Source organism: Dermochelys coriacea, chromosome 1 (assembly GCF_009764565.3).
Source record: "Dermochelys coriacea isolate rDerCor1 chromosome 1, rDerCor1.pri.v4, whole genome shotgun sequence".
NCBI classification, from domain to species: Eukaryota; Metazoa; Chordata; order Testudines; family Dermochelyidae; genus Dermochelys; species Dermochelys coriacea.
In genome coordinates, this window is record NC_050068.2 from 38,029,824 (window position 1) to 38,174,002 (window position 144,179).

A 144,179-nucleotide genomic window follows, 5' to 3' on the forward strand; every position below is an offset into this window, starting at 1 on the left:
GTTCCATAGTGTTATGTGCATTTAGGACATTACATGAATAGACGTAAAACATCTTCAAGCAGTCCATGAGACCTATTATGAAACAGTTATATATTGCATAATGAATCTCATGGTATATAAAGATATGTTCTATGTTATGAGTCTCATGACGCTATATGGGTTGACTATTGATTGGGGCATGGCAAGAAAGCAGCAATGACACTAATTTTATATATATACAAATAGCATCTTCATCCTGAGGGATTACAAAGTACTTTACAAACCTACCTCTGAAATGCAGCAATCTCTGGTCTGGAATGTGGCAGCCATCTTGTGACATTACCATAACACAAAGTAGTATATATATATATAACTTTTGTTCTTTCTCAATTACTTTTACTGTTAAAATATTTCAAAGAAGTGGAGGGTGGGAGAAGGGATCTATGTGGAAATTGAGCACTTGGCTAACAGTCCTACTATTAGGGAAAGGACCATGGGATTTTTAATGACAACAGTTGGTCAGAACCTCTGTTTTATGTCCTGTTGCAGGGCAATTACACCCTGTCACCCTTTGGGGCAGGAGGAAGGGTGTTGTAGCTCCATGGCTGAGTCCAAATGACCACCCTTATCTTCAGGGTAATAGGGCCCTAATGGCCTGAGTCAATTAGGTATTCCATCTCCTTGTGACCTAGTGACCACAGTCAATGTGGCTGTCCTCCCTGGCAGGGCCAGGTGGCCAGTGGGGAAGTGGGCCGACACCCACATGTGGGCGGTGGCCAGGGTAGGGGGACCTGGACCCTCCCTACTCCACCAGCTGCCAACCCAAGGCTCTGTCAGCAGCAAATAGGTCCACCGCTAGGTCAGTGTGGATCTGTCTGAAACACATTGCCTTTGTCCTGGTTCCACAACCGGACCAATGTCTAGTTCCCGTGGGTTACTTCCTACACTGTCTTCCAGCGTGGGTGTCCACAGGTTTCCTGGCCCTCAGGTTGTCAGCTTGCAAAGCTCCCGGCAACTCTGTATCCTCTTGGGCTTCTGCGGGCAGCCAAGTATCCACTTGGGTCTTGGTGCACTTCAGCTCTGCAATCCAGGGCTCCAGCAGCTCCTGGAAGGGAGCCTGCAATATACATCCTCTCTCCTAGGTGGTCATACCCAACTGAGCTGGGCTGCTCCCATTTACACTTAGGCTGCAGTTGGAACATGCCCCTCAGTGGTGAGAGAGTGTGGCTTCCTCCACCCACAATGTAGGATTAACCCCTTCTTCTCCAATGTGGGGCAAGTACGCCCCATCTAAGTCCCTTCACAAATAAATGTCTAATGAAAAATCATGAGTTAGTCAAACTTTTAAGGTAGAAGGGGTTTTGTGTGCTTGGTTTATTTATTTATTTTTTTAAAGAATAAGGTCCCTTTTTAAGTAATGTTTATTTTTCAGTTCAAAAGTATCCTTCTAAGACAGGTTTTTCCTTAGATATAGCTAGACTCTTGCAAAAGAAATCTTAAGATACATGCTTTTGTCAACTCCTTAACGAATAACACCTACCTTTTTAAAAAAAAGGGAAAATCAAGCATCGCCAATGGAAAATGATGAATCCATAACATTTGGGCTGACCCAGTTGATAATCATATTTTCGGAAAGAAAAATAAGCCTGAGTAAACCAATATCTTGTCTCAAACTTGATTTCACCTTGTGTTCATCAGGCGAGCTCTTGAATGCCGCCCCAGACCCCAGTTCAGCAAAGAACTGAAGCATGTTAGCCCCATTGACATCACAGATCAGGACATCAAATGGACAGGTCAGTGTTCCACTCTTCAGAGGTGAATCTTCTCATCTAAACCTACTCAACAAGTCCTTTTCCACTATGCCAGCGTGCAATGTGAGATGTTTTCATCTTGACTTGCAAACACATGGAAATTAATGACAACCTTAACTGTGTTTTCTTTCCAAGTACCTCCCTACTAAACTTGGGGGAGGAGGGGATAGCTAAATTTGGGAATTCCACACATTTTATGGATTTGAGTCCCATAGTATTCACCTTGGTAGAAGGCCAATGCATTAAAGATTAATGGAAACTACAAATTGCAGGACACTTAATAAAGAGAGATTTGCAAATACCTTCTATGAAGCATTTTTGTTAAGCATCTGAAGACAGCATCTGAGCCTCCATGTTACTGTCACTGCAAGTAAAAGAATATTGCAAATATCTCTTTTTTCCTGGACCGCCTTATTTGCTGTTGTTAATGATTTACAAAACAGTTATTATTGTTGTTATAGTAGCACCAGCTGTGCTTGGTACCCCGTTGTGCTAGTCACTGTACATATGCATGGCAAGAACCAGTGCCTCTCCCAAAGAGTGTTCAGTTTAAACAGACAAGGCAGAGGGTAGAAGGGGAAACAGAGGCACAGAAAAAAGAAGGAAAGTGATTCATCCAAGGTCATCGAGCAGGCCAGTGTTGTGAACAGAACGCAGGTCGGACTCCCAGTCCACTGTTCTAACCACTAGACCACTGTGCCTCCCACAAGGCAACTTCTCTTAAAAGTAAGTTTTGAAATAAAATAGCTCTAGAAAAATTGTTTACCATTTAAAAATAAATTGGGAGCTATTGGGATGCAGGACTCTGGACATATATCAATGAGTGCTTCTTGTGGAGCCATATTTCTTATGGTCCTGGTCACTTCTGTCTCCTCCTGACCTGGTCTGTGTGTCTGTCCATATTTATAAATGTGTGCGACTGTCTGCTCTTCTGTTCTATCCCCGCCCCATCCCTACGAGTCAAACATTGCCAGTGCTGGCTGCCATGGTACTTCTGGGCACATTCTATAAATGCAGATCTTAAATAGAAGTGGATTTCCCAAGCCAATCCAGGTAAAACATTAGGGCCTTTCAAATGCAGTGAAGAGAGAAAAAACAGACAACAAAGCGCTGAAACATTTTTCACTGGTTTCACTGCAGAAAGTTAAAGCAGCAGCTCTGCGGGGTATCATTATTTCTCTGCCTATGACTAGTGCTATACTACTGCCATTGTGATCAGTTCTAGTTTTCCACTTTGCCTACTATAGGCTTCAGAATAGCAGCGGTGTTAGTCTGTATTTGCAAAAAGAAAAGGAGTACTTGTGACACCTTAGAGACTAACAAATTTATTTGAGCATAAGCTTTCGTGAGCTACTGCTCACTTCATTGGATGCATTCAGTGGAAAATACAGTGGGGAGATTTAGATACACACACAGAGAACATGAAACAATGGGTTTTATCATACATACTGTAAGGAGAGTGATCACTTAAGATGAGCTATTACCAGCAGGAGGGGGGGGGGAAGGAGGAAAACCTCCTCCAATCTGAAGGGACCCATATTAAAAGGTATAAAAGGAAGCTAAATTTCTCAGCCAATTCAGTCTCTATTCAGCCTCATTTTTAAGCATGATTAATTTGTCCTGCACATTCTGGTCTAAGCTGGAATCTCCCACCTCTTATTTTAAGACAGCATGACACAGTTTGAAAGATCCTAGATGAAAGAGTTAGAGCTCTGGGAAATGAACCACCAAACCTCCACAGACAAATATTTCAACACACGCAGAACAATTTAATGCAATAGACTCACTGGATGGGGAATCAGGGTTGAAGATCTAGGGCAGGCCTACTTTAGAAACCTTTGCAGGTATAATAGGGTCACTTAAGGGGTGTGATTTAAAATTTTCAAGAAACAATCTGGATGTTGATAAAAATGTAGTTGTAGGTGTCAATATGCCTGCTAAAATATTGCTGTAGAGAGAGGAACTTGGAATAGATCTCAGATGGGACAAACCAGAATAGTTACATGTAGAAAAAAACATGCTAACTATAAAATAGACAAGGGAGACAGCGCCTCAGGTGGTATAAAGCCCCATAGCCTCACGGAAGTCAATGGAACTAGGATACTTTACACCAGCATCTCTCTGGCCTCACCCCTGGCCAGGGCCTGCAGCTGGGCTGGGAGTGGAGCTGGGGCTGCAGGCCAAAAGTGGGAATCAGCAGCGGGCACTGAGAGTGGGGGTTGGGAGCCGAGCCACTGTGGCCGGGGGCAGGGAGCGGAGCCAGGGCCACAGCTGCGACCAGAGGCTGGGGCCACAGGTGAGGCGAGAGAGGTGCTGGGTAGTGCTCCCTCCTTGCCCCCCCTCAGCATGTTCCTCCTTGGGGGTAGCACACCCCACAGTTTGGGGACCACTGCTTTACACCATTTGAGGATCTGGTCCTCCAGACTGTTCAGGGGAGGATGATGCTAAAGGCAGTCTGTCCTAATGCAGATGAAGGATGTGGCATTCTATATAAAAAAGACCTAAGAATGTAGAAACTTCCAAAGAACACTGGTCCTTCCTGTACATTTTTCAACATGAACGTTATCAGAATGAGGGAAAAATGTATCACAGACTTGTTTTACCCGTATTATATTAGGCTTTATCAGAGCTATGTGAAATTACTACAAATATGAAACATACGTTCTATTTAAGAAAAGATGACTAGGAAGACCATTGATAGCTATATAACTTTCAACTTACAGTTCCACTGTATCATTTGGATGAAATGTGAAATATACCATTGAACCTGTGAAACTGTGATAGATTAAAAGGGAAGGTGGAATATTTATAACCTGCAGGCTATGATGAAACAGACGGAACTGGGCCAAGTACTTTTGGAAGAAAATTAATTCATAATATAATATGGCAATGGAGCAGCTTAGCAGCTTTGATTTCCATTCATCTTGTAATATTAACAGAGATTTCTGGCTGCAGCAAAATTACATAAATCCAGGAAACTAATCAAGCAGATTAAGAGAATTAGCATTACAAATATTAAAATCTGTAGCCAATGGGAAGTAATACCATGCATGTAACATATGAATAGAGAAAAGTTAAAATCACCTGGGTGCTCAATTCTGCCACCATTACTCATGGTGAGCAATACTTTCTCATGTGAGTAGTTGCAATGTGAGCAAGGGTTGCAAAATCAGGTGGGTAATAACATTGTGTTACTGTAAGTAATAGTGGCTCATTTCTGCTCCAGAAACGCAAAGCATTAACAGGTGGAATGGTCTACAGACTCGGGGTGCTAGAGGGCCCCCCGCACAAAACTTGCTGCTCTTGGATATGTCATCCCATCAAAAAAGCACAGGACCCACATATAACAGTGCTAAAAGGTCCAGATTCTGACACCACTGCAGGAAGTAGTCATTTTTACTGCATGAGCAGTCCTATTGATTTCGATGGGACTGCTCATGGAGTAACACTGGCAGAAGCTGGGCTATGGATAAGGCACATTTTGACTGGAGGTGGGATGTTTTAACCCTAAGCTCCGATTGGTCACACACTTACATTAATATCAGGTCACATTTTATTACAATATATTACACACACACACACATACACACACACTGTAATAACACTCTTGAGTCTGCGCCAGCATGTAGTTGTTAAGGGAACCAGATCCTGTGAAGATTAGGAAATGGATGAGAGTTGAGGGCATTCAGCACTTCACAAGATTAGGGCCCAGAAACTCTTAACAGAAAACAGAGGCAAAATTTAAGATACAAATATCTCTTGAGTTACTGAGCTGGTTTTGCCCTTCATTTTTCTATTGATTGCCCTTTTGCACTGAGACTATACTGTACTTTGCGCACTGTAGGCCCAGGGATTTGTCCACACAGATCTATTTGCGGGGCTGACTGCTTTGTATGCTCTGTAAAAGTAAAAACAAAATGAGGATTGCCAAGTAATTTTATGAGGAACAAAGCTGAAACCTGCAGTTTCTGTCCAATAAGTTAATTATTATGACACTGCCTTTCAGCATATTAAATTTACACTCCTCAGAGAAGTATACTGTAAGCTTATATCTGCAGGTAAAGAATGAAAGCAATGCAGACTTTGACATTGCCAAGTATGTTATGGGGCAAATTCCACATTTTTTCACCTATACAGAACACACAAGCATTGACTGCATTTGCTTAGTTTTCACCATTCGTTGGAAAAAACAAATGAAAAATATCTATTCTATAGATAGAGTTAAAATTTAATCAAGTCATTTGATATGAAGCAATTTATTAGCAAATCCAGTGTGCAAGGTAAATCTAATATTGTACATACAAAACAGGAGCATGGACTCCAATCCAGCAAAGCAATTAAGCACATTGATTTTCAATGAGACTACTTATATAATTAGAGCTAAGCACATGCCCAAGTGCTTTGCTGGACCAGGTCTATGCTATGAACTGATTAGTCAGAATAGAGAAAAAGTGCTTTCACTATGGCAGTGGACATTTAAAGAACACAGAAAATATTTTACCCTTCCAAGATGTCTGATGACATCTCTACCAGGAAAGGATAATGCACGCTTCAGCTGTTAAATATTGGAATATTTATTAGGTTTGTGGCAATTTATCCTCTTCTACGATACTTAGGCTGGAGTCAATAATTCATAGCAAATGATGTATAGAATAAGTGTAAGGTAAAATTTTCAAGAGCACCTAAGCAAGTTAGGGCCAGATTTTTAAAGATATGCAGGTATCTAAATATGCAGATAAGTGGTTTTGAAAATCTCATTAGCCACCTAGGGCCTAGTTCCCTTTCCTTGGAGGTTCAGTGCCTAGGTGCTTTTGAAAACCCCAGTAAGCACATATCTGAAGCTTTAGATGCCTGAATATGTTTAGAACTCTGGACTTTAGGAGCCAACATTTCATTTTCAAAAGTGAGTTAGGCGCTTGGGTGCCCTACTTTCTATTCAACTTAGGCTCCTAAGAACCTAAGTTACTCTGGAAATGGGATTTAGGTGTTTTTGAAAATTTTACTCTTTTTTCTTTGGCCATGAATTGACCACAAGCATCTTATAATTTTTTCTTATTTATTCCTCATTCAAAACTATCTGCTGACTAATTTCTACAAACAATTCTTGTTTTGAAGATGGCTCAAATAATTTCTACAAATAATTCTAGCTTTGGAGATGGTTTGTGGTGGGGATTCCTTATTCAAAATTTCTGTTAGTTTTGATTGGGTACACATGATATTATTTCTGTTTCCTGATTGGCTGAATCAACATTTTAGAGTCTAGTTCCTGATGCAAATACTCATTCACAAAATTTGCTTGCTGTGAACACTGAAAAATGTTTGCTTAAAATGCATTTGTTAGTACACTGCCCGTAAATTGGTTGACTAGAATCGTGTAAGGGCCTGGGCCATCCCCATGCATCCCTTATGGCCTGGTGGGGTGCAAAGGGCGTGTCCCATTTTAATTTCCCGAGTGGGGCAACAATAGGTTCACTGTAACATCCTGGAGCAAAAAGAGAGCAACACACACTAATATCACGTCCCTTTTTAATAAGGTTTAGGGACAGGAGTAATTACAACGAACAGCTCACCAGCACCCTCGTTCAGATCTCCTAAATCTAAATGCCATAAAACCATGCTTTAGATTAGAATCAGGTTAGGCTGGCCTTCGAGAGCCTCAGAGAGAAACCACCATTGCTGCAGCCTACATAGCCTCTACTCCCCCATCCCTGGCTCAACTTCCCGTTCCTATTTAAATAGCTCAGTCCCACGGTGAAGCAGGGCTTCCTTGATTATCCCCAGGCTGCAGACTCTAGACTATCCCTTAAAGGGGTAGAACACCCTTCACAAATAGCCACAGAAAGCAAACATGAAAAGGTGCAAACACAGCTGAAGTGAATCACATGTTTTTGAAAGCAAATATTCGCAGAACATCTTTTGAAGTACCTGCCCAGCTGTACTTAGCACTTTTCATCTTCAAAGTGTTTTAACTTTAACTAGCTAATCTCCACAATATCCCAGTGAGGTACATTTTATACATGAGTGTCACAGAATCTGTTCACCACTATGCACGCCTCCTCATGGCCAGGCACAGCGTCACAGCTCTCTCACAGGATAGTGTGTGTCATGTCGTTTTCCCCCCCTCCCATTCCCCGTTGACAGTTGCTGTGGTGGTTTCTGTCAGGTAACATATCCGGTGACTCAGTCCTCTGGCTAGGACACACTCTTTAGTGCATCCTTTCTGGGAGCCCAGCTGTTCAAACGAAAAGTCCAAATTATCGTTAAGTGAAACAAAATCTTTCTGACCCCTCTGGGGCTATTCCTCAGCCTCTTTCCTGTTTGAAAGTCTCTCCAGCAGGGAGGCCTGGGAGAGACCCTGAACAATTTGTGACACAGAGGCCTATGGGTGGTTCACTACTCTGTGTCAGCAACTCTTGTCAGGCCTGACATACTCACTACATCTCAAACTCTGATGGCATGATATATACCCCAAAGGTAGTAGGTAATAGATAATTGGAAAACGAATACCACACTGATCAGTAATAATATTGCATGCTGCGTGTTGTGATAATTGAAGCAGGGATTAGCTCCCTTTATGGACACCCAGCCAGCCAGTTAGCTATAAAATTCTTCTTAGTAGCTGTTCTCTACTTGCTTTACCTGTAAAGGGTTAACAAGCCCACAGGTAAAAGAAAAGGAGTGGGCACCTAACCAAAAGAGCCAATGGGAGGGCTAGAACTTTTTAAAATTGGGAAAAGAAACTTCCCTTTATCTGTTGTTGTTGTTCTCTGGAGAGCAGAGACACAGAGCAGCAATGTTGTAAGCAGCTTAAACCAGGTATGATCATAAATCGTCAGATCATACCTAGAACTACTTATCTGGAGCTTCCAAATGTGTAAGTAGATCAGGAATTTTAGAAAGTCGCAATTATGGTTATTTCTGTTTATTTGTTATGGCTAATGGACTCCTCTGTGATAATCCCAGATGCTTTTGTTTTGCTTGTAACCTTTAAGCTGAACCTCAAGAGAGCTATCTTGATGCTTAATTTTTGTAATTGTTTCTTTTAAAAGCTAGCAAAAAGCCTAAGTTCGAGATGTATTTTCTTCCTTTTAGTTTTTAATAAAATTTACCTTTTTTAAGAACAGAATTGGATTTTTGGTGTCCTAAGAGGTTTGTGCACATGTTGTTTAATTAGCTGGTGGCAACAGCTAATTTCCTTTGTTTTCTTTCTCAGCTCTTCCCCAGAGTGGGAGTGAAAGGGCTTGAGGATACCTCTCAGGGAGCAATTCCCAAGTGCGCCTTCTTGGGTCTAAGGGGGCGTTTTTGCATTTGGGTGGTGGCAGCATTTGCCAAGCCAAGGTCAGAGAAAAGCTGTGACCTTGGGAGTGTAATACAAGCCTGGAGTGGCCAGTATTAATTTTTAAAATGCTTGCAGGCCTCCACCTTCTGCACTCAAAGTGCCAGAGTGGGGATTCAGCCTTGACAGGTTTATACAAAGAGCCATGGATATGCACTAGAATTCTGACCCTACCAAATGAATGAGGTCATCAGGCAGAAAGAATGAAGGCATATCTATATGAAAGGTAAACAAAGCCATCAACCTAGTGAGTGGAGGAAGATAGCCTCTTAACTAAAAAGACAGGAGGTCTGAACCTCAAATAATAAGTAATTGACTCAAATTGTATACAATATTGCTGTACTATAAAAGTTTATCAGGTAAGGTCAATGAAAGCTAATGACATACTGGTGATGAATATAATTGTAAAATGTGTGCATTAATACTATATGAGGAATTATGAAGCCTCATTGATATTATGCTTTAAAGTCTGTAACCAAACAAAGAAAGAAACAGCTTTTCCCCCAGACTTGAAGGAAGGCAATTATCTACCTGTTTCTGGTGAAATTAAGCAAGATGTTACAGTGAGGAAACAGCAGCAAAGAGATTAAGTAACTTGCCCAATGCCACAGAGAGATTCATTGAGAGAGGTGGGATTAGTTCCTTTCTCCTAGCTCTACTCTCAGACCTCTCCCTGGTAAGTTCTCTTGCTCTCTGAACAGAAAGATGTTGAGATTTCCCACAAAAAAAGAGGTGATTTAGAGTGACGATAGCCCTCCACTTACATGTTAAGTCAGCACTACAGCCACGTTTGAAAGAGTGACTTTACAACACAGACTTTGATTGAAATCATATGTGACAGCAGGATCAAGTGAAGAGCAACAATTTCTGTATTGAAAACACCCCTCTTATACACGGTCATTGAATGGCTACATTCTGAACTAATTTACTTAGCTACTGCCAGTTGTGCTACTAGACTACTTGTCCTCTAGGAATGGTTGAAATGTGCAGTCAAGCTGCTGAAGAACCTGGACAAAATAAAGCCTAGAGCAGTCCTCATATTAAGAAAATAATCAGTGTATCTTGTGCAGTACATATTTATAAATACAAGTGAAGCACCCAACCTTTTAGGGCTTACATGGCAAACATACCCTAGAAGAAATCTTCAGCACATGAACGCATTTAGTATTCTAGATTTCTATGGATCAATTAATGTCTATTTCCCTCATGGCATCAATACAGCAACAGTATTAGCTACTCCGCAGAATAAGTGAAATCATGTGCATGCTTCTCTGTATTAAAGAGGGCTGTTCTATATTTATTTAGGGCTCCATTTAGCCTTCGGTTGCTGCACTACGAGGCTCCTTGCCCGTCACACTGCAGTGCGGGAAAGTGGGCATTCATGAATGCCTATATAAGGTTTTATGCAGCTGCTCATGTAATTCTCTTGGCCAAGGGCAAAGATACTCCACCCCACTTAGTGCTTGGCAGTGATGTGAGGGGGAAGCACTGAGCATGCTCAGATCCTCACGGGGGAAAGTAGGTTCTTGGGTTCTTCCCAAGCTGATTATCAGAAGCTTCTGTCTACAGCCACAAGGAGATTACCCAGAAGTGTCATCAGCAGTGTCACCAAAGTCACCCCAGTGCCATGGGCTATGCTGGATATTCAGTGTAGAGGGGCTAGGATGGTGGGAGAGGTTAAGAGTTGCTGGAAATGGTCATCTCTTTTTCCAGTTACTTTTCCGATAAAGGGAGGCCAAAGATTAGTATACACATTGGTTTCTTGAGCGCTGTTTGGATTATTGCAAACTTTAGGGAGGTTGCCATCTCTAGAGGAGGCATTCCCAATTTTGGTCCCCAAATGCCCTTTGCTGGATTTCATGCCCCATGGTGTCTGACTCCTTCTGTGCTGCTAGCTTGGAATGAATTCTGGGGTTGTCTTCTTGCCTACAAACACCACAGACATAGACCTGTAGGTACATGTTAGCTACGGCAGCTCAAGAAAATGAACAAAGGGACATGGCCCACACAGAGGAAGGGAAGCAATAGGCACAGGACTGACCTTCCATCTTAATTCAGCAAAGGAAGCAAGCAGAAGGGCCAGTTGCAGCCTCTCAGCAAAATGATGAATGGAAAATCTCAGAGAAGCAATGGGCAGGTAGTAAATCAGCTGGAATCCTCCACAGCCAGCCAATCAACCGAACGCTGCAGGTAACATAATCCAGTGGAGTGAGCAGTAACTCCCAGCAAAGCAGGGTCAGAGAGAGGGAAAACACATTTACAGGCTTGGAAAGCAACTTTACAAAAAAAACCAATATATAACCCAACTAAGCGGAATCTGACTCATTCTGCCATATGCCCCCACTCTAACCTTCCACCAACTGAGCAGAGAAACGCCTCTAAACTTGTGGCTTGCCCTTCATGCATCATGTCCCAATGTTCCCCCTCCTCCCAATGCTTTCTTCAGGTTTATTAACTTGCATAGCTGGAAACCAGATGTAATGTGGGTCTAAATGGTTTTCTCAAAATGACCTTGGTTTAGTCAAGGCTTCATGTGTAACAGATGAGCTGTGACATTTCACTGTGGGTATGCAGGTGAAACTGTAAACATAGCACAATGGCTACAAGAAAATATTTGCTATTTCAATCCAGCAAGATCTATCTGGGTCAAGGAGCTTCAGATTCTTCCAACCTACCCTCTGCTGCTCTGCTGTTCAGAGAATCATGGAATATCAGGGTTGGAAGGGACCTCAGGAGGTCATCTAGTCCAACCCCTTGCTCAAAGCAGGACCAATCCCCAACTAAATCATCCCAGCCAGGGCTTTGTCAAGCCTGACCGTAAAAACTTCTAATGAAGGAGATTCCACCACCTCCCTAGGTAACGCATTCCAGTGTTTCACCACCCTCCTAGTGAAAAAGTTTTTCCTAAGAGAAGGAGCTTTCCCAGCTGAAAGAACACAGTCAGTGGGGCCCATCAATCAAAGGTTTACTGCCTTCTGCTCCGTGTGACTCAAATGTTACAACGAACAGGTCGGGCAATCCCTTGTAGTCTAAGAAATCTTTTGCATGCATGATGTGACATACAACATCACATCACACTGAGAACATTCTGCTGGGTAATGACATATGACTCAGTGTCCCTGTCATGGCCTAACAGAGTCGAAACAAGGAAACATATTCTTGGAAAAATTTGAAAATTAAGAAAGTGTCTTTTTCCAATACATGGCTAGAGATCTTAGGGTATTTTTAAAATAAGCTGTTGTGGAAAGATCGGAAAGGTTCCAACACCTGGTTCGGGAATTATTCATAAGAGTTTCCCAGGTGATGATTGGTACTACATACAGATCTGTATTTTCTTTGTTCCCAAAAAGGAGTGGATATTTCAGGTCTGCCACTTTTCTGGTCTAGCCAGATCAGATACACATTTCCATGACGATGTCTTTTATGTCATATTTGCTCTGTTTATTAGCTGAAGCAGTTTGTGGCCCTCAGGGCTAGGGCTTTTGACAATTTTGCATCCTCTTCGGTTTCATGCATCAGTCATCAGCAATGAGAGCTCTGGGTTATGAACATGTTTCTGCGTCAGGCAGAAGGCTGACAAGTTGATTCCTTATTAGCTCTTGCAAGTTGACCCTGCAGGGCTGAGTGTGGACACATTTGTTTTCATTAGTAAACTGAACAAACATGACATGGAAGTTAAAAAAAATAGTAAAAGGGACATGCACACAATATAATTCAGTTTAAACATGACATCTGCCAAATTTTAAATAATTGTTCCCTACCTGTGATTCTCCCATGTGTGATGCACATCACTTTACAGTAATAATCTCAAAAAGAAAAGGAGTACTTGTGGCACCTTAGCGACTAACAAATTTATTAGAGCATAAGCTTTCGTGAGCTAGTAGATCTTGTATCATCCCAGATCTCAGAAATTACAGTTGCAAAGACCATTTAATCCATCTCACCCTGCTACTACAGGACTATTTCTGTAACCCTTCTGCCAGGTGAAGCCAACAGCAACCAGGGCCAGGTTCAATATCTAGGGGTTCCTTTTCAACAATACAACACAGGCACCGGCTCGAGCCCCCATCCAGTAAGCTGGAAAAATTACACAACACCCCTGGGTGCCTCTGAGAGGCAATACTTCCCCACTTGTAAGCACAGAGCCTGAGTGTAGAAAAACTTTTAATGAAAGGAGGAAAGTCACCCGACATTAATTAGGGAAAATACCCCAGGCAGGATTCATAATCATAAAGCTGTGAGCAGGATGCCCACCCCAGAGTGCGTGGGGCAGAGTCTTCTGAATCATGTTCTTGAATCCTACAATCAAAAGTTCCTTTGCTGTGCTGCTCTCTCCTCGCTCATCATACCCCATTCTCAGTGGTTGTCCTTGGTCAGAGAGGACCCAAGGTTCCAAGGCACATCTGTGTGAGTTCACCTCTACCGCGGGAAAGAAGGCACCTTGCTTGCTCTGCCATCTGAGCACTTGCTTTAGCTGGCCACCCTGCCAGCTGCTGCTCCTCTCTGTTGGCCGCCTCTCCAGCTGCTGCTCCTCACCACCTGGCCACCGCACCAGCTGCTGCTCCTTGCCACCTGGCCACCCCGCCAGCCGCAATTCCTCATTAGCAGCTTGTTCTGCTCACCACCTCACCAGCTCCTTGTTCGCCAGCTGACTTTCAACCACTTTCTGCTGCCACCTGCCTCTCTGCTGTGACCTCTGCACATCAGTCTCTTAGTAATTTTCAGCTCTTTGTAGGCTGAGCAGAAACACAGTCCCTCCACAACTGATTTCAGCTCTGATTGAGCATTTATTATAACAAAGAGGCTCCTGATGAAGCCTATTTAGCTCTGTCTTTGAACAGTGGGGAGGAACAGGTTAAACCAGTCCAGGGACCCCTAGGGAGAGTCCCCACCCCTCTTTCACGGGGCTCTGGCACTCAAGCCCCTGGCTTAATGAGGTCCTTTCAGCTGAGGGTGACCCCCCTCATTTGGAACAGGTTAAGCAGAGTCCTACTTCCCCGTATTCATACAATAATGACAACAACATTGGTAACAGCATTTCACTACCCCTGCATTCAGTACTAAAATGATTTGTAACCCAACACCAGCCAACATTGATTATTTTGAGCAACAGCACTCTATCTGCCGGATATCTAAGCAGAGTAGGTGTGTTCATATAAATAGTTTGCTCCAGAAGTCTCTCCCCTCCCAGCTAGCTGTCAGGGGAGAATTCATTCAGTTCATTTAGACCCTTATATTTCCTACAGTACAGCTTAGAGTGCTTCATCCAGTCAAATTTAAGATGTATCAAGTGATGGGGTTACCTTAGGAAGAGGATTCTACAATCTAAGGGAGGAGAGGAAGGATAATCTTGTAGTTAAGGCTTTGGATTAGGACTTGGTTGATCTGGAGTCTATTGCTGCTCTGCCACAAGTTTCTGGAGTGACCTTGGTCAATTCACTTAATTCCCATGCCTCTATGAGAGGCTGACACTCATGTTTTCAGCAACACAGAGTGCTATGAGAATGACACTGGTGCTTTGTAACCAGGGGAGATAAGAATGGGCTCTAAGCTCAGCATGTTTAGAAAAAAATGCAAAACTCACCCTTAAAGCTTTCCATTACTAAATTCTTCATGGATTAACACCACACAAGGTAGACACTATACTAATTAAGCCATTTCTCCTGCATATTGAGATGGTAGAGAGAGAGAGTTAGTTCTACAATATTTTTAAATACGTGGAAGGTGTGTTCATATGTTATGGTGACAGACAAGGCTGGATGAAGGAAATCTAAAGACAGAGGTGCACCTTGACGGGGATTTCTCATGTCTCTGCTCCACCCTCCAACATATGGCGTGGCACTAGCAAAGGAGACTGCTTTTCTGTCCCAGAGAGGAATAGGCAGAAACTTGGCCTCCCCAAAGCAGAGAATAGCTATAGCAAAGCAGTTTGTTCTGGACACTCCCAGTCCCTGACAGGTGCCCAAAACTGGGAGCAGGGCCTGCACAGAGCTATTAGATCAGGTCTCCACAGATAAGGGAAGGCCCCTGCAGAGGGAATGTTTACAGGGGGCCATTTCCACCTCTACTTCTTTATGCTAGAGCAGCACAGAGCGGCCTTAGTGCCCCAGAGAATCAAGCCCACAGACTGCATTGGTTCTTGGGGGCTGCTCTTGGAAGGCTGATTGAGCTGGTGAAGACTAGGGTTATTACATTTCTCCCGAGGCTCAGATACCACCAGCCCCTCTCACACTGCAATCGGTGCTTGAAGCACCTCTCTCTTGGTGCCCATATGTCTCTCATTCCCCCAAGGGGGTGAAAAGATCCCCCATCCCATTGACCTCTAACCTTTATACTTCCACCAAGGGGCTGTGTCTCCAGCTCACTCTGGAAAAGAATGTTTGACACGGGAACGAAATATGACCTGAGCCATCTTTTAGCAGAGTGAGTAGCTAAAGCTCCTACTAATCTGACCTGCTCTCTCTCACACACATGCCCTTAAAGCAACTGGTTTTTGGCTCTCAGTACAGATTGCCTCACCCCAATCTCATTGCCTCTTTGAAAGCATTTCTGCAGGAAGAAATGTGAGTGTTAAAGACCTTAAAAGTCACCTCCAGGGCCAAGCAGAGGTTACTACTGAAGAGATGGTCAGTTGGTCCAGTACCTGGCAATCACTGCCCCATGGATGTCCCCTTTCTCTGCCAACCTCCCTGGGCACTAAGAGACAGGCTGTCCTTCCTAGTGCTAACTTTGAAACCAGACAACATCCCGAATAAAACAAACTGACTCATAGTGGATGCAATTGCCAAAGTATCTGCTGAATTGGGAGCAATAGAGCTGCTGATGCCCACTTCTGGCTTGACAAGTAAAAATCACAGGACTTCCGCCTACTTCTTTGAAACTGAGCTCAGAGTCACACCAGCTAGAGCAGCACTGGGCAGTAGGACCCAATAATAACTAGATCTCTATGTCCATAGGCTGGTTTCTGGGGAAGGAAGAGGTTTCTTAAAAGAGTCTACTCCCTTTTATTAAATGATGGCATTTCCATCCACAACTGTGGCAGTTTGCATCTTCTTACCCAAAATGTAACAGCTAGTTCCAGCTCTTCATAAGCCTCACACTTAAAGAGGAAAAGATTCAGTTGGGAGCATGGACAACCTGGGTGGTTCAGGTGTTAAGTCACAGCCACTGTCAGAGGCAGCTCAGGGACATGCTCCCAGGTGGGAGCTAATTAAGTGTAGTCAAGTGTATTTAAAAAGAAGGCCGTTATGGCCAATGAAGCTAGAACCAAATCAGAAGTCAGGGAGCTCTGGGGATACACAGCTGTTCTCTTGTAATATGGTTTATATTTTTGGTGTTTACTGTTTGTAAAGCTACATGGAAGGAAATGCAGCTGGAGCCTTCTGCTAAATTGGTATCAATTTGGTTAGCCTCAAACCCCAGCTCTAAAACCTACCTACAGAAAATGATTTTTGCATTCAGACCTGAGCCTCCAGGTAACTATTTGTTCTTGTTGTTCCACCTCTGGTCCCATGACAGGGAGATGAACTGTTTCTGAGTTTAAAATATTCTCTCTGCAACTAGCCAAACCTTCACTCCAGACCTGGGCCTTGCACCTGAACAAGCTGCACTCTGGGCTGCCTATTCTGTGCAACATTGCTACCTTCAGAAACACTGCGGTGGGAGCTATTTGGCACCAGCACGCTCCCAGCTTTAATCATGTTTGACAGAAGAAGATTCATTTATACACAATTACCATAAGCATGGGGTTTGTTGAGAACAGTAAATAATTTTAATCTTATTTGTCATATTAGTCTTGAATAAGATGGCATCTGTGATCTACTCAGGAACTTACCAAAGGACAAAATATCAGTGCAGTCGGATTTCTTTCAAACTAGTTTCTTTTATATCTTGTTGTATGGGGTGAGGTGTGTGTAAAACACATAGGTCCAGAGAGAAACACAGATAGCTTGAAGGAACATCTGAAAGCCTGGGGTCTGACTGTGGACCAAACCTGGGGAGAAGTTTTTTGGGTCAGCAGGAAGTAGGTAGGAATGGGAGGATGCATTTCCTGCTATTTGATTTGTGTCTCTGAACACAGAAAGACTGTAAATGCATCAAAGAAATATCTATGACCAATTTCTCCTCCAAACTGGAGCAATCCAGGGCCCTGAACTTTGACTGCTCCCTTCAAAAAGGGGCAACCATACAATTGTGAATTGTTACAGTTAAGAGTCTGAGAAAATCATCTATTGGGCCACCAAACTTTATTCCCCTTATTGCTCCACGTATAAAGGGATGACATGGTAGAATGCTATGTAACAAAACAATTTCACTAGCTAATTGGTTAGAATACAGAAAGGACATTACATTTTTAATAGTACAGAAGGGGTTAATAGCTTATAATTGTTCTATTATTTGTAGAACAGTAGCACCTAGAGGCCCCTTGTGCTTGGACCTCTACAAATGTATTAAGACAGTCCTTGTCCCAAAGAGTTTATCCTCTGCAACAGGCAGCAGGTCCATGGCAAAATTGGGAATAGAATCATAGAAGATTAGGGTTGGAAGAGACCTCAGGACATCATCTAGTCCAACCCCCTCCTAAAAGCAGGACCAACCCCAACTAAATCATCCTAGCCAGGACTTTGTGAAGTCAGGCCTTAAAAACCTCTAAGGATGGAGATGCCACCACCTCCCTAGGTAACCCATTCCAATGCTTCACCACCCTCCTAGTGAAATATTTTTTCCTAATATCCAACCTAGACCTCCCTCCCTGCAATTTGAGACCATTGCTCCTTGTTCTGTAGTACCTAGTCACTGGAGTTCCAATCCAACCCCCTGGCAGTTCGGGCACATTGCCTCCCTCAGCTGTGAATAGACCAAGAACAGTAACTATTAATTAACAAAGGCTGTGTAATTTGGAGACCTGATAAAGGGATGCCATCAATTAAAGAATCACTTTAGTCTGAATCTTATCTCTTGTTGCAAGTGGTGTGTAAAATTGCTGTAGCAGAGATTGGAGGGAAAAATCTGTATCCCTCCCCTTTTGGTTACTTCGTACATTTGACACCAGTTTTTGTGTAATTACTTTCACTGTTTCTCCTGTGACATCCTTTATTTTGGGGGCTTTCACACAGCAACAGGAAAAAGATAAACATCTTGAGGCCGACTTAGATTTCAAGTCAGCCGTGTCCTTTGGTGGTTATTAAAATAATTTAAAAATTTTGTTCACTCAAAACAAGTGAATTTATAGATCACAGTAGCAAGCAACTTAACACTTGAGTCAGATAACACTCTTATCTCAGCCAATGCACCTCAGTACTGGCCTTCCACATCTTCTGTTATTCCATCTGCCAGCCCCTACCGCTTTGCCATTGTGCCTTAGGCCTCAACTGCATCCTCTCTTCCACTCGAGTTGTAGGCTGACCAGCATGTCAAATGGGCAGTGTAGAGTGGACTCACTGACAAGCACCCCCTTCTGGCTGAACATGGCATAGGAGATCTTTCTTGTGTAGCACCCCTGCTGACAGTTGCTCTGGTCCCATGGTGGTCTGCCCTTTCTTGTGCCTCAACACTGCGACTGGGTCATGCTTTACTCCCCACCCCTTTTGGTCCAGCAAACCTACCCCTTCCCCTGTCCCTGCCTCCCCCCCGCCAATCTCCATTCCTTCTGTCCAGTCTGACATCCTGGATTCTATGCCAAGTGGTCTGTGAGCTACAGTAAGCCCCGAGCAGGATGTATATCTCCTTCTCAGGGGCTTCATGCCACCTTACCAGGGGGAACCCAGGGCCATCCTCACCCCAGGGTTCCAGTCCAGGGACCCAAGCAAGTTTCACTTCACCTGACTCCTTGCTGCCACCTCCCTGGACTTAGAAGTGTGGAGTGTGTTCATCCTATTTGTATGACTGTATCATTCTTGTATCTAAAACTAGAAATATGAAGTATTACTCTGATGTCCTATTGTAATTATGGAAAGTGTGGGCCATTAATGGTGGCTTGGAATCTTGACGGCTTCCATTAACTAGCACAATTGGTTGTAAATGGCTCTGTTTACTTGTAAACCTTCCTGTATACATGGGTGCCAGCCAGTGAGTAATGAAGTCTCACAGGACATGTGAACATATCACCTGAATTGGAATCCATCCTTAACCTGGTGCTTTTCCATTTAGAAGGAGGGGTGGGAACCTAGAGAGAGACAAAGGATTCCTGCCTTGCGCCAGAGATATAAGAGGGGGTGGAACAGAACAAAGGGGGCCGCCAGTCATGAGAAATCCCTGAGTTACCACCTGAGCTGGAACTAACGAGGGCTGTACCAGGGGAAAGGATTGGGTCCAGATTAGGAAGGAGTCTAGTCTGCGAAAGAAGCTTATTGGAACATCTCTGAGGGTGAAATTTACCTGTATTCAGTTTCTTAATGTATTAGGCTTAGATATACATGTTTTGTTTTATATTACTTGGTAACTTACTTTGTTCTGTTATTACTTGAAACCACTTAAATCCTACTTTTTATTCTTAATAAAATCAGTTTTGTATATTATTAAACCCAGAGTAAGTGAAGAATGCCTGAGGGAGCAAACAGCTGTGCATCTCTCTCAGTGTTATAGAGGGCAGACAATTTATGGGTTTACCCTGTACAAGCTTTATACAGAGTAAAACTGATTTATTTGGGGTTTGGATCCCATTGGGAGCTGGATGTCTGGGTGCTGGAGATAGGAAACCTGCTGAGCAGTTTTGGGTAAAGTCTGCAGCTTTGGGGTCGTGGTTCAGACCCTAGGTCTGTGTTGCAGCGGAGTCTGGCTCAATAAGGCAGGGTTCTGGAGTACCAAGCTGACAGGGAAAATGGGCTCAGAGGTAATCTCAGCACATCAGGTGACAGTCCCAAGGAGGTCTCTTTAACCAAATCCATCACACTACTGTTATACAAATAATAAAGAAATAAGTGATGGCATTTCAAGGGGTTCTCTAGATTTTAGCCACTCAGCTTCCAGGAGATTCCACAGGAGTTGTGAGGCTAAGTACCTGCATACAACCATTGGGAAATGTAAGGATAAATCTTTTCACTGGACAGCTGAGCAGTTCAGTGAAGAAAAGTAAAGTCATAAGAACATAAGAATGATCATACTGGGTCAGACAAATGGTCCATCTAGCCCAGTATCCTGTCTTCCAGCAGTGGCCAATGCCAGGTGCCCAAGAGGGAATGAACAGAACAGGTAATCATCGAGTGATCCAAGCCCTATCACCCATTCCCAGCTTCTGGCAAAAGAAGATGCTGTAGCTTTCAAGTACCCAAGTGTAAAAACAGGTTTTAGAAATCATGAATGTTAGGAAATATACTCCTCTCTCACCTCATAGGCCTGGAAAGTAGTTCTTCCAGCCTGGAAAATGTTCTTAGGAGTTTCTCAAGCATGAGCTATCTTCTCTTCTCTCCTCTCTTTTTATGTTTCCCCCATGTCTATTTTTCTTTGTGGCCTCAGATCTTTATGTCCCTTCCCATCTTACATACTTTAAAAGTTCTTTTCCTTTTCTATTGTTAGCCAAAAAGAGCAAGGATTCCTCATTATGGCATGACTACGCTACGGATCCTATAGCTGTACAGCTATGGCAGCATAGGCCCTAGTGTGGATGCAGCCTACACAGACAGGCGGAGTTCTTCTGTTGGTGTAGGAACAGCACCTGCCCCAAAGGACATTAGCTATGTCCACAGAAGCCCTCTTCCACCACTACAACTGTGGACATGTTGGGAATTTAGTCAGTATAGCTCGGTTGGTCAGGGTTGTGGTTTTTTAAGTTTTTACCTCGCCTAAGACGAGATGCTACTTGTAGCCATATTAGTTCTGTAAAGAATGGAGGCGAAAGTAAGTTGGCAGATAACCTGGATTTTCCCTTGATTTGTAGTGGGGTAGGGAGCTCTTGTACACTATTAGCCTCCAACCATGTTGTAGCATAGAAGTAAATACTATGACTATTCTATAAAGTTCTCTATGGCTGCATCTGACCCTCTCAGATACAGTATCATTCACTTTGCTCCCTAGCACCACACAACTCATTCAGTAAAAGGGTGTTTATAGAAAAGGAATCCTGAGCAAATGTAATCGGACTGCCACAGGCTTGAAGTCCACGAGCAACTTCGCTCTAGCTCATGAATATGATAGAGGTAGGCCAAAAATCATCACGTCGCAATTTGTTTCCATACGTTAAATGTTACAAAAACAAATTTGATAGCTTTGTAATATAAACGTTGAGTCCATCGCATGATTCACTCAGTTGATTTAAGTCATTGCTTGATGCACTCAGTTGATCTAAGTATAGTCAGCTGTTGTCTTATGTTACCCGATTTTTTCCCCTTGCAAAGACAGCATATCTAGGAGAATTAGCCTGAGCCTTGGAACCAGTCACTTACCCAGGGCAGGGTGTCGTATTTATGCCAGAGCCCTGAATAGAAGGGACGTCCTTGGAAGAGCATCAAAGGGAACGTGTCTCAAGCAGGTACAGTTTCTCTTGATGCTTTGTGCTTCCTGCTACCCCCCCCATCAGGTGCATAATCTGCTCTACCTATTATGACTCCACCCACTTTTCAATTTGCTTCTCAGAGGGCAAACAAGCAAGCAAGCTCTCCACCCCGGAGACTGCAATTACGGGGGACATTTGTGAAGCTACAACTTTTTTGTACCTTCTTTACGCACAAGGGTCACTCACATGTGGGCCCTGAACGTACTCTTCTATGTGACTGTAAAAATGGCATGATGGAATTCCATGTTGTGCATCAGTGACTTCCAGACAAGATTATCTTTTTTTTTTTTACAAGTAAAACTACAGTGGTTTTTGTTGTTGTTAACTACAGCCCACCCTGCAGACTCAGCCTGGGAGTGGGGCAGTAGGAATGGCCCAGGAGAACAGATGGTACAACTTGCCATGCAGATCCTTGTGATGATGTGTAAAAAGGGAAGAACTGAGCTTGATTCTCAGATCCCATGTTGAGTTTGCAGAGCTGAGTTAGAAATTTTTTTTTTAATTGTAAACTGAGCAAATCTGATATAGAATCAATGAGCCACAAACATGCAACCCCACAATGCCAATTTAGAGCCACTTTTAAAAGCAGAGCTCTCCTGTAAGCTCTGTATGGGGATAATTAGTTGCTCACCTCTCAGGGGTTAGTTATTACTTGAACAGCACTTTGAAGATGTAAAGTGCTATGTAAAGTCCTAAGCATTATTATTTTTAGCACCAACTCAGGAAAGCACATGCTTAAGTGCATTCCAGAACAGGGATGGACTTAAGCATTTGTGTAAGTGCTTCTCTAAGTCAGGGCCTTTGCAGCTGATCAGGACAATGTCTGTGAGTGAGGACAGACACAGGGATGGATTTTAAATGGCAGGCTATAGCTTTATTAGAATTTAACGTGGGAGAGAGGCACTGTCTGCCCCATCTCCCCATACTACACATTTAGGGGAATCTAATGCATGATTACAAGGCACCTGCCACAGAGCCATAACTCAGGGCATCAACCATGGACTCTTCACTGCTTACTCCAAGGATTCAGCTTCTTCTGCTGAATCCTCTCAACGTCCCTCTACAAAGGGCAGAAGGTACCAGGAAAGGATCCCTGTCCGCAAGGACTTCAGGTCTTCCTTTTTGCATAGATCTGGGGTCCACCAACAAAAATCCCATATTTCTTACTGTCTGGTCACCGGCAGTTTGGCTTTTTAATCTGCACTGGACACAAGTTGTGATGAACCAATATTCACACGATTCCTCACATTCAATCTGACACCATTTCACCTTGCGGTGTCTCCATGAGGGTTTGAGGAAGGCAAAAAAACCCACTAGGCCACAGCCCAATTGAACCCTCAGAAAAAAAATCCTTCCTAACCTCTTACACAGGTGATCAGTCAGACCCACTGCACCCTGTACTATATAACAACTTAAAATGGGACAAGAGGCTGATAAAACCCAGGCCAGGATTTAAAGAAATGATTGTGGAAGCAAGAAACAATCAGCTCAGATCTCTCTAGCTGGCCAATGGGCAGCGGAGCACCCAGAGGGAGGCGGAGCTTATCCCACTATGCACTCCCGCTTTATCCTAAAGCTGTCCAGCACCTTGTGGATCCAATCAAGTTTCTCAGTGGTTATGCTGGAGGTGACAGTGTCCGAGTACATGACTTACAGTCCACTCTACATTTTAAATTGTACTGATCCAACATCCAGCTTGTTCACTGTATTTGTAATATTGAAAGCACTATGCCAGGACATACAGCTCAAGAGCAAACTCTCAATCTGTTTCACATCCAGGCAGTACTGAATGTACTTTTACTTTAGACTAGGAGGGGTAAAATCCCTGTGGTAAGATATGACTGGTAATACAAAATGCTTATGTTGCAAAGACTGTTTTTATTAACACTTATTATTGGTGCAATGAATCAATGTTTGCTACTTGATTGAAAATTGCCAGGCAATGCATTTTTGACCAGTTTGAAAAGGAATGCAGAGTGGCTTCTTCTGTCATTTAAAAATAGCATCAGGGCTTTCTCTTTTCTTTTAAAAAGGGAGACGAGTTGAAGTGCTGTTAAATACGAGGACCCAGAACACACACACATGAAATTATCCTTGTGAATGAGAAGGTTTTAAGGTCAGATTTTGTGTATTACACTTCTAATCAAATAACTGATGAGGGAGAACAGATGGTGGTTACGAGCCTGATCCCACAAACAGTTATACCTGCAAGTATAGTTTTACTTGCCTGAAGTCTTGGTGTCCTCAGTGGGTCTCTGTAGATGTAACTACAATCGTGGGTATAAACTATTTGCAAGATCAGGTCCCAAAACGGTAAGCCTTGGAATGGATATTTTCAATACAAGAGACATTCCTAAACATATTTACTCGTTCCAGCTGACAGATATGCAAACAGATTGCTTGTTCTGCCTGGTGAAATGATGCAGAGCTTCCATAGACTGCTCTTTGCAGCTACTTGTGGCATTAGACAGTGGGTAACATTTTCAAAAACACCTCAGAGTCTTAGGTGCCTAAGTCCCATTGGTGCTTTTGGAATCTTGCCCCAGTGTGACCGAATACAACACAGTATTGAAATTATTATACTGATCAATACTATCTGAAGTGGGCGAAAGCCATTTTTAAAAAGGGAATGTTACTAACTGAATCAATACCATTCCAGAAGCACTGGCCTTCCCTCTAGCCTTCTGTAAAATTGGGCCAATATTCATACAAGATCCATTACCCAGCCAAACGTCTATTATCCGAAATAGCCTGGGACCAATTTGGTTACAACACTACAAACAACGTTATCTGAAAAGGCCCTTTTGCTTCTCCCTATCCTTGACTCATCTCATTTTAGAGCTCCGCTGAAAACGCCTGATTCTCCCTTGAATATGCCTCTTAGGGAATAGCAGAAGGGGAGGAGGAATTATTCTTTAACTATATTATCAGGTTGTTGAATTCTGCAATATGTTTGAGATACACTTTATATGCATGGTGCTGTACAGAAAGTAACGGCTAAATCTTGCAATCCTTTCCCATACAAAATTCCCATTGATATCACTAGGCAAGAGAGAACCTGTAGCAGTGACCTCCGAAGTTCTATTGCATTGTATTCACATTGCAGCTTGTTCTCTTTGCCAGAACTGAAATATACCATCTCTTTCTAGCAAACAAAAAAAAAAAAGGATTTACTGAAGAAGCAAAATGTCAATCTAGAGATTAAAAAAAAGGAAAACAAAGTAGATTTTTAAGAAGCATCATTAACATCATAATCCATTGATAAATAAATGTGACTTTAAAGCAAAAGAACTGAAGGGTTATTTGGAAAATTGTTTTGGTTGACTGACAGAATGGATTTTATTTAATGTACAGCATTGAATGCATACACCAATACCAGTGCCGTAACAACAAAAACGAAATTTGTAAAGTTAGCAGCAGTTTCTGCAAGTACAAAAATACACATTTATTTCAGACCATATATAATAGCAAAATTTATCAAGATATATTATACAAACTCAAAGCATTTTAGATAATGCATTACTTTTAATATATTATAAGATGATTTAGATGGTGCATAATAAAATTACATGTGTTCTGCTTGCAATGATACATGCCATTTTACAGCAATATTAATAAACTATTCACAACTTAAACATAAAAAGAACACCCAATGGAGCACGATAAACAAAACACACAGAGTTGGGAGTTGTTAGTTACAAGCTTCAGCATTTAATGTCATTTCTTTTTCAAGCTTACATTGTTTTTCTTCTTTTGCTGCAAGACGGAGAGGACTGGAACTACTAAACAGTTACCTTGTTAACATACAAAGCACAACACTTCTTCCTTGGAGGGCAATGAAAGTAAAAACCATCATAGTTTCAAAACAGTAGTAGAATACCACAGTTATGGAATCTATGCTGACCATGTATACTGCATCAAAACCACAAAGGACACTGACTTACATCTACAAAGCTTAACATGAGTGGTCAAGAGGAGGACTCTATATCAAACACACTACTGCACTCGCTAGTGTCTTGGATCTGAGTGCTTCTCTTAACAATTTCCTGAACCTTCCCAGATTCTAGCAAGATAGTTAATCATAATATTAGTATGTGGGGAAATTACTTTGATAATTCCCATAATGACAGGATGAGTTCTGTAGCCCCACCAGAGTGAAAATTTGTCTCTTGGAATATCAAACCCTAAGCAGATCCGACATTAGTCCCAAAGGTGGTGATTTTAAACGTAAGACTCCTCGGCAAAAAACCTTTGGTCAAGCTCTTCAAACTTGGGATCACTGCAATGCTTGTTTGGCCGTTCCTTTTTATTTTGGACCATGGCCTTGGTCCCTTCCTCTGATTTCTGAACACATTTATTAACATCAGGTTTAAACAAACAGTCATCAACTGCCTTTGTGGTTTTTGGAGACCGAGAGAAGCCCCTTTTGGACTCATCATCAATATTTTTTGATTCAGTGCTTGGCAAAGATTTGTTGTTCTTGGAATTTGTCACTTGCTGGTCTCCTAAGTCAGTGGAAATCACAGTCTTACTTAAGCTGTCCTTGATGAAAAGTTCACGTCCAGCACTGACAACATCCTCTGGCTCAGGAGCATGCTCAGCCCTTGGATTTGTGCACTGAGTGAAAGTGTTGGACAGCTGTCTTTTATGTGACTGAACAATTAGAGAATTTGCCTCCTCCTCCTCCTCTTCCTCCTCCTTGCTTTGCTCAGCCAAAAGCCCCAACGCCTTTAGTCTCTTGTCTTTGGTTTCCCCTGCACAAAGTGGAGAGCTGCATAGCTGCCCACCCCCCCGGGAAGAAGAAAAGTTGCCCTCTTGCACCGTTTCCGCAGCATTAATTCCTCCTGTTGACGTAAGTGTTTTTAAAACTTGCCGTTGTTCTTGACATAAGTTATCTTCTGATGCATCCGAAGAATCCGTTTGTGGTTCCAAAGTTATTTTAACAACACTCTTCTTTTTCTCCTCTTGCTTGGACACTCTTTCCTTTTTTCGGAGAGTCCAATTTTTCATCGTGGAGGCTCCGTTCTTTAGCCATGTGCTGGGATGAAGAGTTACAGGGCTTTTTTGACTCTCTTTTCTAATACAAACGAAGCTGCTGCTGCTGCTGGCTTGATTAGGAAAAGAACTGAGGCCAGCATCCAGGTGTACTCCAGAGAAAGGATTAAACTCAGGAGAAAGCTCTCCATGTTTCTTTTGAGGATTAAAAGCACAGTCCAAAGGAGAGGAGGTCTCGGTTGGAGTAAATACTGAATTGTCTGAAAACTGAGAGAAAGCACTGTCCAAGGAACTCATTGAGGACCCAGATGGGGACGTTCCGGGAGAAGATAAACTAGAACAGCTAGTTCTTGAGCAAATATTTAATCTCAGCATGGGTGGGGGCAGGAGGCAATTGGACAAGTCTTTCTTTTCACCATTTTGACCCACAGTGCCACTCTGACCTACATCGATCCCCATAACCAAACTCTGATTAATAAGCTTTTGCCCTTCCACCTGTAATGAACGAAGCTGCTTGAGACAGTCTTCATCTACATGCGACAGCACTGCATCACAGCTGGCTTTCCGTACGGCATTCTCATGAACCCCACTGAGGTGGCTGAACTTAGAGGCAAGAAGGCCAATCGTGGGCTCTGAGCAGCGTCTCTGTCTTCTCAAGCTTTTGAGAGCATCCGGGACCATTACTGATGAGCAGCCAGAGGTACTAGAGCAAAGAGACTCATTCTCAGAGTGATCCTGTAATGCAGACTCGTGGTGTGATCCAGTAGAAATTTGCACTGGTTTCGATTTGGGTGGCAGCTGAATTTTAATTTCTTCCACCTCAGGCTGGTCCAAGTCACAATCACTCAGAGTCAAAACTGAGTCCCGGCTCCTGTTATCTTGACCTCGTTTTTTGATCAAGTCACTAAATGAAGAGTCAACATCATCATTCAGCTCATTTTCCAAACTGTCATAAGAAGAATCATTCAGGTGAAAGGAAGAGAAATCTGCAAGATGATGAAAGCAGCATTAGCATGTCCATGATCAAACGACACTGACGACAGAGTTACATTTTGTTTCAAAAGTACTCTTTCCCTTAGGCAATTGTTTGTCCTTGGAAAGTCCCTAAAACTGACACATGGCCAAATGGGAGAAGTTTAGAATTCTTCCAAAATGATCATTTTAAGATGGAACAGAAATTAATTTTATTAGGCCCCAATCAGCATAGAGACTTAAACACATGCTTAAGTGCTGTGCTGAATAGGAATGGATTTATGGATACTCCCTGGTAATCAACCTATGGATAATACATTAATTGCAGGCTATTGAATCAGTAATGTTATGAACATTCAATTCAATTGCTCTGATATGTGAAGAAACCAGGGTGTAATTTTATTGTGCTCCAGAACGTAGAAGGTTTATATCCAATATATTATGAGAGAGTCTAGTTTCAGTTATGGCATAGCAACTAGACTCAAGCCCATGGATTTTAAGTGGTGTAACCGAGGGAGAATTTAGCCGTATTACACTAGAGAGACTACATGAGAAGTTTGGGACAACCATATTACTCAGGAGTGGCAAAATGAGTTATGTACATCATGCCAAATGGAGTGAAAAGAGTGACTGAGATAGTATAAGGTGCAAGATAAAAATCACATAACTATCACCATCACTGACGAAGGGAGAGTGCATGTTTGTGTACACATTTGCGTACATCTGAATATGTTGGATGGACACATTATATGAATGGAAAATAACAGCCTTCCTAAAAATGTACGGAATCTTCTGACTGGCTGGGTTTAGCTAATATGAATGAAACATATGTTACCTGAGCCATCCTCTCTGTTGTCACATCGTATCAGTATGTCCCCAAAGAGGGTGGAAATTTCCTCTCCAAAAATCCTGCAGCAATTTTCAATTAGAAACTGTACCAGAATAGAAACCTGCAACAAAGCAATGGCAAATGAGATCTCTATACAGATCTTGAACTATTGAGCTGAGAGGAGTATAGATTGGTAACAAAACCAATCCTATGTGCTTTTCCTTTGAATGAAAAGGTTGCTCCCAAATATCATGTTACAGGCTCTTTGCCGATACTGTATATGGTGCTCCAGCCTTGGATTTACCCAGCACGTGCTAAATTTTGCAGGTAGTGATTTGTTACAAAGCAGGTCTAGATGGGTTTCTCCTCTGGACATGTTTCAGAGTTTCTCAGGCCAGACGGACCACTGTGATCATCTAGTTTGACCTCCTGTGTAACACAGGTCATAGAACTTCCCCCAAATACTCCCTGTCTGAGCTAAAGCACAACTTTTAGAAAAACATCCAATTGTGATGTAAAAAGTGCCAGTGATGTAGAATCCACCAGCCCTTGGTAAGTTGTTCCAGTGGTTGATTACCCTCACTATTAAAAATGTCCACTTTATTTCCAGTCTGAATTTGTCTTCCTTCAACTTCCAGCCATTGGTCTCAACACACCTGTTAGGAGATTGATAAAGGAAGAGCCAAATCTATAAAATCATTCAAGACTCCCTGGAACATCTGAATGGCCCTATGTAGGTAGCTCTCATTATGAAACCAATCCTTGCTCTCCCTGTGCTCATATTAACACTAAGAGTAATAAAGGGCTCTGCACATTAAGAGACAGAGGACGAGCACTCTAGCACTGCCCCGGGTGTTTTCCCCTCTCACTTCCACTGTAGCCTCCCTCACCATAGTTCCTGCTCTCCCTCTGCAGAGACTGCTAACTCTAGCCCTCTTCACTAAGCACCAGATCACTTCTCACATCATCCCTGCAGGCCTCATGCTCCCTGTCTACCTCCTCACCCGCTGGCTCTGGCATGCAGTCATTTCCGCACCAGTTCTTCCCACCCATAGCATGGCCTTCCAAGGTCAGCAGCTTCTCCCAGGCTGGAGCACAGACCAGAGGAAGGGTAGGAAACTGGCAGATGATGGTAGGTGATCACATTGGGAGGACAGGGCATGTGTGGAGGGAAATGGGAGTGGTACTTGCTCCATCCACACATCCTGACCTGCCCTCACCTCCCAGTAGCCAGGAACTCCCCCGCCTTTATGGCACAGTATTCCCTAGCAGATCACCACACCCAAGCCCTACGAAAATAGCCAGTCCCCCAATGACACAGACTTCTAGAACTAGGTTAGTTTCCTAAGGATAAACGGGCTTCCAGCAGATTAAATTTCTTTTACCTTTAGGCAACTGCCTCCAATTTTGCCATAACAGGGCCTCTGCATCTACACCCTTCTTCCCCCACAGCTGGAAATGAACCTACAATGGATGGATTTTCAAACTAGTATTTAAAAGTTTCTGCTTTTGCATCCTTCTCATTAGGCTCATCCATATTGTTGCCTTTATGAACAGCTTCCAAATGGTGGCAGATCCTACCCTCTTCAGCAACACCATCTTGCCAAGGAGGTAATTGGATAGATTGATTGTACTTGGCTCCTTCCCTACTGCCATTTACAATCTTCTCCTTGGGGCCAATGCACCCCGAAGCCCCAAGCCAACTGACTGACTGCTGGCTCCTTCCTCTGCATCTTTTCCACCCCGACCCCCTTACAGGTTTATTTGGTCCTGCTTCAGCACAGAGGGCTGGACATGATAATTTTTCAAGGTCACTTTTCACCCTACATTCCTACGATTATACAGAGAAAACTGTTCTAAGACCAGCTTAATTAAACAGCACCTCTAGGAGGAAGTGATCGTTACAAATGCACTGGATATTTATGATCTCACTCCCTCTGTTTCAGGGGCAGAGTGGGGATGAATTATTTAATGTTTGCAGAGGGCTCTGAAGAGGACAAGCACTGATCTGTGTCAGTGCTAATCATCACCACCTTTCTGAACATAGAGATTCCTTAGCAAAACTGTGGTTTCTCTCACCTTTTTGGTGAATTCGCTTTCTGTTTCAGGGCTAGAGGGAGCAGGAGGCCACAGCATGCTGGGTGCGATGCACACAGCTAGATTAAATGCAGTCATCTGGTTATCTTCAGATTGCTTTTCTATACTGTGTAATACTCCAAAGAGGTAACGTAAAAGAACCACATTGGCTCTGGGGAGTTGCTCAATTAGCCTGGAAAAAAAAAAACATAAAAAGCAATTTAAGAAAGCACTTCCCCCCCACACTCACTGGAGTTAGCATCTGATGAAACCACAGAAATCGGAGGGAGCGAATGTGGACTCGTGATTAGAGCAGGAAATGGTTACTAGTTCAAAAGCTTCTCAGAAAACACCCAGCAGGTACCACAGTGAGCTCTCATTACTCAAACTTCAGTGCTTTCCTCTAATATGGTGTAAATCAGAATAGTTGCTGATACACTGTGAACTAATCTAAGAAATAATTAACACTGCACTGTCACATAAATGCACATGTATAATTTGTGACCTTTATTTGTTTTTTTGTTCAATTAGTTGTCAACTCACTGGTTTACTCAGTTGCAAAATTCAGTCATTTGCTTTGGATACCCAGTTGTTAATGTAAATTGGCAGGGCTCCATTTAAGAGGTTGCCTAGTCCACCCTCCTGTCTGCATGCCATATGCTCTTCCCTAGGACAAATGGACTAGTGCTTTGCCCAGTCTAATTTTAATGTCCTCAGCAACGGAGCCTCCACCATTGCCAGACTCCAATATTTCACTATGACAAAATCTTGGCTTCAGAACAGTCACTGAAGTTTGAAACGGATGCAAAAAAAAATAAAATAAAGAAGAGTGGAACTGAATTGTTGCTGCACCCCTTTTGCCAAAGCTCCTGTATCACCCAAATCAAACTCAGCCTATTTTGGTAGCAGGCAGAAGTCCTGGTCTTCGAGAGCATATTTATAAACACTCTCCTGTGGCTTTGGTGAAAGGAAATGATTGAAATCTGCTTACTGGCATGTACTCCCACAGCAGGCACATAGGGACTGAGAACATGATTTAGGAAAGCGCCCCTATACAGGAAAGCACTTCAGCTTGTGCTGAACTTGTAGCACATACTTAAGTCCCATTGAGGTCAATGGGACTTGAGCACGTGCTTATGTGCTCTCCTGAACTGGGGATATCTAAAGCACATATCTAAATGCTTTCCTTAATTGGGGCCTGTCAAAAAAATTTCATTTGCAGGATTCCGCTTCTTGGTACTCTGCAGAGAGGCAGGATAAGTAACCCTACCTTTGGATGTCTTTTATCTTCTCTTCATGGTTCCCTTCATCCATCACAGAGACCCACTTATCACAGAGCTGGGATGAAAAAATGCTGCCTGGGATGTTCCGAAGAAAATCCTTATTTCCAAGAGAGGAACAATAAAAACCATGTGAGCCAGCTGGGTGGGTGAGGGGGAAAAAGAGGAGCCACCACAGAACTGAGAGACCTGCGCTGCTGGGACAGCACAGGCTGGCGGGCATCTGATTCCCCGGAGCTGCTGAGTCAAGCAGTAAATCTCTTAACATGAAGAACAATTTTGAATTATGTTTAGGATGAATATTTTCATACCTTCTCCTGGACCTTTTCTGTCAAACTGGGATGCATTTTTGATGCTTTATCTGTTTTCACTGCACCAGAGAATTAGCTCAGGGGCCAGTTATTTGGATACTGTGAGATGCCTGCAGTTTGCTATATCATCTGATTATCTTCAATCCCCATTTATCCCAGCAAAATGTTCACAGTGCTTGTCATGGATCTGGCTAAGCAAGGAGCACACCCTCGCTGCACTCCAAGAATGAAGAGAAGACTACAAAAGCACAGCTGCTTTCCTACACGTGTCACAGCAAGACCTGGTCTATGCTTAAACAATTTACTGGTAGAACGACACTGGTTTGGGGGTGGTAATTTTTAACCAAAGTAGTTATACCGGTAAAAGTCCTAGTGTGGATGTAGTTATACCAGTATAAAGGCAACTTATACTGGTAGTTATTCCCCATCCTGTATGGGAGTAGCTACACTCGTATAAAGCACCTTTATACTGATATACTGATACAGCATTCTTGTCAGCAAGTTAAGGAAGTATGGGCTGGATGAATGCACTATAAGGTGGGTAGAAAGCTGGCTAGATTGTCGGGCTCAACGGGTAGTGATCAATGGCTCCATGTCTAGTTGGCAGCCGGTGTCAAGTGGAGTGCCCCAGGGGTCGGTCCTGGGGCCCGTTTTGTTCAATATCTTCATAAATGATCTGGAGGATGGTGTGGATTGCACTCTCAGCAAATTTGCGGATGATACTAAACTGGGAGGAGTGGTAGATACGCTGGAGGGGAGGGATAGGATACAGAAGGACCTAGACAAATTGGAGGATTGGGCCAAAAGAAATCTAATGAGGTTCAATAAGGATAAATGCAGGGTCCTGCACTTAGGATGGAAGAATCCAATGCACCGCTACAGACTAGGGACCGAATGGCTCGGCAGCAGTTCTGCGGAAAAGGACCTAGGGGTGACAGTGGACGAGAAGCTGGATATGAGTCAGCAGTGTGCCCTTGTTGCCAAGAAGGCCAATGGCATTTTGGGTTGTATAAGTAGGGGCATAGCGAGCAGATCGAGGGACGTGATCGTTCCCCTCTATTCGACACTGGTGAGGCCTCATCTGGAGTACTGTGTCCAGTTTTGGGCCCCACACTACAGGAAGGATGTGGATAAATTGGAAAGAGTACAACGAAGGGCAACGAAAATGATTAGGGGTCTAGAGCACATGACTTATGAGGAGAGGCTGAGGGAGCTGGGATTGTTTAGTCTGCAGAAGAGAAGAATGAGGGGGGATTTGATAGCTGCTTTCAACTACCTGAAAGGGGGTTTCAAAGAGGATGGCTCTAGACTGTTCTCAATGGTAGCAGATGACAGAACGAGGAGTAATGGTCTCAAGTTGCAATGGGGGAGGTTTAGATTGGATATTAGGAAAAACTTTTTCACTAAGAGGGTGGTGAAACACTGGAATGCGTTACCTAGGGAGGTGGTAGAATCTCCTTCCTTAGAGGTTTTTAAGGTCAGGCTTGACAAAGCCCTAGCTGGGATGATTTAACTGGGACTTGGTCCTGCTTTGAGCAGGGGGTTGGACTAGATGACCTTCTGGGGTCCCTTCCAACCCTGATATTCTATGATTCTATGATTCTATGATATAGCTGTAGTCACAAGTTGGCGGTGGCATCTTAACTGTCCCAGTATAATTAAAGTGGTACAAATGTCTAGTGTAGACAAGCGATACGTTTTACAATAATTTTCCTATAGGGCCTGATCCTGAGCCATTGAAATCATTGGTAAAAATTCCATTGGCTTCAGTGGTGCTGAATTGGGCTCATATTACCATGTGTTTATGCACTAATTATTTTGTGTTCAGTTTGTGACTGTCATGGTACTGCTGAAGAACAGATTAATTTTTATAATCAAAATCAAATGTTAGTTAGTTCTGCCTGCACATTCTCTTCAGAATAAGACTTTTACTTCTCTGAACTACAGACACAAAGCTCAATCCTGGTCTCCAACGTTCCTATAAATAATGAACCAGAGTAGCTGCATATTGTGTGGCTCCTTCATTCAAGCGGCAGGAAATATTCTTCACTGATCCACACCTTAGGGAAACTCTTTAGATACGAGGTTTGAGATGGACACTCCCCAAGAACATTAAAACAAAGTGAATCAGGGGACAAGTCCCCCCGGAGCATGGTACATGAATTCAGTTCTCTGTCAAGTTTTCAAGTGGCAGAAAAATTTGCTCTCCTAGCAGCTTAAATGTACAACTAGCACTTACTCAGCCGATCTCTCTGACTCTGCCACATTAACTTTTGAACCACGTCTACGATGCACATTACACAAACAGGCTTTTCTTTGACATCAGACATGTACACCCCCTTTTCCCACAACTATTTTTGGGACAACTGCAGTGAAAATTATGATTTCCACCTAAAATTTGCGGTAACAAACAGGGTCCTGATCTATCAAAGCACTTCAGCAGTTGCTTAACTTGAGGCATAGGAATAGTTCCATTGAAGCCAATAGGATAACTCGGATGCTTAAAGTCAAGCGCATGTTGAAGTGCTTTGCTGGATGAGGGCCACGCTGCTCAGCACTTCGCAGAATTGAGCACTAGATGTGCAAAATATTTGCAAAGAAATGGAAAAAAGTACTACAATGCTTTTTCTCCCCCCTTTTGCTACAAACAAAATATGTGGGCTCATTTCACCCCCAAATTTTGCACTGTTTCATACATTTGTTTTAAACCTTAAACAGCCACTTTCCCACAAACAAAAACCCTATTGGGATGTGAAAAATGGGCAAAGTGAGGTGAAATGTATGCCAGGGCAGAGGATCAGTACCATTTTGACTCCATTTAGGCAGTATTTTGAGGGTTTAAAGTGGTATGCAAAGGTGCAGGCATGAGTCAAATTCATTCAATGTCTTTGATATTGAGAATACAAATTTCAAACGTTCTAACTGAAGAAAAAGAAACTCGTGTCAAATTGTGCAGAAAAACAAAATCTGAGGAGTGTCAAACAATTTGCCAGGGTGAAACCAAAACACTTGTGAAAAATTTTGGGGAAGATATTTCACCATCTTTACATGCACAGATATTATTCCACATGCAGGTCTTATTTTCTTCTCCAAAACCAGTAGATGCTGTTTCCCACAACCACCATTTGATTTCTTTAAAAAGAGGAGGTGTGCTTTTCCTTACGCCTACATGTTATCCAGAGAGCGTCTCTCTTTTCCAGTGAGCATTACCAGCAGCAGCACGGCACAAGGAGGAATCTGATCCCGGCAAACCCCAAGGCAAGGATCCAACTTCATTGCTTGAATTGTTCAAGATCTCTTGAGCTAATGGAGAATTTCCATTTACTGTCTGTAGTAACAGCAGCACATTTTAAGGCCTCCCACCACTAGAGGGCGGACCATTGCAACAAGATGAGAGGCAACAACTCATAGGCATCAGAAATGGCAGCAAGAGGAATAGCGTTCTCTGTTTGAAAAAAAAATCCTACTAAGGACACTACTTGAACATATAGCAATGGAGATTACAAGCACCCATTGTACGTAAACATGTGAAGGGTCATAAAATAACAGGGCAAATATGCCAGTCCACACTTGAGATTTATATACAAATACACAATCAGACTAAACTCTCCCAAACAGGCTAGTTATGAATTCTGGATGTTCTCTGCATGAAACAATACTGTTACTAACATACTAGTCCTTATGCAAAGATAATCCACAGAGAAATAAACCTGAATATTTTGGGAAGCACAATAACCTCAAGAGTCTTGTAGGTTTATAGCATCTTTACAAAATAAGAGCCCAATCCTGCAAAGAACTCCCACTGCCTTTCAGGAGAGCTAAAAGACTTGGAGGATCAGGTTCTGAATGAGATCGGAGGCAAGTTTTGTTTTTTTTTAAATAAACTCCTATTGCAGAAAACAAATTGACTAGTTGTCATATCCCTCCTCCTACCCCCCGCCCTCAAGGAGAGAGGAGTAAAGCTCTTTGCATACCTTAAACACGGAGGCTGTCACAAATATGGATTCACAAGCTAGGTGCACTTCAGCTCCCAAATTAAGCTTCTCCTTAAGCTCTCGGCAGGATTTCGCATTTGCTGAGCGTCTGAAAATACCCCTGGTAAAAGGCCCCTCTTTGTAAAGGAAGGAAAGCATGTCCTGTGCAAAATCAAAAAGCCAGATAGCCTTCCTTACATACAGATTCTTTATCTGTTAACTATTAAGATGTGGTTTTATCCTTTTTCCACTTGTGCAAGCTTGTCCTACAAAGATTCACAAGTCAAAAACACAGGGTACATTCTCTACTCCATGGGCTTTGCCACCCAATCCTCATTAAAGCTATGGTCTGGGTCACTGAGTTGAGAAAATATTTCTTCAAACAAGCTGGGTGAATATCCTCACCCAATATAATATTACTACTCAACACTGATCTAGCACATTACCTCTTCAAAGCACTGTGCAAACATTAGCCAGTTTATACTGCTGTACAGGAAGAGAGCAATAGTCTATCTAGTGTAGTATCCTATCTGACATTGGCTATAGCCAGATGCTTCACAGGGAGGTGTCAAATGTCCATTCACCTGTTTGTTAACATTGCTGCAAACTATGTGCTAAGGTTTCTGACCCAGCTGATGATCAATTTGTAGCCTGAACAGCCTAACATAATTTTATCATAGCTAGTAGGTTTCTCATTTCATATTAATCTGCACTTCTAAATCCTAATTAAGAGTCAGTCCTTATTCTGCCACCCTTACTCTGTGTGATCAGTACTTTACTCCATGGAGTGTTTTGTTTAGGAATTTTTTAAAATAGTGATATATATAGATATATATATATACACACACACACACACACACACACACACACACACACACACATTTGTCTGAAGACCAAACTATTTAAAACAAGGAAAATAAGTAGATCACAAAGCAGTCAAGTACTGTTTGTTTTAAGGAAGGATCTCTGAGCTGACAGCAGGGGAATGGTGGCTGGTGGAGAACATATCATTAAATTGAGTTATAACAACTGTAATGGCTGAGAAGTAGGTTTTGGCTAATTTCGCAGTCTGGGCTGCTGAGGAGGTCTTCCTGAAGCGCAGCAATGCAAATATGCCAAATGGAAACTATTTTTAAAGTCTACTTCTTTAACATTCCTCCTCTTTCATAAGTTGAGAGCCAACTGTCCATCTACGTGCAAATACCTTTAGAGGGGCACCATTCACGCCAGCAACACTCACAGCAGTATTTCTCTTTTCTTTGCAAAGATTTAGAGCTCATTTGTTAAAAAAGAGCTCAATTCTGCAATGCAAGTTCTCAACTTGAGAACGAAGGTTTGGTGAACAAACAAAACTGGTCAATGTTTTAGGGTGATGAGTTAATGGTTTGTCTTGCTTTTTGTAGGGTAAAAACTAAAACCATCCTTCGAATTTAGAATGCAGGTTATAATGCTTTAACGCAGAGACTCTCAACCTGCGTGGGGCTTTAACACCCTCAGATTTGCCTTCTCCATACAGCATCCCAGATGCTGTGTTTCATTCTCCAAGGATGCTGCGTGAATGTTAAGAAAGTCACTTTTTGGGATTTAAACAAGTTTTTCAGACTCAAACTACTAATTGTACCAAGTGGTGTCCATGCAGCTAGTAACTTTACTTTTCCCAAACAACAGTTCCAAAAGGATTCAAGTTTGAGAGAGATTCTCAGAACACATCAGTGGCTGCACTGGGCTTGAAGGACCCAATAGTTCTAGAATAGATTCTTAAGGTAAACTGGAGCTCATCTCTGGAGGGTTAAATTGGATACCCTAAAATTATCAAAATTCGTAAAGACTGCAGCTAGAAAACAAAAAATGCTCTGAAATGTACTGAAGAGTCCTAGTATGAACATCCCTGGGTGATGTGGGGAGAACATACCAAGGGCAAACATAAGAGCCAGATTCTCCACTGGTGTAAATGTAGCTTCACTGACTTCACAGGATCTCCCCTGATTTACATCAACTGAAGATCTGGCCCTTAGACGTAGGAGCCTGATTCCACAATACTTCTGTTGAGTAGTACATACTCCTACTGAGGAGTACTCAATGGGACTACTTGCATGAGTAAGAGTTACAGAACCAGGCCGATACAGAAAAGATAGATTAGTTTTTAAAAAGCTTCAGCCTGATTACATACAATTTGCACACTGATTTGTATTAACCAGGTCTGACCACATTTTACAAACATTTGCTGCAATTTGTGTTGACAGCCAAAGTTCTGTCTCAAAACCGGAGAGAATGTTTCCTCCCGGTTTCTCTACGGAGGATCATTTCAGTGTCCTCGCTACCTAACCCCCAACCTTCTTGTTTACTATGCAAAGAAATCCCAAATGTTTAATAGCTAGCCCAGAATCCATGACTTACCAAAACAGGTTTGGGCAGATTGTCATTCTCACAGATGGCTGGCAGCGACAGACCAAAGAGTTTCCCTGGAACAGGAGATGTTGGAGACAGTGGTATATTGTCCAGCTGAGTGCCTGGACCACGCCAAAAGGCCCAGTTTATGATCGATCTTTTCCTTTTAAATGGCTTTTGGCTTAGTTCTGGGGAAAAAGTGAGGTGTTTTTTTTAGAAGAAATGTATTTCAGTTCTGTTTCCAATATTTGTTTTGTAGTAGTTGCTATGGTTTCAGATGCAAAAAGTTTCATGAACACAACCAACTCCTTGGTCTGGCTCAGCCTATTCCATTGGTGTGCATTCCGGTACATGCACACGCAGAGAACATGCCTTATCATCCAAGCACTTAAAAAAGGATCACACAGATCTGCACTGCATTACTAAGCTGCAGCTGGAACTCTTACCTCTGAATATAGGATTAAGAAAATCAGCCCACTGAGTTTACATGCATCTCGATTGTTCCCATCCACCTGCACAAAAACCACAGAGCCTCTTTTTTAAAGAAGAAATTCTTCTTGTGCTGGCTGCTGTATCTTGGCATTCCAGTTCCCACTGGCAATGGGCTGGAGCAGCCTCTGCACAACTAACATCAATGAGTAAGCTGATGGGGGAAGGAGTATTAAAAGCCAATAGCCAGTAACCCAGTTGCTTTTCCAACTCTTTTTCCCAGAGCGAGTGTATCTGTGTACATGCTCCAAGCATTTGCTGACCAATGCTCAAGAACCAGTGCCTGCTCTGTAATCAATGTTTTCCAGCTGGCACTTCACCACGATGCCAACGCACCAATGGGCTTGGTTATTCTTCATTCATTTTGATGGTTTTCATGAGGTATGGTAACAGTGAAAACTCCAAACTGCACTACTGATGGAAACTCTTCTTTGCAGCAAAGAGAAGGAAAGCAAGGCAATCTTAAATAGAAAAGGGATTCTCTCATGTTCATCTATGTCATTCTATATAAATTCTGGCTTAATAGCAAAGGGTATTTTGGAGGGCTGTGTTGGCAATTTTAAGGTGGAAATATGAGCTAGAAAAAAACACACACACACACACACACACACACACACACACACACTTTCCCTTTTCTTTTGTCTCCAAAGTCATCTGATTCAGGTTTACAGGATCCTTAAACCTCTATGAACCTTTCCATATGTTGGCTCTTTCATCCCATGGAAGGGTTCTACATTGCTAGAATCCAGGTGTGATACTTCTTAACCATGGATTTCAGTACAATATAGACTTCTATATCATGTACTTTATCACACATGCTTTTAGCATCACTAGTGACTTCTGTTATACATCATTCCATTGTAGGAGATTACGTTCCTGTTGGGAATGGGGGAATTCATTTCATTACAATTTGACAGGAAAGTTAGAGTAACTCAAAACTTGAACGTTTTAACATTACAAGCTGATGAAAAATACTTTCCATAAAAAAATGAGGATATAAATTTAAAACAAACCAAAGCTTCATGAAAGAAAAGCCTGACAAAGTTTAAGATTGTGCTTTCACATGTCACGCTTTGGAAGAAAGGGACTAACCTCTAATGCCTAAAATCTCAATTTTTGTTATGGTTGAAGAAGATATAGGCATATCTAAGGTTTACTACACTGGGAGTTCTGTTCTTACAATAGCGAGTATATACTTATGCCCTGTTCTTGCAATAAATATATTGAGTCCATTGAAAGGAACAATTAAGGAGAGTTTCTATTTTGGAGAGTAAGGAATAATATATTAAAACTTAAGGGAATTTATCTTAAAAATTAGGAACAATTACTAGCTTCTTGTTATTTCCTTCAATTCCAATAGGCCAAAGCATTTAAAAAAATTATGCAAACGAAAAAGGACCATTTCATGGAAATGCAGCCACCACTTGGGAGAGAAACAGCATGTGTTTAACAGTGCACTCCAACAATTATTATTATTGTTAATTATCTAGATCAGCGAGTGGAAGAGAGGTAAAACTATATGGGGAATTTAGGTAAGTAGAATTATTACCCAATCTGGAATTTAGACAGGTCACCCCCACTCTGGTGAAAAACTTATGAAATTTCAGAACTGTATCTAAGTAAATGAACAATGTTGCAACTAACAAAATTTCAGCCTTTCCTTTGTGGCAGCAGAGTAGCTGAGCCAATCTCAATGCAAACTTTTCTTTATCTCCAGCTCCGCAAGGCAATAACTCACTGGTCAAATTAAGCAGTAGTCCTAAGCCCAGTGTTATGAGGTCTACTTCTGATGCTGGTATATTCATTCTGCTGAAGGCAGTACTTTCATACTTTGGAACACAAACTTTGTACTCCTAGGGTCTCCTCCTCTAGGCAGTGGTGCAGTCCAGATATTTTAAGTTCAGGTACTCAGTCCCTGCCAGCATGGCCATTCATGCACTGTGCGAGAGGTCACACTGCACGGAGGACACTTTTTTGCTCTTTAAAATGGTGTTCTCCATGGAGCTGCATGGGAGGTCACATTGTATGTGGAGGATGCCATTTTGAGAACAATCTGTCACAATCTGGCGCCACTGGATTCTTCTGGGCCAAAATGGGGAACACATTAAAGCACCTTTGTTACAAATAAGTTCGATGTTAGTGAATCTGGCTGAGTGAGAGTTAGCGATACTGACATGTTCAGGACATGTTGTCCACATTTTATGTTAGGCCCAGGGAGTCCTATTCACAAGCAGTATTCTAATCAACATGGTGCTACACAATGTGACTGGATTTCTCCCATTTCATGAACTACTAAGAAACAGTCTGAATACTAAAAAAACCTCTGGAACTTATTGAACCATCTGGGGTCTTTTTGGACCAAATCTTTAACTACTGAATGCTTCCACAGGTTATGAGACTATTTTTGTGATGCGACCAATCTACTGTACTCTGGTCTTCTTTTTACCAGATGATTACAGAACAATTTGGATGCCAAACAAACAGTTCACACTGTTCAAATATTTGAAGTTAAATGTTAAGCAAATATATGTTTATGATATTCATTTGATAGACATGAGCTTACAAGCATCTTTAATCATTGTTGCAATCAACTTAGCTATCAATGTGACATGCTATAAGGCCCCTAAAGAAGGAACACACATGTGTAGGTCCTTTCCATGCTGTACGTAGACTATGCTTTTGTGACCAGGTCATGGCAGAGCCACCTGACTCAGTTACAATAAACAGACTTGAATTCTGTCCACACAGCACCTTTTTTTCACATCACAATCATTTGTTAACTGTGTTCACATGTCACCACCAACAGGCTGCCTCTGTGTGTACCTGGGCATTATGGGAAAATCCAGGCAATGATTCCATACTGCCTCAGTAGGGGATTGTGGCACCAGTATCACATGGCTCAATGGACTCAAATATGTCCTAATGCATAGTGATGGAGGAGGATGCGGAGAGGCCAACTTGTACAGAATGGTGCTATTAGGGGATATAATCTATGCAATGTGAAAGTATTTCACCTCTGCCAGTGATTGAAACACTTATGCTTCTGTGCTTGCTAATTGTATGTTAACCATGTTGTGTGTGGACAACCACGATGTTTAGAGCCAATTGTATCCCTAATTGGCTACAAATTCAGTTGCAAGTTTTAGGGGACACTGTATAAACTCAGTTTCCAAGTCAACTATTTTATCCTATTTCATGGAAAAGAGAATAAACTGAGATTAATCCTACAATAGTGAGGTGAAGCATTATGAGCCAGAATACCTGTTACCTTACATACCGCACAGACAAATCTCGCCCTTTGTTGTGAACTCTTCTGGTATGTAGATAGAATTGTGCCTAGCGGTTACCTAACAACAATTACCTCTGTTGGCCCCTCTGATTTCAAGATTGGCCTAAGGTCAGCTACTAGCCTCTGTGCTGCTGTCCTTATCCATTTCCTAAACTAATCTGTGAGTGGGAGCCAACAAGAGAAAAGGAGAGTGGACCGCAGCATACAAGTTAATCAGGTTTGCAAACAGATAAAGCAATTTAAAATGATGTATTGCTCAATCTGAGGAGGAGAATGGAAAAATAAATAAATAGCCTCTCTTACTGCCACTTTGCACAATACTTGTGCATCATCCATGGGCTGCCCCAAGCCTCAGATCCAGAGGCAGTCTTGCTTTCTCTCCAATAGCGTACACAGTGCTATTGATAGGTTTCAGAGTAGCAGCCGTGTTAGTCTGTATTCGCAAAAAGAAAAGGAGTACTTGAGGCACCTTAGAGACTAACAAATTTATTAGAGCATAAGCTTTCGTGAGCTACAGCTCACTTCATCGGATGCATTTGGTGGAAAATGCATCCGATGAAGTGAGCTGTAGCTCACGAAAGCTTATGCTCTAATAAATTTGTTAGTCTCTAAGGTGCCATAAGTAGTGCTATTGATAATGGGTCTGCATCAGAACTTGAGAGATTTGATTTGCATTTCTATTTTCTCTTGCCAGTCAACGTCAGCTGCCAAGCTGGGCCTATAAACCTAATCACAACCTGTTTACTAATTGCCTCATTCCTAAAATACACCATGAAGTAATAGATGCTGCATAACATTGAAGAGAAGGAAATTATTTTACGGTATATAAAACGCAGTTAAATTTCCTGTGTAATGTGCAATACATACACATACCAAACCCCCATATATTTAATTTCTAGATACGTTAAAAATGGTGTTCTAGGCATACACTCTGAGCAATGATATCCAGGAAATAAAAATAATTGGTGAGGCACGTGAACAAATTCTACATATGTATGATTTTATACGATTATTAATACTACAGTAACACAAAGAAGTGACAACTGAGATCAGGGTCCCAGGATGCTAACAGCAGTAAAAAACACATATTAAGGGAGTCCCTGCCCCAATGAGTCTACAGGCTAAGGCCCCAGCCCTGCAAAATCTTACTTGTGTGCTTAATTTTAGGCACTCTGACTAGTCTGTCTCACTGAGGTCACTCAGTGTGTGCAAGAGTATGCAGGGTTAGGCCCTATACAGACAAGAACAGTATTATCCTCATTAATGGAAGCAGAGATGTACATTAGTACATACTTAACCTTAAGAATGTGAGTAGTCCACTTCTGGGAGCCACTTGGAGGACAGTGGATGCCTCGCTTTACAGCTTCCTTCCTCACCGCCAAAAATCCACAGCCATCACTCCCCCCCACATCTAATTTTCATCGGATATTATTCTACAACTCTTTCGATGTAATACCGTTATGGATGCTGCTCCATTTCCAGACTTTCTACAAAATACCAAAAAGCAGAAGCTGTTCTGAGGGGTCAAAGGCTTCTTGCAGCCAGAATGGCTGACCAGGGGGAGGCCGCCCTCTCTGAAACCAGATGCAAATATGAACTGGTTACAAAAAATCTCCCGTGAACAGATGATCTTCAGAAAAAGATGATGATGATACAACAGTGATCAAACATATTACTAGTACGCTCCATGCTAATTTGCGAGGCTTGGCATCAAGACTAGAGGACGCTGAGAACAGAATCTCCTCACAAGAAGACAGTGAGTAGTATGCATACAACTGCAGAGCAACAGGAAAGAACTATTAAAGCACCCCAGGAGAAGGTTAAGGATCTTGAGGGAAGAATCTGAGACTTGTGGGTCTCCCAGAGGGACTGGAAAAAAGGGAGGCCTGTTGAATTTGTATCCACCATACTGCCAGCACTTTTGTCTCCAGCCCCAATCAAACTTAGAAATTTAGAGTGCTCACCGCTCTTTTGCACCAAACCCCCTCCAAATGCAAAGCCCCGGGCCATAATTGTAAGATTTTAAAAATACAATACTAAGGAACTCATTCTTAAAAAAGCCCATGAACTGAAAAATCTAACATGGAAAGGACACAGGCTGACGATTTCCCTGGATTACACCAAGGATATGCTGGAAAAAGGGCTAAATTCAATAGATCAAGAGCCCTAGCCAAAGGATTGGGTTTGGACTACTTCATTTCCTTCCCTGCTATTTTCAAAGTTAAAGAGGAAGGCAAGATGCTCATGATTCCAGTGCACAGGGAGCACCATCTACCTCGAGGTCCTGACTCCAAGCAAATCGTTGCACCGGACCTGGGGACCCCTTACACCTATGGATTGGCAAGGCTCAACAGATCAGCGTGATGCTGTTTTCTATCTGAGGCACTCTCCCTCCTGGTACGTTTTCCAACCCCTTACCACCTCCCCCACCCACTTTTTAAAAAAGCTTCCTGCCTGATGATTTTACTTGGTTTCATCCCCATCTAATTCAGAAATTCAGGGTTTATAGTAAATCTGGAAATATTCAACCCATTTGCCCTAAATGTACATTTATAAAAGAGATACCAGATCTAAACAATGGAATAAAGATTTCAGACGAAGTGAACTGCAACTCACGAAAGCTTATGCTCAAATAAATTTGAGTCTCTAAGGTGCCACAAGTACTCCTGCTCTTTTTGCGGATACAGACTAATATGGCTGCTACTCTGAAACCAGTTTAATGATGAATCTTTTCAATTCTCCATGGTGAATAAATCTGATCTCCTAAAAACCTATCCAAGAATAATTATTATTGCTGGTTATGATTCACCAAATTACTGAGACTGTGTTAGTACGAGACGGTCAGTTGTCTTTTCCAATAATATTAGTTCAGGTGGGTTTTTTTTTTTTTAGTTATTTTCGTTAAATGAGTTGAAATAAATGTTAAGCTGATTTACATTGCTGATGTAGCTATTGGGCAATGGAGTTCACACAATACTCAAGTGTGGACAAAAAAACTCTACGGGGTAAAATTTAGGCAGAACTGTTCTGCCAATAAACACTTATCTGCAAATGATCCCGTTATGTTAGAATAAGGTTAAACTATTTGGATACCTTTCTTATGCAACTACTATAGACTTGTTCTTTAGACACTAGCCTTCTTCCCCTTTTGTTGCTGTGAATAGAACAGAAACCATTCCCTCCCTTGATATGAGACTATTTCTTCTTTATAAAGTTAGAGGGAAACCACCTATACCCCACATGGGTGTTTTGGAGAGGTAGGGGAGTGAGTGAAAAGGTCACCCCCTTGTAAACCTCCTGGACTGAGGTACTAGTTCCATTTGGGTAAGAATTATGTATTTTTAAGTGATCCTTTGTCAGTTTTGACCACTTCATTTCTTTTTATTGAGTTTTTCCTATTTGTTTCCCACATTATACCTATCTTTAAACTTTCCAGGTCTGCCTTACCTTCTCCTCTTTCCCCTTCCCCTCATGCCCCCACAGCAGTGAAGGGAAACCCAGATTTACCATTCCTAAGATCTGGAAGTAGCAGTGACCCAAGCAACGACACTATTCAGGTGCCCGATAAAGAGATACTTGACCTAAACATTTCTTATGGCTAAGATTATAAAGAGCGTTTCCTGGACTATAAAAGGAGTTAATCATTTGATAAAAAGAAAAAGAATGGTCACCCACCTCAAAACACTGAAAGCAGATATTATCTTCCTATAGGAAACCTACCTTAATGACTTGGGGGCAGAGAAATTGTGGAGGGGTTAGATGGGGGGGAAGGGATGTTTAACAATTTCTCCTCTGCAGCCAAAGGTGTAGTAATATTGTTTCACAAAAGACTCAATTTACAAATTCTAGATGTAAACAAAGATGAAGGTGGTAGATTTTTCCTGGAGAAGGCTAAGATTTCCAACTATCAGTGGTTTTCAAACTGCGGGTTGTGACCCAGTACTGGGTCGCATGATGTAAGGCACTCGGTCATGGCGGCTCTGGTCAGCACAGTCGACTGGGTCTTTAAAAGTCTCATCAGCGGTGTTGCCTGGCTAAGGCAGGCTAGCTCCTACCTGTTCTGACACTGCGCTGTGCCCCATAGACTGGTTCCCGGCCAATCGGAGTGCTGCCCCTGCCCTGAGCACCGGCTCTGCACTCCCATTGGCCGGGAACCAGTCTATGGGAGCTGGAGGGGTGGGGATCGGTGTCTGCAGGCGAGAGCCACGCAGAGCCGCTTGTGCACCTTCGCCTAGAAGCTGGACCTGCTGCTAGCTGCTTCCAGGGTGCAGCACGGTCCGAGGCACCAGGACAGGTAGGAAGCCTGCCTCTGCACCCCCACTGTGCCACTCACCACGAGGCGCCCGAGGTAAGCCTGTGCCCCAATCCCCTGCCCCAGCCCTGAGCCCCTCCCCACAAACCTGCAGCCCCTTCCTGCACCCCAAACCCCTCATCCCCAGCCCCACCCCAGAGCCTGCACCCCAGCCCAGAGTCTTGACCCCTCTCCTGCACCCCAACCCTCTGCACCAGCCCTGAGCCCCTACCACACCCCTCATCCCCAGTTCCATTGGGTCATGGGCATTAACAATTTTCTTCAACTGGGTCGCCAGAAAAAAAGTTTGAAAACCACTGCTCTATATATACTCTGATTAATATATATGGATCAATATAGGTGATCCAAGATTTTTTTTATTCCCCCCCCCGCAAACTAATTAATAACCCACTAGAATCAATAGTCATAGCAGGAGATTTTAATGGGGTGTTGGACTCTTTTTGAGACAAGTCAGGTCAGCCCAGTGTACACAATCCACAATCACATGCTAGAAATGCATGGGTGCCCCTCGCTTCCCCCTCCACTCAGCCTACTTCCTTCCCTCCCTCTCTATCCCCCTCCTCAGAACTCTGCTTCTCTTCTGTATCTGAACTTCGTAATTTTTCTTTCATTAGTTGGACTTTTATAAACCAATTTTGTTAGTAAATCATGGAATACAAATAGCTGCTTTATATTTTAATCATTCATATTATAGATATAATTAAATGTTTCAAGTATAGCTAAGGTTAGGCAGCAAATGGTTAATATGAAACGTTTCTGTATTATGAGAAGTTTCTGTATAGTATATATATTTATTTTAAATTAATCATAAGCAAATTAAAAAAAAAGTGTGAATCATCCCATGAAATAGGTGTTTAAAGTTAGCACCTTGCTGCATCAAGGACTAAGGGGCTTGTCTGAGGTGATGCAGAAACTGTGGGGATTAGCCAAGAATTTAATCCAAATTTCCTGAGTCCCACTCCAGTGCCTTAACCACAAAACTGTCTGGCCCCATTACAGAAAAGCAAGGCCTATGGAGACATGATATTTCTGATCAGCAAATAAACTGTTAAAATAAGCAAGCAGGCTGCCTGGAGGAGATTTGGCCATTGCTTTGTTGGTTTTGGAACAACCATTTGATAGGCATTTTCATAAAAACTTAACCTGGCTCCAAAAAAAAAAAAAGTGTAAAAAATACAGTGAACTCAAATAAGAGAGAATTCTAGTGTAAAATCTCTCATATAGCTGAAACGTACATCTGGATCCTCTTCCCCTCATCTCGTGCCCCCATCACATGAACGCTTTCTATAACTGAGAGAGAGAACTTGAAGACTCTCTCAATGAAGGACGCCTCTGTAAGGGAAGCAACTCACCATTCAGTTGCTCGCACAAAGCCAGACGACTTGGCTTCAGTATAAACTGGCACTGCAGCTCTCGGGGCAGCTGTTCCATTAAGAAGGACCCATGAAGGTCGAGAGGGTAGGCACAGTCTTTCGATTCCTGTGTCTGGGGCACAGCATCTCGAATGTGGCTCATTTTAATTCCAAAGGGATATTCATGCCCTGTTCAAAGAGAAATCAGAATCATCTATTTCGGCCTGACTGGGGACTGGCAAAATTCAATCTACTTTAAAGAAAAACAGATTTTTGTACACTGGCTTGCAACTGTCTCTCTTGGTAACCTCGGGATAAAGCTACTCTGATTCGCCTCTCATTTCTGCTGGCGTAAGTCATCTTTGACTCCACTGTAGCCAATGTTACAGTGGGTACAAGAAAATTCGGGCCAATTTTGTTAGTCAAATTGTGCAAATGCCTAGCAGAAAATTACAACTGACAATTTTGGAATCCAGTGTTTATTCCTTTTTATTGCTTTATTTTCTTGGCTGAAAATCTAGGTATTGGTTTTCCACATGGAGCTGGCAAGAAATGAAAGTCCTGGTAGCCATTATCTGCTTTGGTAGCCATTACTTCCTGACTACACAAAAAGTGTTAGATTCAATATGAAAGTGACCTCCCCTCCCTTGGTAATTGGGACATCCATCAGTGCAGGCAAAGGGGACACAATTCCAGTTCCTGTAGGATGTTGAAATAGGAAGGAAATGTTAATCACGCAATTAACTTAAACTAGTTGTCCATGGTCAATTGGAGTCTTCAGGGACTATTCAGTGTCTATTCATTTCAGTGTAATCATACAAACACTTCACTAGAAGAACTACCTCAGGGCTTGTCCACACACAGAAGTTGAACTGAAAGTGTGATGTTAAAGTGAATTAATTAAATTGGTGTAACTGTATGTAGACCAGGCATAACCTGAAATCTGTTTGTGGATGCAATCTTGGTTAAGGATGATTGTTTCAGCTTTGTTCTGCCTATTGCAGTTAGATACACATCAGGAGATAAAAACTGGGCCCTTAACTTCTCCAAGCAAACCTTTGGGTTAATATCAAGCATAGTATCAGTTTAACATAGCCATTATATGAACAACATACCCTCATATCTCAATGTCTGTACTTTGACCAGTTAACCTTTTACCCCCCAATCGGGAATATTGCAGATTATGTATTCCTTATGCCATCCGATCTTAAACCAAACTTTGCAGCCCTTGATAATCTGTACATTATTCCCTGACAACCAGAGACTTCTATGCTTAAACTCTGTACCGTTCACTTTTTTTAAACATCTTAATAACATTTTTAAATCTGTTCTTATCATCAGTTTAACATCCAATATGTCTTCTACTGAAAGGCAGGGCCGGCTCTAGGCACCAGCAAAACAAGCAGGTGCTTGGGGCGGCACATTTCTTGGGGTGGCATTCTGGCACCGGTCATGCTGCCCCTAGAAATGTTCCCCCGCCACCCCAGCTCACCTCCACTCCGCCTCCACCTAATCCCCTGAGCGCACTGCCGCCGCTCCGCTTCTCCCTCCTCCCTCCCAGGCTTGCCGTGCGAACTGTTTCGCGTGGCAAGCCTGGAAGGGAGGGAGGAGAAGCCGAGCGGCAGTGCACTCGGGGGAGGCAGTGGTGGTGGAGAGGAGGCGAGCTGGGGCGGAGAGCGGTTTCTCTACCCCTGTTACTTCCTGCACTCACCTCCGCTCGGCCTGCTCCCCGAACACGCTGCCTCTCCCTCGCCTGGGGAGGGGGGAAGAAGCTGAGCGGCAGCATGTTCAGGGGAGCAGGCGGAGCGGAGGTGAGCTAGGGTGGAGGGTTGTGGGGGGGGGGAAGGAGCCGCAAGAAGCAATAGGGGGGGGGAAATGCGGCACGCCCGGGGGAGGAGGCAGGGCCGGGGATTTGGGGAGGGGTTGGGAAGGGGCTGAGCCGGGGGCAGAGGGGCACGAAAAAAAAAAGAGGGTAGCCAAAAATTTTTTTTGCTTGGGGCAGCAAAAATCCTAGAGCCGGCCCTGTTGAAAGGATTATATTCTGCACATGCAGAAGGAGAGATTCAGTGAACTGAAAGGTCTTTTCCTTTTCTACATTCTATGATACTACATATAAAGCCACATCAGCAGTTATGTCTGAACTAAACTACATACAATACGCTGAACAACAGGTTTCAGAGTAGCAGCCGTGTTAGTCTGTATTCGCAAAAAAGAAAAAGGAGTACTTGTGGCACCTTAGAGACTAAAATTTATTTGAGCATAAGCTTTCATGAGCTACAGCTCACTTCATTGGATGCGCTTTAATACGCTGAATGACAGTCTGGTACGTTTCAAAGAAAAACGGTTTACATTGTCTATAAGGTGCACACGTTAAGACATTTTATAAATAAGAATATTGTCTGATGCCAGTAAAGCATTTGTAGTTAAGGCTGCTTTGAGAAGGAATGCTATGATTTAGCTGCAGTTAGGTTTGTGAGAGGAGAAAGAGAACAACAACAATGTGCAGGTTTTTCCCAGTTTCTGTTCGAGACTGAGAATACCGTATATATGCTATGGCAATAGAGGAGAAAACATGACAAACCAGACTGGTTCTATGAGAGAGAGAAGGTGTGTGATTAGAGGGGCTAGATCAAGGTTTATAAAATGGAAAACAAAAAATCTCAGGGAGAAAGAAATGGTACTTTCCAATTGCTAAGAGGGTACAACACAAGAGAGCTCTCCTGCAAAATAGGATCAAAGAACTCAACAACATCTGGGGTCACCCTTAAGATAGGCAAACCCACAGGACAGGAAAGTATTAAAAATAGGAAACCACATTTCTTATTTACTTTTAATATGACAGTTAATGATATAAAACAAATCCGTCCCCAAAACTCACCTATAAGTGGGTAAGGAGCATCTTCTTTTCCCGAATTCACCCACAGCTGATAGTCTTTTTCAGAGCCCTTTAAAATCAAAACAACCAGCCATTAGGAGAGGGATGTATTAGGTTTCTTACAGTAATATGAGAGTCTGTGTCTTGAGACTATGAGCAAGGGGACTCTCCAGAGGGCGACTATGCCGTAATTCCCAAATAAGAACATCCAAACTTCTGATTTATTTGCATTATTATACTGTCCAATGTGAGATGTTAAGGACTAGCTCCAAGCAGCATGAATGACTGCTTGGAGTCCTTCATTTCTAGAGGCCTCTTTCAGACTCGCAGTTCACACACTGGCAATTCTCTCTACACAGTAGCCAGACCAGAGGGGAGACAGTGTACCCTGACTTGGAGGTGACAAAATATGATTGGGTGCGAAAAACATATGCCCAATATTCTGTCCCAAAGATCTGGTTCACTGTCAAGAATGAATATCCTGCACTCTCAACATGCGCCTTGAAACTGATGATGCCCTTTGCAAGCACAAAATTGTGTGAAGTTGGATCCAGGACACTCGTGTCCATCGAGTGTCAGTATTGATCTACCACTGATGTCACATTGGAGATTAGATGTGCAACTTCTACCATGCCACCAGACTTTTAGAAGCTCTGTTGCAACACGCAAGCTCATGTGTCACATTAGAGAGCATTAAATAATGTACTTAATGTGTAAACTCCTTGGATTCCTTGGTCACTATGTTACTTCATTGCTGTCTGGGGTCACAGGAAACAGTAAGTCTCAAAATGGGGTCATGCAGGCAAAAAGTTTGGGAACCTCTGCGCTAAAGCATTCTTAATCAGAGAGTGTCCTGGCTGCATAAATCTGGCAAATACCCAGTGGTACTTTATTTAGATTTAAGACAGAGTCCAACCTTCTTTCAAATAGATTTACCACCACCCTCCAGTCTTATTTCATCTGGATCTTTTACCTGTGTCCCCAATGCTCTTGAGCCAGTTTGTATTTTCCTCCTGAGCCCACTGATGATAATCTGGACCCACCCCAGAAAGTCATAGCCACTTTCATTGCGACTGACAGTAGTACAGCTTTCTGTGCCACATCAGAACTGCTGCCAAGCTAGTTAGCAGGTGGAAGAAGGAAAATAAACAGACTCTGGAGACATCCCTGGTGTCTCACGGCCAGAAGCCAGGAGCAAATATGTACAGCTGAATAGCACAAAAAATATTTACTTTTTCTTTGTAAAATATATAGGAAGTAGACATGGGGGAGGGGGAGGGGTTGGTGAACTCAGTTTTGAGGGACTGCCCTTCCCAATTACAAACGCTGCCCCTGTAGGCAATACAAGGCCATTTGCTTGCACAGTTGTGACAGTCCTGATGTTACTGAAACACTAGTAACTCAAAATTTGAAGGAACCTCCAACCCCCAAACCCCCTTTCCTGACTAGCTTGATAGTTTAGACCAGTGGTTCTCAACCAGGGATCTGGGGCCTCTTAAGGGGCCATGAGCAGGTTTCAGGGGGGCCTCAAGCAGGACTAGTTTTAGACTCGCTGGGGACCAGGGCAGAAAGCCGAAGTCCCTCCACATGGGGCTGAAGTCCAGGGTCCTGAGCCCCACCACCTGGGGCTGAAGCTGAAGCTTGAGCAATGTAGCTTTGTGAGGACCACTGTAGCATGGAGGCCCAGGCAACTGCCCTGCTTGGTACTCCCTAATGGAGGCCCTGGCTTTTATATGCAGAAAACCAGTTGTTGTGGCACAGACTGGCCATGGAGTTTTTATGGGGGGGTGGAGCATGGCTCAGAAAGAAAAAAGATTGACACTTTGCAGGAATTGGCTGCAGTTTTCCCAGAAAAAAGTACAATGCACAAAATGCAGCAAGGTCAGGCACAGTAATAACGTCATTACTCACACAAGATGGGAAAAGTGTTTCCTTTAATTGCCATTGAAAAATCCTCCCCCTACTTTTCAGATTCTTGTTCCTGTGTGTCATGTTATGAAAGGAAAAGCAACCTATCTAATAGAAACAATCATCAGATTGGGCTTGTGTGTTTTCTTTTTAAGTTGGTCTCAGATGATTGCTGGTGTGTGATATGCCCATAATAAAACAGCTGTTAGGCCACCAAGATGCAGAAAAATTTGTGCTGTTTTACTTAGAAGAGTAGTATAGCAACCAAGAGTCTAAATTGTCCAGATAGATTTTCATTTTTTCCTGGTCAAAGTCATACATTAAACCAGGGCAAAACCTCAGGTACAGTACATATAATGGAATACTATTGTGAAGTTAACAGTGAAGCAGTTAGTTATCAACTCCTCTCCTCATACCAACCAAAACACTCCTTTGCAGTGTCAGTATCTTCATGGCCCAATGATTTCTCTGCAGACATGTGCAAGCATAATAGGGGGTAAAAATAAAGTGCATTAAGTATTGTTGGACTTGTAACTGTCATGCTGCATCAGCTCCCTTATGTTGCACTGTGGGTTGGGAGAGAAAGTGCGCCAGATTTCGACTTGCGCTACAACCTCCTTGCGTGGTAGTGGCTCAAAAGGATCCCAGAGCTACCCTAATTAGGCAGAAGGGGAAATCCTCACATGGCGTAGAGCTTCTGATTTGGTGTAACAGGGGTGTTTGAGACATGCTGGGAGGTATGGTTGAGTATTGTGCTCAAGAAATCACTGGCCGTCAGAATAGTCCCTCGGAAGCCCCGACAGCTGGTGTAAATTACAGCAGCCCTAAAGTTGCTCTAAATTGTGTCAGGACCCTTTGCAAACCCAAGGGAGCATGAAGGTGGCATTCAGCCATACTTAACTTTCCATAATTGAACCTTTGCTGAGAGAACCTTGGCCAGACCCAAGTTTCAGGACACGGGCGTGCACACATACACACACACACACACACACACACCATTTTTAAAGGCTTATATCTGAAGAGCTGTAATTTTTCACTTAACATTATTTCTATTTTTGTTCCACTTGAAAGAAGGAAATTAACCACCCAGTCGTGAACGCTCATCCACAGACTTCCACTACTGCCAGTACAGGTCAGAGACACTTTGAAAAATAGTGAGAGAGGAGGGATAGGGAAGTCAGAACTCCGGACATCTATTCCTGACCCTGACACTCACTGTGTGGTCTTGGACAAGTCATTAAAGGAAAAACTTCCAATGTAGGTGCATGTATAACCCACACACCTCCTGGGTGTGGTGCTCTATTTGATCTAATGGCATTGAGACCACTTAGAGATTAATGAATCTGCTCTACAGCCTTAGCTAAGGGCCATGTGGCTTTTAGCTCATCCAGTCAAGGCTCACGCGCTAAGCTTCAGCGGTCCCAGGTTCGATCTCACCCACCAACGACCGGGCTCTGTCGGCATTACAAGTGGGGGCTCATCCTGGATTTCAACTGGGAAGTCTCTGAAGCTCGGGACGTGCTTCCTCAGATAGGGGAAGCATGTAACCCACACACCTCCTGGGTGTGGTGTTGTGTCCCATCTAGTGGCACCGAGACCACTTAGAGAGAGATTAATGAGTCAGCTCTACCGCCTTAGCTAACAGCCAGCTGGCTTTTAGCTCATGCAGTAGAGGCTCATGCATTTAGCTCCAGAGATCCCAGGTTCAATCCCACCCGCCAACCACCAGGACCTATCGGTGTTACAATGCAATTCCACACCAAAGAGGACATGCAGACAACTACCCAGTTCAGATACCAAAGAGCAGGATGTGAGATTTAGGCACACAGCTGTACACAAATATTTGCAAATGCAATTGTGCACATCCAACTTTGAAAACAAATCAGGCCAATAAGGCCAGAGCCAACTCCCAAGGTGAATTTCAGTCTTCAACAGGAGTTGTATGGAGCTCTTAACTTGTGATCACCTCACTTCACCAGTCTGCAAAATAAATTTAATAAGCACCACGAATGCGGGGTGTATCTCATCGGGGTGTTGGGAGGCTCTCTCAATACCTATAATGCATTTGGTGATCCGTGGATGAAAAGCACTATACTAATATGTGCCTCCACAGCAGTTAAAAATCACTGGTCTCTTATGGTAACCGATGTAATTGGTGTCAATGTCTTCAGTTTGGGTAAAAAGTAAAGATTTGATAATATGATTTTTAAACAAAAAAACAAACAAACAAATAAAGTCATCAAATCTGATTGCAAGGACTTACATTAATCCCCAGCTGCTGCAGGGCTATAAGAATCACATCATTCACCGTATCAGCATTGGTTACAGTGAGCGTTTTCGACTGTGGAGAGAAAAAAGGGGAAGGGAAAATTGGCATTCTAGACTACAGTGTTTGCCAAGAACAGCCTCCCAATGACTTCACACGAGAATAGTGGTAAATTATAGTGCTGAAAAAACACTCCGTGGAAGATACTCGGTTAAGATGTTCGCCAATAAACAATATGTGCTTTTTGTGCACAAGAACAAGCTCTCAGACCTGTCCATACCTGGACCCAGCCCCACTTTCCAAACACCGATATGGGAAGGGCAGGGTGGTTATGATTTCATGGTTGAGACTCCTGCATTAAAACACGCAGCTGAATCAGCCACTAAGAAATGCACTTTCCCTCTACACAAGACAAATAAAAGGTGCATTAATGCAGGGACATATAGATATAAGAAGGAAAGAATGGAACACTTCAGAATGGATAAAGTGAGTCTGTTCAATGGAACAAATGGTCAGTGTATTAACATTTAATAACTCACTTTTCTACTGCAGATCTAGCCAGAGAGGATAGTAATAGTGACATTCACATCTCTATCCATCACCCACTTCCCATGTATATGCATCAAAGCCAAATTCTGTTTAATAGCAAAAATGCTTCCTCTCAGGAATCTCTAATCCAGTCATATTTTTACCTCCATAATGTACTCCAAACTTACTGATAAACAATATGAAACATACTATCCCTATTCAGGAAGCGATGTGTATAATGAATAGAAACTGGACATTGGTTTGACACAGGGAATGAGCTGAGCACTCCGACCATCTTGAATTCCTTCTTCTGTATGCACTGCTGTGTTTTGATTTTATTCATTCCTGGAAGTCCTGCTTCCTGAAAGCTGTTCTTCCTTGAATGATATTGCAACACCAGTATCACTGACTGCTGGGCATCAATATTATTCCTGCCTTTTGAGGGGAACATCCTCCATGATGTGTCTTATATTTTATGTTACCCTGACACATGGTTTCTAATCTTATCTTCAAGTAGTCCCTCCAGCCCATTGCAATCAATCATTATGCCCTTGCCTCTAACCCAGCTCCAACCAAAGAATACTTAGACCTTGTCTGCACTAGAACTTACTTCGGTATAACTTACGTTACTCAGGCCGGTGTAGACAGCGCTATGTCGGCAGGAGAGCTTCTCCACCAACATAGCTACCCCTTCTCATGGGAGATGGACTAATTAAGCTTCAGGAGAGCTCTCTCCCGTCGCCTTAGAGAGTCTTTATCAGAAGTGCTACAGTGGCACAGCTGCGTCAGTGCAGCTGTGCCTCTTTAGCACTTCTAGAGCAGATGTAGCCTTACCCAGAGCACTACGTTTCACACACATACTGTACAAGAATGACCTAATTAATTCTCAATACCACTGAGAGGTAGATAAGTGTTACTGACCCCATTTTACAGATGGGGGGAAAAGAGTCACAGAGGTCCAGTGTCACAGCGAGAGTAGGTGTCAAACCTGGGATTTGAATTCTTGACTCCCTGTCCAGAATCAGTTTGCTAGACCCTGCTGACACAAACACCATATCAATTTTAAACTGGACACAACATTTCCAGATAAAACAAACCCATGACGGTTTGCCTTTAATAAAAGATCTGGAATGTCCTTCTGTCTAAGCCCCTGATAGTAACAAGCTGCCATGGCAATCAAAGGAAAGTAGTGAGAATACTGTATATTTGCTTCAGGATGTTTCTGAATGCTCATACCATAAAAAATTTAACATTTCCCCAAAGCAATGGCATCTGGCACTTAGGAGTAGGTCAACACATTTGCATAAGTTTTGCTTTGGACTAGAATATAATAAAATGTTTTTGTGCTACATGTCCCTCCTCCCCCAAAATGAAACAATTCCCTGGAATCCCCAGCTCCTTTAGTACACAAGAGACCGTAGCATCATAAGAGGTATTTAGATTATGAAGTTTCCATCTGCTATGCCTTTACTTCTTCACTGATAATACCTAGACTGCTGTATTTCATTTCCAGGACTATCAGGCTCAGGCAGCCAACTCTGGCTCATGAACTAATTTTAGCCAGAAAGGTTCTATTGCCCCACTTTGAACGCACATAAAAGATTTATAGACCCCTTTTCAGAAATATCTGAGCACAGCTTGATTCACTTCCTTCCATCCAAACTGCCACTGTTTGCATCACTATTAACATTGTGTTTAGGGATCCAGTAATTCTAGCTGTTGTGCTCTCAATGATTTCCCATGAAAGGGGGAATACTTTATGTTTGGACTTATTCAGTATAGTATTCTAACAACTGCAGATTGCCTCTTCTGGTAGAAAAGTCTCCTTAAGGGACTTACTTCTACAAAAACTTAAATTGCCTCAGCAACTGCCTTTTAGGCTCTTGAACATAAAACACAGGTTTTTAAAGCAGCAATTTAGAGGGGAGAGGATAAAAACAGACAGGATGGATGGACGGATCTATGGATGCTAGTGTTTCTTAGAAGGCTTGTCTACATACAGAAAGTGAACTTGTTCAACTTAAATTGGTAAAAACGTAGTTAAAATGGTGCAACCCCTGATGTGGACATTCTTATATTGGTTTAAAATTTGTTGCATCAGTTTAGTTTTTTACTGAAAATGTATTGATACAGGTCTTCTTAGCATATGCCCGATGTGCCTCAGGTGGCACGTGACCAGGATTCACCACTGAATTTGGCCCGCTGGTTGAATCATTAGCTTTTCTGGCTTGGGCCGGATACTGGCGGGGAGTGTGATGTGAACACTGATCCATGGTTAAGCTGATGGAAGCCAGATTTAAACAGTGTCCACGCATCAAGTCATACCAGTTTAACTAAATCAGTACAAAAATCACCCTTTCAGATGAACCAGTACAACTTTGTATCTAAATCAGGCCTGAGAGTAAAACCAGAGCATCTCTGAAGGGGCCTACTTGTAAACTACTTCAGAAGGATGCTCTGAACTGTAGACTCTCCAGCTTTGCTTTCTACTTATTGAGATGTGCACTTGATCCATGAAAGTGTTTCTGTTCCAGAACAGTATTTTTAAGACACAATTGCATGTCTTGAATAGAGAGGAAATGTTTCACAGATTCATAGATTCCAGGGCTAGAAAGGACCCCTGTGATCATCTAGTCTGATTTCCTGTACAGCACAGGCCATAGGACTTCCCCAAAATAATTTCTAGAGCACATCTTTCAGAAAAATATTTAATCTTGATTAAAGATTTGTCACTGATGGAGGAAATTCACCACGGCTCTTGGTAAACTGTTCCAATGGTTAATTATCCTCACTGTTAAAAATGTACACCTTATTTCCCGACTGAATTTCTCTAGCTTCAACTTCCAGCCATTGGATCACATTATACCTTTCTCTGCTAGACCCCGTTAAATATTTGTTACCCATGTCATCCTGTAACCTTCTCTTTTTTAAGCTAAACAGACTGAGCTCCTTGAGTCTATCACTATAAGGCAATGGTTCTCAAACTGTGGGTTGGGACCCCAGTAGGGTCGCGAAGGCTGGCATTAGACTTGCTGGGGTTGGGACTGAAGTCAAGGTCCGAGCCCCACCACCCAGGATGCAGCCCTCAAGCTTTGGTGCCCCCCAGGGCGGTGGGGCTTGGGCTTTGGCCTGCCTACCCTGGGTGGTGGGGCTCAGGCTTCAGTCCCCCTTCCCAGGGTCATGTACTATTTTTTGTTGTCAGGATGGGGGCATGGTGCAGTGAAGTTTGAGAAACCCTATTATAAGGCATGTTTTCCTTAAAATCATAATAAATGCAAAGTAATGCACATTGGAAAACAATCCCAACTATACATACAAAATGATGGGATCTAAATTAGCTGTTACCACTCAAGAGAGAGATCTTACAGTCACTGTGGATAGTTCTCTGAAAACATCCACTCAATGTGCAGCAGCAATCAAAAAAAGTTAACAGAATGTTAGGAACCATTAGGAAAGGGACAGATGATAAGACAGAAAATATCATAATGCCTCTATTTAAATCCATGATATGTCCACATCTTGAATACTATGTGCTGATCTGGTCACCCCATTAAAAAAAAAAGTATTAGAATTGGAAATGGTACAGGAGAAGGGCAACAAAAATGATTAGGGGGTATGGAACAGTTTCTGTATAAGAAGAGATTAAAAGACAGACTTTTCAGCTTGGAAAAGACACGACTAAGGGGGATATGATAGAAGTCTATAAAATCTTAACTGGTGTGGAGAAAATGAATAAGGAAGTGCTGTTTACTCCTTTACATAACACAACAACTAGGGTTAACCAATGAAATTAATAGACAGCAGCTTTAAAACAAAATAACACACAGTCAACCTGTGGAACTTGTTGCCAAGGGATATTGTGAAGGCCAAAACTATAACAGCGTTCAAAAAAGAATTAGATAAGTTCATGGAGGATAGGTCCATCAATGGCTATTAGCCAGGATGGTCAGGGACGCAATCCCATGCTCTGAGTGTTCCTAGCTTCTGTTTGCCAGAAGCTGGGAACGAATGACGGGGGATTTATCTCTCAGTGATTACCTGTTCTGTTCATTCCCTATGAAGCACTGGCATTGGCTACGGATACTGGGATCTAGCCAGGATACTGGGCTAGATGGACCATTGATCTGACCCAGTATGGCCATTCTTACGTTCCAATCCTTCAACCATTCTTGTGGCTGTTCTGTTCTCTGAACCCTCTCCAATTTATCAACATCCTTTTTGAATTGTGTACCCCAGAACTGGGGACAGAATTCTAGACACAGATGCATCCATGCCACATATAAAGGTAAAATTATTCTCCTGTTCATTCATCCAAAGATCACATACTCCTTTTGGCCACCACGTCACAGGGGGAGCTCATGTTCAGCTCATTATTCACCACGGCCCTATTTGTTATAGTGGGCTGGATCCTGAGCGGGGCTGGGGCCCTAAACTGACATCACTTTGAATTATGTCTGCTCAGCACCACTCAGGTCTTTTGCGATTAAGCCTTAGTCCCCTTTTTCAGCACAGGAACACTTACATATGCACAATTTCCAACATCCTTCGCAATGATCTTCAGCGGAATGCTCTTGGGATAGTCTTTTTCTTTTTCTTCTTTGATTCGACTAACGAAACAAGCAAAGACCACACCATTTTCATTATTATTAACAAAATTGGTAATATTTTGATTTAGTAACCCAAATAATACTGTATAAAGAAGAGAATTGATTGCAAGGTTATCGTATGCACAAAGCTCTTAGAGGGAAATGATGCATCTATGTTGTTAGAATAATATTCCATATGGATGCTGACCAGGGTTTCCAATAAAATATTATATTTTTGCATGAATAAAGCTGATAGGTGGTGGAAACCAGCATAAGCAATAGACAAGCAAGGTTTAAAGCCCCTCTGAAACCTAAATGCTGCTTTCACAATGGTTTGCTTTTTGGGCAGCCCACCAAAATAAAAAGTATCCTTCTGCTAGTAAAGGGCCCAATCATTTCCCTCAGATTTGCATACAAAGGAAATCACTCCACACATGGGTCTTCTGGACAGAAGTGGGGTCTCTGTCATCTCCACATCACTGCCCTCTCCTTGCCCCAGATTATTTGGAGGGTGCCCCATAGATCTGGGAATACCACTCCCTCCACCTTATGAAGATTCCCCAATAGAAAAATATGCACCAGGGCTGCACTATCTTTTCCGCAAAGCCCCCTCCCTGGCAGGGATCCCCCCTAGGAGGGTCCTGGGGATCATTTGTGCGTAGAAGAGGTCCTGGTAACACAGCCCCCACTGGAGCTTCACTGCCAGGGACCAGGGCCAGAGCAGCTGGTGGCACAGAGCCAGCCATATAGTGGTACATGACCTCCACTCCAATGGTACTGGTGGGACCTGTGGTCTATTTCCAACCGATCAGGACAATTCTCACAGGGGACTCCTTTGTGCAGCTTTCTTTCTCTCATGGGTTTTGCTGTGGGAGGGAGAGATCCAGCTCAAAGGAGGAAACTACCCTAACAAGTGAGGATAAACCCAGTGACTGGTACATTAAATCGTCATCATTATGGGATAATCCAGTGTCTACCTGGGACCATTGACAACTGCCTACAAGGATAAATAGGGTGCAAATAGCAAGGAAGGAGAGGAGCTGTATTTAAGGACGACACAGGGTGACATCACTAAGAGGAATGGGATGCAATTAAGAATGGGTAAATTTACACCAAATACCAGAAGAAACTTCCCATCACCAAGATGCATTAGGCTGTAAAATAGTCTCCTAAGGGAGCTGTTGAAGCCCCATTGCTTAGAACATTTAAAACAACTGGACAAAACAAGTGGGAAGTCTAAATAATTCCAAGTAAGAACGATTGATCCACCCCCAACCCATGAACTCTGGGGAGCCAGACAAACAGATGCAGATCTGAACTTCTAGAACTTTGACTTGGAATACAAAATCCCAGCCAATGAAGTTTCTGCCCATCTCTATTTGAAATGGGACAGAACCAGATCCATGTACTCAAGCCTTCCTCAAAATCCCCCTTGACCGATTAGGTTTTGAAAAACCAAAACTAGCATGGATTTTGCCCATTCTTACTGGAAAGTCCACTATACGGAACAATCCTGAATTAGCAACAGATATTCACTCATCGAAACTGAGTCTTTTCCATCTCTTCTATGATTATTATAAAAGTAGGAAAACAGAAGTACCTTTGCAAGGAAGAGAGCCACTTTTCCTTCTGCTCTGGGGAACTGCAAGGATTACAAAACAGTGACAAATATAGAAGTCAGCCAGCATGCAAGTGCCAAATAAAATCGATAAGAACCAAGATGAACGAGCGTAGAGATTCACTGGCATATCCACAAACAACAAGCAAGTGTTAAAGAACTGTTGTGACAGAGTGACCAGGCTCTTGCTGACCCCTAGAGCCGGCCCCTGTCCTAAGAAGTTGTCCTGTTGGAAGGGGAGAGCAGTGAGTTCAGAGCTCCAGAGATTGCCTAGAGAGAACCAGAGTTGGTCCTCTGGTGCCTAGAAGAGACAGGAGAAGGCAGAGGCCAATCAGGGCTAAGCAGACCAGATTAAAAGGACTGGTTACTTCTACTAGGGACCAGTTCTGGGTGAAGCCAAGACAGGAAAGGCTCACTTTCTCTGTGCCCTAACCCAAGTAACCAGTCAGGGGTCTAACCTTGACAGCATTTGCTCTGGATCTCTGTGAAAATCCACAACAAATAATAGTCTTTAATGCCCAGGTGGCTATTTTGAGTTCAGTGTTAATTTGTTTTCTGTAAACCTGAAGTGAACCTATACCATGGGGCAACTGTCTAAGGGGAGCCATTGACAAATTCTGACACGATTTGCAACTTTCAGTGAAAACCTGCTTCCTGCAAATTGAAAAAATATGATCTGTATTGGGGTAAAGTCCTAGCATTCAATTTTTCACCACAGAAGTTAAAGTTTGCTAATGAAGTCAATGGAAACAAGATTAGGCTCCTAAGCTACAGGCTGCTACACACAGGTGTTTAATTCCTGAGTTTAAGAGTATTGCTGGTATAAAGATTGGTGAAACTCCTCCCGTTCTGTTGCTTTGTCTTATTAATTGTTTACAGTAGGTTAGTACTTAAAAGACCCCAGTGAGGACTGAGGACCCATTTTATACAAGATTTTTTTTTTAACTTTTATCTCACCCATACACTTTGAAGGGTACTAAGCTATCCAGTTATATGTATGATTGTTCTTTTATTAGGATAATTACAGTAATAAGGAGCCTAACCTAATTTTACTTCAAACTTTCTTGATCCAAATCCTGCCCTAGATGAAGAAAAGATTTTCCCCACTGCTGCTTTTGAAAATCAGTTCTCCAAATTTTGGGGTTGCTATTTAGGGAACTATAACCCCGGGTCAATTTTCCTCCTTCAGGAACATACACTTGATAAACATTTGAACTTTGGTTTTGGTTTCATTGCATGGAAGATTCTCTTGTAACTTATCTCTACTTAGTGACTTGTATAAAACTCTTCAGATCTCTTATTTACCTCTGGACATGAAATCACTCCACTTACATACAAATCTAGGACTCCCTTTTGACTAGGCTGTCACTGTCACACCAGACTATTTCCTTCTAGCTTTAAAGGATAGGCTACTGTCTCTAAATCAAAGCTCATTTTTATTGGCAAGAGTTTAATTAAATTGAAATTTCAGCTTTGTTTCAGACCTATTCTGTTAAAAAACAAACAAACACTCAGTACTACAGAGAACAGTTTATGCTGAAGTCTCTTGGGTTACAGACAATGTGATATAAAACAGAACTACAGGTCTCATCTCTTGCTCTCCATTAAGGGGCAAAATCCAGTTTCCAGTACTCAGCCCAATTATCTTAGCTGGACAACACAGATTTATTGGGCAAAGATCCCCTCCCTTGGCCGTTCTGCAGAGACTAAAATTGACCTAATGGCCCTCACAGCGAAGACTGTGCACAAGCAGATTTAAATGCTCATGCCTGTTAATATTCAGAGTTTCTATTTTCTCTGGCACAGTTTAAAAAAAAAAAGGGAACTGGTCAACATATTACTGAATGATTCTTGCTTGCACTCAATGCAAACTCCACCCCGTCGCAGGTGCATAGGATAGACTCTTTGACCCCTGGAAAGGGCTGACACAGCCTGGCTGTGCCTGTTCGATAATTACTAAGTAGTCAAGGTATTTACAGAAATGTGTTAACTGTCTGTCTTGGTTTTTAAAATACAAGCACGTACACAACACAAATCATATAGCAATTTGCCAAATCTTCAATTTTCTCCGCACCCATAAGAGCTAGGTAAGTACCACCTCCACTCTTTTTGAGATCTGGAAACTGAGGCAAAGAGGTTAGCTGACTTGTCTCAAGACAACAGTGGGAATCTATGTTGGAGCCACAGAGATCCTGACTTCCAGGCCTGTGCGTAAACAATACATCATTTGTAATATTTTTACTACATTACTAACCTACCTAAATTTAATAAAGCAGGAAATACACATGTCAATTCCTACCTAAAATTAGCAACACAGTTGGTGGTTGGCCAGCCTATAACGAAGGACCTTTCTGGGTTAGTGCTGCCCTCATAGACCTCTTCCATGCAGGATGCCGTCCACATCTCACAGAGACGCACTTGGCTCTTTAGTTTGAAATGAGATGGTGACCTGTTGGCAGAAATGTCAGCTATTAGACACACGAAAACAGAGAAACCCAACTTATTAAATACTGTGTTGCTGACGTGTAACTTCCATCAGAGCTAATGGAGAGACTATACTTCTTCAGTTAGAGAAATATAATCTTTTATTGGGCTTCTCTGCTTACAGATAAATACAATTTACTTTCCATTCCACATGCAGATGTCTCTTGGCTGTCCTAGCCCTGCATTGTATCGAAATTATTAAAAGCATAAAAAAATTAGCTGATATCAGCAAACTCAACTCTATAGATGCAACCCACAATCACTACAAGCAAGCACTGTAATTACCAGCACCCCACAGGCAAAAGGCCGAGTTAACAGATGGGTTTACAAAGTCAAACACTACCTCTTCTGGACAAGCAGGGAAACAGATTTCAAGAGATGAGGGCCCTTCCCAGAATTTGCCCTGCCTGCCACCAGGATGTTTTAATCCAAGCACTGCAAACAAGAGTGCATCATCTCAGCTCACCGTCATGAAGGTGAATGGGGATGGTGCATAGATACTATGGTGATTAGTGCTCTATAAATACATACACTAAATAAACAGTTTTAGAACTGTGGAGGATCTGGAATACCTTCTTCAGGATTAGTCTCATTTATTTAATTTAGGTCAGATTGAACTATTTAAGTCTGAAATGGGACAGGACTTGAACCTCATGGGTTTACAAGGATTGTGCTAAATTCACACTGCTCTGATTTCTGATGTTTTCAGTTTAAATTCTGAAAACCGCTACAGCTGGATACTGCACCACAGATGACCTGGCATTAATGTGAATATCCACAGATGAATGTAAAAAGTATCCTGCATGCATATCTCTACAGCCACTAGCATAAAGAAGTAGAATGTCTGTAGAATATTTTGAAGTTATATATTAAAATCATATCTTTATTTTTATTCTGCCATAAAGATTCGTAACCCACTGTGCATCTGACCTTTCTTAAATCTGTAATACTTGATTCAATGTGCTCATAAAATGATTGGAGTTTTTTTTTTTTTTTACAGAGCAAGTAAGAGCTACTGTCAAAAATATTGAGTAATTGTGCATAGAGTGACCTTGGAATGAACTGTTTAAAAAATTTACAAATACAAGTATAGCAGTGAAGTCTAATGGACTAAGCATAAGATCTAATAAAATAAAGTTATCTCTGGTGTAATTCCAGTGACACCTGCAGCGCTACATCAGGAATTCATTTTTTGATCCAGTCTTTCCTTTTCCATTTTCTGGTAAAGTGCAAAAACTTTGCCTGGTATTTTACTCTCTCAACATTTACAACACACAATGCTGGATCCCCACAAAACCAAGAATGAATGTTGGCAGGGGCCCACACAAACACAGAGATGCTTTACTGACCAGAATTGGTGGAGTGGAGTCCATGGTGTAAATTCCCCACCATCTGCCTGGGTTAATCAGAGTTGTCAACTATTATCCATATTTAGGTACCTGAGTAAGTGGCCTGGTTTTCAGACATGCTGAGCACTAAGTCACTCCCATTAAAGTCAACAGAGCCAGAGAAGTATTACATCATCCATGGGCCACTGGAACCAGGAAGTTCTGGTGCCTTTGCAATGGAAATACTGTGCGGGCTCCACCCCTGTGTAAAATCGGACACAAGAGTGGGGCCCACCATTGCAGCCCCCAGGATTGGACTGTAGAGCAGGTAGGAATCCCCTGGACCCTCCTTCCCAGACTGGAGCTGGCTCCCCACCCACTGAGTCTCAGTAATTCTCCTTTCTCCCCCTCCTATCCCTTTGTCCCCGCATTCACAGGCAGCCCTCCCCCCGCATTTTCATCCCCATCTGCCAGGTCCTTTCTGCAGCCAGAGAGAGGTGAGCACTTTTGAACATTACGCCACTTATTTAAGTGCTTAAATACTGTCATTAGAGCCTAACTTTAGGCACCCAGTTTTGAGACTCTTGCCAAATATCACAGTTTTCTGATCAGTTCAAAATCAACTACCATCAAAATTTAAATATTAACCAATGGGGAGGGACGAGACTGACTGGCATAAGGAGAGATCGATTTTCTTTTCAAGAAAATAAACTGACACCATTCCAAAATATGCTTGTTTTTACATTGCAGATATAGGACACCATCCTGCTCCTAGTGAAGCAAAACTGCTAACTTTAGATGGTGCACAACTGGGCCCTACGTGAATGCACAGGTACACCATCTCATACCAACGTGGCAAGTCTAGTTCCTTTTGCTTTCAGTAAATGGCAATTCAGTACCTTGCTGCTATTAACAGATGGAAGATTAACTTCTCACTAAGTTAGTTAATCTCCTTAATAGGTGCTTCTGTCAAAAATGTTAATGGATCCATTGGGAAATTGCTACCATCATTCCATTTATTTACCCTCCTACTAATTTCCCCCAAAGCAGCCAGACTTCAGAACAGTAACCAAATGTCTGCGTTGAGGGAGAATCTCTACATTCCCATCCAACACACACACCTGTGAGCAATCATTAGAAATCTTTGTTAAAAACAGAAAGACACAAACTGCATTAAAACATCTGTAGCTTTTGGCACATGGCAACAAATGTGTAAGGTAAGGAACTCGCTACCAACACAATGCACATAGAAACACTGGTTTGGAGATCAAGGCTCTTTCAATCAGCTAACTAGTGTATTCTCTTTTCCCCCCTCATCTCAATTTATCTGAATTCTCATACATTCTCCTTTCACAAGGCTGGCAGAGGAGAAACGCCTGTAAACTATCAGCTGTGGAGCTACAGCTGGCCAACCGTGAGTAAACATGGCTTAAATCCTCATGTGGCTGCAGCAGAACAGGAGCATTCGTGTGTGCCCAAAGATATAGCTAGGGTGACCAGACAGCAAGTGTGAAAAATCGGGACGGGGGTCAGGGGTGATAGGTGCTTATATAAGAAAAAGCCCCAAATATCGGGATTGTCCCTATAAAATCAGGACATCTGGTCACCCTAGATAGCGCACGATTATGGACTAAGTTTAAGGCTTTGATATTCCACTTTGGCGATAGTGAAAGTAGCTGAAAGGGACCCTTGTGTGGAACCTCTCAGGGTTATTTTGCTTTTAAACAAGCTGACTTTGTAGCTCTGTAAAGTATTGCCTGGATATTGTTGCTGTAGAGTTTGCCTCACTTGATAAGTGGATTACTATCCGAGACTGCAGCTCTTGCATAAAACTGGGTAAGCCTAAAAAGGGATCCGATTCTTCTGTGTAGCATCAAAAGACTTCAGCAGGAAGAGTGACTGCTGGTGGGATCAGTCAGTGAAATTCCAACCCTTGGTTGAAATACGGGATGTTGACTGATGGTTGCTAAACAGGATGCCTTCTGTATTCAGAATGTGCATGGGGTTTTGGTGGCATTGTGTGTTACATAAACACAACAAATGCTTTCCATCTTGATATGTACACATTCTAAAACACTGAGTTTTATCCACAATGCCAACAAGCCATTCAATTGCTTTTCCTTGCTGAGCGGGGCATCCATTACATACTGGGTATCAACTAGTCTCTTTTCCTCCAGTCCAGATTGAGCAACTTGGTGCTCAGCAGAAGAAAATTTCCTCAAAATTATCTATATTTTCTTGAGAGGCAGTAAATATAACTTTTTTTTTTTTAAACCCAGACAATCAAAACACAACTCACATAAAGCTTGGATTTTTTCCTCACGTAAGATCCAGGACAGTTTATTTACAGAATCAAATTTTGCATTGTACCCAATCTTATATCTGGGTTAAATGAGACACAAAGAGCTCAAATTACCTCATCCAAGGTGATAAAAATAAATCAGTGGCTCTGTTAGAAACTAGGATATTCCTGGCTCCTAATCCTTTATTACAGGCACAGGAAACACAGAGTCTCCTTATCTGGATAAAATGCATCCGATGAAGTGAGCTGTAGCTCACGAAAGCTTATGCTCTAATAAATTTGTTAGTCTCTAAGGTGCCACAAGTACTCCTTTTCTTTTTTCCTTATCTGGATGTTCCCAGTCTTTTTCTTTCCCCTTTCCCAGGTCTCTCACCAATGCTTTCTCTCCTCAACTCCCTCCCTCTCACACACACCTTGAATGCAAGGTCTGTTACGCAAGTGCTCTGGGATATGAGAAAACCAAGCTGGAGTCATACGAGTGAGAGAGCTAGTTCTGCATGAGTGATAGGAAACAGAATAAGATAGTGATTTGTCTTTGTGACACAGATACCCTACTTCCAGATTAGCTCCATAGAGAAAGTACATGCCTAGATTCAAAGAGTACCACACATCACGTAGTGAAGTGAAGCAGTATCTTCTGTTCCTTAAACCTCTCCCTCATTTATATACAAAATCCTGTGCTCAGATTCTATAGAATCGGAGGCTTGCGGACAAAGGGGCGGGAGAAGGGGGAAATGAGTAAAAGGTGGGGAACAAGTTGCTTAAATCAATGCTTTGCATAAAAGTGGACACAAACCAACAAATAAGCCTAAAAGTTCTTAATTCTGCCATTCTTAGTCACTTCGAACAGCACGTATTACGCAAAATGCAAGGAAGGTTCTACTCAACCTAAATATGAAGGGGAGCATGATGGGGTGTATGAACACATGTCCAGAGAAAGACAAAGACTTCTCTTAGACCGGGGTAGGCAAACTTTTGGCCTGAGGGCCACATCGGCATTGCGCAACTGTATGGAGGGCCGGGTAGGGAAGGCCCCCGCCCCCATCCACCCCTTCCCACTTTACGCTCCCCTCAGAACCCCCGACCCATCCAAACCCCCTTGTCCTTGACCCCTGACCGCCCCCTCCCACAATCTCCCCCCGGGACCGCACCCTCTATCCAACCCCCCTACTCCCCATCCCCTGACCGCCCCCCCTCCCAGAATCTCCACTTCATCCAACCACCCCCTGCTCCCTGTCCACCCCATGGGACCCCCTGCCCCTTACCCAACCCCTTGACCCCACCTCCTTACCATGCCGGAGCCAGCCACTCTGACCAACAGGAACGGCGAGCCAGAGTGCTGTCCGTGTGGCAGCATAGCTGTGGGGGAGGGAGGATAGCAGGGGCGGGGGCGGAGTAGCCTCCCCGGCCGAGAGCTCAGGGGCCGGGCAAGACGGTCCCACGGGCCAGATGTGGCCAACGGGCCGTAGTTTGCTGTCTTAGACACATGCAGCCCCCAAAACTAGGCAAGTACTTAACACAGAAGAATATTACAGATTAGCCATTTTTTGGGAAATAATTTTGTAGCTGAGTCAAATTCAACAGGATCCTCATTTCAGTTCAGATTTTACTTTGGTGCACCACAGTCTTAAGTTCACATCAGACATTAAGAAGTCAACATTTATCACCATCTATTGGTACATGGTGCACCCCAGGTTTCCTCTATATATTACTTAGAATAGGAAATAACTACAGTATCTCCGATAATACTGCATGATAACTTTTGGCAACTGCTGACTTTTTAAATAGTGCCCATTAATGATATAGGATTCAAATATTAATTGCTGATAGACCAGCTTGAGAGATCATATCTCAATTGGTAGTTCAAGACACACCAAGTAATATTCAAAATACTGTTCTTATTACTATCTTTAACAACCAGTAGAAAAGGAGGATCATTTTCTTATTACCAGAGTCCTGCTCTGTTTATTCCTCTTTAAACCCTAAATTACTTTGAGCTGGTTTAACTTGTATCAAATTCACACATGGAAAAACACACATTTTTCCAACTCCTTCAGAAATTTTAGATTCTCCTCCATGTTAAATTAAGTGCTGTGTATTCAGTTACCATTCCCTAGAGGCCATGTAGGCACTAAGGTAATACAAATCTACTACAAATAATAAATACACATGAAGTAAGTTACTGCTCAACATGAGTTAGTACATTGCTTATACAGCACCCAGCACAGTGGGACCCTGGTCCACGATTAGGGCCCCTAGGTGCTACCGCAGTGTAAATAAAATAATAATAAATAATAATAATATGTGGAAGGATCCAGCCCTGTGGATGTTCACCACCCCATGGATAGTGATATGTGTTTGAAATAAAATATCCCTTATTGTCACACCACAAAGTGACTTCAACTAGAGGTTTTGTGTTTACTCGATGTGATTCAGACAGACATGGCTCAGATGTCTACGGAAAACATGGATTTATATTGGCTCTTCCCAAGCCTCTGAAATAGCCATTTGAAGGGAAAGCTGTATTGCAACAAGCACAAGATTCACATTTAAACCCTCCACCCTGCTAAAAGTAAGTACATGGTTCCTTACAGAGAACGAAGCTACATCAGGGTTTTTCATATTTTTCCTTAATACATAAACAAGTGAAAGCACTCTCAAGATTTGCCTTAAACCACAACTGCTGCAAGAGGCTAGCATGCTAGATCCATCTTGTAAATTTGATTTAATTGTGAATGGTAGAGTGAATTATCTGAACTCAAAAACAAGCCTGATTACACATGAACAGCTACCCAGACTCCTCAACTCTACCACCTTCTACTTTGCTGCACCAGAAACAGTATATGGAAGATAATTCAAAGAGGACAGAAATGCTCACTGTAATACCAATATATTAAATTTTCTATAGAAAATGTTAATCAACTGAGGATATCAAATGACTTCCCAGACATGTATTAAATCTTTAACACCATGTGATGTAGGTAGTGGTATTATACACATTTCTCAAATGAATTAACTGAGATACAAGACGCTTAAATGACTTTTACAACGTTTGGACAGCTGGCTACAGACAGATCTGGGAATGGAACTCATGATGTTTAACGCCCATTCTATCCACTACACAACATTCCCATGCTCAGCTTAAAGACAGCACTTCTAAAATACCCACACACATTGAATTAACATACATGTTTATGATTCCTTTACCATACTCTGGTCTGGATTGATTGACTGATTTGTGAGTGTACAAAAGCACTTAAGGGAGTTAGGAGCTCAACTCCCACTGGCAGACTAAGAAGCGCTCATGAAATCCAGGGAAGATTCACTACTTAGGGAAATTCACAGGATGCTGCACTGAGGAGGGGTGCTGCTCTGCAAGAGTATTCCCTTAGGAACGATACTTACTTGGACTTGGCAACAACAAGGATGTCTGTGAAGAGGAAAAGGTGCCGTTCCTGGGTCTGAAGGCCCGTCTTCAACTGCACTTGACCATCAAGTACAAAGGCTCTGTTGGGGCAGATAAAGGACTGCACGAGGGGACATGCTTCCGGACTGATTGGGGAGAAGCAGCTTTCCCTGCAGCAGGAATAAAGGAAAGAAAAGCAGCAAATCATAGATAAAGAATGGCAGAGATTTCAAACACCAAATTGCTGAAAAGACAGAACATTTAATTAATTCACAGACGAACTAAAATATTACAAGGACGCTGACTTTTGCTTTGCATAGCACTTAGCAGCACTGTCACCCGTGCATCTTGTACAGCACCAAGCACATTATTAGCAATTTAGCAAATAATTTAAAACACAACTCCTATAACTCTGCATCAGACTAACAAAATACTGCACGTATTGTAGATTCCCCATAAATGAATGTTCCTTGGAGCAGGGAACATCTGAGCACATCTTTGTGTGTGGGACTTTCAGTATGAGTTTGTAATTTTAGAAAGTTATTCAGAGTCACAGTGACCAATACTGAAAAAATAAACATGAATCAATCAGGTCACGATGTACTAGTGACAGACCATGCAACTTTCGAAGTATGTGTAATGTAGGACCTAAACTACACAGAATTTGGCAGCTTGCCTTTAATACTGTTTTATTAACCAAGTCTAAATTATTTTCCCATTGCATTTATCACTAATATCAATAGTTTATTGTCAGATCCTTGTTGTAAATTCAAGGCAGAGTTTTCAAACGGATTCAGAAAAGGTCATTTTGCATTGGCTCTTTCCAAGAGTAACTCCCTATATATTAATAAAGCAAAGTTTCCATTCCTACAAGATGATGCGTTTCTCTGGGAGGCACTGAGCATCCTTAGTTCCCAGTGAAGCCAGCAGCAGTTAAAGGTATTCAGTACCATTCAGAAGGTGCTCAGCCTCTTGCAAGATATAATTCTATATCTACTACCCAATCCTGTTGCCACTGCAGAGAACGTGAAATACATGTGACACAGATAGGGCCTGATTCTCAACGATGCCGAGCACCTGCAGCTCCCAGTTACTTCAACTGGAATTGAGGGTGCTCAGCACTTTTGAAAAATGCATCCCAGGGTGTGTGGCCTTTTATTTTGCTACAAATAAACGGGGCAGAGTGAAGCAGAAGTAAAGAGTTTTCCGACTGAGCCTGTTTCTGCTCCTATCGAAAGTGATGGCGAACTCCTACCGATGTCAGTGGCAGAAGAATGGACCTTGTAAGACGATAGCCACAGGAGAGACCAGAAAGAAGAAGATTGCAAGCAGAGAAAGTGTTCTCAAATAAGGTCACAGGCCTTCCCAAATCTCTTGCACAATCTGGCTGCTTCCCTGTGTTTGTAACCCCTTGCCTGCACTTGGATTACTTGGAGGGCTTCAGCAGTAATGCAGATTTAGGAAATCTGACAGCTGGTGCTGAAAGGACAAGCACTTTGATCAGCCTACGTGAGCGTGACTCACTTTCACTGATCTGCAAGGAGGCGGTGAGGAGCTGCCAGGGAACGTCCATATTTAGCCTCGTCGTGGCTGAAGACCTACATTTTTAAAAATCATTCCTTCATTTTTTTGGGAGTTTCCCTCCACTTTCAACTCCCCTCTAGGCAAGGGGGAGAGAGGGAGGAGCAGGAGCTTTAAAAATGAACAATGCAAAAAATAAAAAAAAAGTTACTTGTTGTGGGAGTGGGGCCTAATCCTTCCTATGTGGTAGGGGTGTCAAAAGATGCGGGGGTGAGAGAAGAAAGAGCTCACATTAGCATAATGCAACCGTGGGCAGGTCACTGTGTGAGTGGGCAGAGTGAGGGAGGGTGCAATGAGCCACTCTTCAGCCCCATCTTCTCCCCAGACAGGGGCCAGGCACAGCGTGGCTTGGGAGTGCTGCCAACCCTGCTCCTTCCTTATGCCTCTATAGGCATTAACTGCCCAAAAAGGGCATGGCCCTATTCACCCTGAACTAGCCAGCTAGCTGGGCAGGCAAGGGGTGCAGGAGAGAATGCAGAACCTCTCCAAGGGCTGTGCCAGGGTGGGCTGCTCAGGAGCCCCCTGAAGTAATGGTAGCTAAGCCAGAATTCCTTCTCAGGGTCAGATCTGCAGCACAGCACACCCTCTCCAGTAATACTTAAGGGTGTCAAGGGCACCCAGCAAGGGACCAATCTCCTTACACGTCAAACACTTAGCACAGCGGTTCCCAACCTTTATCCAGTACTCCTCTCCCATTTCCCCTCCCCCAAACACCCCCCCCTCCACCCACCCCATCTGGTAATAGGGGAAGAGCAAGGTGGCTGCATAGGTGCTGGAACTACAGGTGCTGGGGCTGCTCTCACACTCCCTGGTTTGAAGTGGTTTCCATCATATACAGGATTTACAGTTTGGTTGAATGGCTTTCAGCATCCCCAATATACAAATTGTTCCAGCACCCTTGGGTGGCTGTGACCCCTGTTTGTGACCCTTATGTTGAGAAACTCTATCCTAACACAGTACTGAGGGCTCAGTATTGGAATGTATTTAGAACCAGGAGACGTTATTACCTCAGACACAGGGAACATCCTCAAGTTGTCACCTAAACAACCACACACCAAGAGTTGTGATATTCCAGGATTTTCAGTCAGGTCAGATCTGAACATTGGGTTAAGAGCTTCATAACGGGAGTTTCACTACTTCAGGGGAGGGCAACTATGGAAACACTAGAGAACCATTTCATTGACTCCCGTCCTTTGAAGTCCTCAGACTTTGGTTATTCAGCATATTAAAACACTTGTGGCCATGTTATCAGGGACTCCATTATATAAACTCACTCGTCTAGTGTTCAGTCCAGAAAATGAAGCAGAAATGATTAATGCTTTGGGCTGGCGGAGTTCCTCCATCAGGGTGGATGTGATGCAGACTTCCACTTATCTTTGAAGTGAGTAATGATAATTGTTAGAATAAAAACATGCTGTTATGTTATAACCAAACCAAACATAAACCTGTGAGGGTATGTCTACACTGCAACTAAACACCTGCAAGTGGCACAGCTGACTCAGTCTCGCAGGTCTCGGGCTACAGATGTTCAGGCTCGGGCTTCAGCCGGGCTCTAGAACCCCATGAGGGCAGAAAGTTCCAGAGCACGAGCTCCAGCCTGAGCCCGAATATCTACACTGCAATTAAACAGCCCCGTAGCCTGAGTCAGCTGACAGGCTTAGCTGTGGGTGTTTAATTGCAGTGTAGACATACCTTTAGGGGTATGCAGAAACTGAAATGCAAACCTGGGCTCAGACTCAGACTTGAGCCCAAATTCATTCTATCCACATACAAATCTCCGACTCTGGCTCAGACCCAGGGTCCTAGGACCCTGTGGGGGTGGAGGATTTGAGCCAGAGTCAAGCCAGGGTTCAAGCCCTATTACTTTGTACTGTAAATGCAGTCCCCTCCAACGCAGATCCTGGGACTCTACCAAAAGTATCCCACAATCCTATGGGTCAACTTCCTTTGTCCTCTCTATACCTCTCAGAAGCTGGCAGGGTTATAAATTAACTGGTCCAGTAACCAATGTAGGGAGCAGATCAAGTGGCTCAAGACTGAGTAGCGGAAAACCAGGGACCGGAACTGCACCTCGGGCAACTTGCCCACATCAAGTCCATGAAAATCTTATATAACTGAAACCCTTTACAAAGGTAGGTAAGAATTATTCTTATTTAACCTATAAATGAATCTAAGGCACCCTTCAGGATCAGGCTTATATGGCTCAATATGGGCAAGATGCATTTTGATCACTGTAGTGGAATGACTACCACCTCAGATTCAGAAACCAAAGAACTTCCCAAATCACAATACGGCATAGTAGCAAAAAACTCCATCATGCAGGTAAACAGAGAAAGTTCTACTAGGCATGTCAATGCTGTTGCAGGTCAGGCAGATTATATTTGTTTCTAGTTTGAAGACATGCAAAAACCTAAGCTATTTATCCAAATGTGACCTGCACCTTGACTATCATGGCTCTTTTTCACCCATTCAGCATTCCCACATGCTGCAACACTGCTTACCAGTGGCACTAAACAAAGGTGACATTCTTTGAAAACAAAGAAAAAAATCAAAGACATTACTTTCAATTGGCCCCTTATAACCAAAAGCCCCATTGACCAACGATAGCGAGGGAGCGGAAAACTCTCCAGCACTGATACAAATATCTTTTGGAAAGTAATTTTTGATCCATATAGTTGAACTGTTCCTGTTACAGAAGATGAATGAAACCAAAGTTCCACTGTACTGGCATTCTTTCACGTCAGAAAGTCATTAAAATACACAGTTTAACTATACTTATAGGCCTAAATTTTCTTAAATGAGTGGTTATTTTGGACCCTCAGTTTTTGGTTGATCAGCTTGGTACACCTTGGAACGCTCATCTCTGAAAATTAGGCTCCTTTTAATAGACATACTCAAAAATCACTAATCACTTTTCAATGAGGGCATTATTGCTTTCTTGATAGATCAATGACTGAAGACTTTTTCCCTGTTCTTTTACAAATTATTTTATGACCCGTTACTTTTATTACTACAGTTTTAAAAAAAAAAACAGAATAATAATCAACTTTCTAGTAATCTGTTTGGCTGAAATTCTGTTTACTGCAATATCCAATTCCATTTTTCCTAGAAAGATATCCTTCAAAGAGAACATCTAAACTTGTTTCTCTTTGTGTAGCATTGCTTCTGTAATGCTATTGTTAAGGTTCAGATGGTATTTCCATTCTAACTTTCCATTGTCAGTTGCTTATTACTTTCAAAACATATCCTTGCAGCAGAAATTTCCAAGCATGTTCTTACTCAAGTGGTGAACTTTGCTGCAAAGTTTGAAGAAAGTCCACAAAGCTGTTCTTTGAATTATTCAAGGATGAATTCAAATGATGGGGGTGAAATCCTAGCCCCACTGAAGTTAATGGACATTCTTCCATTGGCTTTAGGACAGCCTGGATTTCACTTGCTATTTTTAAATGAATCAAAATATGCACCTGTTCAGCATCATTTTAAAGAGCTTTACAATCTGAGGCGTAGGGGCTACTCAGAGTCAGCATGAAGAATCAGCTAACTGTTGAAAGATACAATGAGGTTGCACTCAATATGAAAAACATCTCAATGCCCACTTCATTAGGACAGCTTCTTTACTAGAAAGTACAAAAACGCAGCTAACCAATGTTTCTCACCCCCATGGCTGTCATGTTAACGATATTCCGAGTTAACGATATCTTTACAATGTAAGTACTGAGATGTTTATTTTCATTCAGAGTGCAACAGAGATGTAGTTTTTAATGTTTATTCACAGGGGAAACAGAGCAAAATATTGGTATTGTACTCTACACAGACACATAACATAGCACCTGTTAAGTAATAAGGTCCTGATCCTAACCCCACTGACATCAAAGGAGGCTTTACACGGACTTCAATTGGCTTTGGATCTGAGCTTTAGGTTAATCTCAGAGAGTCTATCTTCTCTTCTAGCCTCCTCTCCAGAATAAGAACTTTGTAGTTGTGTGTGTCAGTTTTCCCTAAGAGTGTAGACACCATGAATTTGCATAATGGGTATCTAATGAAATAAACAACATTTTGCTCTTATATAACTGAAGCCCTTTACAAAGGCAGGTAAGAATTATTCCTATTTAACCTATCAATGAATCTAAGGCACAGCATGGTTAGGTGTCTTGCCTAAAGACAAAGAGTAAAGTCAAGAATAGATGTCACTTTTCCTGACTCACAGTCTTCTATCCTAAATCCTGATGCATCTTCAGATTTTTAAATTTTGTGAATAAGTTTCAGGAACAACAAAAGCAAAATCCTTCCACTCTCCTTTACAGTGCTGCTAGGAGAACAACTACTGAAGTTATTCCATCTTACAGCTCTGCTAAATGTGTTACAGTTACTGTCAGAATGTACCGAAATAGGGATGGAGCCAGTGTTAGCCATTTTGGGAGGATTTTCCCCTCCCATGTAACTGACTCCTGTCCACCTGGTCATATCATTGTGCCGAGGGTTGGTCTAACCTTTTACACTGTATGTAAAAAGGGAATCTTTTAGCCGCCAACGAATTCAGGAGAACTGGTGCCCAGCTGCTGATGCTACAATTTCTGCATTGTTTCCAATATTAAAAAAAAACTAGTTTTCTTAAAGACAATTGTCCAAATAATTGGAAGTCTGGGATCTACTAACCCCAGCCACTGGATGGGTGGCGAGTGCTTTCTACTGAACTTTAACACACATATAGTGCTTTTTAAAACAAAAATTAACTAAATCAGTCACCGCAATTAATATTTGTTTACCATCACCATCCCATCCCGTGGATATTACGTACATTTCTCAGATGAGAATGCTAAGGCAGAAGGGTTAAGTGGCTTGACTAAGGGCACTGAGTCAGTGTCAAGATTAGAACCTGTCAAGGCTGAATCCCCACTCTGTCACTCCGAGTGCAGAAGGTGGAGGCCCGCAAGGATTCTAAAAAGTAACACTTGCCACTTTAGGCTTGTATTACATTCCCAAGGTTACAGTTTTTTTCTGACCTGAGCTTGGTAAACACTGCAACCCCCCAAACAAAAAAAACCCCTTTGAACCCAGGAAGGTGCACTTGGGAATTCCTCCCTGTGGGGTACCCTCAAGCCCTTTCACGCCCCCCTCCGGGGAAGAGCTGAGAAAGTAAAGGAAATTAGCTGTGGCTACCAGCTAATCAAACATGCACAAACCTCTTAGAGCACCAAAAATCCAATCCTGTCCTTAAAAAGGGTAAATTTTATTAAAAACAAAAAGGAAAAAAAATACATCTGGAACTTAGGCTTTTTACTAGATCTTAAAAGAAACAATTACAAAAATTAAGCACCCAAAATAGCTTTCTTAGGGGTTCAGCTTAAAGGTTACAAGCAAACAAAAGCATCTGGGGTAGCACAGAGGAGATCCACAAGCCAAAATAAAGAAAATAAACCTGATTGCGTCTCTCTAAACATTCCTAATTTACTTACATATTTGGGGGGGTTTCAATTAAGCAATTTTAGGTATGATCTGATGAATTTTCATATCTGATTCAAGCCTAACACAGCATTGCTGCTCCCTGTCTCTTTCTCTGAAGAACAACAGACAAAGGGAAAGTCCCCCCCACCATTTTAAAAAGTTCTTCCTTTCCATTGGCTCTTTTGGTCAGGTGCCCACTTCCTTTTCTTTTACCTGTGGGCTTGTTAACCCTTTACAGGTAAAGCAAGCAGAGAACAGCTACTAAGAGGAATTTTACAGCTAACTGGCTGACTGGGTGTCCATCAAAGGGAGCTACCCCACCACTTTATTTATCACAGAACTCTGAGTTCCTTGCAGTTCTATGCTTAGTTATGTAGACATTGAAGATTCTTATGCTATGAGCTGCCCTTGTTGTGCTGACAGCTGGCTATAAGGGAGCTCGTAGCAGCCCTAGCACATAAATCAATGCCCTTTAGAGTTACAAACTAATCTGTAGGTTCCTTCTCCCTGGTCTCCCCCTTCTCCCCCCACAAATGTAAAGGATTTTGTTCACATCTCAAAAGGCCAATCACTGGGTGTCTGTGGGGAGCCATTTATTTGCCTTTAGGAAACCAGAGTTGGCAAACTTTTAATCCTAGCAATTGAGTTTCCATTTTCCAGGTTCTCTCTGTCACACGAGCTCCTTGCACAGTCCTAGAGTAACTAGAGGTTTCTGCTAATGTGATCAGCCCTGAAAAAGTCAGTCATGTTGATATTTACTTTGTCATCATTAGGCTTTATTGTTAGCAATCCATTGAGAGGAAGGGAAGCAATTCAGACCTTTTAGGGCACCGCTGTAGCACTGTAGTGTAGCTACTTGCTATGTCAACAGAAGGGTTTTTTTCTGTTGCTGTAGTAAATCCACCCCCTTGAGAAGCAGTAGCTATGTCGCCGGAAAAATTCTCTCTCAACCTAGTAGTGTCTGTATTGGGGCTTAAGTTAGCTTAACCATGTGTCTCAGGGGTGTGAATTTAAGTTGTAGACCAGGCCTTAGAGACAGGCAAAAACAATAAGTATCTGTAGACTAATAGCTATGTTTCCACTGCAGTTCCTATGTTAGCATAGCCCCTTAGTGTAGACGTGGTGTACACCGACAGCAGGAGCTCTGCCAGTGTAGGCATGCCACTTCCTTGAACGACATTAGCTATTAGACTCTGCTACCAAGAATTTCCCACCTATTATCACCACCAGTCCACTAGTGTATAGAGGCCATCAGGCAGGCACCAATGTTTTTACCATACTGTTGCCTAACTCTGCTCAGCCCTGTTCAGAAGTCTGGTGGCTTTTTAAATGGGTGGGGGAGGGGAGAAATGTGTGAAAGAGGGTGGGGTAAGACAGGGAGAGGAAGAAACATTTCCTCTCCCACCTTTCCCCACTGGAGGGCAACGGGGGGGAGGGAATGAAAAAAAACAAAAACAAATTTTTTATTTGAATCTAAAATATTTTAAAATATACATTTTCCTTACATTGAGTCACTTAAATAGTGCTGAAACAGCACCCCAGCCAACTCTCATGCAATCCAAACCTCATGGGGCCCTGCATTTGCTCGACTAGTAATGTCATTTTTCTCATTAACCAATCGTTTTAAATCAATGCAACAGGGTTTGCCGCACACGTTGGGTCTGCACCAGCACACACTGTTCTAATTCTCAAGCCCTTGGCCAGAAGAGATGAAGTTGGGTCCTAGACTTATTTTTTTGTAAACAGAGCTTATTTTGTAAATAGATCAGGTGATCAGTGATGGAGTTAATAAGGGAGCAGGAGAGGCCTTTAGATGGATGTGTGGCACTTTTCCCAGGCATATTATGCAATACTCAAGAGGAGTACAACATAAATTTTCATACGGAACAGGAGTGTGAGACTGCCCCTCACTCATTCGGCAGTAGCAGCTCCTGTCATATGGGGTGGGGCCAGCTCCCCACTCTGGGCTTTGTGACATGTCATACAGGGTCCCATGTCACTGTAACTCCATGACTAGGTCACAATACCCAGAGTGGCGAGCCCAGCCCTGCCCCTCGGGACAAGAGCTGATGCTGTTGGATGAGTGCAAGGCAGGCTCACTCTCCAGCCCACCACCAATGACATACTGACTATCCAGTTGCAAAACCTGGCTCTGCCACTGCAGGTAACAACCTTTGCGCTGTTATTGTCTCATTTTCATGTTCTCAATCACACAAGACTTCCTTTGAGAAAAAGCCTTCAACCATAAACTTAATCCAAGACTTGTTAGAAGAAATATGAGGCAAGCATGCACTGCTAACTGGAGCTTAGGAACCATGTTGGCTCCCTGTTAGAAATACTTTTTAATGCACAGAAATTCTACCCATATTTCCTGGCTGGAGTTTTTGCATTCAGGGTCACTATCTAACAACTAATTATTAACAACTGTACTTAAACCAAAAGGCAGAGCTCTAGTTTAGATTGCAGCCCTCAGACGAGGGGGAAAAACCTCCAAACCCATAACACAGCAGAAAGTACCCATCCATACACTGTTTATATTGCATTCAAAACAAATGTTAACATTTCAAGACCTCAACACTTATCCTGTTTCATCGTAACAGTAAAATGATAGTTTGGCTAATGTCTTGTTCACATATTATGACCGTCTTGACAATATCATGGTAGCAGACCATCATGCAATATGTGTAAAAATGTAATGAGAGTTTCTTCAGAGATGGGATCAAATTCCCCATGGGCATAAGCAGATGTGAGAGAAAGGAATCAGGCCTGTGAACAGCAGTGGTAAATTTGGCCCCTAACATGTGGATAAGTCGTTAGAGCACACAGCCTGAAGAGGCTCACTTGCCATGTCAAAAAGAATGAGAGAGAGAAACAGAAGACTGTTTTACACAGAGCAGGACTATTCCTGAGACTTCCCAGCAGGTAATCCAGTCTTTAAAGAACAGCTGTATAACTATCAAAGCCCAGTTTAAGCAGCTTCTCATTTTCTCAAACCAGCCAGAGATACCAATTAGGAGGAAAAGGCGAAAAACTGTTTTATGGCTTCAGAATACTAATGATATCCAACTAGATAGGTCTTTGCTATGCTCCTGCTGCCTTGCTCCCCACAGGTCTTCTGCACACAGGATAAGATTTTGAAAGGTGGGAGCCTAAAGATAGGCCTGTTCCTGGTACTTGTTCTGCAGAGCCTATGCCCACACAGAGCTCCACTCACTTCGGGTGCTGAGGACTCAGAGGTCCCATTGCCTTCAGTGGGACTCCACACAGGGATCTGTCCACATAGAACAATTTGTAGGATTGGGGCCTAAAAGGTACTGAGCATTCACTGCTCCCACTGACTAAGTCAAGATTGGTTTTGTTGGTTGGTCCAGTTAGATATGGTTCTCTACAGACACATTTATCTTTGACAAGCATGCAGAGAATGAGGTGGTGCCTTTTCCCATTGCAACTCTCCATTGAGTTAGGGGTTTATATATAAAGCTTGAACCGCATTTTATATTATAATACATATATCACACGTGGCCAAGAATAAGCAAAGATCAGCCCAGAAGGTTATTTTTTTCCCCTGAAAGAGATAAGTGGAAGAGGTGATTGTGGAAACTACAATGGTGCTGTAATATTAAACTGACTAGTAATACAGGAGACTTGGATACACAAGCACAAACATTTTCATCGTAAGGGCAGCCAATCCATTTTTGAGAGTTAGTCAGCAGTTAAATCTTTCATAGCTCAAGTAGCTCATTGTGAAACCAGTGCTGAATTCTAAAAAGCTAATTAATTTATTTTGTGCAGCACACACTGCAGATTTCCTTAATCACTATATAATCATATACAGTGGTGTAACCCTTCTGCCAGTCAGAGTTGGCAGCAACAAGGGCCCAATTCAATATCTACGGGTTCTTTTCAACAATACAACATCAAACCGGCTCAAGCCGCACCCTCCCAGTAACCTGGGACAATTACATACCAGCACCTGGGTGCCTCTGAGAGGCAATACTTCTCTTCTTACAAATACAGAGTTTGAGGGTAGAAAATAAACTCTTAATAAAAGGAAGGAAGTAACCCAGCATTAATTTGGGAAAATGCTGCATGGATTCATAAACAGAACCATGAGCAAAAGACCCACCCCAGAATATGTTGGACAGTGTCCTTTTGCCTCAGGTTCTGAAGTCCAGCAACCAAAAGTTCCTTTAACTTGCCTCTCCCTTCTCCCTCCACTGCACCTCACTCACAGAGGTTGTCCTTGGTCAGTGAAGACCCACAGTTTAGAGGTACATCTGCGTGAGCTCACCTCCCACCCTGGTGGGGGGAGCACTGTGCTTGCTCTGTTGTACAGGTGCTTGCTCTGGCATCAGCCACCTTGCTGGCCACTTGCTGCTCCACTCTGCACCCTCTGGGATGTCTTGAGGTCCCACCACTCAAGACAGCTCTCGGTGATTTCAGCTATTAGTGGGGGAGCCTCACTGCTAGTGGAGACTGGGCAGAGACACTGTCCCAAAGCAGGCCGAATGCTAAGACCTGGTTATCAGTGATTTCAGCTCTGCTGGTGTGCAACAAGACTCTCAGTTGAATATTAATCAGCTGTGTTATTACACACTGGAGAGGGAAAGGGTCAAATAGTGTCTAAGACCCTTGCAACAACACCACCAGATACAAATACCTGTTCCCACCCTCTCTCCACTCACTGGGCTTTGGCATGCATGTCCCCTGCCTAGTGAGTGCAGTTTTGATGAGGATGAGTCCCTCAATCAGGTATGCCAAACACAGTTCTGCTGCCCTTGATTCTCACAAGGCTAACAAGCCTTTAGTACCCCTGCTCCTGTGATCCAACACCAGCCAAAAGTGATCATTTGGGCAGAGCAGTCCCATCATGCTGAGCGCCTAGCCAAGGTAAGTGTGCCCATGCAAAGAAGGTCAGCTCCTGAAGTCTTCATCCACTAGATGTCAAAGGAGAGCTCATTCAGACCCAGCTTACAGTAGCTTCCATACAATTAAGCTTGAGAGATTTGTCCTGTATTAAAAATTGAAAACCAACCACCCTTATTCTCGGAGTATTAGTATTTCTATTTCTTCCTGAACAGGATGTAACGTATTGAACACAGTTCTATTTTAAATATCACTCATATTTCATTCATTCACTCGACCAGTACTGGTTTTCTGGTTTTAATTCAACCAAATAGTGAAAAAAACTAATTGTACAAGTACTTAAAGTCTCATCTTTGCATTATGCCAAAATATTATTACACTGAATTATTGGCAAGAGTTATGAAGTAAAATTGTGTAAAGTATGTTTCTTTTGTACTCTCCCTGAAAGGCAGTGAAGGAACCAGAAATCCAATAGAATACTCACATAGCTGTTAGTGTGAAATATGTTATTTAAAAATATATCTCCATACCTTTTGCCATTGATGTCTGGCAGCTTAAATGAAAACAAACTTCACTGAAGTCATTTTTACACAGCTGAAATGACAACATTCTCTGTGCAACAGGAATGCACTATAGTGTGGTGCCTAGAGTCAGGAAAACACACGTGGCTTGGTTTACTTCCAGATTTTTTGTTGTTGTTTTTTTAAAAAGCTTTAACAAACAGCTGCAAGGTGTTTACTCTGCAAGTTTAACACAAAGAGCCAAATTCTCTGTTGGTGCAAGTTAGCATGGTACATTCCAATGGAGATCTGACAATTTACACCAGAAAAGAATTTAGCTCAAGTTATTTAAAGCACTAATGAACACCTGAGACTTCAAATAATTGCTATGTGGATGATCTGCAAACTTTGCTACAGAGTTTCAATACTGATCAACTCCAAAGTCAGCGGGCTTATGATGGAGGGAAAGTTTAAGCAAGGACATCGTTGCATGTAGAAGGCAATGATGTCTTTTTAGCCTTCAGAAAAATAGATCCTCTGTTTACAACTGCAATTTAAATTTTTATTCAGTGACATACCACCACCACCTTGAACGGCATTCCCATAGCAGTTACATCAGGGAGATGGCATTCCAGGCATTATTTAAACAGGCACAGATTTCTTTGTTCTTTCTACTCCCCTTGTCACAAAAAAAGTGATTTTTGCACAAAGTAAAAACAGAAAGGACCAAAAGAAAAAAATATATAGGGCTGGATCCTGGCCCCCATCATGACTTAGCCCATAATGTCCCATAGGAGATTTCCCTAGCATAGGAGACTCGTAGGTGCTATAGAACCAGCTACACCAATTCTACACCACCCCCATCCATCCATCCCATGACAGGGTAAAGGGATAACTGCACTTTGGTGATTGTAGCTACATGGAAGACCACTCAAGAGTCAGTGCAGCTAACACAGTTTACAGCAGCCCTAAAGGGCAGAATTCACATGCTCACCAAAACACCCTTTTCATACTACAAATCAGCCACCAAATGTTTACAAGGTGCAGTGGGATTGTTTGTGGTAATGATTAGCATATCCCACTGCCCACATCTACCAGGAAACAAGTGCCTGGTAAGGCAGGACTTGGACAGCTACATAAATTACTTTTATTTAAGTAGTAGAGAAAATATCCAGAATAGTTTTAGATTACTGCTAAGCTTCTTACCACAGACTAATCGCCTAGCAGGGTTACCAGATAATAAACCGGTGTATGCTAATGCTAGGCAGGCTGCTCAGCCCCTAGCAGAGTCCCATACCAATGAGCTCATTCCCTTTCAGCCGCTGAATATTCCATTCTCCAGCTGCTCTCCTAAATCTCTCTCCTCCCCAAGCTGCACCACATGGAAACAGTCTCCAGTTAGGCCACTGTATTTAAAAAAAAAAACAAAACAAAAAACAATCACTTGGTCCAAGTCCAAAGCAGTAAAAGACATACGAGTCTGGACAGGTAAAATTAAAGTCGATTTCAGCAGCTGTTAATTTTCAGACCTTTTGGCAGATTCCCCTTTTCAGGAGTCTTGAATGACTAAACTTACTGATTTATAAAGTATCAAAGTAATAAAATATAAAAAGCCTAAAACAGGATTGCTAAGAGATAAATCCCTACATTACATATTCTAATATTAATGCTGGTTCTGTTCACTCTTTTTACCTGTTTTCTTTAATTTCCTTCTCTCAGGATTAACAGGATTCTATATTATGTTCCCTTTTGTTACTATTTAACCCTTTCCTGCTTTAATTGGATACTTTATATGATCTTATAAAACCTAAATTTTTATAGGTTTTATAAGCCACCTTTAGGATACGTACCATCGTGTCAGTTAGTGAGGAGGAGCTAAAGCCATCATACACTTTGTCCTACCATAGGCTGTTAAGCTTTACCAGTCTGTCCAAATGGCCATTCAAACCTGACACTCTTTCCCCAGCCAATCTCTTAGTTCATTTTAAGTAGCTAGACTGGAACTCTTCTGGATTGTTTAAATTGTCAGCCCGTCGATGTGACAAAGCTCATTGATTCAGCACTTATCAGACTCATAAATCACTGCTGAAACTCCACTGAAGTCAGTGGCATTACAGTGCAGATGAACTTGACCCATTGTGTTTAGAAAGGACAGATTAATTCCCACTACCCTGTTTTCATGACGGTTCGTCTTTGGATATTGAGGGCTCCCAACCATGAGTCACCAGGCTCTATAAGGGCTACAGAGGAAGTACCCCCTCCCCGATCCCTTTCAAGAGGACACCCTCAGCAGGGTATCTGTTCTGGAGATAGTTGTTGGCCCACCCATTACCCGTCCCATTGTCTTTTAAACAGGCAAAGCAACAACAGTCTATGAAACAGCTGCTGGTCCAACCTTACTCCAGAATGCTTTGGGAAGCTCATTGGACTGAAAGAGCCTCGTACAGCTGGTGCAGGTGGCTCCTGCAGCAGGGCTCAATTCAGTGTGTTTGAAGCGACAGCAATGCCATATGGCTGCCTGCTGATGTCCTCAAGCTTGTTAGGATCAGTGGGAGCCTATTCCATGACCTCTTGATGTCCCTTCCTCTTTTGCATACCCCAGATACCCACAAAAAACACCTTGAATACTGCATGCTGTTCTGGTCACCCCATCACAAAAAAGATATTAGAATTGGAAAAGGTACAGAAAAGAGCAACAAAAATGATTAAGGATATGGAACAGCTTCTCTATGGGGAGAGATTAAAAAGACTGGGACTTTTCAGTTTAGAAAAGAGACTAAGGGGGGGGATATGATAGAGGCCTATAAAATCATGACTGGTGTGCAGAAAGTGAATAAGGAAGTATTATTTACTTCTTCTCATAACACAAGAACCAGAGATCACCCAATGAAATTAATAGGCAGCAGGTTTAAAAACAAACAAAAGGAAGTATTTCTTCACACAACGCATAGTCAGTCTGAGGAACTCATTTTCAGGGGATGTTGTGAAAGCCCCAAATATCAAGACTTGTCCTGATTTTTATAGGAAATCTGGTCACTCTAGTTGGGAGCCACAGCTGGGCAATACAGGTGAGAAAGGGGAAAGACACCCGAGGATGATGATGGAGAATTACACTGAGCTCCAGTATGTAGAGACCAGTTTCCTCTCCTATGCAGACTCAGTCAACTGGGGTCTCACATCACCCGGAGAGGCCAGAAGAGACCGTGTCCTGGTTGAGTGAGAGGGTGACAGAAGGTTAGTGCATGACAACGGCAAGAGGCTATCCGGTGGGTGAACTGACCCACACAGCAGAAGGTCAGCTATTGATCAGCATCTCCTCCCACCCATCTAGTAAGACATGACCCCATCCCCATCATCAGGAGATGAGAGTTTTTTTCTGCTTTCACTGAAGTCTGTTGCTACCAGTCAACCATCACTAAGTACCCAACAGCAGTGGGACTCTATGATGTAAATTCAGTATAGCTCCACTGAAAACTTAAACTGAGGATCTGGCCTCATCTCTTTAGCTAGTTTGAGAAACTATTGTGCATTTCAACATGATACCAGTCTGGCTGGAACTCTGAAACTAATGTCCCATTGAAGATTTGATTGCCACCTTGCTGAACTAAATCCCAGTGTTAATGGGAATGAACCTGTCTTTGGCTTGTTTCAAGTGCTTTAAGCCATATTCTGATGCTAGTCCCATGGGATATGAATGATCCCTTTGCAGTGAGGAGATTTGATACCTCTGGCTTTGCTAGCTATTGCATGTGTATGACCCAGATTCCTTTTGAGCTGCAGTAGACAAATTAGTTGAAACTGTGTCCATCTGTTGACTTCCTTACAATTCCTATATATGAAATTAGTCTTTTTTACAGGGCATCTAGACCTATTTCTTTGAAGATTCCTATCTGATGCTAATATAAGTAAGGGGAGAGAAGACATAAAAGGCCTAATTTTTCACAGCCTTGCACCTTTGTACAAACACACGTGTAAAGTGGGTGCAGATAATGTGTAAGGCAGTGGAGAATTAGGCCTCGTGTGCTCTGAGGGGCAGCATGATAAGAACTTTTTGAATGGCAACTATTTTTATATTGGTTGCCACTTTTGGTTTGCCAGATCTATGCCAATGTCTGGTTATTGACTCTGGTAAAAATGGGTATTTGACTTTATACATCACCCACCAAGCCAGATGTTCTCCTCTTGGAAAACACTGTTCACGGAACTCAGGAGAAAGCATGTGCAAGCCAGAGAGAACTCAGGAGAAAGCATGTGCAAGCCAGAGAAACTGTTGTCAGTCAAAAGGAATCCATGATAAAACAAGTTCCCAGGGGAGCTGGGACAAATCCAGAGTCTGACTACTTTCAGGGTACAATGCAAAACCCAACCTTTTGACAAAGATTTCTACCACAGCTTAATTAATAGGGCATCAGGAGAAGGCAGGGAATGGGGGAAAAGGCACCCAGGAATGTATATTCTAAGCAGTGTCGCAGTCAGAAACTGTGGTGGGATGGTTAGGCCTAGTGGTCAGGGATCAAGAGAAGGTCAAGAATCCAGAACAGGGTTGTAGTAAGAGCAAGGCTGAAGCAGGACTAGGAATACGGCTGGAGCAGAAGCAAGGCTGGAGCAGGCTAAGGCTTGTGGAGTCTGTTACCACTATCAGGCAGCAGAGAGTCCCAAGCCATGAAGTGACTTTGAGCAGACTTGGTTGCTGTTTCTCCTGTGAGGCTTCTATACCCTGTGATAAATAAAAGGCGGGGGTTGGGGGGAGAGCAGAAACTCCCTTTTATGGACCCAGCTAGCCAGTTAGCTATAAAATCCCGCTTAGTAGCTGTTCTCTACTTGCTTTACCTGTAAAGGGTTAAAAGTCTCACTGCTATGCATAGATAAAAGGAAGCGAGTGATCACCTGGCCAAAAGAGCCAATGGGAAAGCTAGAACTTTTTAAAATTGAAACAAGACTCCCCTTTTGTCTGTCTGTTGTTCCCAGGCAGAGGCAAAGACAGAGCAACTATGCTATAAGAAACTTGGGGCCAGATATGAAAAAATCATCGATATCATACCAAGAAACTACTCATTTGAAATCCCACATAAGTAAGTAGATCAGGAAATGTCTAGGAAGACGCAATTAGGTTTCTCTCTTTTTATTTCTTCACGGCTTGTGGACCTTATGGCTGTGCTAACCCCAAATGCTTTTGTTTTGCTTGTAACCTTTAAGCTGGACCTCAAGAATGTTATTCTTGATGCTTAATCCTTGAAAATGTTTTTTAAAATCTAGCAGTAGCCTGAGTTTCCAGATGTATTTTCTTTTTTTGTTTTTAATAAAATTTACCTTTTTTAAGAACAGGATTGGATTTGTGTGTCCTAAGAGGTTTGTGCACATGTTGTTTAATTAGCTGGTAGCAACAGCTGATTTCCTTTGTTTTTCTTTCTCAGCTCTTCCCCAGAGGAGGGGTAAAAGGGCTTAAAGGGTACCCCACAGGAAGGAATTCCCAAATGCGCCTTCCTGGGTCCTCAAAGAGATTTTGCACTTGGGTGGTGGCAGCATCTACCCATCCAAGGTCACAAAAAATCAGTAACCTTTGGCATTTAATATCTGGAGTGGCCAGTATTAATTTTTAGAATCCTTGTGGGCCCCCACCTTTTGCACTCAAAGTGCCAGAGTGGGGAATCAGCCTTGACATACCCATCCTGAGTGTCACCAGACCAGCTCCTGGCTTGTAGATTGGCTGAAGCCTAGCCCAGGAATGAGTCAATGCAGGCTCTAGTTCAGGGATGACTCACACCTTACCGTCCCCCTCCATTAGGGAGACAAAAAACAGAAAATATTCTTGAAGTCCACATGTAACCATACCATGCAGAGCTAGGAACCCGAGAAGCGTTCAGAGAGGAGACCATTTCAAAGAAAGATAAAAGTAGATTATTGTACTTGTTGCATAGTTCGAACTCATTAGAGGCAGCACCACTTTATGTTCCATCGGAATGTGACCCAGAGAGGTGATGCATCACCACATAAGTCCAGAATTCAACAAATATTTAATCCTGGCAATTTTCAGAGCTATGGACACTGATGACTGCATATCATTAGTTGCTTTCCCCTTATTTACCTAAGACAAAATGTCACAAGGAACTCTGTCAGTCCCTGATTTCTTCAGGTCTGTCACAGACCAACTGCTATGAATAAACACAGTCATTTGACTGAGACGTTATTAAAAAAAATCAGAGATATACAGGTGCTGAACAATTACTCATTTTGTCAAATGACCAGTCTCTTCTCCGAAGAACAATCTAAAAGCATGTGGGTACGGTACAATGAGAGTTTAGAACGTTCCTTTTACAGGATGTAACCACTCACCATCTTTGATTTAAAACAGTCAAAATTCTAAAGGAGAATTGGATTGAAGGACTTTTCAGCTTGGAAAAGAGATGATTAAGGGGAGATATGATAGAGGTCTGTAAAATCATGACTGGTGTGGAGAAAGTAAATAAGGAAGTGTTATTTATTCCTTCTCATAACACAAGAATTAGGGGTCCAAATGAAATTAATAGGCATCAGGTTTAAAACAAAAGGAAGTATTTCTTCACACAATGCACCATCAACCTGTGGAATTCTTTCCCAGAGGATGTTGTGAAAGTCAAGACTATAGCAGGATTCAAAAGAGAACTAGATAAATTAATGGAGGATAGGTATCCATCAATGGCTATTAGCCAGGATGGGCAGGGATGGTGCCCCTAGCCTCTGTTTGCCAGAATCTGGGAATGGGTGACAGGGGATGGATCGCTTGATAATTATCTGTTCTGTTCATTCCCTCTGAAGCAACTGGCCTTAGCCACTGTTGGAATACAGGATATTGGGCTAGATGGCAGAGGAGCCATGTTTATAAGTTACTACAGGGGTGTGTGCTCGACCCCCGCACTCTACCCCGGGCCCCGCTTCCACTCCATCTCCCTAGCCCCCACCCCGACTCATCCCGCCCCCATCCTTCCCCCCTCCACCTCTTCCTACCGCTGCTCCACCCCATTCCACCCTCTTTCCTCCCCCAGTGCCTCCTGCTTGCCGCTAAACAGCTGATCCATGGCTGGTGGGAGGCACTGGTGGGCGCTGATCTGCAGGGCTGTCAGTGCGTGCTGAGCATCCACTATTTTTTTCCCAGGGGTGCTCCAGCCCCAGAGCACCCACAGAGTCGGCAGCTATGCTAAATGGACCTTTGGTCTGACAGTATGGCCGTTCTTATGTTCTAAAGGGCCAGTGTTATCAATCAATCATAACAAAAGTAAATTGTAAAGTTAACTTTTATATCTGAACTTGAAACACTCTGAAAACTTGCTTCTGAGCTTCCCCCTTTTTTGCCTCTCTTCCTTTCCCTTTAATAAAAAAACCCCCAGCGTACTGCAAAGTCTAGAAGAAGCAGCACATTTTGATCTCCAGATGCAAACACATAACTATAAGCCAGTTTGTATGTAATAAATGAATAACTGATGCATTTTGTAACACAAACACATGCACAGGAGAACTCCAATCTGTTGAATTCAAATGCCATTGGAGGCCCAAGAGTTCACTTTGTTCCTTATTAACAGTTTTAATAATATTTTTTCCCCTAACAAGTACTGCAGAAAAACAACACCGGGGTCCAAGTGCACAGTTTAAGAAAACCATACACTCCAGCATCATAATTAATCTAGATGAAACATGAATTGAAAGTGCCCTAAATGTCACAATTTGTTCTCTATCATTACTTTAGGTTATTTTAAATGTGTGACATTGTATTAAGATGAGAAGTATGCCGATACACTATAGAACTGCCTTTAAAAAACACAAAACATTTATTCATATTTGTCTGTATTTCACATAAAAGCATAGCATGCTAATGGGAGCTAATCAAAAATAGTTTTTGTCCAATGGGAAATTTGGATATTTTGAAATTTGTTTACATCCTGAATCCGGACAATTTCATGAAATTTCATGAACAAAAACAAAAAACTAGAAAAAGTTTCTAATTGGAAGTTCCCAGTTTGAACATTCCTGAATTCAAAAGGTTTCAGTTTGTCAACCCACAGTCTCTGTGGCTGAGCTGCTGTGTTGCATCATGGGAGTCAGCTAGAGGGAAAGGCTATGGGTGTATCATGGGAGATATACAATGGGGGCACAATGGACCGGGAACTAGAACTCCCATGGGGCTCCATGGCAGCTCAGGGGCACACCGAGATTAATGTTGACCTGGCCTGAAATGTTTCATTTTGATCTTCCTAATGGCAAATTCTTCCAAAATAGATATTTTCCCACAGAAAAATTGTATAAACCTCATTTCCAAGGGGAATAGGGTTAGTTCAAAAATTTTCCAATCAACCCTAATACTAATATTATTTTGAGGTACTATGGAAGTGTCTTAATCACAAAACTTTATATGTAAAGCGGTAATGTGATCATTTAGAGCTCATCTGAGAGAAGAATGACACTTTATATAAGTGGCTACATATATTTTGTCATTCACTTTCTGCATATTTGCATTAAAGCTTAAGCAGTACATTGCTTACCACAAACTTAAGCAAAGTCTCTATTTAGCAAGGCACTAAGCAAGTGCCTACTGTAAATTGGCAAGTTGCCCCACTAAAGTCAATAGGACTATTCACATGCTAAAAGTTAGGAACATGCTTAAGTACACTTCTGAATCAGAGCTTATCTAGGGCCCTGATTCAGTGGTATGTCCCATAACAGGTCCTTTTCTTTTTGCAAGCTTGAATCATTTCCCACTGAAGCAATGGAAAGGTACCCATTGACTTTAGTAAGAGTTGGATCAGGTCTTTAATCCAGTACTGCAAACTCCAAGAGTTCATGAATCATGGGGCAGAGGGAAGGATTTTAAAACCAAGTTTTAAATGGTGGGGTTTTTTGTGTGCCTTGTGGTTTGAGTCTTTAGGGTTCAGTTTTTCAAGTTTTTTCCATAACTATAAAGACTAGAAACTTTTGCAGGGTGTTCTGTTTTGTTTTTTAAATGAAAGCGGAGATTCTCATTATCACATGACTCCAGGATCTAGGGCTCTAAGAAAGAAAGAATATTATGAAATATGTGATATAAATCACAAGAGTTGGCAGCAGTTAATCCTTTGGTTTGGGAATTTTTGTTTACATTTTTCCCTCCCCTTCTCATTGTTCTGCAAAATGTCCCTTCTTTCCCATGTTGTTCAATACATATGATGTCTCTTGGACAAATCACTCTAAACCCAGGAATGCAGAATCATAGGTCTGCAGTTGTGTTTTTCCTGTCCCGTGAATCCCGCAAATTCCATTTCTGCCTTGGAGGAATGCTTGGACAATACTGCCAGCTATATCACCTTTAACCCTGAGGAGACAGAATCTGTTGTTGGAGAGGGATGATCCATATGAGGGGGTTTGCTCCTCTTCTGTGTCTCTCTTCCTGATGGGAAAAATTCAGGAGGTGAAGAATCTTGGGGTCACTTTTGACCATGCCCTTTCCATGTCCAGACAGGCAGTGAAAGAGACGTTTCTTCAGTTTTGCGTCACACCCTTATTTATCTTGTGACAGCCACCGTTGCCCTGATGACCCAAGAGGTTAAATTAGTGTAATTCTCTCAGACTGGCTCTCTGCAGGGCTTCTCCACCACTTGCAGCTCAGAATACAGACACACATTTGCTCACTGGTTTCAGCAAACATAATGAACTAACACCCATCAATTATTCACACCAGCTGCTTGTAAAGAGACAGACTGACTTTAACCTGCCACTGCTGTTTCAAAAGCCCTTATCCTGTAGGCCTCAGGTACAGCAGAAATCTCCTCCCTGAGCCCACTTCTAAATGGTTATCTCTGCATTTCAGGGATCATACCTTCGCTTGTGATGGGCTCTGGAATGTGGAATTTGTTTACTCAACATCCATCTCTGACAATTCTTCCTTGCTTAAAGGCCTTAAATCTTTTCAGTTTCCCATAAAGGTATTTCTTAGTGTGATCTCACCTAGCCCCAAGATTACCTTTCTTGCTCATCTTCATTTTTGCCCTCTTTTCCTGTAACAGTATCCCTAAATTTGGTGTGTTAACAATATTGTGTACTGTTTCAGTTTTGCACAGATTTCCTCCCCCACCACACGGCAGGGGCTGCTTTACAAATATAATGATTGAGATTTGATTACATCAGTAACACACACACACACACACACACACACACACACACACACACACACACTTTGTGCATACCTAAACTTCCACTGCAACAGGGATTGCAGTTTGACTGATTATTATTTATTATTGGTATCCCCGTAGCACCAGGGTCCCACTCTGCTAAGCGCTGTACAAACGAAGAACAAAAAGAAAAGGAGTACTTGTGGCACCTTAGAGACTAACAAATTTATTTGAGCATAAGCTTTCGTGAGCTATCAGATGAAAGCTCACGAAAGCTTATGCTTAAATAAATTTGTTAGTCTCTAAGGTGCCACAAGTACTCCTTTTCTTTTTGCGGATACAGACTAACATGGCTGCTACTCTGAAAAAAAAAGAGCAAAAAGACTATCCCTTCCCATTACAATATTCTTCTTCACAGCCTGTCATAAGCAGTTGGGTAGCAATGCTGCTGTAGTAAATAGCTGCCACATTCCAGAGTTGGCTATGTCTCAGCACTAAGTGAAGCAATTCCTGTACATGAATGTGATTGAAAAATATTTTGGGATGAAACGCAGTACGGGCCTGCATTACTGCAGTCAAATGGGAGCAGAATCTAACATTAATATTAATGTGAGGTGTTAATCACCACCAAACATGCACAGGCTGTATTTTATCTAAAAAGAAAATGAAAATACAGCACACGGTTGCAAACTGAAATAAAAGTTTAACACGTTAATTAACAACATCAGCCTTTATTCCCCTCCACTTCACATCCTCATTTTGATAAAACACTGAATACTGATCTTCCCAGGGAAGAGGGAATAGAGAAGGCTTTCCGGCAATTTACATTTATTAAATCTCTATTTTTGTCTTCCTCTAGTCACACAGATTGGCTCATCCACTATCTTCTGATTAATACTTTAGGAACAGACTGTCCAAGACTTTGGGAACACAATGTATTTGCCTAGAGCCAAGTGGCATGTATTACTAGATAACACATACGATCTTGGTTATCTAGGAATACTTAGCATTTGGCCAGGACCCTTCAAAGATAACGTGTCAGAATCATTTATTGTGATTTAGGAAAAAGGAGCAGTGTTTCCACAAAACATGAAACTGATTCTATTTAATGGAAGGAGGAAAAAAAAAAACCCTAGGAAATTCCTTAAATCTATCTTTTTTCCCCATGCAGCTTCAAATATAAAACCTAAAAATCCAAATGAGGATTATTTTCTAATCTATTTCTTTCTGAGGTCCACTGAGAAGCCTTCTAAAAATATTTTAAACATTTAACACAATCTTTGCTCCTAGTCTATCAAAATACACTGAATAGCACAGAGTAGTTTCATTTCTAACAATTTCACTTGAACATGCAGGAGTCTATTTGCAAATTGTCAAGTAGATCCAGAAAACTGTTTCTAAACTCTCCTGAAATTATATCAGTGTGTTACAGCTTGCAAGAGTTCTGCCTTCTTCTCTTGGGAGAAGGAGTCAGTTTCATTTAGAAGCATAATAATTAGGGGGGTGTTTTTCAAAAAGCACTCAAGTGTTTCCTAACTCTGCACCTGTTGAAATCAATGGGCATTTCACAATTGACCCTCAATGCTCTGCTGAAACTGATAATTAGAAAAAGGAAATAGATGATGTCAATACTGACCCAGGATGCCAGCCTCCGTTGTTATATTTTCAAACCAGCACCTTCATGCTTTCTCCCATCCTGTCCCTCACTCTTGAAAGGAGCCCCCTAAAATATCTGCAAAGCTACCTCATTATTCTCCTTCAGATCCCTCCTTCAACTCTCCTCTGCTGTGATGGTTAAAAAAAAATCTTGATAATCGGTAGGCTGCTGGAGCACCGAGACCGCTGCCTGTCATGCTGACCAATATTGTCTCATTGTGTCCTTGTAATCCCGTCAGTATCCATCTGCTGGATCTTGTCTTATACTCAGATTGTGAGCTCTTCTAGGGTGGGGATGGTCTTTGGTTCCGTGTTTGTACAGCACCTAGCACAATGGGCTTCTGCTCCATGATCTAGATGCTACGTTAATACAAACTATATATAATAATGATACAGACTTAAGTTCCAGCCTACCACGTGCTCAAAGTGGGAGCAGGTGTCACTTCACAAGAGCTCACTGAAGGCTCAGAAACCTGATAGCTATACTAACATCTAATGGCTCTTATACCTCCAAACAATATTCCTGTCTGAAAAAATAAGTTGGCTTGAGACTTGTCACCGGGCTCAACGGGTAGTGATCAATGGCTCCATGTCTAGTTGGCAGCCAGTATCAAGTGAAGTGCCCCAAGGGTCAGTTCTGGGGCCAGTTTTGTTCAGTATCTTCATTAATGATCTGGAGCAGGGGTTGGCAACTTTTCAGTAGTGTGCCAAGTCTTCATTTATTCACTTTAATTTAAGGTTTCGCATGCCAGTAATACATTTTAAGGTTTTTAGAAGGTCTCTCTCTATAATATATAACTAAACTGTTGTTGTATGTAAAGTAAATAAGGTTTTCTAAATGTTTAAGAAGCTTCATTTAAAAATTAAATTAAAATGCAGATCTTATCAGTTTAGTGTGATCCCTGCCCTTGCTTTTCCTTGCTGAGTTTTCCAATGTCTGGCACATATTTGGATATTTTAAGCTGCACACAGGCTTCTGAGTGATCAATTGTTCACCGGCTTCGAGAGGGACAGAGGACAGATTTCGTGTGTGAAAATACCTGTTCACACAGGTATGCGGATCCAAATGCTGAAAGCACTGCAAATGCAATGTTCTTCAAACAGTTAAATTTCACTGGCAGGGACATCCAGCAGGTCAGAATAGAGGCCCCATGATCTCACTCGGTAGCTTTAAGTGCACTCCGCAGATCTCCAAACTTTGATGCCCACAATTCTTTGTTTTTTTTTTTTTTTTTTTTTTTTTTTTTTACTGAATGAGCTGCATTTTGAACTCTTCAACACCCATGCACTGAAATACAGACAAATCCAAGTCGTTTTCGTTGAACTTTTCAGGTTTAATTAGAAAAGAAAGCATTGGGCCAAATTGCTGGAAATCTTGAAATCTGTCAGAAAATTCTGATTCCAGTTCTTGCATGTAAATTCCAATCTTGTCGATACTAACAGTGCAATGTGTCGATAGCTCTTTTATGCGTTGGAAGTAGCAGAAAGTCAAAGTTCGAATATCCCAAGAAAAAACTGCAAGTTTTACAACTAAGGGCCTTCCAGGTTTCATAAAGATCCAGAACCCTTTGCCCTGCACCCTGGAGACGGAGGTTGAGTTCGTTTAGGTGAGCAGTGATGTCAGTTAGAAACATGATCTTACACAGCCATTTGTCATCATCCAGTTTGGGGTAGTTTTATCCTTTTTCTGACAAAAAGGCATTGACTGCATCAAAACTGTTTACAAAGCACGCCAAAACCTTGTCATGACTTAGCCACAAAATGTTGCTGTGAAGTGAAACGATCGGACATCTAACTTTGCTTTCTTAGGAGCTGACATTTTGTCAAATGTACCCTTCAACTTACAGTGGAAAAAAAATCGCGACAGATGGCACACACAACATCAAATGCAATGTGCTGTTCCATGTGACGCGATAGTGATGTAAGCAGCAAATCAGGACTTAAAAATATCCCAGTAAGTGACACAAACAATTTTAAGGTGGGGGTGCTGAGCTGCACCCCGTCTTGCCCCTGTCTGCACCCCTCACTGCCCCAGGCTGGGGCCAGTGGGCCACAGCTAGGGGAGACTTCAGAGCCCCGGGCCAGCGGTCAGGACCCCAGGATGGCAGCAAAGCACTCGGGACCGGTGGCCGGGACTGGCAGTGAACTGAGCGGGGGCCGGCGGATGGGACCCTGGGTGGCAGGGGGACAGCGATAGGACACCAGGCTGGCAAGAGAGCCCCCGGGACCAGTGACCAGGACCAGGACCGGGCAGTGTGAATGCCACTCAAAATCATCTTGCATGCCGCCTTTGGCATGTGTGCCATAGGCTGCTGACCCCTGATCTGGAGGATGGTGTAGATTGCACCCTCAGCAAGTTTGCAGATGACACTAAACTGGGAGGAATGGTAGATATGCTGGAGAGTAGGAATAGGATACAGAGGGACCTAGATAAATTAGAGGATTGGGCCAAAAGAAATAAGGACAAGTGCAAAGTCCTGCACTTAGGACGGAAGAATCTCATGCACTGCTACAGACTAGGGACCGAGTGGCTAGGCAGCAGTTCTGCAGAAAAGGACCTAGGGGTTACAGTGGACGAGAAGCTGGATATGAGTCAATAGTGTGTCCTTGCTGCCAAGAAGGCTAACGGCATTTTGGGCTGTATAAGTAGGAACATTGCCACCAGATCGAGGTATGTGATCATTCCCCTCTATTTAGCATTGGTGAGGCCTCATCTGGAGTACTGTGTCCAGTTTTGGGCCCCACACTACAAGAAGGATGTAGAAAAATTGGAAAGAGTCCAGCAGAGGGCAACAAAAATAAAAAGGGGGATGGAGCACATGACTTATGAGGCTGAGGGAACTGGGATTAGTCAGTCTGCAGAAGAGAAGAATGGGGGGGGGATTTGATAGCTGCTTTCAACTACCTGAAAGGGGGTTCCAAAGAGGATGGATCTAGACTATTCTCAGTGGTACCAGATGACAGAACAAGGAGTAATCATCTCAAGTTGCAGTGGGGGAGGTTTAGGTTGGATATTAGGAAAAACTTTTTCACTAGGAGGGTGGTGAAGCACTGGAATGGGTTACCTAGGGAGGTGATGAAATCTCCTTCCTTAGAGGTTTTTAAGGTCAGGCTTGACAAAGCCCTGGCTGGGATGATTTAGTTGGGGATTGGTCCTGCTTTGAGCAGGGGGTTGGACTAGAAGACCTCCGGAGGTCCCTTCCAACCCTCATATTCTATGATTCTAAGATTCAAAAGAGTTTTGAGATTCATAGATTTCAAGGCCAAAAGGGATCACAATGACAATCTAGTATAACCTCACAGATAACACAGACCATCAGATTTCACCCAGTAATTCCCTTTTCAAACCCATAAATTCTGGTGGATCTCTAGAACATGTCATTCAGAAAGTCATGCAATTTTCATTGAACCACAATGATACCTAGTAGTAAACAAGATTATTTCAGCTGCACACCATTCTCAGGGCCAAACATAATTGACCTGAATTTGGTTTATGTCAATACTGCACTTCTTCATGTTGGCTTTGAGGGTGTCTTTAAAGCACCTTTTGTCTGCCCCTTGTCCGTTGGCCTGCTTTGGAAGTCAATTGTTTGGCATTCGAAGAACATGATCAGCCCAATGAGTTGGTGGTATATGATCATAGTTTCAATGCTGGAGGTTTTGACTTGGGACAGAACGCTGATGTTGGTGCATTGGTCATCCCACTTGATTCAGATGATCTTGCGGAGGCACTGTTGATGGCATTGTTCAAGAATATTGAAGTGTCTACTGTACGTGACCCAGGTTTCAGCACCATACAAGAATGCAGGGATAACAATGGGCTGGTACATGAAAAGCTTGGTTTGATTCTTGATGTCACAATCTTTGAAGAAATTTTCTCAAGCGTGTGAAAACTGCACTGGCACATTGGCAACAGTGTTGAATTTCCTCATTGGTGTCAGCGTTCTATGACAGATGGCTGCTGAGGTAAAGGAAGTGATCAATGTTCTCCAGAGTTTCTCTATTGATCAGAATCCCAGTGATTCGGAGGCTGTTGCTGGAGTACTTCAGTTTTCTGATGTTGAGTGTGAGGTTGAGTTGGTTGTAGGCCTCAGAGAAAATATGTCGACTATTTTTTTTTTGAAGATCTTCTTCCAAGTGGGCACACAGGGAACAGTTGTCTGCATATTGGAGTTCAATGACTGTTTTAGTGATAATCTTGGTCTTGGATCAGAGGCGACTGAGGTTGAAGAGCTTGCTGTCTTTTGTTTTGAATGTCAAGTCCAGAGGGGAGCTTGTCAACAATGAGAAGGAAGATGACAGCAAGGAAAATGGAAAAAAAGGGCTGAAGCACGACGCAGCCTTGCTTGACTCCTGTCTTGACTAGGAAGGGGTCCATTTTGGAGCCGTTGCTGACCACCATCACAGACCTGTCATGGAGGAGTCAGAGGACAACAACAATTTTTGGTGGGCATCCAAATTTAAGGAGGAGAACTCGCCATAGATTCTCAAATTGATAAGAGTCTAATGTTTTTGTGAGGTCAATGAAGATCATGTACAGAGGTTGATGTTGTTTGCAGCATTTTTCTTGAAGTTGGTGGGTGGTGAAGATCATGTCGGTGGTACCTTAAGATAGTCTGAATCTGCATTGCAATTCTGGGATGACTTCCTTGGTAAGAGGAGGCAGCCAGTTGAGGAGAATTCTGGCAAGAATCTTTCTGGAAGTGGACAACGAGGCAATTCCTCAATAGTTTCCACAATCTGATCTGTCTTCTTTCTTGCAGATGCTCACGATCATGGCATCCCTAAGATTGTCTGGGATTTCTTCTGAATTCCGTATCTTGAACATTAGGGCATGAAGCTGGTGATACAGTTCTTCTTCTCCTTCTTTGAAGATTTTGGTGGGGATTCCATCAGGTTCAGATGCCTTATTGTTCTTCATCTGCTTGATGGCTTCCTTTACCTCAATGAGTCTTGGTGGGGTTCTAAGATCATCCTTGACTTAACCCCTCAACATCCCATCAAAGATGCTTTTTTCAACATTGGAGTCGTGATTCAGGAGGTCTTCAAAGTATTCTTTCCATCATTCATTGATCAATTCATTGTCCCTGAGGAGGTTGGATCCGTCCCTGGATCTAAGGGGGGTTAGCTCTTGGGTGCTGGGTCCATAGAGGGCTTTAGTGGCGCTGAAGAATCTGTACACATCATGGGTGTTCATGAGTTGTTGGGATCTCCTTTGCTTTGTTCTCCCACCACTTGTTCTTCATTTTATGTGTTTTCCTTTGAACCTCAGCTTTGAGTTGACGGTGGACATATGGCTTCTGCTTGGAATTGATGTCATTCTGCCAAGCACAAAAAGTTGTGTGCTTACAGTTGATCAGATCTTGGATTTTCTGATCCTTCTCATCAAACCAATGTTGGTGTTTCCTGGCTGAGAAGCCCAGCGTTCTCTCACATGCAGCATACACAGCTGATTTGAGTGTTTTCCAATGATCTTCGGGGCTCTACATCTCAGTTTTGATATTCATCAGTTTCTCAGGGAGGCACTGCCAGAAAAGGTCACATTTAGTTGGATCCTTGAGACTCTCAACACTGATCTTCCATCTGGTTGATTTCTTCCACATTTGTTGTTTTGATGCAAGTTTGATAGAAGTAATGGAGCAGATGCAGTGATGGTCCAACCAACAATTTTTGGCACCTGTCATCACTTTGGTGATGTAAACGTTTTCACAATCACAGACAATGCCATAGTTGATCAGATACCAATACTTAGACCCCGGGTGTTCTCATGATGTCTTGTACTTGTTCTTTTGGTGGAACCTAGTGTTCGTGATAATTAGGTTGTGTTCTGTGCATTTTGTCAGAAGAAGAATTCCATTAGAATTGGTCTCACCCACTCCTTCCTTTCCGATCATGCCATTCCAGAGCTCTGAGTCACATCCAACTCTTGCATTAAAATCTTCAAGGGAGTAGCAGTGTGTCCTCTTTGGGGATGACGGAGAAAATTTGGTCAAGGTTGGTGTAGAATCCTTCTTTGGTTTCCTCATCAGCATCAAGGGTTGGAGTATATACACTGATGAGTGTTGCATGCTGGTTCTTGGCAAGTTTAAGGCAGAGGGTCATGAGTCATTCATTGATGCTAAGTGATAATTCCGAGAGTTGGTTGACTATTTTGTTTTTGATGGCAAAACCAACACCCTGGATTCGTCCCTTTCCGGAACAAAGCATAACTACCATGTTGTTCCTTGAGCTGCCCTTCTACATGTCAGGTCTCACTCAGTGCATCATTGTTGAGGTCATGTCTCCCGAATTCTCTGGCCACGATTCCTGCTCCTCACTCTGTTTGGTTATTTTTCGGTGTTCATCTGGAAGCTTACTTTTCCACTTTGGGTGAACCTGCCAGGATTGCAAGACTCCCAACAGCACTGCTCTCAGGATCCTGGGAACACTCAAGCCGCTCCATATTAAGGTCACGATACACTGGGGCAGTCTTTTCATTATATTTCTAGTGTAAAACCTGCTCATAGTACTTCAAATGCAGCCATCTAATTACCTGAAACAGTGCTAGCATGATCATCCAGTGTTACTTTGTGAAGACAGACAGACTGGGTTGTATGGAGGAGAAGAAAACCAAAAATAGGAGCGAAAGAACATTCCGAATATTTTCATCCTTTAGAAACAATAGGCCATATTCTACTGTTATTCTGGTGTAAATCCGGAGTAATTCCATTGATATTAATGGGATTACACCAGTGTAAATCTAGAGTAACAGCCACACAGCCCTAGATCACAGCACTATAGAAACCATCTTATAAAACATTCAGACTCTTCTATACTCCAAATTTCTGCCAATTGCCATGATAAGTAATTCACTGAATGCTAAAACAGCTACCTCCAGACATCAGAATGGTTTCTTTAAGGGAAAAAAAGATACTGTGAATAATCTTTACATTGCCTGAAGGCAAGTTTGCCCTGTACTTGCATTTTTATTAAGTTGTGCTGTATGTAGTCTGAGGACACCAGAGATATATAAACTGCTATTGAAATATGAACTGACTCATGTTTCGAAGTATTTCCTGCCCTTATAAAAATCTTTGCACTTGCTCATTAATTTCAACAAATATTGACGCGAACAAGCTGTTGAGGTGAGACTATTAATATAAAATATCTCAGATGTATGCTAACTTTGCATGGGATATTATCTACAAGTGATTAATCAACCATTAACAAATCAGAGTATTGGAATACTGGCATTGGGGATCTCTGCCAGAAGGAGAATAATGGATTTTGCTTACAACAAAAGGGAACTAAGTGCTAAAATAGCTGAGAGAGAAAATATTTGGAGATTAGAAAACAGTCGTTTTGTTGTTCTTTAGCTCTCTTTTAAAATGAGAGAACACTTCACAAGAGTTAAACATTTACACAACAAGCAGAGCAGAAAGTTCAAACTCATCCTGTTTATTGATGAAGAGGAATGCATTTTGTGCAACAGAAGAGGAAAGCTGTAATATAGAAATTACAATCCTAGTGAAAAATGAAAATACCGGACGATCCAAAGGGCTACCTTGTATTCCTTTCTAAGGGCACAAGCCTGCTTCTATTATAGTGAAGGAAAGTTCTGTCACTGAACTCAACAGAGCAGGTCCTAAAATTTTAGGACTCTCTGTTGGTAGAAATGGCTCCTAATGATGACTCTTGGGGGGGATCATTATAAATGAGACACATACTATTGGAAAAGTCCATTATCTGAGGACAGTGGGATATAACACTTAGTTCTTTTATATAGTTCTCTACATATTGAAAGCACCAGACATTAATTAAGCTGAGCCCTTGCTTATCCCTTCCAAGGAGATGATACTGAGCTACTGCAGATACAGCTGGCTCTAGACATGGGACCATTAAAGGGATGGACAGATGTTGAGCTAGATGCCAACAAGCTGAGGAAAACTCTGAAGACTAAGTATTGTGGGAGCTTTCAGAGTAGCAGCCGTGTTAGTCTGTATTCGCCAAAAGAAAAGGAGTACTTGTGGCACCTTAGAGACTAACAAATTTATTTGAGCATAAGCTTTCGTGAGCTACAGCTCTGTAGCTCACGAAAGCTTATGCTCAAATAAATTTGTTAGTCTCTAAGGTGCCACAAGTACTCCTTTTCTTATTGTGGGAGCCTGTCTATGTGTCTAATCACACCCTCAAGCTGTCACCACTCACAGTATTTAGGAAGATGCACACCCCTCTTTGCTTTGAGAAATTCAATTCTGCATGAAAAAGTGTTCTGTGAAATCACAAATTTTAAGGTCGTTGCAAAGATGGTGAGGAAATAGTAAACAACAGATCATAAATATGAGTTACCATAGACTGAGTCATAACTAACCACTTAATAAGGAAGGTAAGTAACCTAGAAACTAAAACAGAGCAGTTAAGTGACTGGCTCACGGTTACAGAGGAAGTGTCCGAGCCAGGGCCAGAACCCATGAGTTCTAGGCTTCCAATCCCATGTAGACTGCACAAAGTAGTCTAAACATCATTTAGAGGTTTTTTTTTTTTTCCTGTTTCTCCTTTTGATTCAAAGACCAAAAAAAAAAGACCTGTAGCAGCGTCTAGTACTTTCAATTCACTTTCCTTTGTTTTTTTGCAACTTTGATATTTTCTCATTATTCTTTTCAGATTTTTCAAATGCTCTGGAATTTCACTGGATAATAAACATGGATCCAGGTATTAAGTAGATCAAACAGCAAATTTTCCAAGGCCCACACTAATTCCCTCAATTCCACACCACAGTGTGGGAGAAAGTGATTCTTTGCATAGTTGTGCTTTAACTTTCCTCAGTTATGCTTCTCAGTAAGGTTTTCCATTTAGTCTGACATAAAAACATTCTACTTGACTGTTCACTATTTCATAAACATTGGTACTTTGCAGGTTTAAAGTCTATTGAATTGTTAATAAGATGCCAACATAGCACAAGAGGAGAGTTATATACAGTAATGTATCATAGAAACTTAGCTCAAACAGCAAGTGATACTGAATTATACTTTAAAAGAAAAGTACTTGTGGCACCTTAGAGACTAACAAATTTATTTGAGCATAAGCTTTCGTGAGCTACAGCTCTGTAGCTCACGAAAGCTTATGCTCAAATAAATTTGTTAGTCTCTAAGGTGCCACAAGTACTCCTTTTCTTTTTGCAAATACAGACTAACATGGCTGCTACTCTGAAATCTTAATTATACTTTGTGCTGCATAGGGGCATGGGGGGGGGAGAGAATGAAAAAGGGAACCATTCCCCCCGCCCCGGCCCATTCCATCACCAGAGCAGGCAGCCATGATTTGGATTCCAGTGCAAAAGGAATGGGGTTGACGAATGCTGCCTGATGGGCTGAGGAGCTCAAATAAGGCAGGCCTGGGTGTGGCTGGAGAGCAACTATGCTTGCCTCCTTGGCATATCAGCCAGCATTAGGATAGCTGTGCTAGAGAGCAGCACTGAAAATGCCTTTTAAAAGGCATGGCAAGGGCCACCTCTCCATGCATTCCATGCAGCATCTCTGGATGCATTATGCCTTCCAGTAGATATTATGCCAATGTAGTTAGCAGTGAAGGGCACCTCCTACTACTCCTCTATATGGCTGTGCCTGAAGACATAATTTAGTCTGGTATGGATAACTGCTTGTCAAAAACATCTCAAGATTTGGGCTCAGGAACTGGAAAAAGCAAAACCAGCAAAATACATCAACTCACCTGGTGATAGTTCTGGACTTGTTAAGTGCTTTGCTGAGGACCAGAGATGGTGCAGACTGACGTCTTTGAGCCAGGCTCTTCATCTTCTGATTGGAAAGAGAAACAAAAGGAACCAGAGGTGAGATTTTAAACACTAACTGAATGTATACAGACATTTGGCTCCTGTCTCCATTAATCTCTAAAGACTGATAACACTAAGTGTCAGCATTAACTATTTAATTGCTGATTATTGGATAGAATGGGAAAGCAAATAAATAAATTTGTTAGTCTCTAAGGTGCCACAAGTACTCCTTTTCTTTTTGCAAATGACAGTGAAACTCACAGAAGGCAGGGAAGAAATTGGGGATTACTACAGGAAAGGAATAAACATTGGTACTTTGCAAGATAGACAAGGAAGATCATTTCAGAGTAGCAGTCGTGTTAGTCTGTAGCCGCAAAAAGAAAAGGCTTTTTAAGGAAGATATAGAGAAAGACAAAGGATGCTGAAGAAAGAGGGGGGGAAAGAGAAAAATAGAAGCAGTTCTAGAGAGCAGCATATTTTTCTATTGAGTGAAGCTGAGTATTACAATAAAGTGAAAAACAAATAAGATTATTCTTCCCCAAGGAGGAGATTTTCAAAAGCACCCAAAGGATTTACGAGAACACATTACATTGACTTTCAAACAGACCACTGTTCTAACCACTGCCACTCCCCTCAAACAGTCAGGAAAAAACCCTAGATTTCCTGACCTCTCCAACATTCTATTGATGTCTAGTAATTAGTTGGCAAAGCATGTTTCAGAGTAGCAGCCGTGTTAGTCTGTATTTGCAAAAAGAAAAGGAGTACTTGTGGCACCTTAGAGACTAACAAATTTATTTGAGCATAAGCTTTCGTGAGCTACAGCTCACTTCATCGGATCCACTGAATGCATCTGATGAAGAGAGCTGTAGCTCACGAAAGCTTATGCTCAAATAAATTTGTTAGTCTTTAAGGTGCCACAAGTACTCCTTTTCTTTTTGGTAAAGCATGTGTGACATCCTCCTCTAATGGTTGGCCCTCAGAAAAGATAAGTTATTATTTTAGCTCAACTAATAGAGGTCTATGCTGGTGATCCAAAGGGTTGTAGGGTTCCAACTCTGCTGATGTGCAACCAGGAGCCACCCCAACCCTGGTAGTCATGGTAGAATTTGTTTTTTCCAGTTTCTTTTAAAACAAAACAAAAAACCTAGTGTATTTAATTCACCCAGTGAAGATTTGTTCTTAAATACAGATTCTATAGCTTACACAAAATCACTATAACTTGTCTAACGTGGCACATTGTGCAGCAAAACCCAGGTATTCCACATTTTGGTCATTTGTCACACATTTGGATTGACTGTGTCATGCACTGAAGGTTGAGAGATATGCCCCTAGTCTATAGCTTCTAAGACATGTGTCTGTCCTTACAAGCTTTGATATAAAAACACTAGAATTTTCCTTCAACATTGTTCCAGATCTCAGGATTGGTGACTACAGAGAACAAACAAAAATAAAACTCTTAAGATTCTTCCCATGACTTTTCAGTCAATCATGATCCAGGATTTTCTTCCTTATGCTAACAATAACCACTGAATACTATTAAACATTTTAGAGGACTATTGATTCTTCTAACAATTTGTATTCTTAATATAGCGCAAAACTGGTTAGGGCAGGTTCATATTACATTCTTCACGGAGAGGAAAACCTATGCAATACTCCATGGTATCTTTTCTTTAGCCAAGCAGGTAGACATTGATCAATAATCACAGCAGTGAATTTGTTGCTGTGATGATTTTTTACACTTGCTTTTCTAAACATGCAATGTGTGCTTATTTGGTTATAATATATTTGTCTGGTAACAGACTTTGCTCATATTAAGGCTCTGTTATACAGCAGTGGTTGAATTTCCATGATAAGCTTGATTTCTGGTCCAACTCTAAAATCTACCAAAAATCCTATCCACTTTGATAAGTTAGGCCTGGGACCAAGTTAGAATTCTTCTATCTGATTTGAAGTTATGCAGGTAAGGGTTTAATAGACTGACATCCTAAAAAAGAATTCCAGTGGTTTTTTTGCCACTTTATAGCAGAAAACAGAGAAAATACCTTCTTTGCTAAATTCTTCTAGCTGAGAATTAGTGCAAAGGATCAAACATGCCTGATTACAATCAAATCTCAGACTCAGACTTTAAGGCCAGAAGGGACCATCATGATCATCTAGTCTGACCTCCTGCAGAACACAGGGTCAGAGATTTCACCCAATAACTTCCAAAGACTAAGGACTGTATCTTTATAGGCATTTTCAGTCTTGTCAACTTCCAGTTTTATCACAAGTCTCATGATATTTGGTGATTTTCTTAAAGCCGCAGCTCCTGGAGTCATGGGATTGAATGAGAGTCTCAGCAATTATTTTTAAAAGATTTTTGACCTAGTCGGAGAGGAGAAAAGTTAGAAAATGTGACCCACAAAGGCCTAAAGAAACAGAAGACAAAGTGAACAAAAAGATTAATAAATTTTAAAATCTCATGATTTTTGGGGGACTGACTTATGATTTTTTAATGCTTGGAGTTGGTAATACTGTGCAGTGCTTAACACAATAGGGCCCTGATCTTGACTGGGAGCCTCCAAGGGCTACAGTAACATAGAATAATAAATGAGTATCAGACTCCAGCAAGTTCAGAATAGGACTCAAACCACTGCTGTAAACATAAGCTTTCAAGTCTCTAGCCTTGCAGAGAGGCCTCAAAACAAACAGGTTGCTAAAAAGGCTTGTCATAGGAAAAAGGAGAATTTCCCAATCAAGAGTGAAGTTAGTCAGGCCAGCTCTTTGTAAATGAAAACATTTCAAAAGTACTGCTCAACACAGCTATAAAGTTCTTCTAATTTTTATTTATTTAGACAGATTCCTAGTTTAAAGAATAGAGAGTGGGAAACAATTAAAATTAAGTTAATTTAATTCATCTATTCTGTGGGGGAATGAGACACCTTCGTGGTCTAGTGAACTGCACCCAAGATGTCTGTTATCTCTAGCTTTCCTACCCGTGTTTGTATATGCACTTACACACCCTGAGGTCTCCTGCTGGCAGCACTTAGGAGACCTGAAAGAATCGGTATGGCAATGAAGAGCAAGCAGAGGGCAAGGGATTAGTGGGAGGAGCGGCAACAGACACAGAGCCAGCATTTCTCCATATATAAATCCCATACGTCCATATCATGAAATTCTAACATTTATATAAATAAAGGAAAGTGGTATGGTAACAAATCCTCACTGGCAGAGGCATGCAGATATGGAACATTATAAAATCAATATCCTATGAATAAGGCCATGATTTAGTCATGGGTATTTTTAGTAAAACTCATGGACAGGTCACAGGCAACAAACAAAAATTCATTGCCTGTGACCTGTCCATGCGTTGTACTATAAATACCCCATACTAAATCTTGGGGGGGAAGGGAAGGGGAAGAGATTGTCGCTGCTGGGCAGCGGCACCAGCCGCTGGGGGCTGCCAAGTCAACCGCAGCTGCTCTGGCTGCCCCAGGATCGCTGCCAGGGGCTGCTGACAGCGGCTGCTCTGGCCACCCTGGGACCACTGGTGGGGACCACCAAGCAGCAGCTGCTCAGGAGATGGGGCCAGCTGCCCAGGGCCTCCTAAGCAGTGGCCAGAGCGGCTGTCCCTGGGGCCACATGAGCAGCCCACACTGGCTGCTGCAGAAGTCACAGAGGTCGCGAAAAGTCACGGAATCCGTGACTTTTGTGACCTCCATGACAGACACGGAGCCCTATTTGCTGCACATTTTTAGTACTCTGCATGGCAAAGATGGTAGGCTGGCATCTGTAAGGGGCAAAGTTAAGGTACTGTACTTCACTGTGCATTTAAATACTTTCATAGGTGTGGGTTTCTTCTAAATTTTACCTTATCGCTATGTTTGAGTTTCTATTTTTTTTTTAAAAACTCAAACCACAGAAATGAACCTGTAATCGTAATTTCACTTTAAAGTTTTCTGTTGGGGTTATAATACCATATTAAAGTGCTGCAAAGAAACTGCACGTACAATGCCAGATCCTTACCCAATATAAACTAGCATAGCTCCATAGAGTTCAACTGAATTATGCTAATTTACATACCAAATCATTTAAAAAATTAGATCTTGTAATCTTATTGATGGAAGGATGAGCAGTAAAACTGCCAGCCTTTACTCCGAGTATCAACCTAGTCATCTGCTCCAGGGAAATCTATTCCTAAATGAAAGCATTAAACTAATTTTGGCTAGTAGTTTAAGTGGACAGTCACTTCATATTGTGTTGCTCAATTATGGTATTAATCTCCATTCTGTGAAAAAGCTAATGTACAACAGTTCTTCAGTGGAACTTTTTTTTTTTTTTTTTAAAAAACAAACCTAACTGAAAATACAGCACTTTCTTATGATTTCTGCATAGTATTTCATTATATTAGTCCTGGAAAGAGATCAGCAGAGCATTTAAGTAGAGAACACACAAAAGAATTCATTGTACATATGATTTCTTTTGTGGGGAAAAATAATTAAGATACCAGATGTAAGTGGTACAGTGTTTATAATTTTTATGAGCATCTCGAGAAGCAAAATAGGGGTCTGATCATTCTTTTCCAGATTAGTGAAATGAACACACATCCTTTTTCAGCTATCTGATAGCTCTACCATTCTGATTTATGTAGTATTTGTACATATTACCCTCCAGTCTTACATAATACTGATACTATTAAACTGTTTAAGACCCTAATCCTCAGCTTCTTCTACACACAGACCCCTAGCCCTGAACATGCAACTAAGTTTTGATTTACTTCTTTTGTGATCATCCTAGCATAATGTTTTTTTTCCATGCTCAAATAATCTAAGCTCACTTAATACCATATTTAGATTAATACATGAACCTTGTTGTGTCCTAAAGAAATCAAAGATCTGGTCCTGCTCCCATTTAAATCATGACAAAATTAGAGCAGAATCAAGTTTACAGAATGTATGTGTGTTCACAGAATGAATATTGCTGATGTATCCCAGCAACATACAATGCAAGAATTTCAGATTTTTTAACTGTAAGACACTTGCTTTTTAAGGAGAGGATGGGAACAGAAGGGCTTGCAAGCTTGATAATGAAATATGGAACCTTTGGCCTCTAAGCCAATGGTTTGAACCCAGAGGAAAAATCAATACCATCTAAGGATGATTCAGTGATCTACGTGAAATGGGACGAAGATCTCAATCTATCCCTAATTGATAGGTGACCAAAACACAAACACCACCTCTGTAAAAGGCAGACACCCTTGTTGGCTCACTCACTAGAATCAAAAGGACTGAACGTGTCTGGAAACTGAATTAACTTCTCCATTCCTAAAAGCGGGTCAGGATTGAAGCACAGTGGCTAGCTACTGCAACCTTCACCCACATTATCACTGCTATACTTGTTCTGCAAGCAGAGGATTTTGCTTTTTTAGGTGGTAAAGCTGGACCCTTCAACTCTTTGCTTTTCTTTTAATGAAAAGAAACCTGCTCTAAATAAAGATTTTATAGAGTGAGTTTTAAGTCAATAAGAACGTACAATTTCATTTGTACAAACTCGGCCTCTTGACATTTGAAGTAACAACAAAAATATCAGGGCATACGCTCTTTATGGTTTAGTTATGTTATACTTAATTCATGTTTACAGACTTTTAAGGAAGCTTGTACCAAGATTTACAAACAATTGTTTTACTAAGACTAAAAAAAAGCCCCAAAATATTGTTCACTGTCCAACAGTTTATCTTTCAAGATCTATTTGTGCATCAGCACTCTGAGTATATTTCACAGCTAGATTGCAAAGGTATTGCTAAGCCAGGGTTTCTCAAATTTCAGTGCACCATGACCCCTTTCTGACAACAAAAATTACTACACTACCCCAGGAGGGGGGACTGAGGTCGCCCGAGCCCTTCTGCCTGAGGTGGGGGGGGCCAAAGCCCAAGCCCAACTGCCCCAGGCGAGGGTGGGAGAAATGGGGCAAAGCCAAAACCCAAGGGCTTCAGCCCTAGGTAGTGGGCCTCTAACCTAAGCCCCACTGCCCAGGGCTGAAGCAGTTGGGTTTGGGCTTCAGCTTTGGCCTGAGGCACTGGGACTCGGGCTCCGGCCCCAGGCCCTAGCAAGTGTAAGCCAGCCCTGGTGACCCCATTAAAACAGAGTCCTGACCCAGTTTGAGAACTGCTGCACTAAGCCATTTATAACTTAGTAGGTAATAAGCCCTTTATGTTGTTTATTTCTCTTTTCTGCATGCCTTAATCTAATATTTGTCAAAGTCATACAGTACACATTGAATATAAATAAATTAAACCCCGAGAAGTTCACTATTTCTTCAGTAGGACAACAGGGCTGTTTTTAACTTTCTACCCCATTCTTGATCCCTTTTAATCCGAATGATTCTGATTGCTTCATGAGTTGACAGTTCAGCTGTTATTCGGTTAGCCTGTAGTGAGAGAGTGTGTTTGGATGCTCCATAAATTTACAGAACGTAAAATGTCCTTCTCAGGGCTCAGAGTAGCCGCCGTGTTAGTCTGTATTCACAAAAAGAAAAGGAGTACTTGTGGCACCTTAGAGACTAACAAATCAAGTGAATATTTAGCAAACTACTGAGTGACTGTTTACACTGCAACATACTTTTACTTATTTACTTACAAGAACTTTCCCGAAAATAAAGTCAATTTAAGAGAGCTAACTAAAGAGAAAACAATTAGAGAGGCATGAGAGGAGAGACATCTATACAAGAGGATGAACGGGTGGCAGAGTGTACAGTAAGAGACAGAGACGAAAAGCAAAGTTGGGGTAGGAAAACAGAAAATCAGTAAGAGAAATTATGAGCAAGAAGAGATGTGCTATCAGCAGTCATACTACTACTCTAGATCAAACACTCTTAAGGCTTTAATTTAAATCTGGCAGGGAGATCTCACCTATTATGTCGTTTCAAATGCTAGTGGGAAGGAGGAATACTAACAAAAAACTGGAGAAAGGGGTTTTAGGGAAAATGGAATGCTAAAACTGCAAGTCCTATTGCCAGCAGTGCTTCACCACTTCCTCGCTATCCTCCTCTTCTACTTTATTCCAGTTATTCCGCTACCGGGCAAGTGTGTGCATATACACACACAGCTAGAGGAGGATTAACACTTGGTACAGTTGTGCCCGTGCCCGTGCAGGGCTTTCCCAGTGGCAGTTTAAAACTGACAAACCTCATAGTTCTTCTCTATGTCAAGTGGCTACTGGGGAAGTATTGATGCAGCAGAAATCCCATTTGGGGAACTAACAAAATGCAGGCGGGCGTGACAGCTGTGAATCCCATCCTATTACATTCATTTTAAAGCCTAGTTTCTTCCCATCGTTTGAAAGAATATAAAGGAGATCCTCACTCCCTCAAACACCCAAACTTTAATTTAATCTCTGGCAGAATTTTCTGAAAGGTCAGAAGGGTCTCAGGAGTTACGATAGGCATCCACTAAGCATGCGTCTCATGTCACCTTCCTCGGGTGTCTGATATGTTTGCTTACTGTGCTCACTGTTTGCTCACATAGAGGGAGCAGGTCACAGCTAGATTCCAAGGTATCTCTGCCTTTGGTTACATGTGTCAGGCTACAGAATGTAAATATGCAGCTAACCTGTCTCCAGGTGAAGAAGAAGAGACAAAGGAGTCATAAATACTACCAGAGCATAAATGAGAACTTACCTGTGAGTACAGATTGTACATCGGAATCTGCTAGACGCATGCATGAGAAACAAAGGATTCTAATAGCCTTAAGCTAATATAAAACACAGAAATTTGGGTTCAGGCTGTCTCCACTTCTTTAAGTCATTCCCCTTGTATTTAGATACTGCAAGCAACTCAGAGTCAATACAAGATGTAACATATGCAATTCCTAGGTACTGGGGACTGCAGCTTTTACTGAGGACTGCTACTACCTTGAAGTGAAAAAACAAGGTCAGGAACTGGGACATCATTTTATTCTCCAGACATATAACGTTCTACTTTTCCCATGGATGGCCACCCTCAAAAAAGAATCATTAATCCTGGACCCTTGACTAAAGCAACATTGCTGGGCACTGAGGTACAGTGCTACGTTATCATAAATCAATACATGCCATAAAACTGGCTCATTCCTAAACAGCAAGTGGATTAATGATTTAGTTAATCTTAACTACATGCTATTTTCAGTCCTCACTTGACTTAAAATTGCTCATATCACCTTAAACTTATGCAGTAATTTTCCATTACAAGGATAACAGTGTGGTGTGAGAAGTGTCTGTAGGCAGCCAAGATTCCAGTTATAATTAGCAGTAATATTATTATAGTAGCACCCAAAATCTGACTCTCTTGTGCTAGGCATGATACAAATTTATGGGAAGATATAAACCACGCCCCAAAGAGCTTACACTCCAATATAAAAAAAAATATATAAAAGAGCATAGGAAAGGGATACAACATACAAGCAATGTAATCGGGGTGTTGGCAGGTAGAAAGAGAAAACAACAAAATGCATTTGCCTATTTTTACAGGGGGGCGAAGAGGCAGTGAAAGGGGGAGGTTATACTTGTCCCTGCTTATTCTAATATTGCTCTCTAGTTTTTTAACTATATCCACCAAGTACAAGTTTCTGCATCACCTGAATTCTTCCTCCCTTAGCATAGTAAGCAACAGCCATACCTGTGATCGCAGCAGTTGCATCCATTTAACCATATTGGTTTAGAAACAAATATCCTCAAATCAGCATTAAAAACATGTATAGACTAGCCCTCAAAAGTCAGGTCCTCAACTGGTGTAAATTGGCGTAGCTCTTCTGACGTCAATGGCACTGTACCAATTTACACCAGCTTAGAAACTGGCTTTGGATTTTTCACAAGCATAACAATAATATTTTGCACTTCTATATCAAATGTAGAAGTGCAAAGTATTTCAAATGTCTCAGACATCGATTGATGATGCCTCACAAAGTCTCTGAGATAGGTAACTACATATATCCATTTTGCTTCTAGAGAAGATGAGGCATGCAGAAGTTCTGCTATTTGCACAAAGTCGCACACAAGTAGATGGTAGAGCTGGGAGCAAAATGTAGGCAGCTTCCACCTTCCAGCCCTGTGGTTCAACAGACATCACACACTCCTTCTATTTGCTTTGACATCTACATGCAAACTAATAACTTAAGATAAAATAGAGTTCTGAGGAACACAGAAGAGCCTAACTATTTCTGCTAAGTAAGCTTAATTCAGACTGAGTAAAATATAGTCATGATAAGAAGAATGAGTTATTTAGTGACTACTAATAGTCTTTTATTTTGAGAGGCTTCATGTCAGGAGGTTAAAGCTATTTTAATATCATATCTGCATTAGCACTGTTTTGATCTTTGAGACTGTCACCAGTCTCTATACTGATCTATTACCAACTTGCTCTCCCATATAATTTCATATGTAACCAGCACACAAGGGAGTTTATCTCCCACTGTAACAACAAGGATTCCATCCATTCTTCCGTTATACACACACTGTAAGATAAATACCATGATATATAAGTACTTATGGAGTATCCATCACTGTAGTATCTAAGCAGTAACGATACCTCAATTGATACTCCATTCCATGCAAAACTAGGGCCAGGCCTTGACCTCTGTTGAACTCGTATAGCAAGATCATAGGAAGCCTCTTCCTCAGTCATGCTGCAGCAGGACAGGTTTCCAGTGCAGTACTTAAAGAGCACTAAGGACGTGGACCTATAAAAGCCACCACATCATCAACTCAAAGGCCAAAATATGCAGAGTCGAGAGCGTGACCAACCTTACCCCCACCTAGAATGCTACATGCCATCTGCCGCATTTACAAGCCAGAGGCACAAGCTGCTTCTTTTCAAACATACATATCCCACTTTGTGTGCCTCCACTAGATGGAATCCTGACATGGCTGTCAGGATCTGTGGGAAGTGGTCATGCTCACCAGCATCCTTGCTCCCTCTCAGCACTGGCTGGAGGCTGAGCAGAATTTGGGCGATAAAGTTCCTTAGCCTGTAACCTCCTTGGAGCAAGGGCTGTCCTTGAGTGTTTGGACAGTATCACCATTAACAACAATGCACTCTATTCCTTTATATTATTTACATCCAAAATGCTGAATTACACATAGGAGGCTGTAGTAAAATACTTTGAATCTCACAGCATTTCAAGCTTCCTACCATTCTATTGTTCTTGTTCCCCCTTCATTTCAGAGGGCATTTCAGCTTTCACAGGTGGCAAGATACAATATGCACAGAGATTACATTCAGAAAATGGGGAAGGAACTAAAGAAAAAACCCTACCTTCGGGCCACATTTTAGATCATAGTATTTAGAGATGGAAAGAGTCTATTAGATCAACAGCCCAAACAGCCAGGGCAGGATATAGTTCCAGTTTAAGGGGGTGTAGCAGATATCCCATATTGGCATGTAGCAGATATTTCACTGGTACTACATTTGATCTTAGCCAAAAATATTCTACGTGATGGTCTCATATATAAAAACCAACAAGGAGTCTGGTGGCACCTTAAAGATCAACAGATTTATCTGGGCATAAGCTTTTGTGGGTAAAAAACCTACTTCTTCAGATGCATAGAATGAAAATTATAGATGCAAGCATTATTATACTGACACATGAAGAGAAGGGAGTTACCTCACAAGTGGAGAACCAGTGTTGATGCCCTGTTCTCCATTTGTAATGTAACTCCCTTCTCTTCATGTGTCAGAATAATAATGCCTGCATCTGTAATTTTCACTCCATGCATCTGAAGAAGTGGGTGTTTTTTACCCACGAAAGCTTATGCCCAAATAAATCCGTTAGTCTTTAAGGTGCCACTGGACTCCTTGTTGGCTTTGTGGATACAGACTAACACAGCTACCCCGATACTTGTTTTATGTATAAATTTTCACTTGCTGCCACTGAACTAGGTCCGAGCAGTGGCTGGTTACAGTACTGCAGCATGCACTTTCAGTCTGGTTGCATTCATTGTCAGATAGAAAATACGACACTTTTTATTGCCCCTACAATTGAGATGTAGCAAAAAAGCTTTCTGGCCATAAGGATTGTTTCTTCAGGTGGAGCAGCACTACGGAGAGACTAAGATTTGTAGCTGCCCTACAGTGCCGCACTGCTCTTGTGGCCAATAAAGTTCCATGCCTAAGCACAAAATTGAATACAAGCGTGTCCTTTAGCAAAGAGGTTTCACTCTCCTCCTAACCTGATACAATTAGGGCTGGAAAGATTTATGAAAGACATTCCCAACCCAGCCAGGCATTATAATTCCAAGAACCAATTTGGCAGTATTCTGTGTAATCCTCTAAGGAAAAGGTATTTGTTTGCATGAATTTAACGACATTTTAATGCAAACTCTGTAAGCAAGAAGAGATCCTTATCCAAACTCCATGCATCTGATGAAGTGGGTTTTAGCCCACTAAAGCTTATGCCCAAATAAATTTGTTAGTCTCTCAGGTACCACAAGGACTCCTCCTTCTTTTTGCTGATACAGACTAACTCAGTTACCACTCTAAAACCTGGGTTCTCTCAGTGAGTTTCAAATGGAAAAAAACAATTCACAATATGCTGAGCTAAAATGAAAAAGGAGATCCTATTTTACATTGTGGTGGGAATATGGCAGAAACAATTTAACTGGCTGCATATTACAATGGAAATTGAGCATCCAACATAATCAGGCAAGGAAACAAACAAACCCTAACTGATTTTGAAGATGGCTTTGGATATCAAGCTGTGTCGGATTTTCCTATAGCTGATGGAACCCTGTTAGCGCTCATTTTCTTCCTCGAGAACCTCTTTCTTGTTTCCTTCAATTTAAAAGCGCGTGGGGCAACGTCCAGAGTCCTCCCCCGCTGGCCCCGGCCGGACAAGGCGCAGACAAGGAGCAAAGTAATTGCAGAACAAGGAGCTATTCTGAGTCAATCCGGCGTCGATCTAATCAGTAACAATCACCTTCAACCGCGTCTCTCTCAATCGCCACCTAACATATACGGACATCTCTGGTTCGTGCCACTATCATTCATGTTCATGTCAACAGCGCCTTTGAAACAAACCCCGTGGCTTTCCCCTTAGACACAGCGTGGATCATTATGGCAAATTACTAGAGAAAACAGCTACCGGCCATCAGCGCTGTCGCAGGCCGACTCAGCACAGGAAACCGACCCGTGCCGAGGGCGACAAATACCCCGGGATTCAAACAAGCAGCGTCCTCTTCTTGCCCCAAGTAACACACCCGGGGGACGCAGCGTGCGGCAGGCTGGACCTCGCGGGTCTTCTCGGCGATGACTTTAAATGACTGGCTCGTTCAGCCGGGGGCAGATCACAACCTTGCACCCAGCTGCACCGCGCGGCCAGCGCCAACGCGAGGGGGAGACCGGGGACATCCTGCAAACACAGGGCCGGAGGGTGGACATGGGAGGGGGGGGCGTGTCATCTCCGAACCGGGGCACAGGCTAAGGGATGGGGAAGCAGGGCTTCCTCCTCCGCACTCATACGCGGGAACTGGGGGGGGGGAGGGAAGGAGGGCTCGCTCGCTCCCTGCCCGCCCGGGAGGAGAGAGTATGGGGTCCTCGGGGCTCTCCGCCGCCCGGGTGCATCGGGGGGGGGCGGGGGATAAGGGGCTCGAAGCTCTTCACTACCTAGGTGCATGGGGGGGGAGGGGCTCTCCGCCGCCCGGGTGCATCGGGGGGGCGGCTCGCGGCTCTCCGCCGCCCGGGTGCATCGGGGGAGGCGGGGGCGGCTCGCGGCTCTCCGCTGCCTGGGGGGGATAAGGGGCTCGAGGCTCTTCACTACCTAGGTGCATGGGGGGGGGAGGGGCTCTCTACTATGCGGGTGCATCGGAGGCGATGAGGGTCTCGGGGCTCTCCGCTGCCCGGGTGCATTGGAGGGGGTGTGTGTGAGGGGCGCTCGCTCTCTCTCACCTTCTTGCTCTCGGAGGCTGTGCAGGCTCTGGACTCCCCGCTCACAGAGGACGAGCGCCCCTGCCCGACGTGATCCTGTTGCGGGGACATGGCTTCCATCAAGCTCCTTTCCCCGAACTCCCGCTGGGGTCACTGGCTCATCCCGGCGGGCGGGCGGGCGCTGAGGACCCCGCGCGGCGGCTGCACCATGGGCTGTGAAGCGGCGAGCGAGCGGGACCAGAGCGCGTCGGACACTCGCTCGGCTGGCCCCGCCCACTCAGCCAGATGGCTCCGCCCACACGCCGCCCGGGAGCGCTTCCCCGCTCCTCCCACGCGGAGGGCCGCGGCGGGGCTGTGGCTACTGCGCATGCTCAGCGCGCCGGCAGCTCAGTTGCCGGCCGCCGGGGGGCAGTGGCGCTGCAGCCGGCGGGTGTCCCCGCCGCAGGGCTCGTGCTGCCCGGACGCGCCGTGCCCCGCGCGTTCCCTGGGGGGCCGAGCCCGTACAGGGGATGCGGCCCCTGCCTGTGTGAACGGGCGCGACTCCGTGCGCTGGGGAGGCCGAATGTGGCGCTGTCACGAATCGGAGCGAGGCAGTTAGTGACTGTGAATTCGCAGCCCCCCCTTTCCGTCTAACCCCCCCCCCACCGAGAGGAAATAGCCTGAACGATCTGCAGACTTGGGGGGCAGTTAGGAAAATCAGGGCCAGAATCCCTGGCTCGGGTGTCAGGTGCACGCTGCCTCCGTCTAGCCACACGCCAGTTGCTTCTGCTGCCTGCAGTGCTGGCTCACGCCCATCCCTAGCTCCCAGCCACGCTCCCGTGTCCCCGTCCAACCGGGGCGATCACATTTCGTAAAAAGGGAAGCAGCATAAATTACAATCAGAGAAGGGAACATTGGACAGAGCATGTTTGTTCCCCAACACTTCCTTCCACGGGGAGGACAGGAACTTGTCCCATGTGGAGCTTATGCCATATGCTGTTGACACAGAAGGGCTCTTGATGGCTAGATAGTGGGGTGAAGTGGGCACACCCCATAGCCACTTTTCCATGGTCTGTAGTCCCACATTCTAGCCTGATTTAGATGCAATTATCTTGTTTTTGCACTCCTTCACATACTACAGTGAAGAGAAGCCTAAGTTCTTTGGCAACCAGAAGTGGCTATTGAATGGTGTTTTGTTTGTGTGAATGTGTAAAAATTAGTGTAAAAGTGTAACACTACAATTGCTTCCACCATGTTTTTAACTATTTCTGACATGTCAGCTACTGCAATTATTTCACTATATGCTACATGATTAAAATGCTCAAACCCCATACTGCTTTTTTTATAACTTACTCTCTCACTGGACACTAGTTGTACATTAACTTTGAATCTAGGAGAAGAGTTATATGTGAAATTATTTGAGCTAGGGGCTGTCATTTACTATGTTTGTACCCCCTGTGCACAAAGAAGCCTCAACCTGGTTAAAAGAAAAGGAGTACTTGTGGCACCTTAGAGACTAACAAATTTATTAGAGCATAAGCTTTCGTGAGCTACAGCTCACTTCGAAAGCTTATGCTCTAATAAATTTGTTAGTCTCTAAGGTGCCACAAGTACTCCTTTTCTTTTTGCGAATACAGACTAACACGGCTGCTACTCTGAAACCTGTCAACCTGGTTAACATCTCTAGGCACTACCACACTCAAAGAATAGTAATAAATCATTTTGGCCTAGTTTTGACATGTGACAATTGATACATTGTCTGGGATCATTTGCTGTGGAATAATGTCTCTCATTATCCAATGGGACCCCTGCTATCTATCTATGGTATTTCTAGGACACCCAGTGCTGACACTGAAAAGGTCATGAAGCAGGGAGCTGAGGAATTGAAGTGGAAGGGTAAGAGTACAGGTACTTTTCAGAGGTTAATCTTGAGCCCTAACTGAATGCTGGCACAAAAATGCACATAAAGAGTAGCCTCTGCCTTTTGTACACATTTGTAGCTGAAAACTCTTGCAACATCACAAGAATTCTACTACAGAACTCAATGTGTCCATTACTACTATTCAGAAAGTCAGTTTCCCATTAATTTCAAATGGAGGATGAGTAGCTAAGGTTCCTAAACTGCTCTGAAAATCTAAACAACTACACTATTTCCTGGACTAGCATATTTTATGTGTTGCCTTTGTGCGTTCAGGACTTCTCCCAGCTGACTCCTCATTTCTGCAAGTCAGTGGAATCACACAAGTATAAAACTGGTGTCAGAGTGATTAATTTATTAATGGGCAGGATATGGTATAAATGCTTCTTCCTCATTCTCACAGAGATGCTGTATTTGCATATTTTCTGCTATTAACCCCTTCTTCCTGCCCTAAGTTATCAACAAGTCTTTCAGGTCATGGACAACTGGACAGGGCTAACTTTGATGCCACCTAACAATACTCATGAGGTGACTGGAGAGGTTGCTTTTGGATGATGTGGTACATACCTTCCCAGTCCCTGCAAGACCCCATCACTGCCTCCACCAGCCCTGGAGAGAGAATTGTACATACGTTTACTGCAGAGTTTTGTATACATTAAAATCTCATGAGTTAAGATGTCCTATTCATTGAATTCTTATAGAGAAGCTGAAATGATGCATTTTTGGTATCAGCACTAATTTGCAAACAGATGGCCATATTCAAAAACTCAAGCCAGTACACAATTTAAATTTTTAAAGTTTGATAAAAATAAAATCCTGCGTCACCAAAAATAAGCTGAGTATGAACCAACTATGTACCAAAACAGGTGGCAAGCTGTGACTGTTGCTTGCAATGCAAAAGTTGCTTATTTCACTGTTTCCTCACCTACCCCCTGCTCCCTCTCTGCTCACATCTGTTTGTTTCATCTGCCTGTTGCATCTTGTCATAACCAAGACCCCAGTCCTGCAAAAAGACAGTGGTGGATTAGCCACTGGGCCAATGGGGTCCGTGCCAAAGGCCACGGCCTGGAAAAATGGGCACCCCCATACTCCGACTCCTCCGCCCGGTGCTCCTGCCAGGGAGTGGGGTCTAGGCGCGGGGGCTTGCCCTGCTCCAACCGCCTGGCTCTCTTGTGCCCCAACCCAGCTCCCTGGCAGGAGCGCTGGGCAGGCAGAGCGGAGCAAACCTCCACACCCCAACCCCATTTCCCCAGCAGGAGCATGGGGAGGGGAGGGAGGACTGCAGGCAGAAGGGGTAGGGAGGGGCCCCTTCACTTGCTCTGGCCCACGGTCCCACAAAAGCTTAATCTGCCTCTGCTTCCAGACATATTTATCTTTAAGCACATGGGTTAAAAGTAAGCACATCTGTAAGTCTTTTTAGGCTTTGGGCCCAAGACTGTAAGCTCTTTGGGGCAAGAACTGTCTACTTAAGAGCTACAGTATCCAGTACAATTAGGGTTACCATACGTCCATATTTTCTCGGACATGTCCAGCTTTTTGGTACTTCAATCGCCATCCGGGAGGAATTTTTAAATATCTAAAAATGTCCGGAATTTTGCCATTATTATTTTTCCCCAATGAAGAGTTGATCATTCAAGAAAGAGAGTGCTCACATTTTCCCCCTAGCTCCCAGTGCCTGTGCTGCGAAACAGCTGTTTCGCACGGCTTGGGGGGGGGAGGAGGGGGAATGCGGCGCGCTCAGGGGAGGAGGCAGGGTTGGGGCGGGGATTTGGGGAAGGGATCCAATGGGGCAGGGAGGGGGTGGAGACTTTGAGGAAGGGGCGGAATGGGGGTGGGGCCAAGGGGGCACGAGTAAATACTCCTCCCCACCCCCTGGAGTGTCCTCTTTTTTGAATGTTCAAATATGGTAACCCTAGTACAATGGAATTCTGATCCTTGAGTGGGGTCTCCAGGCACAATTGTAATATAAATACTAAAAAGGAGGGAACAAAAATACTGTATTAGGAAGCTATATAAAATGTCTGCTCAAAATCTAGAATATTTTTTAAGTAATTTTGGCAAGTTATTCCCAAGAAACGTTTGCAAATGATGATATTCTTGGTGATGTTTTGGAAAGTAGGCTTATTTATTTTGCAAAGGAAATGTTACCAAGCTTTCCTAAATGCCCACACATGCTTAGTTGTGTTCCTTTCTGTAGTACTATAGCCACATTTCCTGCAATATTTACTGAATGTTTACTGACCTTTTCACATAGTAACTAAAATAAATAGATTAAAAAAACCTGCGGCATGATATGTCTGAAAATCAGAGAAGTGCTCCTCTGTGGATGCTGTGAATGTAAAAAATTCTATTTCATTTCTGCTACTTCCCTTATGCGGACTTTCATACACCTTTTGTTAACCTTGGATTATTTTCCTGCACTGCCAGAAAAGCAAACAGAATGTTTTGTGCTGAAGATATATAGCTGTAAGTGACTCAGAAGAAACAACAGTTTATAAACCATGCTTCTCTTAAACTACAGCACAAATAGTACTATAGCCAAATGATGGAATGGACACATAGTGAACATACAGTACACAGCCACAATGTACAGCCATCCGGAGGCACAGTGCCTCTAAAAAGACCTTCTGCATTAGAATTGGCAGCTAGAAGGTTCCACACCTTAGAACTCTTAATCTCAAAGCATATAAACCAACCAACCAACCAACCAACCAAGAATGGCTAAAAATGGAAAACAGGAAAAATAGATTTTCCCAATGGAGACTTCAGGGCTTTACAGTCGTTTTTTTTAAGGCTGTGCATGTTTTTTTCAATTTGGATTCTTTAAGGAACCTGGAAGGAAGCCAGAGGCTCGGCACTAAAACCATCCAAATTACATAATCAGGGTCTGGGCTGTATTTGACAAATAGTGTTTTTGCATGTCGATTTCAAATATCAGCTTGGGGATTCCTGTTTTGCGTGTATCATTGTTCCAAACTTTCCTTCAACTATGCAAAATATCACAAATATAAACTAAGAACATACTCCAGCCCTGCCCTACAAAAATGTAACAGGCTCACAAGATAACAGAAATATTAACAGAGAGGAGAATTTTTGTTGCTTTGGCGACAATGACTTTGTTGTTTGGGGGCCAGAAAAGCATGGATATTGAAGGGAAAAAATCATGTTTGTGAATAAAACACAGGAGAATTAGCTCATGAGCAAATCCATCTACATGGAAATATGACCCCTGTAAATCTGCCATGTCAGTGAAACCCATGGTGAACTAAATACAAATTTTTTTTTAAACAAGCTTTCCATCCATTTTAGCACTAGTGGAGGTTCCTTTCCAAGGAAAAGAGTGAATCCAGTGTAAATAAATTAGAGTTTGGAAGTTAGGAAGTTGTATTAATTTACAAGAATAAACTCATACATGATTCTACTAAATCTACACCAAAATATGTTTTCCTGAATGCTAACTTAAGAAAGATCACAAAAGCTTCATGTCAATAAAGTCATACAGTGGATCAAATATAAGAACTTGAAAACCTAGAGGCAATCGTATTTACAAGTAGATCTGGTGCATCAGCCTTCACTTCCTAACAATCTAATACCATTCATACATTCGAAGTGGCTAAATTCAGGACCAGATCCCAGACAGAACTGAACCACACCTGGCACAGCTGAAGTTTGCAGGGATTGCTGGCAACAATGGCTTTATGACATCTTTATGCCCTCCCCTAATCCTGGACCTGTCTGGCTGCTAGCCTGGTCCCCCACATAAATTGAGATGCAACCCCTGAGGCTTCTCTAATGATCATTTCTGGTTGCTGGGGTGATCACTAGGGCAAGGGCTGACTTGGACATGTCCCTGTCTCCTAGACATTCCCCTTTTTGCTGGGATATGAGAGGGAGTGAGATGGGAGCTACAACAGCAGCTGTTCACCACAAGAAGCACAAAGGGAATCTGCCACTGTTCAATTCCACAGAGTTTACTGCTTTTGTGCCGGCAGGCCAGAATGAAGTGAGCATCATAGAGCTGAGTCTGGACAGTGATATGCGTGGGAAACACCTTGTTGCTAGGCCCAGTTCTTATTCTTTAGTTTTTATAGTAGTTGGCAGTTATAAATGGCTTGCTATGTAAACCATTGCTGGTGGGGATTCATGAACCCTACTGGTTCAGTCTACAGGGGTTGCACTGGCTGGTTTGCCTGGAGGCTCAGGTTCATAGCCAACATGAGCATTTATGGTAAACAACACTCCCTCTACCCCAGGCCATTTCTCTTTTGTCAAAAGCAAAGGGTTGAGTTATAGCTTGTATGTGTACTGGTTGCACGTACTGTATCAGACCCAGCTCACTTCATCGGATGCATTCGGTGGAAAATACAGTGGGGAGATTTATATACACACACAGAGAACATAAACAATGGGTTTTATCATACACACTGTAAGGAGAGTGATCACTTAAGATGAGCTATTACCAGCAGGAAGGAGGGGGGGAAGGAGGAAAACCTTTTGTGGTGATAATCAAGGTGGGCCATTTCCAGCAGTTAACAAGAATGTCTGAGGAACAGTAGGGGGTGGGGTGGGGGAAGAAATAACATGGGGAAATAGTTTTACTTTATGTAATGACCCATCCACTCCCAGTCTCTATTCAAACCTAAGTTAATTGTATCCAGTTTGTAAATTAATTCCAATTCAGCAGTCTCTCCTTGGAGTCTGAAGTTTTTTTGTTGAAGGATAGCCACTCTCAGGTCTGTAATCGTGTGACCGGAGAGATTGAAGTGTTCTCCAACTGGTTTTTGAATATTATAATTCTTGACGTCTGATTTGTGTCCATTTATTCTTTTACATAGAGACTGTTCAGTTTGACCAATGTACATGGCGGAGGGGCATTGCTGGCACATGATGGCATATATCACACTGGTAGATGCGCAGGTGAACGAGCCTCTGATAGTGTGGCTGATGTGATTAGGCCCTATGATGGTGTCCCCTGAATAGATATGTGGACAGAGTTGGCAACGGGCTCTGTTGCAAGGATAGGTTCCTGGGTTAGTGGTTCTGTTGTGTGGTGTGTGGTTGCTGGTGAGTATTTGCTTCAGGTTGGGGGGTTGTCTGTAAGCAAGGACTGGCTTGTCTCCCAAGATCTGTGAGAGTGATGGGTCATCCTTCAGGATAGGTTGTAGATCCTTGATGATGCGTTGGAGAGGTTTTAGTTGGGGGCTGAAGGTGATGGCTAGTGGCGTTCTGTTATTTTCTTTGTTGGGCCTGTCCTGTAGTAGGTGACTTCTGGGTACTCTTCTGGCTCTGTCAATCTGTTTCTTCACTTCAGCAGGTGGGTATTGTAGTTGTAAGAATGCATGATAGAGATCTTGTAGGAGTTTGTCTCTGTCTGAGGGGTTGGAGCAAATGCGGTTATATCGTAGAGCTTGGCTGTAGACAATGGATCATGTGGTGTGATCTGGATGAAAGCTAGAGGCATGTAGGTAGGAATAGTGGTCAGTAGGTTTCCGATATAGGGTGGTGTTTATGTAACCATCCCTTATTAGCACTGTAATGTCCAGGAAGTGGATCTCTTGTGTGGACTGGTCCAGGCTGAGGTTGATGGTGGGATGGAAATTGTTGAAATCATGGTGGAATTCCTCAAGGGCTTCTTTTCCATTGGTCCAGATGATGAAGATGTCATCAGTGTAGCGCAAGTAGAGTAGGGGCATTAGGAGACGAGAGCTGAGGAAGCGTTGTTCTAAGTCAGCCATAAAAATGTTGGCATACTGTGGGGCCATGCGGGTACCCATTGCAGTGCCGCTGATTTGAAGGTATACATTGTCCCCAAATGTGAAATAGTTATGGGTGAGGACAAAGTCACAAAGTTCAGCCACCAGGTTAGCCATGACATTATCGGGGATACTGTTCCTGATGGCTTGTAGTTCATCTTTGTGTGGAATGTTGGTGTAGAGGGCTTCTACATCCATAGTTGCTAGGATGGTGTTTTTAGGAAGATCACCGATGGATTGTAGTTTCCTCAGGAAGTCAGTGGTGTCTCGAAGAGAGCTGGGAGTGCTGGTAACGTAGGGCCTGAGGAGGGAGTCTACATAGCCAGACAATCCTGCTGTCAGGGTGCCAATGCCTGAGATGATGGGGTGTCGAGGATTTCCAGGTTTATGGATCTTGGGTAGCAGATAGAATACCCCAGGTCGCGGTTCCAGGGGTGTGTCTGTGCGGATTTGTTCTTGTGCTTTTTCAGGGAGTTTCTTGAGCAAATGCTGTAGTTTCTTTTGGTAACCCTCAGTGGGATCAGAGGGTAATGGCTTGTAGAAAGTGGTGTTGGAGAGCTGCCTAGTAGCCTCTTGTTCATATTCTGACCTATTCATGATGACGACAGCACATCCTTTGTCAGCCTTTTTGATTATGATGTCAGAGTTGTTTCTGAGGCTGTGGATGGCATTGTGTTCTGCACGGCTGAGGTTATGGGGCAAGTGATGCTGCTTTTCCACAATTTCAGCCCATGCACATCAGCGGAAGCACTCTATGTAGAAGTTCAGTCTGTTATTTCGACCTTCAGGAGGAGTCCACCCAGAATCCTTTTTGTACTCTTGGTAGGAAGGTTCCTGTGGGTTAATACGTTGGTTAGAGGTGTGTTGGAAATATTCTTTGAGTTGGAGATGTCGAAAATAGGATTCTAGGTCACCACAGAATTGTATCATGTTCCTGGGGGTGGAGGGGCAAAAGGAGAGGCCCCGAGATAGGACAGATTCTTCTGCTGGGCTAAGAGTATAGTTGGACAGATTAACAATATTGCTGGGTGGGTTAAGGGAACCACTGTTGTGGCCCCTTGTGGCACGTAGTAGTTTCGAGAGTTTAGTGTCCTTTTTCTTTTGTAGAGAAGCAAAGTGTGTGTTGTAGATGGCTTGTCTAGTTTTTGTAAAGTCCAGCCATGAGGAAGTTTGTGTGGAAGGTTGGTTCTTTATGAGAGTATCCAGTTTTGAGAGCTCATTCTTAATCTTTCCTTGTTTGCTATAGAGGATGTTGATCAGGTGGTTCCGCAATTTCTTTGAGAGCGTGTGGCACAAGCTGTCAGCATAGTCTGTGTGGTATGTAGATTGTAATGGATTTTTTACCTTCAGTCCTTTCGGTATGATATCCATCTGTTTGCATTTGGAGAGGAAGATGATGTCTGTCTGTATCTGTATGAGTTTTTTCATGAAGTTGATAGATTTCCACTCCATACGGCTAAATTCAGTGCCTTGCATAATAACAGGTTTCAGAGTAGCAGCCGTGTTAATCTATATTCGCAAAAAAGGAAAGGAGTACTTGTGGCACCTTAGAGACTAACAAATTTATTTGAGCATAAGCTTTCGTGAGCTACAGCTCACTTCATCGGATGCATTCGCTTCTTCCAGGGGTGCTGAGTGTTACTTACCCCCTTGTCTGTACCATTTCTGAATTGTAGATTTTATGAAATTGCAGTGTTGCCAACTCTCATGGTTTTGTCATGAGTTATGATAATTATTGTTTTCCTAAAAGCCCCAGCTCCTGAGGTCAAATGGCTATGCAATGATTTCAGCCTTCATTCGCAAAGAAAAAGTAAGTTTCTAGCCTTCCTGGTTGTGGAGAAAGCTTCAACTTGTGACCCCAGGGCATGCTAAAGACTCAAAAAATGAAGACAAATAAAAAGAACATCAAATCTATTATTTTTTACATAATCTCATGATTTTTGGTGAACCTGACTCATGATTTTTGAACATTTAGGGTTGGCAATGCTGAAATTGTATCATGAAATTACTATGTTCTGGAAAGCCTAAATGTATGTGGCTCCACTGTGAATAAGCCACAGGCTTGTACCATGCCTCTGCCAGGCCAGAGACAATGGGTGAGTGAGCAGCACTCTGTCCAAAATAAAACACCATGGGATAATGGGTATGCTCTAGCTAGAAAATGACACTTCTTCCTCTTGTCTGAAAGGACGGGGGCTTGGAAGTAATGGAAAGTTACCAGGAGGAGAACAAAAGAAGCAAGTGACGTTAGCAGGAGTCTATTAAGGGACTCACAGGGTGGAACTAGAGAGGTGCAACTCTGTGAGTGCTCTGGGGCTGGACCAACCACGGAAAAAAAAAAGTGAGTACTCAGCACCCGCAGCCCCGCTGATCAGCACATCCCCTTCCCCCCCCAGCGCCTCCTGCCCAACAGTGATCAGCTGTTCAGCGGTATGCAGGAGGCACTGGGAGGCAGGAACAGGGGTAGGGCGTGCTCAGGGGAGGGGGCAGAACAGTGCAGGAAAAGGCGAGTGGAGCAGGGGCTGGAAGAGGCAGGGCAGGGGTGAGGACTTGCGGGGAGCAGGGTTGACCTGGCAAATCACAAAGTTGGTGTTTCTGGGGAAGAGAACCATTTTGCACCAGAGTAAAAGGAATGAGGCTGCTGCAGGGGCAGGGTAAGGAAGGGGGCAGAGGTCCCTGCTTACCTGTGTGATCACTCATGACATCCCAAGGACTCCCAAAGGAAGGGTGAGGTAGTGAGGGACATGTAGGATGTTTGATTGGTTCATATAATCAGTACTCTTCTGTGCTTTACATGATAAGTAAACTTCATGCTCTTTTATTTATTCTTCAGCCTCTATCAGTCCATTTCCTTACTGTTATTTTCTTTCATAATTACCATCTTAATTCTTCAGAGGCAGCCAGAATTAAAACTCTGACAAACAGATCCCTGGTTTTCCTATTGAAAGAACAAAACCCTTTCATATCTTGGGAATTGAAGAGTAGCTGGAGAACCTGAGAACAAAGGCTGAAGGAACTGGGTATGTTTTGTTTGGAAAAGAGGAGATTAAGGTGGGGGGACATGATAACAGTCTTCAAATTCTTGAAAGGCTGCCATAAAAAAAGATGGAGAAAAATTGCTGTCTCTTACCACAGAGGGTAGGACATGAGGCAGTGGGTTCAAACTAAATCATAGCACATTTAGATTAAATCTCAGGAAAATCTTCCTTAACTGTAAGAACAGTAGGGCAATGGAACAGACTGCCTAGCGATGTTGGGGAAAGTCCTTCACTGGAGGTTTTCAAAAGGACGCTGGATTGCCATCGGTCTTGTATGGTTTAGACACAACAAATCCTGCATCTTGGCAGGGGGTTAGACTAGATGACTCTTGCGGTCCCTTCTAACCCAATGGTTCTATAATTGTATAAAGATATTAGATTGGGGAATGTGTGTGTTGACCGCTTCACAACTGCTGCGAGTTAAAGTGTAAACCAGCAGCTTCACACCTTCGGGTTAGAGCTCTGGGAGAGGGATATGTTCAAGTACTGGGGAGTCTGAAGGGTCAGTGCTGTGCCCAGAGGGGCTAGGTGTCTGGACAGTGAGTTTCAACACTCAGAGGGCTGTGCCAGACAGAAGGTCTGTGCCCTGAAAATGTTCCTCTGGACCCAAGAGCAGAGTAGTGGCTGGACTTTGTTCAGGCTCCAGGGGCTTGAAACCCGCTGGGGATCTAGAGTACATGGGCTTGGATTCCACTCACAGCAGTCCTGTTGGTTGCCCAGGAAAGGGAGTTTGCCACGATCTGTGACCCACTCCCCCTGTAATGCTTTTCAGAGATCACCAGAAAGAATCACTACTTTCCTCTGCCTTTAGCAGGTCTGCAGGAAGGTCAAACTCATTCTCCCAACAAAACACAGGCAGTAGGAGCCAGGAAACAGCCCCAGTCCCATTGCAATGACTCAAACTGACATGGGGCACTGAGCACTTCATAATCATTAACTCAGGGTAGCCATGGCACACCTACAGTTCCCTAGCTGCCACACACAACAGATTATGGAATCCCAGCACACAGTTGCTAGTGAGCCTGGAAGGTTTGTCAGACTGCTCCATTAGACCTCAAGAATGCACCCTGCTCCAGGATTCTTTGTTACCACAGCCATTACAGCTTTCTGACCTCCAGATCCAGGTTTCCCGCCCCTCATTTCCCCTTCCACCCCTCTCTCTTCTTGCTCTAAAGCTCCCCTCCACCTCCAGACATACCTCTCCCAGCTCCTTTTCTATTGGCCCAGGTGTCCATTTCACCTATCCTTAGCTCTCTTTCTGATATCACCTACTCCTTTTCACTAGAGGTAGGCTTGGCAGAATTTTTTTTTTAAATTTCAAAAGATATCATTGATGTTTATTTTTAAGCTTTTTCATTTTTATCAATTTTCACTGTTTGCCTGAAATTACGGGTTAAGCATTTTTTTTAATCTATTTAAATTTTCAAGGTTGCAGGAACTTATAGGGAGGTCAGACAGTAATTATTCAATTACAGTAGATGTTGAGATACAAAAAGTTATAACAGACTTTTAACGCGTAAAATACAAGTTGTCAATATCATGTCAAAATACAGAAAGTAAAAAAGCCTTAAAAATCAAACTCTAATAAGTTCTCAAGCAGCATTTTCTTACTTTACCTATCTGTAAAATTCCAATGATTATTGATGGAAATATTTTTCACTGGTTTGTGTGTGTGTGTGGTGAAACTGACGTTTACTGACATTTACTGACAAAAATTGAATGCTTCCAAGCCTACCTATAGGCTATGCCCGCTTCAAGAACCTGCTAGCATCCTCCACCAGCTTCTATTATTAGCCTTCTCTAACTGCTTCCTCTGAAACACTCCCTTCTCTAATGAATCTTAGTATAACTTTGTCCCTGAGCTCACAAACACTTTAATCACGAATAACTTCTTAGTGTATGCGCAACGTACCTCAGGTTTAAAACTCAGGGGAGTTTTAAAAACATGCTTGTAAGTAATCACCATGATATATTTGCTTGTGTATTGTATCCAATCTTCTTTTTTTTCATCTATTTACATTGTATATTCTTTGGGGGCAAGGACGTGTTTCCTATACTTTGTACCCTGTCCAGATGATATTGCAATGTAAGTAACTAAGTAACTTCTTAGATGATATTGCGATGTAAGTAACAAATCTAACGAATCTGAGATCAGGTAGTACATGACCAGGATTCATCACTGAATTTGGTCAGCTGGTTTGATCATTAGCTTCCCTGGCCTGGGCCGAGTACTGACGGGGAGCACTACATGAACACTGATCCACGCCCCCCAGGAGTAACTGTGTAAAGTTAAGCACATGTTTAAAGAGTTTGCAAGATCAGGCCTTTAAAATCCTGGCCTTGAAATCCCCCTTGATTTTCCTTTTTCTAAAGGGACCATTCTTTGTAATTTCATTTGTTCTGCCTCATAAGTGGACCCTAAGTACACAGAAGAGCAGCCCTCTTGGAAAGTTTAATTAATGCTTAGCTACTGTACAAACTATCTGTGTAATGGAGTGCATTCACCTCTCGTGAGCACTCCATCTCAGTGCATTAGCCTGCACACTCTCTCTGTTTGTGGTGGATCTTCGGTAACTCAGCCGGTAACTCAAACACTGTCTGTCTGTGTGATAAAAGCAAAGCAAACCCCTTCCAAGGTATAAGTCCAACAGTGGGCCTATTTCAGCACCCTCTGTTAGGTCTTTTGATCTGCAGCCTTAACCTAGGGCTCACTCTTCAATCAGTTCAGCAGGGCCTATCACAGTACCCTGGCCTAAACTGTGTCTCAGCCCCTTCTGGTTTCCCTCAAATTATCCCTGTTCTTTAAGCAGTCCCCAGCCCTGTTGTGGGGCCATATCCCTCAGGGCTCCCTCCCTGGAGGCTCTTTGCCCCTCTTGGCCTTTCTAGCCCCAGCTCTGCACCTGGGCCACTAAAAGGGTTCAGTTCCCCTTCTGTGGTGTTTAGGGTTGATAACTTTGTAATTGCAGAAAACCAACCACTCTTGCCCACCCCCTGCCCTGCCCTGCTCCACCCTTTCTCCAAGGCCCTGCCCCTCGCTCATTCCATCCCCCCTCCCTCTGTTGCTCGCTCTCCCCTACCCTTGCTCACTTTCACCTGGCTGGTGCAGGAGGCTAGGGTGCAGGAGGGGGTGAGGGTTCCAATTGGGAGTGCGGGCTCTAGGTGGGGCTGGGGATGAGAGGTTTGGGGTGCAGAAGGGGGCTCCAGGCTGGGGCCAAGGGGTTCAGAGAGCAGGAGGAGGCACAGGGCTGGGATAGGGGTGCGGGAGGGGTGTCGGGGTGTGGGTTCCAGGGGGCACTGACCTCACATGGCTCCCAGGAAGCGGCAGCATGTCCCTCTGGCTCCTAGGCCGAGGATGGTTAGGGGCTTCTCACGCTGCCCCTGCCTGCAGGTGCCGCCCCCGCAGCTCCAATTGGTCACAGTTCACGGCCAATGGGAGCTGCAGAGCCGGTGCTCGGGGGGGTGGGGCAGTGATGGATGCCTGGCAACCCTAGTATGCATCAAAGTCCAGCCACTTTCCCAGTGACCAGTGGGGAGGACCCAGGCCCCACCTCTACTCTGGGTCCCAGCCCAGGGACCCCATAGATAGCAGCCATCCACCATGTCCCTTTAAATACACTGTGTTGACGCAAAAATTCCCTAGCCATATCCCCGTGGCTTCAGCACCTTCTTCAACCTTAGCTCAGGGCCTTGTCCTGATGGAGTCTAGCAGCTAGTCCAAAGCATCATCCACTCTTCTCCAGCTCTAGCAGCTCTTCTTATACTAGCCTGCTGGGCGCTGATTGACAGCTTCCCAAACAGCCACTCTAGGCAGCTTGGAGGACCTCTCTACTGCCCTTTTCTGGGGCAGGGTGTGGCAGAGCCACAAGGCTTCCAGCAGGGGACCTCAGGGCCTTGTCCACCCCATCACAATCTGCAAACCTCTTTGATTAAAAATCCCCAAAATATTCGAACATGTTTAAATGTAGAGCAGTTACTTTTGTTCAGCTGAGATGACTGTGGAGTTCTTCCAAACAACATTTTGAACCAAGGCAATCTTATCATTTTGTGCTATCTGGTTAATAACTTCATAGTATCAAATAGGAAAGTGAGAGCACTGGGAAGTGTCAGGCACTTAACTCCATTTTACAGTTATGTTTTTTCCATTTGAGCCATGCACTGTGAAGAGTGCTTGAACCTCAATTAAATTTAGGCTAGGGTTTCTGATTCAGATTTTGCACACCCATACATAGGCTGGCACAATCTGGCCTTCAATGAGAAAGACTCCTGTAATGAACACATAGATTGTGTTGCTGTGTGAAATTAAGTGAAATACATACAAAGTGAAGTTTGCCTGTATAAGGACATTGTTGACACACAAAAGTTGCACCATGTCAACTAAAATTGGTTTCTAAATCAATGTAGTTAAAACAATTGTTGTGTATTGGCAAGGCCTGAGTAATGTCTTCAGAATTTGGCCCAGTATCAACGCACACGCAGACTATATGAAAATTTACACTTTGCTACTAATTCTTATACATTATTACAATTGCTCATAATAAAAGGCTTAAGAATTATTATTGTTGCCCTGCTGTGGTTTAATGATTTCAGTAGGTTTCTGTGGTTTGTACTGAGACATGATCATTGTCTTTGTCAGATATACATCATTACATAGGTGATCCCTTCTATTTAGCTAACTGGAAAATAAACATCAAAAAATAAATGCTTTCAAGAAGAACAATCTTTTCTCATCCATCCATGGGAAATATACACTTCTACCCATGGCTTTGCTTTCCCAGGGCCTGATGAAGAGACGGATTCGCAAAAGCTTCCTGTTTTTACTCTTATTTTTAGTTAGTTCAAATGTAGAGATCACACACAATCTCGTGTTGTTCTTTGGTTTGTACTGTATGCTAAAAGCAGCCTGCATTGATTATAACTAAGTACATCTAAATTCCAAGTAAAAACAATTGCATAAAAAGTACAGATTTCCATTGCATGTATAGATTTCCTAACACTGAATCACATCCACTGCATCACAGAAATCAATGTGGAGAGCCTTTTTAACAATTGGCCTTGAACAATTTACAAGATACAATGGGTGAATTAACACACGGAGTAATGCAGGCTACTGGGAACAGCTTAAGTCAATTATTGATATCCCAAGAATAAAGCAATTTAAATAGCTTCACAAAGTCATTTGCACACAAAACAGCACAGCAACCTATTCAGACTTACCATATTTCATTATCTTGGCCAAACTCTATTCTACTATACACATGAAGTCAATGGGAGTTGTATGCATGTACCTAAGGACAGAATTCAGCCCCAGGAGATGGTACACACACCACTCTGAACAGTTGAGGCATCACAACCACTGGGGACTTCTCAACTGCAACACTTTAAAGTGCAGTTCCACTATAAAAGTGACTGTATACAAATGTCATTGTGGGGTTCCCTGTTTGTATTTCAATGATTTCCAGATCAAATTGTCTCATTTTTTTTTTCTAAATGGCAACCCTGTAAACTCAAGTTGGGGTCCAAAAATCAAGCTGTGTTCTTTCTTTCTCATGCATCATGACCAGCAATAAGCCTCCCCTAACCAAATTATGTCTTCAATTATACCTCTTCACATAGGGTGACCAGGTGTCCAGTTTTAGACCAGAACACCCAGTCGAAAAAGGACCCTGGCAGGTGCTGACCAGGCCATTAAAAGTCTGGTCAGCGGGGCTGTGGAGTTAAGGCAGGCTATTCCCTACCTGTCCTGGCTCCATGAGGCACCTGGAAGCGGCAAGGAGGACTGGCTCCTAGACGGGAGGGCCACGGGGCTCCGCACGCTGCCCCTGCCCCAAACAGCAGCTCCGCACTCCCATTGGCTGGGAACCATGGCCAATGGGAGCTGTGGGGGACTGCTTGTAGGCAAGAGCAGTGCGCAGAGCTGCCTGCCACGCCTCCGCCTAGGAGCCAGACCTGCTGGCCACTTTGGGGGCACAGCTTGGTCCACGGTGCCAGGAAAGGAAGGAAGCCTTCCGTAGCCCCCTTGCTGCACCACTGACCAGGAGCCACTAGAGGTAAGCCTGTACTCCAACCCCGAGCCCCAACCCCTTTCCCCAGCCCTCACTCCACCCCAAACCCCTCATCCATGGCCCCATCCCAGAGTCTGCGCTCCCAGACGAAGACCTCATCCCCTCCCACATCCCAATCCCCTGCCCCAGCCCATTGAAAGTGAGTGAGGGTGGGAAAGAGTGAGCCACCGAGGGAGGGGGAATGTAATGAGCGGGGTGCAGGGCCTAGGGGAAGGGATAGGGAAAGAACATGGCGGGGCTAGGGTGTTTGGATGTGGAATTAGAAAGTTGGCAACCTATCTTCACACCATGCTTTAATGGGTTTGCACAATGTAACTAAAATGGAATTCACTAAACCCTTGTCAGTTACACTTTATATAGTATGGGCTAAGCTAGTTGAAAACATTTAATCAAAACTGCTTGATAGAAAATTGGACTTTTGACAAAATGAAATTTTTCTTGGAAAATGTCTGCTTTCTGTGGACATTTTTGATTGAAAGATAAAGAAGTTTTTTGTCAAATAAATATTGGGTTTTTTAACAAAAAACAAAATTTGCAGTGAAATATTTTTCCCCCTGACCCACTCTAGTAAGGACAGATTTGTAAGTAGTTTATAAAAAGGGTTAATAAATAATTAATGGATGTCTTAACAAACAGTTAATCTGTTGTTATAAAGTCCAATAAACGAGACTTAAAACCATCTATAACATTTTCTAGTGCAGTGCTCATATTCATCTTAACTTATAGCAGCTGTTAATCATTTATTGACTCTTTATAAATGTACTGTTAATATAAAGTGTGACCCAATTCTGCTGCTGATGCACAAGGGCAGCATACAGCTCCCTCTCCCAGAACTGTACTGGCTCTACTGGTCTGGCAGCAATAAAAATAGTAAAACATCATTTGTGTCACTAAAGTAAGCAGCTAGGACTTTTCATACACACATGGAGAAAATCTGTGTAGGGACAAGGTGCCATTTTTTTACAGTCACTTTACAGATTAAAACTACACTTTCAGCTTTCAGCTACAAATTAAAAATTAAAGTTTTAAAGTTAATAACTGGCAATTCATCTATGAGGGACCTGGCATATGATCCAAGTATTAGACTTTAAAGGGTAACGTTTCAGATAAGCTTAGGTCTAGTTTTCCCAATTTATGGGTATAATGTCTAGAGTAAATCTGAATACTTGTTTCTTCATCTGCCCGATTTGTGCTCACAATCAAGTGGCTAGCAACCCAAGAACTCAGAACAGTGTCTACAATTCAATTATGGGTGCAGACTGCAGGTGCCCCTGTAAAATGAGAGGCCATCTTTTAGGAAACATACCACCAAGTATTCAAGTATTTCCAGAATATGCACATTTTAAGTTTAAACTTGTACTTGAGTAAGCTGAATTCTCATCCAACAGCAGACAGCCACTGATCAGTCATCTACCTCAGTGACTCTAATTTGAGCTCATTTCAGGGGCATTTAGGATCCTCCTCAAGAAACTTCTGAGGAGTTAGGACCCAACCCTTGCTGCGGAAGTCAGTGAAAGGACAGGACTCTCAGAGGATCTCATAAGAGTCACTCAATTGCTTCAGAATAGAGCCTTTCAATTACAAGGCATAAATCAGGTTTAGTTTTCTGGTTACAAGTCTGCAGTTTAAAACAGAGCTTATACTGATCCCAGGAAGGGACAGTGGGGAAAGGCCTGGACACAGGGAGGAAGTGGTTCAGGAAGGAAGCAAGGGAACTGAGTGGATGGACCTTGGCTGCTTGCCACACAGTACTGCCAACCTCAAGAGATCAAAAACCAGGAGTTAGACCCCCCCCCCCCAATCACGATGGTTTTTAAGACTATTGTGTTTTTGGTCTGTCTGCTGATTACTTAACACCCCCTACCCATCCCAAGTGTGTGTGTGACAGATAGTGCTACCCTCGCTCCCAGAGTGACTGGGTAAGGTGATTTTGGCTCCTGCTGAAAGAGTTCTCACTCCCACATCTGCCCATCCTCTGCCCAGCAATCAATCCTGCACCCACTCAGCCCCCTCCCCCATCTGTTCAGCACCCCCCTCGACCCCCAACCTGTCAGTGCAACCCCCATCTCTTCATCACCCAGCCCCTCATTAGTTCAACCCCCACATCAGTTCGCTCACCTCTGCTCCAACTGGGTTTTTCACCCATCTCTCCCAGGCCTGATGGGGAGCTGCAGCAGGGTCCCGTCTGCCCCTTCCATGGCTCTTTGCTCCCCTCTACCCTACCCAGGCCAGGGGCTATGCGGAGGAGGAGCAGTGCCACCATCCTGTTCCCATTGCCCACAAGAAGGGAGGGCGCAGAGTTGCACTGAGTTGCTGGGCTTTTTAGCTCCCTCCTTCCCCCGTCCTCCTGTGAGAGCAGCTTCAGCTTGCCCAGGGGAGGAGGACTAGGAGACCATACTATTCTTGTAGAAGCTCTGATTGGTTGCTTAGCTCTAGGGGGTGGGCAAATAGGGTAAGCAGCCAACCAGAGAGCTCAAATTCACTAGCGAGTTGGAACTTCTCCCGTCATTGCGAGACTGGCTCCGGCACCAGCCAAAATCATGTCACAAGTGAAAAAAAGTGTGAAAGTTGGCACAGCTGATGAGCCAGTCCTGAAACATTGCACCCAGCCATGAGGGGACATGCCAGCTGGTGCTGCACTTGTCTACAGTGCATTATAGAGGAGACTGGTAGTACAGATTATTATTAAGGTTGTTCAGAACTTTCCATTATTAGGTCCTATTTTCAGTTGCTTATAACCTCCCAGATTTTAACTGTTTGTTCTGAAATCTCCCATGATGGTTATCTGCATCAGGCTGAATTTTTCTGGAACTTTTCAGATCAAATGGTTTAGCCATATTCAAGACTGACGGGAGAGGAATAGCTCAGTGGTTTGAACATTGGCCTGCTAAACCCAGGATTGTGAGGAGAATGGAACTGGGATGTTTTTTCAGTTTTCTTTTTTAAAAACCTAGAGAGTTGCACACAAAACCTACATTAGAACAACATTATTAAAGTTGCAAAGTTGAGCACTCAAAAGTGAGGAAATGCCAGAAATAAGCTTGCCTATAGACTTGAGAATCCTCCACTCAGGGAGCAGAAACAGTGCTATGTGTCTTGAGTGATGAACTACATGTTACAAACTGGGGCTGGCCTGAGGCAAATAGAGGGTGCTCATCATTGCCCCCCTCCCCCTGAAGTGTTTAGCACCTTGCTGGATCAGACCCATTACAAACAGTGAATATCTGAAGCAATTAACACAGTGAGAATTTTATGAGCAACTCATCAGCTGAAATAAGTTTATATAACACCAGCTGTCTAGTATTTTTGAATAATTTGTGACTAGAAAATGGGTTAGATTTGTTGAAGAAATATGCACTGTGAAGAACTAGCCCAGCTCCCTGGGAGCTTCTCTTCTTGTCTCTTGGCATTGCCCTGCATGTGACAGCAGCCCAGGGCCTGAGGAACAAACGTTGCTGAGGGTCATGACTCAAATGCAGCTGCTCACTACAAAGCCTATGTTTCCAAGGGCTTTCAAAACACCAACCTAGGATTTACCTGCCAGAACTCCACATTTCTGAGCAAAGTCAAAGAAAATAGAAACTTAAACCATCAGCTCGTGGGACAGGGATTACACATAACCCAGCACATTTGAGCTGATCATGTCTGTTTAATATATACCTCAAGTAATAGCAGAAGTTCTGGTAAAGTACTTCTGCTTGCTGCTGTTGACAAGAATGCTGTATAGATTAATTAACAGGAAAAGTGCAGAACTGTTGATTTAAGATGCAACAGTGGGCGACCATATCTTGCATTAGAGGCTGATCAATGTGCATCAGTAATGTGTACTTTATTTTGCTTTTTGTTTCCAGAAGGGATTTTGTGCTGGGTTTACATTTGGGAATTGCTTGTGAAAAATAATATTTATTTTGGGCCACAGTTCAGGTTGTTATGGTGAGAAGAACGATGCTTTTTTTGTCCTGGATAATACTGGACAAAATTTACTGGCGCACTGGCTACATTACACTGCTCTAGCATGACAAAGCAGCTGTAAACCCAGCCCCTACTATTACATTGAGAGTATGATTTCACTGCAATTAAAAACCCACGGCTGGCCCAGACCAGCGGACTTGGGCTTAGGCTAAGGGGCTGTTCAGTTGCAGTGTAGACTTTCAGGCTTGGGCTGGGGCCTAAACTCTAGTGTCCTGTGAGGTGGAAGGATCCCAGAGCTCAAGCTCCAGCCCAAGCCCAAATGTCTACACTGCAATTAAAACAGCCCCTTAATCCAAGCCCTACAAAGGTTGGCCTGGGCCCGTCGTGCATGTCTAATTACAGTGTAGACGTACCCTGGGTGGCCAGTTAAGCCACGTTTACAGCTCTTTCACATTGGCAGAGCAGTGCAAAGCAGCTGGAGAGCACAATAGCAATGAATCCAGTCCCGTATGTTTATATTATATATTTTAGGGCTGTCAAGCGATTCAAAAAATTAATTGCGATTCATGGGGCGATAAATCACACTGTTAAGCAATGATAGAGTATCATTTATTTAAATAGTTTGGGATATTTTTTACATTTTCAAATATATTGATATCACTTACAACACAGAACACAAAGTATACAGTGCTCACTTTATTTTTGATTACAAATATTTGCACTGTAACAAAAGAAATAGTATTTTTCCATTCCCCTCATACAAGTACTGTAGTGCAATGTCCTTTTCATGAAAGTTGAACTTAAAAATGTAGATTTATGTACAAAAAAATAGCAGCATTCAAAAATAAAACAATGTAAAACTTCTGAGCCTACAAGTGCACTCAGTCCTACTTCTTGTTAGCCAATCACTCAGACAAACAAGTTTGTTAACTTTTGCAGAAGAGAATGCTGCCAGCTTTTTGTTTACAATATCACCTGAAAGTGATAACAGGCATTCACATGACACTGTGGTAGCAGGCATTGCAAGATATTTATGTGCCAGATGTACAAAAGATTCATATGTCCTTCATGCTTCAACCACCATTCCAGAGGACATGCTTCCATGCTGATAGCAGGTTCAATTCGATAACCGTCCAAAGCAATGCGGCAGATGCATGTTCATTCTCATCATTTGAGTCAGATGCCACCAGCAGAAGGTTGATTTTCTTTCTTGGTGGTTCGGGTTCTCTAGTTTCTGCATTGGAGTGTTGCTCTTTTAAGACTTCTGAAAGCATGCTCCACACCTCATCCCTCTCAGATTTTGGAAGGCATTTCAGATTCTTAAACCTTGGGTTGAGTGCTGTAGCTATCTTTAGAAATCTCACATTGGTACTTTCTTTGCGTTTTGTCAAATTTGCAGTAAAAGTGTTCTTAAAACTAACATGTGCTGTGTTGGGTCATCATCTGATACTGCTATAATATGAAATATATGGCAGAATGTAGGTAAAACAGAGTAGGAGACATTCAATTTTCCCCCCAAGGAGTTCATCCACAAATTTAATTACTGCATTATTTTTTTAACGAGCATCATCAGCATGAAAGCATGTTCTCTAGAATGGCGGCCGAAGCATGAAGGGGCATACAAATGTTAAGCATATCTGGCACGTAAATACCTTGACATGCTAGCTACAAAAGCGCCATGTGAACACCTGTTCTCACTTTAAGGTGAAATTGTAAATAAGAAGCGGGCAGCATTATCTCCTGCAAATGTTAAACTTGTTTGTCTGAGTGATTAGCTGAAGATGAAATAGGACTGAGTAGACTTGTAGGCTCTAAAGTTTTACACTGTTTTGGTTTTGAGTGCAGTTATGTAACCAAAAAAATAAATAAATCTATATTTGTAAGTTGCACTTTCAAGATAAAGACATTGCACTACAGTACCTGTGTCAAGGTTCCTTCCCTATTCTGAACTCTAGGGTACAGATGTGGGGACTTGCATGAAAGACCCCCTAAACTTATTCTTACCAGCTTAGGTTAAAAGCTGCCACCACCAAAGTGTTGCACAAAGAACAAGGGAAGTGCTCACTTGGAAACGTCTCCCCCCCCCAAAAAAAATATCCCCCCAAGCACTACACCCCCCTTTCCTGGGGAAGGCTTGATAAAAATCCTCACCAATTTGCATAGGTGAACACAGACCCAAACCCTTGAATCTTAACAATGAAAATGCAATCAGGTTCTTAAAAGAGAATTTTAATTAAAGAAAAAGTAAAAGAATCACCTCTGTAAAATCAGGATGGTAAATACCTTAGAGGGTAGTCAGATTGAAAACAGAGAATCCCTCTAGGCAAAACCTTAAGTTACAAAAAGACACAAACAGAAATATACATTCCATTCAGCACAACTTATTTTATCAGCCATTTAAAGAAAACAGAATCTAACGCATATCTAACTAGATTGCTTACTAACTCTTTACAGGAGTTCTGACCTGCATTCCTGCTCTGGTCCCCACAAAAGCATCACACAGACAGAGAGAACGCTTTGTCCCCCCCCCACCAGCTTTGAAAGTATCTTGTCTCCTCATTGGTCATTTTGGTCAGGTGCCAGCGAGGTTATCTTAGCTTCTTAACCCTTTAGAGGTGAAAGGGTTTTTCTTCTGGCCAGGAGAGATTTAAAGGTGTTTACCCTTCCCTTTATATTTATGACATGCCCCCCAAATCACAGATAGGGTGAAACGCTGGCTGTGATTTCTTCTTGGAGCTCTAGGAGAAAACAGAGTTAATAAGACACATGCACCTCTAAATATACTACCAAGTATATAAAGACTAACAATATTTTTTCACATCTCAAGGACGATTTTAACCAGTTGATTCTGGGAAACTTTCATGGGAGAGTGCATCAGCCACTTTGTTAGAAGCTCCTGAGATGTGTTGTATGTCAAAATCAAAATCTTGGAGAGCTAAACTCCACCGAATAAATTTATTGTTATATCCCATGGCGGTATGAAGCCACTGTAGCACGGCATGGTCGGTTTGCAGGTGGAAACGCTGTCCCCAAACATATGGGTGTAACTTTTCCAGAGCGTAGATAATGGTGTAACATTCTTTTTCACTGACTGACCAATTGCTTTCCCTCTCAAACAGCTTTTTGCTGAGAAACACTACAGGATGGAATTCTTGATCCAGTCCTTCCTGCATTAAAACTGCTCCCACACCATGCTCGGATGCATCGGTGGTTACTAGGTACGGTTTGTCAAAGTCTTGGGCTCTTAGCACAGGGTCAGACATGAGTGTTGCTTTAAGATGGTTCAAGGCCTTCTGACACTCTTCGGTCCACTAAATGGTATTTGGCTGTTTCTTTTTGGTTAGGTCTGTCAGTGGGGCGGCGATTTGGCTGTATTGCGGTACAAATCGCCTGCAATATCCAGCCAAGCCTAAGAAGGATTGAAGGATTGATTCTTTGACTTTGGGACAGGCCACTTTTGGACAGCATCCACTTTGGCCTATAGGAGGTTGATAGTTCCTTGACCCACCTGGTGTCCAAGGTAAGTCACTCTGTTTAGGCCTATTTGACACTTCTTAGCCTTAACAATTAGTCCTGCCTCCCTTATGCGCTCAAAGACTTTTTGTAGATGTTCCAGGTGTTCTGCCTGGGAATCCGAAAATATGGCCACATCGTCAAGGTAGGCGACTGCATATTCTCCTAATCCTGCTAGGAGATCATCTACAAGTCTTTGGAAGGTGATGGGTGCATTCCGCAGCCTGAAATGGAGTACATTAAATTCATACAGCCCGACGTGCGGTGAAGGCTGACCTTTCCTTGGCGGATTCATCTAGCGGTACCTGCCAGTACTCCTTGGTTAAGTACAAGGTAGAGATGAACTGGGTCCATCCCAGTTTCTCTAATAGTTCATCTGTGCATGGCATTTGATAGTTGTCTGGGTGAGTTACAGCATTTAGCTTACAGTAGTCCACACAAAAACATATCTCCCCATCTGGTTTGGGAACTAGAACCACTGGAGAGTCCCATGCACTGCCAAAGGGGCGGATTACACCCATCTGTAGCATATCCTGGATCTCCTGTTCTATAGCAGTTTTAGCTTGAGGAGACACCCGGTAAGGTTGGACTTTAACTGGGTGAGCATTACCTGTGTCAATGGAGTGGTATGCCCGTTCAGTCAGTCCTGGGGTGGCTGAGAACGTCGGCACATAGCTAGTGCACAGCTCCTTGATCTGCTGTCGCTGCATACACCCAAAGGTCATGGAGAGGTTCACCTCTTCCACACCACCAGCATTTTTCCTTTCATAGTAGACACCTTTAGGCCACTTAGCATCATCTCCTCCCTGGGCTGTAAACTGACAAACCTTTAATTCTCTGGAATAAAAGGGCTTTAGAGAATTAATATGGTACACCTTAGGCTTTTGGTTGGAGGTGGGGAATGCTATGAGATAATTAACAGCTCTCAGGCGCTCCTGGACTGGGAATGGCCCTTCCCATGATGCTTCCATTTTATGGGCCTGGAGTACCTTTAAGACCATGACCTGGTCCCCTACTTTGAAGGAACACTCTCTGGCATGTTTATCATACCAGGCTTTTTGCTCTTTTTGAGCATCCTGTAGGTTTTCTTTAGCAAGGGCTAAAGAGGTTCGGAGGGTGTTTTGTAGGTTGGTTTCAAAGTCCAGAATGTTAGTTCCTGGAAAAGGTGTAAGCCCCTCCCATTGCTGCTTCATCAACTGTAATGGCCCCTCAACCTCGTGGCCATATACAAGTTCAAATGGTGAAAACCTTAATCTGGCATGTAGTACAGTTCCATAGGCAAAGAGCAACTGCTGCAACACTAGGTCCCAATCATTGGAGTGCTCATTTACGAATTTACGTATCATGGCCCCCAAAGTTCCATTAAATTTCTCTACCAGGCCATTTGTTTGATGACGGTAAGAGGTGGCAACCAAGTGATTCACCCCATGAGCTTCCCAAAGGCTTTCCATAGTTCCTGCCAGGAAATTAGTTCCTGCATCTGTGAGGATGTTGGAGGGCCAACCTACCCTGGCAAAAATGTCTGTTAGTGCCTGGCACACACTTTTAGCCCTGGTGTTGCTTAGAGCTACGGCTTCTGGCCATCGGGTGGCAAAATCCATGAAAGTCAGTATGTACTGCTTTCCTCTGGGTGTCTTTTTCGGAAAAGAATATCCACAGCTACTCACTGAAATGGAAGCTCAATGATGGGGAGTGGCTGGAGAGGGGTTTTTGACCTGGTCTTGGGGTTTTCCCACTTTTTGGCATACCTCACAAGACCAGACATAGGTAAAAAACATCCTTGCCCATTGCCTCCCAGTGGAATGACCTCCCCAAATGGTCTTTGGTCCTGTTCACCCCAGCATGGCCACTAGGATGATCATGGGCTAAGCTCAAGAGCTTAACCCAGTACTTAGTTGGAACTACCAACTGTCTCTGAGGATGCCAGTCTTCCTGGTGTCCACCAGAAAGAGTTTCCTTGTATAAAAGTCCTCTTTCTACAACAAACTTGGATCGATTAGAAGAGCTGAGAGGCAGTG

The 144,179-nt window shown here is 42.8% G+C and overlaps 1 protein-coding gene across 1 annotated transcript; it reads right to left on the reverse strand.

Annotated features, from left to right (window-relative positions):
* Positions 1-25,509: 25,509 nt before the first annotated feature.
* On the reverse strand, positions 25,510-118,281 carry ARHGAP20 (Rho GTPase activating protein 20). The gene is made up of 15 exons (XM_038387173.2): positions 118,008-118,281; positions 105,056-105,141; positions 71,184-71,354; positions 63,964-64,113; positions 61,647-61,688; positions 59,983-60,067; positions 54,930-55,007; positions 50,762-50,828; positions 47,884-48,072; positions 38,451-38,629; positions 36,054-36,215; positions 31,759-31,868; positions 30,492-30,681; positions 28,419-28,533; positions 25,510-27,597 (listed from the first exon to the last, which is right to left on the reverse strand). The coding sequence occupies exons 1-15, from the start codon at positions 118,104-118,106 to the stop codon at positions 25,838-25,840; spliced, it is 3,483 nt and encodes a 1,160-aa protein (XP_038243101.1). The 5' UTR covers positions 118,107-118,281; the 3' UTR covers positions 25,510-25,837.
* Between the last annotated feature and the right edge of the window lie 25,898 nt (positions 118,282-144,179).

Bases quoted from the DNA above. Each gene is read 5' to 3' on its own strand.
- ARHGAP20 (XM_038387173.2), bottom strand. From the start codon at position 118,106: ATGGAAGCCATGTCCCCGCAACAGGATCACGTCGGGCAGGGGCGCTCG. The intron at 30,682-31,758 runs GTAGGGTTACTT...TTTTTTTTCCAG, and splicing joins AAGATAAAAGACATCCAAAG to GCTAATTGAGCAACTCCCCA. The intron at 27,598-28,418 runs GTAACATATGTT...ATCATCTTGCAG, and splicing joins CAACAGAGAGGATGGCTCAG to ATTTCTCTTCCTTTCACCTG.